Source organism: Patella vulgata, chromosome 7 (genome assembly GCF_932274485.2).
Source record: "Patella vulgata chromosome 7, xgPatVulg1.2, whole genome shotgun sequence".
Taxonomy (NCBI): Eukaryota; Metazoa; Mollusca; class Gastropoda; family Patellidae; genus Patella; species Patella vulgata.
Genome location: NC_065885.2, coordinates 22,895,952 through 23,040,130, shown reverse-complemented (window position 1 = coordinate 23,040,130; position 144,179 = coordinate 22,895,952). Strand labels below are relative to the sequence as shown.

General features: G+C 34.4%; 6 protein-coding genes and 1 long non-coding RNA gene across 11 annotated transcripts; 4 read left to right on the top strand and 3 right to left on the bottom strand.

The window, feature by feature from the left end:
• Positions 1–712: 712 nt before the first annotated feature.
• Positions 713–7,042, top strand: LOC126827370 (dolichyl-diphosphooligosaccharide--protein glycosyltransferase subunit 1). Its single transcript, XM_050556662.2, has 10 exons — positions 713–1,061; positions 2,102–2,163; positions 2,611–2,920; positions 3,098–3,304; positions 3,636–3,828; positions 4,546–4,645; positions 5,205–5,343; positions 5,583–5,702; positions 6,133–6,378; positions 6,741–7,042. The coding sequence occupies exons 1-10, from the start codon at positions 816–818 to the stop codon at positions 6,921–6,923; spliced, it is 1,806 nt and encodes a 601-aa protein (XP_050412619.1). The 5' UTR covers positions 713–815; the 3' UTR covers positions 6,924–7,042.
• A 13,616-nt stretch (positions 7,043–20,658) lies between these two features.
• On the top strand, positions 20,659–40,708 carry LOC126826904 (uncharacterized). Its single transcript, XM_050556013.2, has 7 exons — positions 20,659–20,830; positions 22,880–23,022; positions 23,179–23,402; positions 24,096–24,298; positions 24,652–24,795; positions 25,591–25,731; positions 26,296–40,708. Exons 1-7 carry the CDS (start codon positions 20,720–20,722, stop codon positions 38,611–38,613), a joined length of 13,284 nt encoding a protein of 4,427 aa, XP_050411970.1. The 5' UTR covers positions 20,659–20,719; the 3' UTR covers positions 38,614–40,708.
• A 3,212-nt stretch (positions 40,709–43,920) lies between these two features.
• LOC126827831 (uncharacterized) lies at positions 43,921–51,656 on the bottom strand. The gene is made up of 8 exons (XR_007682886.2): positions 51,535–51,656; positions 49,045–49,108; positions 47,585–47,654; positions 47,312–47,406; positions 46,797–46,882; positions 46,269–46,445; positions 45,898–45,992; positions 43,921–44,103 (listed from the first exon to the last, which is right to left on the bottom strand). It is a non-coding gene; the product is annotated as an uncharacterized LOC126827831 (long non-coding RNA).
• A 209-nt stretch (positions 51,657–51,865) lies between these two features.
• On the top strand, positions 51,866–68,568 carry LOC126827471 (nucleolar protein 8). Its single transcript, XM_050556829.1, has 13 exons — positions 51,866–51,932; positions 53,232–53,400; positions 54,228–54,290; positions 54,715–54,793; positions 56,818–56,962; positions 57,468–57,536; positions 60,511–62,281; positions 65,679–65,772; positions 66,111–66,277; positions 66,566–66,665; positions 67,543–67,613; positions 68,015–68,097; positions 68,369–68,568. Exons 2-13 carry the CDS (start codon positions 53,232–53,234, stop codon positions 68,492–68,494), a joined length of 2,937 nt encoding a protein of 978 aa, XP_050412786.1. The 5' UTR covers positions 51,866–51,932; the 3' UTR covers positions 68,495–68,568.
• Positions 68,569–71,584: 3,016 nt separating this feature from the next.
• Positions 71,585–113,092, top strand: LOC126828223 (uncharacterized). 2 transcript variants are annotated; one of them, XM_050557870.2, is made up of 50 exons: positions 71,585–71,844; positions 72,372–72,444; positions 72,700–72,810; positions 74,767–74,891; positions 76,604–76,787; positions 76,956–77,024; positions 77,413–77,626; positions 78,080–78,192; positions 78,765–78,890; positions 79,464–79,655; positions 80,170–80,315; positions 81,233–81,369; positions 81,626–81,732; positions 82,000–82,097; positions 83,168–83,269; positions 83,774–83,911; positions 84,293–84,401; positions 85,474–85,590; positions 85,888–86,088; positions 86,504–86,613; positions 86,757–86,847; positions 87,253–87,390; positions 88,854–88,997; positions 89,205–89,264; positions 90,176–90,330; positions 91,748–91,841; positions 92,409–92,539; positions 93,105–93,270; positions 93,748–93,845; positions 94,363–94,557; positions 95,226–95,506; positions 97,059–97,237; positions 97,341–97,492; positions 97,599–97,688; positions 98,610–98,812; positions 99,157–99,328; positions 100,154–100,304; positions 100,809–100,946; positions 102,223–102,401; positions 102,777–102,840; positions 103,324–103,423; positions 103,654–103,810; positions 104,938–105,038; positions 105,481–105,629; positions 106,191–106,361; positions 106,783–106,878; positions 108,047–108,235; positions 108,657–108,726; positions 109,263–109,447; positions 111,791–113,092. In XM_050557870.2, the coding sequence occupies exons 1-50, from the start codon at positions 71,702–71,704 to the stop codon at positions 111,911–111,913; spliced, it is 6,837 nt and encodes a 2,278-aa protein (XP_050413827.1). In that variant the 5' UTR covers positions 71,585–71,701; the 3' UTR covers positions 111,914–113,092. The 2 variants fall into 2 exon arrangements, with proteins under 2 accessions (XP_050413827.1, XP_055958172.1); XM_056102197.1 differs by having other exon boundaries at positions 93,102–93,270.
• LOC126828229 (xyloside xylosyltransferase 1) lies at positions 111,910–117,671 on the bottom strand. Of its 2 annotated transcripts, XM_050557886.1 has the most exons (2): positions 117,074–117,671; positions 111,910–115,707 (listed from the first exon to the last, which is right to left on the bottom strand). In XM_050557886.1, exons 1-2 carry the CDS (start codon positions 117,554–117,556, stop codon positions 115,033–115,035), a joined length of 1,158 nt encoding a protein of 385 aa, XP_050413843.1. In that variant the 5' UTR covers positions 117,557–117,671; the 3' UTR covers positions 111,910–115,032. The 2 variants fall into 2 exon arrangements, with proteins under 2 accessions (XP_050413843.1, XP_050413844.1); XM_050557887.2 differs by lacking the exon at positions 117,074–117,671 and having other exon boundaries at positions 111,910–117,047.
• A 6,291-nt stretch (positions 117,672–123,962) lies between these two features.
• Positions 123,963–140,977, bottom strand: LOC126828226 (sulfoquinovosidase). Of its 3 annotated transcripts, none has more exons than XM_050557874.2 (10): positions 140,963–140,977; positions 131,199–131,329; positions 130,417–130,599; positions 129,956–130,154; positions 128,488–128,828; positions 127,855–127,996; positions 127,350–127,571; positions 126,676–126,891; positions 125,397–125,636; positions 123,963–125,054 (listed from the first exon to the last, which is right to left on the bottom strand). In XM_050557874.2, exons 1-10 carry the CDS (start codon positions 140,970–140,972, stop codon positions 124,489–124,491), a joined length of 2,250 nt encoding a protein of 749 aa, XP_050413831.1. In that variant the 5' UTR covers positions 140,973–140,977; the 3' UTR covers positions 123,963–124,488. The 3 variants fall into 3 exon arrangements, with proteins under 3 accessions (XP_050413831.1, XP_050413832.1, XP_055958505.1); XM_050557875.1 differs by lacking the exon at positions 140,963–140,977 and adding an exon at positions 133,953–134,090; XM_056102530.1 differs by lacking the exon at positions 140,963–140,977 and adding an exon at positions 131,838–132,015 and having other exon boundaries at positions 131,199–131,325.
• Between the last annotated feature and the right edge of the window lie 3,202 nt (positions 140,978–144,179).

Genomic DNA, 144,179 nt, shown 5'->3' with positions numbered 1-144,179 from the left:
ATTTATGGAAATCTAGAGAATCATTTGGATACAAAAATGTAGAGATACGCTGCATATAATAGCTGTACACATTTTATGATTTATGTTCTTAAGATTCATTACATGAAATACAAACGCACTAATTGAGTTTGCAACTGTTTCGGGTGGGTTAAATAGGTTTTCTAGGGAATAGGGCAGATAATTATCTGTAAATGTTGTGAACGGTACGTAAATCTTCATACAGTGGACATTCTAGTAAAAAATGAGCCTCATCTTCCACTTTTGTGCATCGAGCATTGTTGGCATAGGCCTACATATTCTTATTTTTGTATCTGCCCATTTCAATTTGAAGTGAGTGGGAACTAAGTCGGAGTGCGGTCATGGCTATTTTAAAGTTCTTATTATGTACATAACAGGAGATATTCAGCAGGTTTGGTTAATAGATTTTGGTTTTAAATTAGCCGAAAGTCCTAATTATTATTAAGCTTTAATAATTGTAGCTTCAAAACGTTGCTTTTATAAAAATGGTGTTTTATTAGGCCTATTTTATTTTATTTCGATGGTCTACATTTTATGATCTTTCAAATATCTAGTGTTCAAGTCCACCTAATTTTGCAGATTGCTAATTTTGTTCTTCTTTTGCAATAAAGAATTTACTGTTTGATTTTCATATTTCGTTTCCTTTTATTTTCTTCCTGGTGGCAAAATACGATTGGGCGATATTTGCCAGCACATCGTTTCCAAAACGAGGCAATGTGTCGTCCGCTGTGAGCGGCCATTGAAGTTGTTATTATTATCTGTTTTTCATCCAGTATCATCGATATTTATTATAAATTATGGCAAAATATTTACAATTGTGCATTTTATCCATCATCTTAGCTACAGTTAGCACTGCTAATCAAGACACCATTAGCAGTAGTATTGTAAATACTAAGGTTGATAGGAAGATAGATGTATCATCTCATATAGTAAAAATATACACAACAGTTACCGTAGAAAACAAGGGATCATCTACTATCAAGTCATTTTTATTTGTCATTGACCCGTCTTTACAAAGTAAATTGTCATTTATAGGTGCTGTGGTAAGTATGTTATTAAAAATGCCGTACTTTTCTTCTAATGTGCTTATCAATTGTGAACAATTTATGCCGGTATCGGCCTACCTTCATTAGTACTTCCCAAATGACCGTGATACTGATACTGGTAGGCATCATTTCAAAGTACAGATCGGTTCTACCAGTAGTGGCAGTACCACTATAGTATGTGTTTACACATGAAATTGTGAAGCGGTTGTTTGTGAGATTTACGTATTCATTCGACCAAAGAATAGGCTAGGCCCTAACATAGACTATAGTAAATAGTTTATCCAGTACACCATGTCCATAGACCATGGCAGTAGTGACAGACATGACAAAAACCTGAAAACATAAGCATTTTTTTTGTACACATGCAATCTAATTAACATATAGATCTATATATTTCGTTTTTTATACTTTCGATGGCCTACACTACATGTAGATCTAACAAGTTATAGTGGGAGTTCACGTTCTATGACGTCAGGTCCCAAGCAAGCGACATTTGACCCAATTACGTCAGTCATTCGATTAACCAATTAGCGACCAGCATGTATTTTTTTTTATCTACTTTTGCTTTGTTTTGATTTCTATTGCCGCTAATGTCTACCCACAGTTCCGCACAAAAAAGGTCAAACGCTTGATTCGACAGACCATTTGATTGGCTGACCCCACATTTCAAGCAGAACCGAGTTAAATAACAATGCTTCCAGATCCAAGTGTAGTAAAGACAAGTAAAATTGAAATTTTAAACTATAAAAACGAAACGAAATTGGATCTGTGTTTAAATCAGATTGGTACACATGGTACTATTGGTAGCACTTTCTGTGTGGTCTTAAACTTGAAATTGTTTTAGGGATGTTCAGGGTAAATCCTACTTAAGTACTAGCCTAATCTAGTCATGTAGCCTATACATGTAGGCCTAGTGACTGAGTGATAGTCGCATGTATTTCAAGTTTATAAAAAGCCATGTAAGTACATTTTTTGAACAAGTTTTAGATTTTCAAATACTTATTTTGATTTTAATCAAATATTTTTTTGCATTTTAGTCAAAATCTGGAGATGACACAAGTAAATTGAGTGTAGAATCTACGAGAGTTGAGAGTCAAAAGTAAGACTAACTTAAGTTTGATTATTTTCCATTATGTCATCTTTTTGAGTCAGATTTAACATAATTAATTAAACTCTCTACATTTCGGTCATGCAGAAAAGTATGATGTTTAACCCCATTTGATTTCATTTCGCATACTGGTATGTCATGTATGTGTGAATAGCATGTACACTGCATTATAATTTATTCCATGTTTGTATGAGGTGTCTGTTTATAGATTTCTACGATGTGAAATATAATGAATAATCTTATTAATCTACATTGTAGCTTGTCATTATTAACCCTGAGACATATATAGTATTTCTTTATTTGAATGGCTAATCAAGTTTATTAGAGGATTCAACAACCTGTTATGTCAGAGTGCTAATTTGAATGCAAGTTCTGAATCATTATTCTAATATGTCATACTGTTACTTGTACCATACCATTATTATTTGATTTTTACAGAGACAAGGTATTCTTCCGTATTAACTTGGCATCACCACTAGCTGCAGGTAAAAGCACAACAGTAGAAGTAGAAACTATTTATGCTCATGTATTAAAAGCTTACCCAGCTGAAATTCTACAGTCAGAAAAACAACTGGTTATCTTCAATAGTAATCTGTATTTTTATTCTCCATATAAAACACTGACACAGACAACAAGTGTGACTACAACATCATCTAGCATCGAATCCTATACACGAACGAAACCAGTGTCCGTTAGTGATAACGTTATTAAATATGGTCCTTTTGAAGAAAGAGAACCATTTGTTGAGGTAAGAGGATAGAAATGTTTTATTATTGATATAAATATTTAAAGGTTATCTTTTAAAAGTATGATTTAATCAGTGATTTTCATATTGATGAATTTTGTTTGAATATCTACATGAATTAAGTTCAAGTTTTCTGTTAAATCTAATTGAAAAGGGATTTTTTTTTTTTTTGATATCTAGGCTGAATTGAAGGTCCATGAAGAAAATAACAGTCCATTTTTAACCATTACTAGTATGGAAAGAATAATTGAGATCTCGCATTGGGGTAATATTGCTGTTGAAGAACATATTGATATGCGTCACAGTGGTGCAACATTGAAGGGTCCTTTCTCAAGATTTGATTACCAAAGAAACAACGATGGCGTTTCATCTATTAAATCCTTCAGGGTAAGTCAGTCATTGATGTCTAAAATGAGATTATCAGGATGTGTTTTTTTACTTTTCGTTTTGAGGGGTCATACAAAAGTGTTCCATATTGAAGTTCCCTTTGAACTATATCTTTATGCCTACTGTTTTACAAGTGAATGTTTTTTTTAAAAGAAAATTATACAAATCTATATGTTTAGTCAATGGCATTAAACGAGAGTGCCGGAAGGTCTAAGTCATAAATTGAGTCATTGGTTCTGATGACACTAACCAGTTATTTATACATCTATTAATGTTTGAATTACCATTTACATTAGAATAGATATTTCATAAAATAGATGGGTTTTTTTAGACCCAGTTTCCAGCTGCAGCACGGGATGTATATTACCGAGATGAAATTGGTAATGTCTCTACTAGTAATATGAGAGAACTTGAAGATTCTGTTGAACTTGAAATCCGTCCCCGTTTTCCATTATTTGGAGGATGGAAGACTCAATATTACATTGGATACAACATACCTAGCTACGAATATCTTTTCAACCGAGGTATGTTCTTATTCAATATGATTAAAACGGATCCTATTTCGTTTTGTTTTTTATTTTTCAAAATTTTGTTTTACTTGTCTTTACTACACTAGGATCTGGAAGAGTTGTTATATAACCCTCGTGAGAGTGTAGCCCATGAAATTGTCTGTTGCAGCGAGTTCTTGGCGTGTGATGCACGGAACTGTGGGTTTCCTACTAGAAACATCAATGCTAATCAGATGTCTGATGTCAGTCAAAAGCCGCTTGTGACCCCTGACGTGACCTCCCATTTCAACTTGTCAGATCTTCATGTAGTAGAGGCCATCAAAAGTATAAAAAAACGAAACAAAATTAGATCTGTATTTTAATCAGACTGATTCTTATTGAATTTTATTTTCAAATCTAGGTACTGTGCAACATGAAATCATTGCAGATAGTAATGGACATACTAAAACTACAAAGTAGTCATTTCCTTTTTTCAAATTTATTACCTCCTTGTTTTGGTCAAAAATAACCAGGTATTTTATAAATCTGTGAGCAGGTACTAGAAATTGATAATAGAATAGATCTTGAATTATCTTCATAAAATTTTCACAAATAGTATTCATCCCTATTGATTTTGAATATTTATGCAAAACGTAGTTTATAAAAAAGACCTAATTAATTGCTAGTCTAAATATGAACAGAAATTTTTCTGTAAATCTTTAAATGTTATGTTATATCTGTAATTTTTACTAGGTAATGATTATGGTTTAAAGATGAGATTTGTAGATCATATCTATGATGATATGGTAGTAGATGAACTCACTGTTAGAGTTATCCTTCCAGAATCAGCTAAGTAAGTATTTGTCGGTGTTACCTGGTCAAATGTAAAGATCAGTATAACCACAGTGTGGTAATCTTACAGGATATGTTAACATTAATTTGTTAATCTTAAAACAGAATAGAATTAGAGGATCGTTAATCTATTCATGTTTAATGCTAATATTGTTGTGGTCTGTCTGTCCTTACCAACTTGATAGATATGTTTTAACTGATTTTGATTAATATTAATTAGGAATAGTTAGTATTGGGGTAAACATTTGTTGTACATCTTCTACAGATTTTTTTCAAATTTTTAAAGGAGTTCAGTTAATATTCCGGTAAAATGGTCTATGGATTTTGAATGGTTTTACAAAAATAGTTCAGTGTTATTGCCTTGATACCTGTACTCATACACAATCTACAGAATTAATTTCTTGCACAATTTTCAGCAATGTTTTTTGGTATAGCTTGTATTAGGCTAAGCATAAATATGAAAAGTCATATTACAGTGTGGACCATGGCGCTGCTGGTGGTTGTTTGTTACCTTGCCTGGCAAACTATGTTTATTATATTTTATTATATATCTTTTGCAGAAATATTGTAGTAGATCCACCATATCCAGTTAAACGAGGTTCAAATGAACTACATTATACTTATCTTGATACGATTGGTCGTCCTGTTATTGTGCTGTATAAAACTAATTTGGTAGAGCAACATATCCAAGACTTCACTGTAAGTTTAATGTATTCTTGTTCAGTAACTCTTCAAAAGATGTCTATGTATAGGGAGTGAGTCACATATTGAAACTAATTACAGGCAGTTTTAAGACTAGTACATACTGTCATGCTTCAATATTTATGGAATTAACATGTTTGCTGACCATATATTTATCATTTACTTATCTGGTAAATCGACCTTTCAGTTAGTTTCCTATTACATTCTTTAATATTCTTTGTCTATTTCTCTTTTAGGTAACATATTCTTTCCAAAAGATGTTACTTTTACAAGAACCATTGTTAGTTGTTGGAGCATTTTATCTCTTATTTTTATTGGTTATTATCTATGTACGTCTTGACTTCTCTATAACTAAGGTAATTTATATTTATATATTATTGTGTTAATAGTCGTATAAGATTAAAAGTGACACATTTAATATAAACTACATGTATCTAACAGAACACAGTTTTTATGGGATACAATCACTAGTTTTATTCTAAAAGCACAACGTTTCGACAAGTATCCTCTTATCATTATCAAGAACAATGACATTTAGTAAACTTGAGGTCAATATATAACATGTATAAAAAAAGTATTGTCTTTGCTAATTTTTGATCACACATTAATATTAATGAAAGCATTATTGCAACTGTAATCAAGGTTAGAGTTTTAAGCCAAAAAAGCACATTATTTTCAATAATTATTGACAGTGTTAGTAATTAGCCTTGCTTTGTGTAACCTGTTTTATTGACTTAAATATATCTGATAATCATAGGGCTCCAGTAACAAATATTTTCTTTTCAGGATGAAGCTAAAGAAAGTCGACTTAGAGTATCCAGTCTTATTAATGAAGTACAGGATGCTCAAGATAAACGTAGTGCTCTGTATCAGAGTTATGATGATGCTATCAATAAATATAAGAGCAGTAAAGATACAACAACATTTGGTAATAGTCGAAAGAAGATTAATAATGATTATACTGCTTTGACCAAACAAATTAATACAATCCATGCCCAACTCAAGACGGAGGGCTCTGAAGCTTCAGAAAGGGTAAAAAATAATTCATTTTCACAATTTCATTATTTTGTTTAATTGCTTTATGAAAACGTGTCGTCTCTTGATAACTGGACATATGAATAGTCCAAGCCAACTTTATTTACAATATAATAAAACTCAAAATATACTATGACAATTAAAACTTCTCAAATCTTCAAGTTGTACTTCTAGTTATTAGTTTCCTATGTATAGATTGTGCATCTATTGAGATCTGATAAATTTTTTGAAAATTGATGGTACAGTGGATCTCTATAACTTTTAGGTGAAGAATGAAATTACTGTGAAGGAATGCTCTTAAAAATTGCTTAATTGCTGGTTTAATATAATTTTATTCTGTTATCTTTATTTTGTTGCAGGTGGCAGAATTACAGAAACTTGATGGTCAATATCATGATCTTATTAATTCCGCCATTAGTCAAGCTGAAAAGCTAATTTCCAACAAACTAAGTAAACAGCAATATCTCGATGCTGATTCAGCCAATAATACTAAAAGAGAAGACCTTGAATCAAAGATGGAAGCCCTTCGTGCTACTCTTTAAATCCTTCATTATATGTACAGATAATCTTGGGCTTTTACTATTGTTTTCATTTCGTGTATTATGTTTGTAACATCTTTATTTTTTGGTCATATAATGTAAGTAAAGCCATTTATTACTAATTTTGTTGTCAGTTTTACATCATTTCTTGAGAAGATTTTTCTCCTGATAAAACCCCCCCCCCAGGCTTGGAAGGTGTGTGGTACAATATGTATGCAATTTGTTACGAAAAGGCATGCACTTATCTATGGTGACCATGCATAGATGATCAAATGAAATATCTGATGTTCTTTAAGAAATACTTAAGTTATATCAGTGGTAGGGGCATATTGAAGTACAAATACAGTCTTTCCAAATATTTCGAATCACTATTAATATTAATTTGATTTGTCAAATGCAGTGGGTCCTCATTTTCATAGTCTCTGTGCTAAATTCTGGTAAGGGACTAATATGTGGATTAAATTCTGGTAAGGGACTATTATGTGGATTCTGCAAATTGCTCATCACTATTGAATAAAAGGGAATTATAATTGGACTGGTATTCCTATTAGAGATTCACCTTTAACGATGATGTAGTTTGCAAGTGATTCGTACTGCTTAAAAAGTGCATTGGGACTTTTAAAGATGGGTTATGTAAGAGCTAATTCTGCCTATTAGAGGTCTTTCTTTTGGCTTCAGATGTCATGTGAATTAATATTTAGACATAATTATTTGACAAGCCAATAATCAACTATCTAGAACATAGAATGGTCAAGATTTAATGGATTTGAACACCTGCAATGCTAGATAATCAAGACTTAGTCACGGTTGTCATGTACCGTTTCTATTGTAATAGACGATCCACGGTACATCGTCAGTCATAACTTTGCCCCCAATAAAGTAATTTGAATGAAATTTTCAGTATTCATTATCTATTTTTGAACTGTTATAGCAAGAACGACCAGCTCTTCAACTAAATATTACATAATGCATCGATTTTAATTAGGTAAAGCCATCTGGCATACATTTCGGTAGAGCGTAGTCGGCGACCAACAATGTCGGCACCCGGACACCATAGCAGTTGTAACACAGCAGTACGGGAAGCTGCTAGCGTGAGAGATCTTGCTTGTCATGCATTGCTGTTCAGTCCTTGGCCGATATCAATTTACCTTGTCTGCTGTAAACAATTGTGATGGCCTTTGACCTTCGGACGGACGGATCTGATAGCCATGTCCACTTGAAACAATGCAATAGTGTTCAGCCTTGGCATATCGTTGCACCGACCCTAGTTATTAAAAAAAACCACATTTAATACCTCGTGCCTGCCGAATAGACACTGTCCTTATCAGACCCTTTATCCCCCACCACTGTCAGTGGAAAACCAGCATCTTACTCACTGAGCCATTGCGGTTCCCGATCTGATTTATCCTCCACGAATCGGTAATTTGCATGATTATTTTTGCCCATACTTAAAGATACTTTCCCACGGAAGTATTTATCGGATGGTTATTTCCAATAAAAGTATAGCCATTTTGTATTATATGGAAAGTAGAAACATCCAATCTTATTAGAAAAATATTGGAGTGTACACAGGACAAAATGTAAGGGTTTCCCTAACCGGCAACCCAACGATTAGAGATGTCTGCTCGAGTGACGTCAAAGGTTGCAAGCGAAGATTGGCTGATTTCTCAGCCTTTTCTGAGATAAAAACCACGGATAAAGACGTTGACAGTAGATAATCCGAGAATTTAATTAGGTCGCGATATTTATAATATACAATGAATTCTCCTCCGGCTTCGCACCCGTTACTAGAAACCTCGCCAGCCAAGTCACATGACACAAACCTACACTCTTTTAATATAAGTGTGCTATGAGGGACCTCGGTTTTTTCGTCCCATCTGAACGACTAGACAGCTGTCCTAGTCAGGCCCTTCGTCCTGCACCACTGACAAGGGAAAACCACGTCGGAAAATCCCGATCAACTTTCTCGGGAAATGCAGGGATCGAACAAGCGACCCCATTAATATACATGTAACTGAATAGGATTTAACAACAGACAAGAGCCTATACAAGTTCTCCCCAAAAATTATATCTACTATAATATCTGTAAAAAGAAAAATTCAGATAGGACTTGATGCTTAAGTTCGAACAAAATTTAAACTGAAACAAAGCATTTATAACTAAACTAAATAATAAACTAAATAACTAAATAATACTGTATGTACAGCTTGTATTCATGTATTCCATGATTAGTAAGGGGCTGACTGACTTACGGGGGGGGGGGGGTCCAGGGTTTGATCCTGGTCCGGCGTGGTTTCCCCCTGTCAGTGGTGCAGGTCTGCAGGACGTTGGGCTCGGTGAGTAAGGCGCTGGCTCAGTAATCAGGAGATCTAGGGTTTAGTCCCCATGTTGGCCCAGGGCCGGCGGAAACAATTCTTGATTGGGGGGGGGGGGGGGGACGTCCTAGCTCCCGGGGGTTTAGATCGTCGGAGACGCTTTCTAAGCGATTTCTGGCTAGTAAAATTACTCAGCATTGAAGTTTTTGCGTTTTTTTTAATCCCTCACCATGAAAGCACTGCAGACGATGGTGATTTCATGTGATGCTGAACTGGACAAATATATGCATAATAATACTTAATGCCGATGCTGAACAAGGAATTTTGGAAATCCATGAACGGTAAAAAAAAGAGTTACCCCCCTTTCTGTCGAATGTCTGCAAAAATGAAATGAAATGAAATGGGGTTTAACGTCCTACAGTTCTGCTCCTAACCTGGGCTAATGAAGACGGGCATACGCCATACAGTGTGCTATGAGGGAAATTTTGCCCGGACAGCGGCACTACGGCCTACTCTTAAATCGAATTCCAACTGCCAAGGGATCTTTTACGTGCACGCCAATGTGTACACGGGACCTCGGTTTTTCGTCCCATCCGAACGACTAGACAGCTTTCCTTGTCAGCCCCTCCGTCCTGCATCACTGACAAGGGAGAACCACGCCGGAAAATCTGGATGAACTTTCTCGGCCAATGCAGGGATCGAAGAATGTCTGCAAATGATAACAGTATTTCAGGTGCTTGGGTAGCCTACTTTTGTTTAAATCAAAATTTTACTAATACGCTGTTTTCGTCAATATTTAATTTAGGCCAACTTCAGAATTATTAGTATAACTATAGCATGTACTCGACAATTGTGATTATTGCAAACATTTTGCTTGGAAGTTGTGTTCCTGGTATTATAAGCTTTCCAAAAATGCTTGGTTTGTTTAAGTTCAAGGACCTTGTAGCGGAAATGTGTTTCTAAGCAAACTAGAAATTTTCGCTGCAAGCCTATAAGTAAGTTGCCTTATCTTGTGTGCCAAGAGGTCGAGAAAAGGTAATATATATATACAGTGTATATAACAACCCCCCCCCCCCAACATATGTATAAACGACATGCCGATTTGAAACAATTAATAACATCTACATGTTAGCACCAACAGCGTAGATAATAAAAAAACTAATTCTATAGGAGTCAATCTATAGGATGTGTGCTCAGTTAAACTCTTTATACAATAATCAATAATTAAATAATGAAGATGTCACATCAACAAAGCATACAAACATTTCCCCTCTACTCTTTGATTCTCAACAACGTCGACATGTCCTAAAATAGTTTATAACTTTCATTTGTGTAATGACTGAAAATTAAAACTTAACGTGTGACACTACAGGTAGGTTTACGTCGTGACTATCCGTCGTCACGGCACCAAAAACATAGATGTGACACTAAGGTGTATTTAAATAGGTGAATTAACTCTGACTTCCACGTTGTGTAATATTATGATCAATTAACTCTGGGACACTGTGTTTTTATAACTATGTTTATATATCAAATACAGGAAACTACAACATCTATGATAGTACATTAGGAGTTATTATAATATCTACAGTCTGCGTTGAACAAGCCTAGTACTCAGTCCCAACGGCTGAAACACCACATTGTCTCTATCCCGACCTCCAAGCCGAAGAGGCTGGGCGTATGCCTTCTAAGAACCCTGCATGATATAGGTAGTCCGGCCTGATGTCTGAAGGGAAATTTAACCACGCTCTTTCTTATATACAAAGTATGGATACGTCAGCTATTAGGGCGGGGCAATTGCCATTTTTGGGTAAGTGTTTCGTATGGGCATCGCTGCACGTCAACATTATTCTATTTAATTGGACTAATCTGTACACGAGATGGCTGGACGATAGTAGCATACTTTAAGCAATTGATGATGGCAGGAACTGTCTGTGGGTTAGTTTAAGAAAGTTGAATCTCGCGAAATACTTACTTGGACCATTTCTCGTTGTCACCCATTTGGGGGGTTGGATGGTCGAATGGTTATTGAGTCAACTGGCGTGGTTTCGAATCCCCGGTTGTACGTGGCAAGGAGTAGGGTCGCCTGTCCAACCTCATGGGTTTTCTCCGGGTCCTCCGGTTTCCTCCCACTGCTAAAGACCGCTACGCGCAAGCGAATTATTGAAATAAAATTAAACCATATGTTAGTCCCGAAATGACCTAGTTTGTGTCGAGTAGACGTTAAACCCCATTTCTCTCTCTCTTTTGTCACCCATTTGTTTAACCAGAGCACCTTTCATAGAACTAAAATAACCCCTATAGTATTACACCAGGCCCTTTTGCAATGCGTTACATAAGCACTGTTGCATAATTAACGTCGTTGTCTAGTATGCATTTAATGCAATACAATATAAATACTTTCGGAAAGACATTTCAAAATTACCATTCCATGTCGCTAACAATCTTTAAATAATCATTAATGATAGTTACTAAAAACTTCTAGCGTGTCTTTAAATATCTCAAGTCCTACCATTACACTGATATACAATCTACAATAATATAAAGTTCACCGATTAACTGTTAGTAACTTCACTGTTTTCTAACACTAAATAGTATCACTTCTTCAAATGCCTCTCCAGAACCGTATCTGCTTGAACCTCGGAATTCCTCTGACTGGTTCGTCTTTACTGTGCCTTTAAGAAAATAATACATTACCTACCGTAACCAAACAGCGTCCTTGCCCAACCAGACCACTCTTAATTCAATTTCATTACCCTTAATTTATTACGTTGATTTTAATATTAATTTGATACTATTAGAACCTAATCCTTAATTATATTTACTTTTATCTGAATAAACTATATGTATTAACAGCATATTGCTTAATCTATCCCCTCCATATAAGTTAGCAGTCATTAATAACTTAAAAATTCATTACATTACTAACGTTCTTTACCTATTAGTATTACCTGTTAACAGTGAACAGTTTTGCCTCATTAACAAATCTTCAGTTAATTACTCTGGTTGTATCTGGTTATTGTTAAGACATCCCACCTATCTTATAAACCCACCGTTAACATTGAGTCTATAAGATAGAATTGGTATACATGTGGAAGCACCCTCGTCTCACACTAGCTGGCTTCGTCAATCAAAAGCACGCCTTTTTGACACCGGCTGTACTGTATGTTTCGAAATAACATAGGTGCCCCATAATAACATTTTTCGTGAATTCATTTCATTCATTCTGAATTCAAACAAAACAGCATCTTGAAATAAATGTGATCAATATTTATTTCAGGACCATATTTTGTTTTATACTCATGATTCTAATAACCGATCAAACATACCCGTAAGTTATTATATTCCCTACTTTAAACAAATATAACATATAACACTTTACCAATAAGTTCGTGATTTTTCGTTGACACTAAGTATGGCATATCTGAGAATTCAAAACTTAGATTGACAACTAAACGCACATTCAAATCCAACTATAAATTACCCATTTTACCATGGTATGTTTTACTGCTTTCAACACATACTTTGAACTTATCTCTTTGCAGTTTTAACAAAACAACATGAATACGTGTACCTAGAAACAGTTTCAGCTATGCCATTGCGTTTAAGCTACCCGCTCAGTTGCAAGGCACACTATTTCATTCTGGGCCTATGACCCACACGCTGTCTCGCGAATTTAAAAGGGCCAGTCATTCAGTTCTAAATTATATATTTCATTTATACCTAATTGTCCATCTTCTTTCAATTTATCAAAATTGCAACTTGAGAACTGTATTAGTGAAATTAGAAAATGGATGTCAAAGAACTTTCTAAAATTGAATGATGATAAAACCGAATATTTGTTATTAGGCTCAAGGCATCAATTAAGTAAATCTGCACAAGATAACCCCCCCTGTTGTAATTGGTAATTGTGATATATTTTCGTCTTATTCTGCTCGTAATATTGGCGCTATCTTTGATAGTTTTATGCTTATGGGAGCTCAAGTAAATAATATTTGTAAATTGTGCTATTTTAATATTAGAAATATAGGTAAAATACGTAAATGTGTAACTGTACGGGTCACTTGTTAATTCTCTGGTCACTTCTCGATTAGATAACTTCAATTCACTTTTAGTTGGTTTACCTTTAAAGCTTATAGATAAATTACAAAAAGTACAGAATACCGCGGCTAGACTTGTTACTTTAACTAAGAAATGTGACCACATAACTCCTGTTTTATATAATTTACACTGGTTACCTGTTAAATATCGAATTGATTTTAAGATTGTATTACTTACTTTTAAATGCTTAAATAATTTAGCTCCTGTTTACCTCTCAGATCTTTTAGAACTTTATACACCTGGCCGAACATTACGTACATCAGATAAACTACTTTTAAAGCCCAAAACTGTTCAACTAGTCTCCTATGGTCAGCGCTCTTTTAGTTATCAAGCACCTGTTTTATGGAATAATCTACCATTTAGTTTAAGATGTTGTACATCTCTGTATTCTTTTAAAAAAACAACTTAAAACACATTTATTTAATCAGGCTTTTAACTGACTCTGTATACAAACGTTAACATGCCCATAATCTTGTTGTTTATGTGTGATTTACATTGTCACTTTGTAAAGTGCCCCTGAACATGTTATATGAAAGGGTGCACTATAAATATGCTGTAATAATAATAATAATAATAAATTTACCTTGGGCATTTTCTTTTACCCTAAAAACTAAACGCGTTCGTCGCGGATTACACAGGTTTATACTATAATCTTATACTTGATTCAACACAAAGACACACACAGGTACATTACATTACTGTCCATGTACAAACAAAAATTAAGTCTTCAACCTCCCTAAAACTTTCGACAGGTGTAACTTTTCCCTTTTCGTATCAATTTTAGAATTCTTTCGTTTTTCTTATTATTTGTTCCATCGGTTATTGAAAATTACTTGTATGTTTAAACCTAACCCTTATTTTCTTCATTTTAATATCTTAACATTGTAACGTCCTTTTTAAAACTTTACTTTCAGAAAATCCCTAATCTTTAACATTTGTTAAATGTATCGCTTGGTCTGGCTTTCCATGGTCAGTTTTCTAGGAAATAAGTACCTACCTAAAAACGACCATTTTCACGAGTAATCCATCCACCTCGAAACTTCTTTGCTTCCATTTGCACCTTCTTCCAGGGTCGACATCTTCCGTCAACGACACCAAAAAGAGAGGTATGTGACACTACAGTCAATTAGGAACTACCTTTGACTTCACGTTGTGTATATGATCAATTAACTCTGGGACACTTTGTTGGTTTAACTGTATTTTTATATCTTTATAACACCCATAATACAATGGTTATATACAGGAAACTACACACACAACTATGGCATTAAATATAAGCTAAATATAAGTTATCTATCCCCTAGCTTGGGTTTTCAGATGTTACGCTCTGTGGGTACGATGTTCCCCTAAGAACTCAGAATGATGTCTGAAAGGAAATTTAACCTCGCTCTTTCTTATATAAAAAAGTATACAATGCGTCAGCTAATTGGGTGGGACAATTACCATTTTTTTTGGTAAGTGTTTCGTATGGGCACCGTTTTATGTCAACATTATTCCATTTAATTGGACTAATCTGTGCGCGAGATGACTGGACGATAGTACCCTACTTTCAGCAATTGATGATGGCAGGAACTATCTGTGAGTTAGTCTAAGAAAGTTGAATCTTGCAAAATACCTACTTATCCCATTTCTCGTTGTCACCTATCTGTTTAACCACTTCAATATATTAAACAGCGTACCTTTCATAGAACTAAAATAACCCCTATAGTATTACAGCGGGAACTGTCTGTGAGTTAGTCTAAGAAAGTTGAATCTTGCAAAATACCTACTTAGTCCATTTTTCGTTGTCAACCATTTCTTTAACCACTTCAATATATTAAACCGAGCACCTTTCATAGAACTAAAATAACCCCTATAGTGTTTTAAACGGGCATGTGTCTCTATTCTATGGAACATTAAAATAGACGAAAATGGGTTTAAAAGCACATAATTGTTATATGAATGTATATAAAGCGATTTATATTCATTGTTTTAAAACATATATGTAATTCCTGAACAGTCCAATTATTTTGTTGATTGTGAATCAGCCATTACTAATCACTTCCGTATTGCCACGTAGGATTATTACCAAGCGGTTGCCATGCAAGATACGCCCATATTTTGCAAAATATGGACAGAGAACAAACTAAAAAGGGGCGATTTTTCGTACAATCAGGAGCCATAATCCAGGACGTTGCGGTCCTGCATGCATCAATATCGAAAGGATATAAACATTATAAGTTTCATCAAAATCGGATAACAATTGTGAGCTCTAGAGAGTCCATAACCTTGGTATTACATGCTTTTTATACTATTTGCGTGAAGGGGAGCGGTCATTTTGTCAGACAGCCTTGGTTCGATTTTCACAATGGTGTAGTAGTGATATATCTGAACGGTTTTAAAATTAAATAACAATTGTGATCTCTAGAGTGTCCACAAGCTAAAAACATGATTTTTCGTACAATCAGAGGCCGTAAGTCATGAAGTTATTGTCGGATATGCGCAAATTTCGAAAGAAAGAACCCGAGATCTTTGGGTTATAAACTTACATTTCAAGTTTCAACAAAATCGAATAAAAATTGTGACCTCTATAGGGTCCACAACCTTGATATACCATATTTTTTTTACGCTATTTGAGAACGAAGGGCGGCCATTTTGTCTGTCAGTTTTGAGCCGATTTTCACGAAATTCACACTCAGTCGTCCTTGGGGTGTAACGGTGATATAATAATACGTTTTTTTTTAAATCGGCTAAAAATTATGACCTCTATAGGATCCACAAGCTAAAAACGCGATTTTTCGTACAATAAGGGGCCATAATTTAGGAAGTTACAGTCTGATATGCGCGAATATCGAAAGGAACCACGAACTTTGGGTTATAAACTTACATTTGACAACGAGGGGCGGCCATTTTGTCTGTCAGTTTTGGGCCGATTGAGATCTTTGGGATATTAACATATAATTCAAATTTCGTCAAATTCGGATAAAATTGTAACCCCTAGAGTGCCCACAAACAAAATGTGAACGGACACATGGACGGACCGGGGCGACGACAATATTTGACCACATGAAAATGTGGACGTATAAAAATGGAGCGAAACGACTTGTGTGTACTGATTATAAAATGTTCATCGTGTCTTAAGTATTGGCTATTAGGATCCCATATTTTCACGGCAAAATAACAACATTGCGATGAACCAATATTGAATTCTATTTCGTGTTTTCCTTCGAATATTATGGATAATATTTAGTTACAGGTTTAGATCCTTTAATTATCAAAAATCCAAATTTATGGAAGTAGACATATATACAGTTCATATTTCATGGAGACAATATAGACACTGTTTATTCCTATCGATATAGGTGTTGTGATCACAAAAGATGGTTTGGGTGCTTTTTGATGCAGCGTGGTTGTACCCCTTGTTTATTGAATTCACGAACGCCGCCGCAAATCCGGGTATTAGGAACTTTGTGGTGGTATAACTCGATACGCCAACATAGAAAGTTAATAAAATTTGGCATGTTCATACCGTATGCATCTGTCGATTTGGTGAAATAAAGATCTTGGAGCCACCAAAGCTAGTTTAAAAGTTATTTTGTGCGCAGTGAGCCTAGCCTAACCCGATTCCCCAATATTTTAGTATGTTTACGGTAATATATCTCGAAAAGCCAACATAGGAGGCTTTTAGAATTTTGTAGTCTAGTAGTTTATTCATCCCTTGATTCTGTGAAATAAAATAAAAAATAAAAAACATTTTGCCACCAAAGCTAATTTCGGTGCGTTTTGATGCAGCGTGGACCTACCCCTTTTCTGCGTGCTCAGTTAGCCTAGTGTGCGATATTTTAGTATGTTTACGGTAATAGTTTTTTTTTTTTTTTTTTTTTTTTGGGGGGGGGGGGCGGGTGTCTATTACATATATACATGTACTTTGCATTAATATGTCTTAAATGTTATTTTCTAATATAAAGGTAACATTTATTTTCGTGATAATTATATCTAGGTTTTTATTGGCGCTAGGAAGATGTGTGCTATTGCTAACTTCATTACGAATCCGGGTGCTGGAATACGGGTGAGAGGTTCCGCTCGGTGCTTATATAAGCCTATGTAACCAATATTTCCAAAACTGATGTCAATGCTAAAAAGCATATAGCTCACAACCCGCCGTGCGTGTGGGTTGTAGGATTTGGTAAACAACTCGCAGAGACCAGCCGCAAGAAAGCCGGTGAAAATATTGTAGGTCTTTACGGCCAGTCTCCGATCTGCACTATATCTCCTTCGCAAACTGTCCTTAGTAGCACGTACGGCGGGTTGTTAGCAAATAAATTCAAATCTCGCAGATCTTACTGCCACGTCGAATCAAACCAGATATGAACACACTCAGCGAGTCAAAAAGTTTAAAAAGCCTTGACAAGCCTAAAACTTTGCAGTTGGCACCCAGTTAGTAGGTGGGCGATATTAATATAGTCTAGCGGACAACAGATTAAGTACTAATTGCTAAACAAAAACAGCCGAAAACTGGCGCCATTTCCTATGACGAATCAAGATTAGAGTATATATATCCACAGTCCACACAACCTTTAAAAATTACCCTTCCTTTTCATTCCTTGGGAACATCTCCTATAGCCCCAGCCGAAATAGCCAATGCTGTGTGCAATCATGCTATTGCTAAACCTAACCCTACACCAGTGATATCACGGCCAAATTAATGCCTTGTGTATGATTATAATCAAATTTTGCGATTGAAAACAATAAAAAACACAATTTCACAATTGGTATGGAAACCAATCACAGTTTTGTATAACATATACTATTATAGCACGACGTTTGCAACCCTCTGCGCCTGTTTTTGGCTATCATTTCTTCACAGCTCAATATTTTTAGCTTAAAACTTTCAAACAAGTTAATTGATCTATACGCTTTTATTTGCGTTTTTGCGTTTGACATCAATGAAATTTTATTTTTAACATTCTGTAAAAACTGGGTCTTCCACTTTAATACAATCGACACTTATTATTTCACATAAAAAAGGTTGTGACATACAAGGTCCTAAAAATTTAACCATCAATTGGAACATAATATCCTAGTATCTAAACTAACGGCAAATTCGAAACATTAACCGGTGTTACCAAAAAACATATTTTACGAATTTGGCCTACTTCAAAAGACACACACGTACGCTGCAGTTCACATACAATACATATTTCCTTTCAGTTTCGTAACACCACAATTGAACTTTCGAACGAATCACACTGCTAAATAAACTATAAAGCGGCGCGAGTAGTTTAAGTTGAGCTTATCCCGCTTTAAATTCTACCCCCCCCCCCAACCCCACAAAAAGGCGGATACATTTCCAAAACGGCCAACTTTAACATACGATACTTGTTTGTAACAGTATGAATTAGTCATCAATTATAAGATATGTACCGGTAACCAATAAATCATATGTTAATGGCGACAACTGTTCCAAATGAACATGATACATGATACGAATGCAGGCTGTGAGGTATTCCGTTCTGGAAAATAACAGTTCTAGGCGGCATATGTTAATTGTGTTTTTTCTTGGTGGGTCGAAGTCATTGTCATTTATGTGGCCTGGACAATTCCAACAACCTATAATTTCGTCTTAAAAAAAGATTTTCAAAACAAAGAGACAGCATCTGATGAAACTTTTGCTTGGACTGCATAGCCCACTTCCGGTATCACAATATCACAACCACTGCACGTCAGCTTTTAAAGTGAACAATGCCGACTGCAAATACAGGGAAAGTCTCAAAACAACATAAAGATCTATAATAAGGTCTTGTAAAATTTGACCTACTTTCATTTATAAATAGAACACATAGCAAAAACGGTGAAAAATGTCAGTTTTATATTTTGAATCAGATTATCTACTGATTTTTTTTGTGTTGATACTTCTCCCCCCAGTAGCCTAAATTTAAAAAAAAACCAAAAACATAGACCGACATCACCTCTGAAGAATTTATCTTTTAACATGAACATATATTATTATTTACTTGAACAGTGAACGTTTCGGGTCCATGCTCAGAATTTAAAACAAATAAACTAGCAAGGTGTGTTTTGATTGAAATGCGTTCTCACTCAACCAATTATAGCCTATGCACAAAAATCAATGGTGCCTTCCATTGTAGGCCTAGCTAGCCGACTACACTGTTTTGTAGCATATTATACACACGCCACTTATATAACCTATATCCTTGCAAGTTTACGTTTCTCGACAATTTCAACAAATTGGAATTATCAATATCATAAATTGCAAAAGTAAAGCCTCCATTGGGTCTATTTGTGCCTGAAAGCCTACTTAATTATTGGTTATCGCACTGCCATTTATCGTGTTGGTAGCAGCAGAGAAGAAAAATTAAATCAGAATTTTTAAAAAATGCTGATTAACCGTTGAATGTTGCCTATATTAAATCTTAATGGATGGGTGGATAGGCTATGCGAATAAGCAAGTCAAATCAGAGGTTATATAGCCATAGTTATATAGCTTATAGTAGGCTACAGGCAGGAGAGTCCATCATCCATGGTCAACCATGAATGGGTCAACCAATAGCATTCACTGTTGATAAGCAAAGTGTATGCGGTATATGCTTTGTCGATGTTTTTATATAAAATGTCATTAAAATCTTGTTTTCGTTAGGTTTTTGGGGTTTTTTTTGTTTTTGTCTTCAAGATATTCCAAACTGAAAGGTTTTGGTCTATAGCCGGCTAGAGATCGGGTCTATAGCTGACATTAAAAGGCGTGTACTCTTCCATAATTTACAAAAACCGCTATCTTAATTTGGAGCTGAATACTGAATTGGTATTTTTCTGTTAAAATTAACAAAATAATTAATAATAATTGAGGAAAGAGATGAGTGGAAAACGAAAAACTGTAAAACAGTTATTTTGAGATGACCCCCTTAAAACAAAAGTTCCATCCAATTTTTATTGGTGTTTTTAATTTATTGCACTGATTTCATGATAATTTTGTCTTATTGTTGATTCTCTGATATATAAATGATTAATTTATAAAAAGTATGGACTATTTGGTAAATAATGGTCTAAAACCATCCCAAAATAACAAAAGGTGTCATGCATTATGTATTCGATCGCGGCCTAGACGATAATTTAACTAACTTTATTTGGCATATTCATGAAATACATGGTATTCCATGAGTTCTTTCTAAATATTTACCATCTTCGGATATTTTCGATTTGTTTAATTGGTCGGGAAGCTTTCTGAAAACGTCAAATCTTACGTTAAAACCAAAATGCGTCTGCTACATATCTTTTATTATCCCCCTTTGTTAACCGCGCCATGTCGGAAAGCTCTAGGTGGCGCCATGTAAACAACCTAGTAATGCCGTAAAGGACTTTTCGCTTGTTTTGATGTAGATATTTAAGATGGAATTCAGTCATTTATTGGCTGAATTGAAAAATGCATCGGAAGAATATGGAAAACAGGTGTCTGATAACACCTCTGCAACAGCTAAATTTTGCCAGATCGTATGTAGGGTGAGTAAATTTAGGGTTGAAATGTAAGCGGGGCAGCAGCTTCCCTAGTTCAGTTGAAAGAAAGACATCCATTACTGTCCTGTGAAATGGCACGCATACACAGACTAAGCCCATACACAGACTGAGCCCTGTTGAGAAGTGCTTTTTTTTGACAACGGGAGGTTTAACGCATACTTAAAACTGTAGGAAACATTTTATTTGAAAATCGATACTTAGATGGTATTAACGAAAGGCTATGTCAGTGGAATGCCTACTAACTACCGTACTTATTTGTTCGTGAACGATTGCGTTCTGCAACCCAGTTATCGACAGCTCTGTCCGAGACGTGCTGAGTTGTGCTATCACTGTCAAGAGTGGCAAAATTAGCTTAAAATCCATATTAATACAGCAATGTTGCTGGGCCGTCATACCTGCATGACACAATTGCAGTGAAGCTGTTATTTTGCATTTGAAAGAGACTAGATCAACGTAGCCGGCCAGCTGGTATATCCAGCCAAAGAAACGCTTTGAGAAACCCGCATTTAATAAAGGGACATTTAAATTTCAAAAAGTGGGATTTCCCCAAAACTGATTGTATCTTAGAGAGTTGTTGCAAAGTGAGACATAAAAATAAAATGTGAAACCATTTAGAATTGGTAAGAATTCATGAAAGACATTTGGATTAAACTGAATGAGTAATGAAAATTCAAGATGGTATGTCTCTTTATATTAATGTAATCGGTGCAAGACAAAAAGGGGGCTTAAGAAATTATAATTGAATTTTTATGACAATTTATCTGAACAGATTCGAATTCTTATCATACAAAACTTAAAATGTGACACTAGTTAATTATACATTGATTGATTTAAGCTTAGCTGGTAATTTAATTTAAGTTGGTTTCATAGGTGCATGGGGTTGGATGGCCGAATGGTTAGCGTGCTGTATCATAAGGTCTATCATTGAGTCAACTGACATGGTTTTGATTCCCCGGTTGTACGTGACAATGAGTAGGGTCGTCTGTCCAACCTTGTGGGTTTTCTTCAGGTCTTCCGGTTTCCTCCCACTGATAAAGATCCCTACGCGCTAGCAAATTATTGAAGTAAAATTAAATTATTATCGTCCCGAAATGACCTAGTTTGTGTCGAGTGGACGTTTCCTCCCATTGCTAAAGATCCCTACTTGCAACCAAATTATTGAAGTAAAATTAACTATATATGATTGTCCCGAAATGACCTAGTTTGTGTCGAGTGGACGTTACACCCAATTTCTCTCTTTCTCTGGTTTCATAGGCAAGACCTACATGTAGGTTAAAATATATATATATATAGGCATGTAAACTTTCTGAAATACTATTAATCTGAGTTTATTAGGTCACTGGCATAATTTTGGTTTTAATATGTGACACAAGATCAATTCCAAAAATATATCATTTTATAAAATGTCAGTCCCAAGATCAATTCTAACAATAAGCTGACAGCTTTTAATTTAAATTTAAGATTTTTAAATGTCAGTTTTAAAAACATGTCATATGAGACATACATCCAATAAACCAACTTGTCATAAATTGTAATTGGGAATTTCAGATTTACAAGTGATGAAACATATATAATGTCTGTTCAATTCAAAAGTTGAAAGTTTCTAAGTATCACTAGCTGATTGAAAATGTTTTCAACATCACTGTCTATCTGGAACATAACTGCTGAATTAATAATTCACAGAAGTATTCAGGAGCATTTGCAATTTGCATCCACATTATAACATGTGCATCACATGTTCAGTATTGTAGATTGGATGTGGTGGGCACTGGACCATGCTTCACTCCTTTGTGTTGCCATTTTCTGACTTAAGTTTAACAGAGATGTACATGTATATTAACAATCTTGTTTTTTTCATTTTGAATCTTAACAAAATTTCTTTTTGGATTTTGCATTTCCACACAACTTTATTGGCAACATTAAAACAAATTCTATTGTACATTAAGATTTATTACATGTAGTATTAGATCTGATTACTCCAGTGTTCATCAATTAATTTATCATGGATAGTGATATTTTTATTATATATTTTAGGTTGCAGACAATTTTGAGAAACACATAGATAAATATGAAAATCAAGTAATAGGACTATGGGTTATATTTGGTTATATAACAGAATTGTATCCTCAGCTGGAAAAAGGCACAACCACTCAATCACTATGTCAAAAATTATTTGGGTAAGTCATGTTGTTATACCTGTAGCTCCCAAATGCAGAGTTTTCTTGGCCATGGGAAGAATGAAGCACCATGATCGTTTTATAATTGAAATCTTTTTATCAACTTAATGTTGCCGCAAGTTACATGATGCATTGTAAAATTGTTAATTTTTATAGAGTGAGTGCAAGGATTGTGCTAGATGTGCAATGGGCACAGTTAGACGAAGATCGTCCTTACAAGAAGAATTTTGGGAATACTTTAACAGCCTTCCATGAATTGTTATTAAAAACAGATGGATCGAGTCGTTTTGATGTAATATTAGCTTTGATGGATACACATTGGACCCATCCTATATTAGGACAGGTTATGTCTAGTGAAGAAGATGATGAAGAAGGAGAAGGTTGGCTATATTTAATACTCTTTATATTTCAGCATTTCAAAAGATTTTTCATTTACATTTACATGTAGCATAATGGAAGATAATGTTTGCAATTTTTCTTGGTATTGTATGGATAAATCCATCACTAAACAAGTATGATAGTACTATATGAACCAGGAATCAAGCATGACGCCATCGCCGCCTTTTAGGAATTGTGACATCAAAAGGTGTAGTCTTGTCATACTTGAATTGACAGCGTCTCATGCTTTTTCCAAGAGTGTCGCCTGCTAGAAGAAGAACAACCAGATGAGTAACTCTTGGGGACCAGTTTCTGGTCCAGAAATCTACGTTTCATATTTTACTTCAGATTTATGAAAATCTGGAGTTATCTCCCATGTTCCTGCATGATCTCATGGGTTACACTTGTTTGTCTAGTGCATGTAGTAACTACTTTGTGTAGTATTATTGCTCACAACAGAAGTTTCCTTTCAAAACTGATGCATTTTTATAAATAATGTATAAACTGTTAGACATCAATTAAATATAAATGTGATAACTAGAACATTTAAAACATATATTAAATGATGTATCAGTAATCTATTGATTATTCTTTGTAAGTTCATCTGTACTGATGCAGATGCAAGTGCTTTGATCCCAAAGTTGATACTCAATGTTCTATCAAAATCTAATTTTGAATTAAATGTTCTTCTTCAGGTTTAAAGTACATCTGCAGTGAGGATCCAGATATACTGAGATTAAGGGTTGAACTGATGTTACAACAAAACTGCGAGGAGTTTGCCCTAAATTTATGCACTTGGTGTCTAAAACATCCTGAACTAAAATCTGATTTGGATATTCGACAAATACAGTTGACATTAATGGATAAATTACATGATTTAGATAGGCTACAAGAAGAGGTATTTGAATCTTCAACAATAAAGTATATAATTATTTTTAGATAAATTGCTATGTTCATGGTTTAAACCCTTTTGATTGAGATAAACCATCAAGATATTCAAAGACTGTTCTCACAGTGCCGTGCTTATGATGTCTAGTCAGTCATATGGGATGGAAAATTGATGTCTGTTTTTGTGCACAGAAAAGATTTGTTGACAGTTTGAATTCAAAGAACATAGGAAATGTAAACAGTATTGTTCATAATCTGTCCCTCCATCATCACACATTGCACATATAATAGAAAATATATCTAGTAAAGTTATGTATTAATATTATTACTTAAAGCTAAAACCCTTAATAAATTTGTTTACAGGCCGAGATTATTCCAGCTGATGAATGTGTAGCACTGGTTAAACGATTTTTAGAGTTGCCAAATCAAAAGAAAATATGTACATTACTTGCACAGACATTTCTGGTGCAGAATTGGATCAAATCTGGAAATGAGAAAGAAACAATTGTAAGTAACGATTTTGCTGTACTACATTCTAAATAACAACAAAACACATACTTATGGAAAACAGCTACTAGTGTATTTAAGGCGATGTTTCGTAGAGTATTTGCCTCATACCTGTTTTACTGTATTAGCTTGATAACGTTGAGAGAATACTCTACGAAACGTCGCCTTAAATACACTAGTAGCTGTTTTCCATAAGTATGTGTTTTGTTACTAAATGCCATTTAAAGAACACATTCTAAATAGTGTGACAAACATTATTTACTTTATAAAATTCAAAACCTTTATTTTAAGATGCAAATTATTAAATGGATCTGAATTATAATACTATTAATTATTTTCCTATCCTTTTAAAAGACAGAATTTGTTGCACATGTATTGCGAACCTTAGTGAAATTAACACATGGTTCAATTTTATTTCAATAATTCGCTTGTGCGTAAGGGTCTTTAACAGTGGGAGGAAACCTAGGGACCCAGAGAAAACCCACGAGGTTGGACAGGTGATCCTACTCCTTGTCACATACAACTGGGGAATCGAAACCACGCCAGTTGACTCAATGACAGACCTTATGATACGGCGTGCACATGCTAACCATTCGGCCACCCAATCCCCCTAGTTATTGTCTGATGCCAACTTCTACATGTAAATACCCATCATGTAGACTTCATTGTTTGGGAAATTAATTGCTACATATCACAAGAAGATACATTTTAAGAGTGGAAAGATTTTGAAATTTAAACGGAAAGTCTACTGCTAGATTAACCTACAAACCTATTTCTTCTTTTTTTTTTTTTTAGGAATTACTACGTATGTGGATCCAACATCAGTATATGGTAGACCAGGACGAAGAAAAGTTTATAAGTAATTCTTGGGCCATTGCAAAACTTTCTAGAACTACAGAGCAGATAACATTAATAATAGATTGTATTAGAGAAAAGGTATAAATTCATAGAATATTAAATTATCAATTTGAAAAATAAAACAAAAAGCACTATATACGAGCAGAACTAATAGTTCTTAGCCAAATAGAGTTACAGACCCAAAAATTTATTGCTTGACTTCTGTCAATTATCTATTCAGCTTAGATAAACACTTATTCACGGAAATTATGTGCATTTAAAAATCTATTATATTGTGGCATTCAAATTCTTACTATGCTAAATGTACGTTGGCTTCATGCATTGTTTCTTGTATTATCTTTTAAATTTCATTTCACAGTGTTGTGTCGCGCATATTAAAACCAGATTGTAGACAAATGTGCATATTGAAATTATTTATGCGGAGAAGGGGAGTTTAATGTCCACTCAATACAAACAGTACAATATTGTTTCAATAATTAGTTTGCTAGTAAGGGTCTTTTGCAGTGGATAAAACCCAAAATGGTGGGTAGGCAACCCAACTCTTTGTCATAGAGGTTTTCGATCAAAACCAGGCCACTTGACTCCATGAACTTTAGAAAGTGTGTTCCTTATATTATCTGTATTCTTTTTTTCTCCTTTCAGTGTGGAGATTCCTTATTACAGTTCTATACAGACATGTGCATTTATGCCATTAATATAGATAAAGGTGTGCTAGAAAAGAGTATGCAGAGTGGTGATATGTCTGAACTACAATCGCATCAACAAGACATGTCTTTAACGTGTAGTAAATTAGCTGATATATTTCGAAATAACAGTATTAGAACAGCAAGATACAGTATTGTGACAGCATTTTCGTTAAATCCATCAAAGAAAAGTTTGGACAAAGTGGCAAGTTTCTATGAGTCAGACAATCAGTATAAAAGTCAAATTACCAAGTGCTGTGGTAATTGTACTTTTGATACAGGGAAGTGCTCTCAAAGTGACGAAAAGAAGGAAAAAATCAATCCAGCAACATTGTATGAAGTGGAGCGACTACTCAATATGTTGCGACCTTATAATTTAAAACCAGATACAGATTGGAAAGAACTGGGACCCGCTTGTTCAAAATATTTACACGAAAGAGAACGAATCATAGCGTTAATGGAACAGGCTGAAGCCAAAAAGAAAGAGCAACCCAATCAACTCAGTCATCAACAATTAGCTGCAAGTTTACGTGAAAAGTTACTGATAACTAGTGGACATAATAAACTTGCACAACCCAATAAACCCTCCCTATCTCCTGTTAAACCAACACCCAAACCCGAACTAAAAATAGAAAGATCAACTGTTGGGTATGCAAATAATTTACAACAGGTGGTTGAGAACTTACAAAAGAGACTGGGGAAATCCCCTACTAGTACGAATATGAAATCTCCAAGTAAAGTAAAACCCAGGACAGCTCAGTCTGTGAATTTAGCCCATAATGCCATGCTTAATCTAAACAGTAATGTGAATAGTGCTAATATGCTACCTACTGCCAGTCAAATTTTAGCTATCAAAAAGAAATCTGATGCGGAAAGTATTCGATTAAGAACTTCTCAACAAATTGCTGCCACGATCCAGCAAACATTTTTAAGAAATTATGAGCAGCAGCCACAGCCACAACCGTGTCAAAAAGTTGTTGTGCGTGTTCAGAACCATCAACAACAAAATCAACAAAATAAATTAACTGTTGTTAGTCCAACAGGCACTTATATTAGACAACCTAACATGGTTAAAAGAACAATCAACTATCAAACACCACATTCTACAAGTGCTAAGCCAGCAACAATTCAGTGTCAATCAATTAGACTTGTATCAAGTAACCAAAGTTCTTTGTCACATCAAAGACAACAACCACAACAGGGCAATTTTAGCATTCAGCAGCATGGTCAATCATTGCAGGAAAAGCATTCTCAAAACATTCAGAGTCTTCAAAAAGTTGGTTATCAAAGGCAGGTAGTACAACAGCAATCTCAGAATACCCAACAATACCATGTGTCTCAAGCATCAAACGAAATGGTGTATACACAGCAGCCTGGTGCACTTTTATCCACAATGCCAAGTGCAAGTACCAGTAAAACTCTTTCTAATACATTATTGGTGGACAGCAGAAATGTAACAAATATGCTACCAGGTCCAACTCAGATATTCAAAAACAAACCAACAGGTTCACAGTTAAATATTGGTTCAGTTGGGAACCAAATACTTCATCCTCAACCGTTATTAAGCTCACCAACTATACAATCTACCAGTTCAGATGTTAACAAAGCCAAGATGCGACCCTTGTCATCCTCTCAGGTTCAACTTATTGCTCGAGCAAAAGCTCAAGGATATGAATCTGGTAAGGCTTTGGTGAGAATTCTTCAATCACAGAGTGTACAGAATCCAGTTGGAATAGTGCACAGCCAGGCATCTCCAGTACAGTACCAATCAAGCATTCAACATGCAACAACTACATCAGCAAATCAACAAGTTATTTCAATAAACCAGCAACAGTTAGCCTCCCAGCAGGTTGCCGCATTCAGCCAACCTCAAAATATGGTTCAACAGCCTTTGATATCAAACCCTGGAGGACAGACATACACATCAAATATAAATCATTCTGTAACTATGGCCCCTCAACTTTATCAGCAAAGTATCCCAGGCATAAATTTAGGGAATTTGCAAAACTGTCAAATAAAGGTATCTGCAAATCAGCAGGCAAGTCAGCCTGTATTGTCATCTCCAATGCAGACAGATTTGAGCACATTGTTGACAGCTGCTTCAACTAACGCAAGATCAAGCAATCATCAAACTATTACATCAGTTCCAGCTACATGTACCTCCAACATATTTCCTACATTATCAAGTTCACCAGCCTTACTAAACCAATCATCAATCCAGTCAGATCTCAACTCCATCGTCCCAACAATTCCTCATTTAGATTCGCACCAATTCCAGGATTTGCAAAATCAAATCCAAGCAACTCAGACACAACAGCATAATATCCAAACACCAAATATCTCTGCTGAACAACTACAAGAGGAGTTAAATAAAATCAACAGATCTACACATCAACTGTCAGCACATTCTAGCTCACAGACACAACATACACTTAACCAGAAAACAAGCCAGACTCATCGGCAGGGTAGTATGTATAATCAACTGCAAAAAATTCCTACAACTGCTCAAAGAGTGGTACAGAGTGTTGCTAGCAATAGCCGACAAGAAGTTACTCAGAATCCATCTCCTAAACAAGTACATATAAAACAAGAGTTTTTACAGAAAAACCCTATGCACCTTACCTCCACCAGTAACAAGCTTTCACCTTCCATAAAGGCCAGCACTTCAACACCCTTTACACAGTCTTCTAGTCTGAGTCTTCAAAAGATGCTACACCAAACGGCTGAAAAACAGAAGAATCCAATTCAGCCAGTTGTTAAAGATATCATTCAACCACACGTAGATCATAGTGTAGCATTAGTTGATACTTCTGTAGATGAAAGTGTCCAAGCTGCTGAAGAACAAAAGAACATATTCGTGAAAAGCTTATTGAATGCAAGTGATGAAATTCTGGAAACCTTGGCTGCTTTACCAGAAACTGCCTTAATATCTGATCTATTTCAAAATGCCAACCCAGGTGATGAACTGCACATTGCTTTATCTGATAACTTAGAAGAACTTGGAATAGAAGATGTGTCTTCATTATTACTGAATAATTCTGTGGAAAGTAAACCAGGCGTGGATTGCAAACCTTTAAATGAAACAGAAATATCTTCATACAGAGATTCCTACCAGTTTCCATTGAACCCAAAAGATTCTAATTACCTTGCGGCTCAAAGCTTACATGATGTTCAAGGTATTCACATTCCAGAATTACACCAGTCCTTTGAGCAACCTGCTCCAGAACAATCAGTTGTGCAGGTTGTACCAACACAAGACATCCAGAACAAAGTTGTAACCTCAACAGAAGATAGCTTTTCCCCTGCCATGACTGCACATGCAAAATCAGATGAAAGTAGAGTTATAATGGAAAAGATATCTAATTCTAAAAAATCAGGATCCGTTTTCAAATGCATAATTTGTGGAGCAGTTTTTCCTTCTTTAGACTCCCTACAATACCATGTTCAAAGGGTGTGTAAATCGGAAGGTTCAGTTTATAACATTGACAGTATAAAACCAAACGATCCCAAAGCAAACTACTCTGGAATGAATGCAAAAACTATTTATCAGTGTGTTAGATGCAGTAGTATATGTATTTCTGAAAGAGAAATGCAACTTCATACCAAAAACTGTCCTAAGATTGCCCAGAACCTTCTCTTAAGTGCTGTAAATACAAATTCAACCAGAAAAGCAGAACTGCCTTCTATTCTTCAATCAGCCAAAAAGGAAAAATTGCAACTTTCAAGTGTAGCAGAACTGGTTGCTAAACAAAAGGGAGAGATCAATAAAGAAAAAGAACACCAATTAAAGAAACTTCAAGCTCAAAAAGTTTTGCAGAAGCAGAAAGAACTACAGATCAAAAAGGAAAAACAGGCAGTGAAGCTAGCAGCTAAACAGGCTGCAAAGCAGAAAGGCCCCCCACCTCCACAATACAAGGAAATGACAAGTTCTTCTGGTAAAACCTTCTACAAGTGTGAATTATGTGGACAAACTTTTTGTTCTCCAGAAGGAGTACATGATCATTGGTTACCTTGTCTGGCCAAAAATCCCCTTAAAAAGAAGAAAATCAAAAAGAAGAAACTGGAGAACGACCTAACTGCCAAACAATCTGGTGTTGATCCTGAAAGGATAACCCAAATCATGACAGACATTTTTCACTCAGTTGTTGGACCTTCGGAAGATGATAAACCAATAGAAGTTAGCCACCACTATGACAAATTAGCTAAAGAAAATGAAGCATCAGTTGAAAAAGAGGATTCTTTCCCAGAAAGAGATACAGATAGCCTAAGTACTTCAAACAACACTGAAAGTGAAAATCAATTGAATGGTGATAAAGAGTCTGAGAAAGATAATGAAAAAGATTCGTTGGATTGCAGAGAGACAGAAAAAGATAATGAGAAAGATTCTGATGATGGCGGTGAAACGGATACAACTGATAGTTCAAGAATTCTCCGTGGAAGGGTTAGTGGTGGTGTCCAAAAGCCAAAATATATGTTTTCTTCTGACAGTGATGAAGATCTGAAGAGAGCAAAGAGGTTATCCAAAGAAGAATTTAGTAATTCAGGGACTAAAGTTCATTCTGATGTTGACAAAATCAGACTTAAGAAAAGTTCAACATGCTTATTGTGTTCTGTAAAACTTAAAGATTTGGGTATTAAACTCCAGCACTTTGCAGTTAAACACCTTAAACTTCATACTCATTTTAAAAGTTGCAAGGGACATAAGTTTACATGTCACATGTGCAACGTACAATTCAATGTCTATAAAAACTATGTATTCCATCTCAAAAAGCATGAAAATGAGATATTGGGAAGAATGGTCCAGAAATTATCAGCAGAAGGTGTGTCAAAGGTTGCTTCCCGGAGACAGCAATCGGTTCAAATGAGGCTGCAAATGTTAGCTGCAAGAAAATCTATTAAGAAACATCTCTCTCCACAGAAGAAGTATCTACCTAAAAATTCAGGAAAGGAGAAGAGTAGTTTGCAGACAAGGGGTAGACCAAGCAAGGAGTCAGACAAACAAAATGAAAAGCTAAATAGAATGGGTACAAGAAGAACTGGTGTTAGAGTTGCTCACCAACAAGCCCTGAACAAGATAAAAAACAATGCAAATGGATTTGACATATTGAATACATTGGCAGATTTCAATACTGATGCATCATCTAGTAGTCATTCAAGGAGTTGTAGTCCAGTTCCATTAGAAAATGCAAAGCGCAGAACAAGGTCCCAGAGATCTGCATCTTTAGTTAAGAATTTAAAAGAAACCACAGATGATGACTCATCTCAGAAAGATATATATGAGAAAGATGGTGATACAGAAACAGAAATTAGCCAGGACAGCAATGATGAAGTAACACTAACTGACCTTGAAGCTGAAAAAGTGACAGATAGTGAAACGGGTACACAAGAGGGGTCAGATCAAGATTATGATCCAACACAAGAACATTCAGACCAAGATTCTCAACCATCAGAAACACAAGATTCTCAGCAATCAGAAACACAAGATTCTCAGCAATCAGAAACACAAGATTCTCAGCAATCAGAAACACAAGATTCTCAGCGGTCAGAAACACAAGATTCTCAGCAGTCAGAAGATTCCCATCAATCGGAAACACAAGATTCTCAACAATTTGATGATTCTGAAGAGACACAAGACTCTCAAAATACACAAAACTCTCAAAATACACAGGAATCTACTCAATTGCAAGATTCTCAACAAAACCAAACTAGTTTTAGTCCAGACTCAGAAGATACCAAGAAGGAAGTTAAGGGTTCCTCATTTTTGACTTCATATCTGTCCTTTCTTGGTGATCGAAGTGGAGCTTGTGAACCCCCTGTTGAAATACAAGAGAGGCCCTTATCTATTATGCAATATAGAAGATCTTACTTCAAGCATCCAAAAAATAAATCAACTATTCCAAAGCAAATAAGTAGAACTCGTCATTCTGTTGAAGGACCAACGATTCAAGATATGCTAACCAAGACAACAATTAATTCTTCAAAAGTAAAGCAGTCACGCAGAATGTCTGACAGTGAATTGTTATTACAGCATAGCCATTTACTAGAAAATGTTGAATTAAGAGTAGTTTTAAAGAAACTTCCTGGATCACCTCAAAACACAGTCAATGTAAAGCAGTTTGAAGCAGATTCTAATGAAAGTGGAGCTGGAGCTGTATCCCAATGTTCTACTTCTCTTTTTGTTAATGACCAAAAAGAAATTAAAGAAGTAATCACTCTTCAGAAGGACCCAGTAAGATCAATTGAAGCAGATGAAAGAAAGCAGTCAGTAATGAATGAATCATCTGAGTGCCAAACACAACAAAAGGGTGACAAAAGACTGATTACTTCAGAACTTGGAAGGCCTAAACCAAAAACTAATAAAGCTGAATTTGAAGTTCTTCTGATGGATGAAACTTCCCCATCTCAGCTGATATCTAGCTTTTTACAAACAGAGACATTAAAAGTTATCCCACCCTTATCACATAGAAATGAAAAAGAAGAAACACATTTGAAGATGCACAACAATGCAAACGAAGGTGTAGCAGGCAGTAAAAATACTACGAAACAAGAAATCAATGCTACTGATATGTCAACTCAAATAAAATTTGACAGAACCCAGAAAACATCACTTGAAGGAAAATATGAAAAAGAAATAACCTGTTCTGCGGACATTTCCCAAGTTAATATGACATCCTCTAAAGATGTCATAATCATTGATGATGATGGTGATGATGATGATGATGATGATGAAGATAGCAACAACAATGATCATGTCATTGTAGGTGGATCATTAACAGAGTGTGTTTTGATGAAAGCCAGCTCCTCCCAAGATGCTGATGGAGAACAGGAGCAAGCTATATCTGATATTATAATTATTGAAAAAAATAACGAAGGTCCTGAAGCAGAAATATGTCTAGACCCTGAAATCATTGAATCAACACATGTGACAGCCGCTAATTTTGAAATCATACAAAATGATGTGAAAGAGGTAGTGGAAGGAGCTACAATAACTGTTATAAGTGATTCCGTCAAGTTAAAGTCTTCTCCTAATAAAGCAAAAAACATCACAGATAACAAAGATTTATGCAGTAATGAAGGCCATCCTTTTATCTTGTCAAATGAATCCAGTGGCAAGTCTCAAAGTATGTCAAAGATTAGTGATTCAGGTGAAGTTATTGCATGCATTAATTTTGACAATGTATCCAGTGTGATTATACCTGTAGCGGAGATGAAGCCAGAAAATATTATTCCTGAAGCAAGACATGTCCTACCTAAAGATGAAATAAATGCTGCAAATGCCAATAAAATGATTGAAAGAAAACTACCTGAGGATGTACTTCATAAAACATGTTTGAGTGTCAGAAATGTTGATTGTGGGGATATATTTCGAAGGACAGAAACAAATCATGAAAAGATTGATGAAATACCGACAGAAGTAAATTCTTCAAATGGAAAATATATAGCCGGGTCAATGGAGTCTAATTTATCTGAAGCCAATAACCTTATTAAAGATATTGAGGTGTGTGGATTAAAAGCAAAGTACTTACATGTATCTAAAAAAGATAAAGTATCCGTAGATCATAATCTTCCCACAACAAGTGAATTCAACTGCAAGCAAGAAATAAAACAGAGTTCTGCAACATCTCGAGAAGGGTGGGAAGAGGGGTGTAAAGATCAAGTACATGATACAGGTGCTAGTGTTGCTGTAACTGATGATGTTAGTATAGAACAAGCTGCAGACGCATCAAATTGTATTGAAGATAGGGAGCTAAAATCGACTTTGATACCAAAAGCAACAGTTTCTGACTCAAGTCATTTTATTTCCCATGGTATTCGTCTTACATCTGCAACAACTTCTAACTTTGATTCTTTTAATGATGATGAATTTTCTGAACCAGAGGAAACTATAAACTGTTTAGGCGACCCATCAACCAATGCCCAATTTGATAAAATAACAACCACAAAAATTACTAATGTAGATGATCCAAAAATACTCAGTGCTACAGCCAAGAGTGGGAATTCAAATGAAATTAATGTAGATAACCAACTATTACTTGATGCATCAGTTAGAACCATTCCTTGTGAAACGACATCTGTATGTACCAATAAGATATTATTAGCTGAAACTATTCCCAGGGAGGATGAGAAATTAATAAAGACAACTTCTGAAAGTTTGTCCAAGGATGATCGAAGATCAATTAAAGACACAGACATGTCTCTGGAAGTGGCTGGTAACAGTGTAGATGACAAGACAAAATCTGATGTTTCAGATAAACTACGGGCAGTGGATAGCACCAATATAGATGAACAAACATTGATTAATTCCAAATTTGAAACTATGATGACAGAAAACACTAATTTAGGTGATCCATCAATAATTAACATTGAGTCTGAAGATAACCTATCAGTACTTAATTGCAATCGCTATAAGACAGAATTTAAAGATGATGTTCATATTGGAACCCCTAAAAGCATCAATCTAGATAATAAAAGTTTACTTGATAATAAACATGATTCTATGTCAACTGAAAGCATTATTCAACATGATAAGGCAACAACGACGGAAAAAATGAATGCAGACCAGACAGAAACCACTGTGGAAGCAAAGAAGGTGATAACCGAAGAAATCTGTGTATCTCCTCTAGTTAAAGCCACTGATGTAGATAGTCAGATACATCATTCCAAAGCTGATAGTCAGTCCCAGACTAACATCTGTGTAGAGGATCAAGAATGTGATCTGATGACCATGAAAAACTGTGATATTAATCAGACAGGACTTAATTCTGAAGTATCTGTAGGGATGAATATAGCAATCATTGTAAATGATCAAAAAGATTCTAAGGCAATAACTAAAAGAATAGGTGTAGATGAAACAATGACCAAAGAAGATGGAGTTAATTCTAATAATCTGACCGCAAAAGACGTTCTCACAACTAATCAGTCAGCTAATTCTAAAACTGATGAGATGAGAACTAATTGTGATGATGAAGATTACCAATCAAAACTTGATACCAGTACCATATGTGTCCCGAAAGCTGATAACCTATCAATGGTAGATCAGAAAGTAATCACAGGGATCACCAAAAGCTTGCAAGTTGACCAGCCAGTATTAAATTCTGAAAAAATTAATGTAGAAGATCGGAAAACTTCTAATTCAGATACAATACCCATGGAAGGCATCAAAGATGATCAGTCAGAACTCTGCTCTAAAACTAATAAATTAACTGCTGAGATAATAGATGTATGTGATCAACCATTATTTAATGCTGTACCTAACGAGTCCAGCAAATCTGTGCATGTTGTAGAAGATGTTACATTATCAGTTAATCACGGTAAGGTAATTTACAGGAAGGAATCAGATATCAGTAATGCCCAGAAAGATGGTCCAGGAGTCTTCGAAAGTTCTCAAAATGATTCTTCAGATAAAGAAAAACCTATCTTAACATCCACTGAAAGCAGAAACCAACAGAAGGAATTATTTGTTAATAGTGTATCACACAGTATAGAAGTATTATCATCATGTACAGAGGTCAAATCATCTCCACTGCCCTCAGCATTAAAACTTGTGGATTATTCTGATAGTGAATTAGGAAGTGAAGCAAATGAAACAGATGTAGAAGAAATCGCCAGTACTATCTCTGAACCATTATGCTGTAATAACAAAGATAATATTTTTGAAAGAAATGTTACGGAAATATCTCTGGAGGAACCATGCACATCAAAGGAATCTGAATCTAACAAGGTTGACAACCCAGAACAACAAAGTAAACCTTTGGTTAATCAAATCTTGAACACTGATGAAGTGAGTACTACTTCTCCCCAGTTAACCAACAAAACATCTATAACTTACAATTCACAAACAGTTTTGAATTCTAGTGTCAATTCTATAAGTGGGGAACAATATTCAGCTTCAACTTCTTTGTCTAAAGATACCTCATCTGAATCAGAATTTTCTGAAAGTGAGCAAAGTACAGGACTACATCTGGAATCTTCAAAACATAGTGGAAATAAAGTTGAATTGGAAGTTAAGAAGAAATCTACAGTCAAGATAACAACACCAGCAGAGACGTCTTCATCGGAAGATATATTGCCTGACTCAGATGATTCTGCATCTCCAATGTTAAAATCAAAACCAGGAACTAATAGTTTAACTCAAAGTAAAATGTTAACAATTAAAGAATCTGTGAGTTCATCTGAAAGTTCATTATCTGATTCAGGAATCAATGAAATACCTATTAGGAAGACACAATTTAACCATCCTGGGTCCAAGATTGAACATGCAGCAGGGGAGCCAATGACTAAAATATCAGCCATTCAGGAATCAGTATCACCAGAAAATAAACCGTCTGCTTTGGTCACCACTCGACCAAGTGTATCAACAAATTGTCAGAGTCAACTACCAATGAAAAATGCAACAACCACTGAATCTGAAGGTGGAAACAAAGATAGAGCCAAAGGAGATGCAGCAGCTATGGCATCATCATCTGGGGATACATCACCAGAAGTTGGAAAACGCTCTGGACTGATTCATTCTCTTAGGGAACAAATTAAACCAGAATCCTTTAGTTGGGACCTGGATAGTGATGAAGATGAAAAAAGAAAAGAAAAAAATGAACGATCGTGTCAGGCATTAAGAAGTAAAGCTGTTGGCACTCCATTTACATGGGATGAATCGGATGATGAACAATCTAAAATTTCAGCATTAAAGAATATCAAACCATTACACACCACTCAAGTCATTCAACCTGTCAGTAGAACAACCATTGCTTCTTGTCTACCTCAAGAATTGAAATTTGAAAATGTTAGCAGCAGTAGCAAGAGAAAGCAGATTACACCTTTGGTTTCCAAGAACCCTATTTCACAGCACAAAACTACACAGATCTCAACTGGTGACTTTACAGTTGTGCCTACTCCTTTGAAAGTCTCCTGCTCTTCAGTACCAACATTAAATTATGTTCCTGCTGCCATGACAGATACAAAACCCACTACTGTATCACTGAAAACAGGAATAGTTACTACACCACAAAAGGCAATAAAAGTTATCAAGAATCAGAAGACTGAAAAAGAAATGGAAAATGATACAGTTTCTCAAACAGAAAAAGCAACAGTGTGTCAAATTATAGGAACTGTATCTCAAAAGGCAGAAAAGGTAACCATACCTCCAAAGACAGAAATGGTAACTGTTAATCAAAAGACAGAAAAGATAGCAGTGTCAGAAAAGACAGAAAAGCTAGAGGTACCTCCAACGACAGAAAAGTTAACAGCAGAACAAAAGATAGAAAAAGTTGCTGTAACTCAAAAAAATCAAAAAGTGCAAGCACAAACACAAACCAGGAAATGCCTAACACGCTCCTCTTCTAGAACACCAAGCGTAAGTGAAAGACAAAGATCAAGACGTGTTACACCATCAAAATACAGACGAACTAGTCCCACAAAGAGCATATCACCTCAAAAGAAAACTGTACTTCCCCACATATCTAAGGATTCTGTGAAGTCTGTTGCTTGTGTTATGAAAAATAAAAGTACTAGTCAAAAAAACCAAGGTATAAAGAGACCTGCACCTCTTAAACGTGAAGAAGACATTCTGAAAAGAAAAGTTAATAAAATCAGCAATTCTGATGATGGACAAGCTAGACCTATAAGGTCTCAAACTGAAAGTGAACAGTTTCAATCTGTAGTAGTAATTCCAAATAAACGAATAAAAAGGGACAGTGGCGAACGTGATATTCAGAGCTCATGTGATACGAGTCCTGAATCCAAATTACATTCTACAACACCAGAATCTTCTTGTGACATGGCTGAATCTGATTCTTTGAGTCCGATTCGAAGAAGCAAACGTCGTCTGGAACGTCTTCACCGCAAATTGTGTTGTGATAATGACAATCATGATATTGTTAAAAGACACAAATCAAATGATTCTAAATGTCATCATGGTCCAAGTTCTACTTGTAGTTCATGTAGTCAAGATAACAAACAAAAATCCCCTTTACGTGCAGTCGTACGGAGATCTTCCAACTATCGTAGACATTCACATCAGCATTTAAAAGAGGTTCCTATCCCAGAAAAAAAACCTGAACAGACTAAAAGTATAACAATGATTCGTGTAGAGAAAGACCTGTCTGTAAAAGATGTTCAGAACTTTCCTAAGGGAAAATGCAAACAGAACTTGGTGGCTATTTACTCTGGTGAATCAAGCCAACAAATTGATCAACAAGATAGTAAATGGAAGTTCCGACCGCGAAATAAGAATAAAAAATATCCATTTAGTTTCACTCGTGCTCGAGATAAGAGTGATTAACAAAGTTTTAACTCCGAGAACATCTTTTTTAGTAGGAACACCGTATATTTGTCTTCAGATTATAAGAACTAATCTACGTTCTTACAATCCATTAATAATAGTGGTTCAACCATCTTTTTCGGTAATCAAAATAGTTAAAGTTGTTGTTCTGGATTATTTACTAGTACGATTGAATTGATCATTTCAATCAAATAGTATCAAATAGAATTGAAAAGTATTAATTTCAAGATGTTGGACTGTTTAGGGTGTACTATTGTAAGAATAAAGCAAAAGTGATAAAGTTTAGGAATCATAATACTACATGTATTAATACTCCCATGGTTTTTGTAAATAAAGTACAAATAAAATCCAGAGATTGATTCAAACACTGTGTAGTCTTCTTGGTGACTATTTAAAAGTAATGTTATGACTGTAAACTTATGTACCTATCAAGATTGTTCTCAGGGGCACCAGATGGTCACATACAATATTTTATATGAAAAATCTAAATTTAAATACTGGCCACTGGTACATAAGCTGAAGAAAGATGGTTGAAAGTGAAACTACTAGAATTTAATTTAGTTTGGTTATCTTGCTGGTATTATTTTCACCAATGTTTGATTTTGAATACAGTTTAGTCAACTGTACCAAATCTTGTGACATATGTTGGACTTCAAAAATGTACATCTCTCGACACAATAATTTTCAAGATTAACTGTGATATTTTTAAGGTGGTCACTTCGCAAGATTTTTCTGTGTTAATATTATGTATAGATAGAAGACAATTTTTGTAGTTTTCTTGATAAAACATCACAATAGATCTTGACAAAAAATTATATAGCATGTGCTTGTTTTTTGAATATCATATTATCTTTTACAATGTTCTGACTGAGTGAGTCAGACAGGGCAGTATACTATATTCATCACCTTGTTTTCAACAATACAAATCTACCATACCCTTGAGTCCTTTTTTTATCAGTAACATATCTTGGTAATTGTTTGGTGAATAGACCTCAGAATTATGAATGTGTTGCAGGACTAAACAAATGAATTAAGAGTAAAATACATTGTTTCCTTTATACTAAGGGTGCTATTTTTGAAGTAACTGAGCTTCTTTATTCCATTTTGCAAATGGTTTGCTGCACCGCGATATATGGATCAGTCATGGCATAGTTTTAAAGGAGGGGTTGGATGGCCGAATGGTTAGCATGTGTGCGCTGCATCGTAGGGTCTGTCATTCAGTCAACTGGCATAGTTTCGATTCTCCGGTTGTACATGACAAGGAGTAGGGTCGCCTGTCCAACCTCGTGGGTTTTCTCCAGGTCCTCGAGTTTCCTCCCACTGCTAAATTTTAAAGGTCACAGATATATTCCTGTTATTCACACCATTGTATGTGTCATAGAATCTTGGCCTTTAGTTCTAGTTCTCAAAGTAGTTTTGGGATAAGGAGACCTTGTTATAATTGATTGCTAGCTTAGATGCAACTATTAAAAATTTAAATTGGTTTTAGGAAATTCTTCTGGTGCTGTCTTGTAAATAATTATGTATACCACTAATACCAGTATTTTTCCTCACACCAAACAACCAATTGATTCAATTTGTGTAAAATTAATTGTGTTTCTTTTTGATAGAAAGTAGAAGTAGATCATGTTATCATTGTTTTGTATATCAGTTAGATAAATAATGGTTCTTACAGATTCCTTTCACCAAGAATTTATCACAAAATAGCAAATAAAAAGTAATTTAGATTTTGATTTCTGGAACTTGATTATTCTGAATGATGTTATCAATATTTATTATATTTTTTTTATTTTTTATCTTTTGTATATCAAGCAGTTGAAAAAATTTGTACACAAAACTGTAAATATTAAGTTGAGTGCTATTTTCATTTAATATCATTTCCATTGTTCCTTTGTTATCATTGGTTTGTCTTATTTTGAAGATAATTAATTAGATAATGCATCTTTAAATTTATATTCAAATGCATCATTGTATAAATGCATCTTTGTGATATATGTATATATATATATTCTTGTACAAAGCAACTCATGTATTTGCCTTTTGGGGAAATGTACAACTTGCATTATAATAAAAGTGATACTTTTGTAATTTTAAATGCCGTTTTCTTGATTTTCTTGAATTCTTTGTATACTTCACATGGTTTCTTTGAAATTTTAATATTGTAAGGGAAGAAAACGATGTGTTTCATATACCACAGATTTATGGGATAATTATTTTGGAGGTTATATTATTAAGAAGAAAAATCTGCATTTAAATTAATGGCAATAGGTTACATTTAATTTCTTGTTTTACAGTACATGTATAAGTAAGAAATTAGCACCTAATCAAACATTGATAACCATGTGCATATCTGATGAATTTGTACTTAAATGTGCAGTATTTTTTAAGCTTGACACAGAAACTCACTCCGCAGAGTTAACTTCTGACCAATTATCGTACCCCCCCCCCCCCCATTGAATGTTTCCAGAGTTTATGGTGATCAAAATATATTACTGTATTTATACTTTCAGAAAGTATAGATCTCAAACGATTTTCACAAAGTTTTCAGAAGAGCTTCGTAATGTAGTACCATAAGTCGTCTATCAGACATGGAGATCAGCCATACCATCAAAACCGGTCGCCACATCCGGCGAATGTCCCTTGCAATATTTTCTTACTACCTACATATCTTGGAACAGCCCTTGATCCTTTAGTATCGTCTCTGGTTATACACTCAAAGCCATTAAAAACGCAATGCCAAATTCAAAGTTTATTCACTGCAACAACTTTTAACAAATGTGCATAACAATTGACAAGTTATTAACGAGCATATGTGGATAATTTCATGAAAGAATTCACTACAAATGCACAAGAAAGACCTGCGCTAGGCAGATTTAGCTCTTCTATAATGTATGGTTAACAAACAAGATGACGGGGACAAAAGTACGCTTTATATCAAGCTGGATAAGATTATATTACAAGCATAGATTAAAAATAAAGTCATTATCTCTATCTCAACCTAGATGTTGTCACTTGAACCTCAACGGTCTCTCCTAACGAATGCCTACATGGTGTTTGCCCTCTCAACTCTACATGACTGTCTCAAGAATCGCCCAGAGCTCAAGCATTGTATACTCTTAAAAAAAAAACCAACCCATTTTTTATTTGAGCGGGATCGTTGTTCCCATAAATCTTACCTTGGTTTTAAACGTAGGGTCACTAATTGTGAATGGTCATACTTTTTTTTGGGGGGGGGGGAGGGGGTAGCACGTGCGCGCTGCATCACAAGGTCTGTCATTGAGTCAACTGCCGTGGTTTCAATTCCACGGTTGTACGTGACAAGGATTAGGGTCGTTTGTCCAACCTCGTGGGTTTTCTCTGGGTCTCCGGTTTCCCCCCACTGCTAAAGACCCATACGCGCAAGCGAATGGTTGAAATAAAATCGAACCATGTGTTTGTCCCGAAATGACCTAGTTTGTGTCGAGAGGACGGTAAACCCCATCTCTCTCTCTCTCTCTCCCTTTCTCATACTTTTTGCCAAAATTTGTTTTCACTTGATTGCACCAAGACACAGAGTTTAACAACTTTGCACGCTTTCGCATAAAACCCAAATATAAGGCCTTTAAAATCCCGGGGTTCTCGGTTTCAAATTCAGTTGCACGTGTAAACACGCAACGAGCCAAGTGATGCCACATCTGAACGAAGACCAACGTAACAAGGCTATCGGTCGGTTACAAGCAGGTATAATAATAATAATAATCTTTATTCACATCTCACAATGAGACATGAATACAATTTACAAAAATAGTTTATACAATCAATGGCAGATTTTTTTTTTTTTTTTTTTTTAAATTATTATTTATTCAAAAAATATTACATAACAGATAACAGGTACATCATACAGTATTATTACATTATAGGGTTTATCATTACATCATATGTACATATAATTATATCATACGATTTCAAAATCATTTATTTAACATTCATTTATTATTGCCAGTAGATGATTATCTTTAGTATTGTGTGCAGGGAATACGTTACTTCTATTATTCTCAAAGGGTACTGTTTTATTATGTGTAATTATATTTAGCTTGGTTTTCCAGCTAAATGGCAGATTTTGGACAATACGCTACATTCATATATAAGTTATCTACATTAGACAGTTCATTTAAACTTATTTGTATATTTATATAAGTTTTCTACATTGGACAGTTTATTTAAACTTATTTACAATAATCGATATCAATTTACATAGGTTTTCTAACTCGGCACCATGACAATTAAAAAGTTCGTACATCTTTACATAGGAAGGATATTGGTGATAATAAGGTTTTAAATATTTTATTCGGACATTCTGGAAAAATGGACACTTAAAAACTGCATGAAATTCATCGCCTATGTCGTTAGATGAACAAAGGTCACATATTCTATTTTCTCTGGGGATTTGTAAAAACACTCCAGACTCGATCGGTTGTCTATGACTTCGACATCTAAATCTAGCAAAATAGCGTCTATATTTTACAGGTAAAGCAGTTAGATATTGATGAACGCCATTGGCACCTACCTGGAACCACACTCTCGGAAAAGCCTGGCGCAATCCATCGGGTGTGTTTGGTCTCGGTACGACGTTATTAAGTCTCCTCTGAATTTCATCCCAAAGATGTTCAATCGGGTTCAAGTCCGGACTTTGACTTGTAATAAATCATATCAAAGAAACTTTCTCAGCGTACCCGACACCTGGATAGTGAAACAGCATCTAACTCACTGAGCCACCGTGGCTCCCTCAAAGTTTTTTTTTAGATGTTTTTGAAACTTCCTTGGAATATTTGACTTGCAATAAATCATATCAAAATTAAGAGCACTTATTGTCATAGTGTATACTCTATCAGGCCTGAGAACGGTTCTTGGTACGGATTACTGCGCCATCAGATAGGTCCGATATTAAGTAGATTAGAACGATTTAGCCATTTAATGATTTAATCTAAAAATGGTGAAGCGAGGAACAACTAGTACGGTGGTTACAATCAGTGAACACATCTTGTCAAACCTTCAAAGGACAAAGGCTAATATCTTCGCTCAGAATAAAGTAATTTGAATGAAATTTGCCATACATTCACTTTGCATTATCTCTTTTTGAACTATTATAACCAGAACGGTCAGCTTTTTATCTAAATCTTCAATAATGTATCTTTAATATAAACTTCAGTAGAGCCAGTATGTGCATGTTAGCATGCCATCTGAAACAATTATCATTACTGATAGGGCTAATAACGGTATACATCACTTCTGATAGATAAGAATTGGCAATGAATAACCCCATACAAATTATTTGAACAAATTTTACTCATACTGTGGGCAACGGATACACAAAACACATTTATCAAAATCATTTAGGATTAATCATATTTATAAGAGTATTTATGGAATGTTCTATATCATATTTTTCCAGCATCTTTCTGAAAATCCTTGGTGATGTCGGTATACATGACGAATCATCTTCTTTTAATACTGGAAAAAAAATTGTGTAAATATTTACAATACAAAAGGTGTAATTTTGAATGGTAAAGTATGTCGATACTGGCATCAAGTCCGGATTTATAAATATGATCTCAATGAGACTTGTGTTGTAAACTGAATACTTACAGAAAATTTAAACACTAACATATATTAAATGAATTTTTTACGATCCGTATTTTCCACAACTGGTGTGTTCATTGGGTATGTATAATTGTGACATGGTCGATTTCGGTCATTTAGGGTAGCTAATTAATTTGGTGCATGGTTAAAAGGAATATTTATTTCTTTTAAAAACATTTATCAACTGCTGTACAGGTTTTGGTTAAAGGGACAGTAACACTCTTGCTGGCTTGAAAGCTCCAGAAAATAAATAATATCTCTATCTAAGTACTAGATGTTTAAGTGTCCTACCTGTTATGTAAATTATCCATTACATCCTATTTTACTTGTCCAGAGGGTTCGAAAATATTTTTAAATCGAAGTTTCATTTGAAAAGGTTTACGTTAGACGTTTCAAACCATTATGTTGAATTTTTCAAAATTTTTAAATAAGGTGTGTTACGATGAAATTTGTATCATCAATTAATTGAAATATTCTAAAATAGTACAATTTGTTGACCAGAATAAAGATTGGGACATATTATTCAGTTACAACAAGAGTGGTATTGAGCCTTTAATAAAGTTTAATTATTTTCAATGTATATGCGTTGTTTTTTACAGAATGATTGTGGGTATGCTTTAACAAGGTCTGGGTTGTGATGCATGTGCATGGTGCATAGTTTTGATTGGATGTTTGAGTCACTTAAAGATACTGGTGTACGAATTGAAAAATTTGGCAGAGAGGTTTGAGATAAGTTACAGGTTAGGCATGGCTGTTTCTCTACATGGATCAGAGAGATTTTAAAGGACCAGACATGACTGTTTTCAATATCTACAGTAACACCAATGACTGGCTTTAGATGATTAAAACCTAGTAAATAAATAAGGTGTATTTAAATGTGATGAATCTGTTCATTGATGAAATAACATTTTTAAAACTGGTAATGTCTAGGTGACCAATATTTCAATCCAGAGGTAGCCTTGTGAATCATATTAGTAGTCTAATCTTGGTGAACTTTGTGAATCATACGTCTATGTTGTAGTCTTGGTGGATTATATTTAAGTCTTGGTGAAGTATATTTAAATCTTGGTGAATTTTATTACAAAGTATGAGTCTAGGTGAATCCTGGAAATTGTGGATATGTGAAGTTTTGTGATTTTTTTGAGGATTTGTGTTCAATTTTAAATAGCTTAAAAAACTACGCGATTTGGATGGCAGATTTCGGACCGAGAATTAATCTGAATGCTAGCCTGGTGGATTGATAACATTAAAGGGACATTGTTTTAGATGCCAAAATGAACTGTAACATTAAATCATTGAAATTTTTGTGAAAGACCTCTAAAACTATATATGTAAATAGATTATAATAATATACATATTGAAAAAAATGAATTAGATGTGTTTTTTGTTGGAAATTGGGAAAGAGGAAAATTATTAACCTAAAGAACCTGAGGTCACTTTGTAATATTATTGACAGGCACAATGTTTATGATTTGCTTGATAACGACTAGAGAATCATACCTGAAATGTTGTTTAGTAATAAATCAAAAGTAATTATATCCCATGAGTATTTCCAGTTCAATTACTAAATGCTAATGAAGTAAATTTATAACTCTGCGATTGTATAGTTAATTTTGTTCCAAAATTTGCTTAACTGTCATGAATGAGTCTGTCAGCATAACTTACAAGATTCTGAAACTTTTACACCAAGCTTAACCTCAGGTGTAGTGTGAAAACTTTCATCCACCAACCAAGAATACCATATAATAAATATAAAATCACTGAAAAAAAAACATTTATATCATATAATAAATAAATATACATTCATTGGATAAAAAACAACATTTATATTATATAACAGATATACAATCACTGGAAAATACATATCACATATAAATATACAATAACTGGTAAAAAACATATTCATATTACATAGTAAATAATTATACACAATGAAAAAATAAATAAATATGCAATCTATGAAAAATGTTTTATAAACCATAATTATACAATTATTGGAATAAACATATGTTAGACTTTGAGTATATTAATCTTACCTATGACCATCTACATGGATTTGTAGAATGCATTTATTATCTTTTAACGACTTGAGTTCTGCTATTCCAGGATATTTCTCTTCAAAAGAATTCAATATTTTTTCTAGCTTCATTCTCCATGATGCATAAGTTGACATGAGTATGAAGAAACCCGAGATATTGTGATGATTAACTATTCTGAAAATATATTTTGTGATTTTAATAAAAAAAACAAAACAAAAAGGTGGTAAGATGCCTCCTAGTTTTTTATTGTGTGTGTGTGTGGGAGGGGGGGATTTTCAGGATTTATATCTAATGATGTTTGCAATTTTCATCACCATTTTTTTGTTAACTACTTTTATTTTTAGTTTTTAATGCAGGTGTGTAAAAAAAAGACATCGCCCGCTAATCTCGCCAGCAGACTCGTTATGGTGCACCTTGACAATGAGCGGTCTTTCAAAAACTTGATGACAGAGTGGAGTTTATTAAGTAAAAGACCAAAATTGGAAGTTATCTTTAAATATATAATCTATAATATATATTAGTTACAGTTGTAAGCTTTGTGATAAATCTTCATAGACATGATCTTCCACATTCAACTTTAAATCAACAACTTCTAGATTACAACCATCTGACTACAAAAATATAGACAATCATCAATACATCTATCTACATTTACACTAGTCTATACATCAAATTAATTTTGTACACACGATAAAATGGTGGAAAAGAATACAAAACCCATAATGTTCTGCCGATATGGGGTACAGGTTATGTCAACATTCTTAGCAGGCACAATGAAAGTTAAATATTTTAGGATACTTTAGAAATTAAACTGGAAAAAAAACCCCATAAACTGTGCTGAATGAAATTACACTAATTAATAAATAAACTCAATTAGCCCAGAATCTTGCACAAACCAAGGGTCGAATGTCACACTGCTATATTTTAAGTACATGAACCAGTAATACATAACCTTTTAGCATGGTAAAAACTTTCAACATTTTAGTGACAAAATATTGATAACAATACTGGAACAAATAATAACATTACGGAACATGCACCTTTGATTTCTTCTGCCTAGTTTCAAATTCTAAGTTGAATAGATATATCTCGAATGACCCATCCATTACATGTTTTCTTAAGGTATATGATTTATCTAAATAGAAAATTAATTATAATACATAGATTACATAATATATGTATATGCTTCCCCAAAAGATTTTTTTCTTTCTTAAAAGCAGACTTTCTTTAGATTTCTAATAAGAAATGATTTACACAGCTGCAAAACAGTATTTATATCAAATGAACTATTCACAAATATACTTTGAACTTACTATTAGAAATAACACTAGTTTTGTTTTCTGTAAATTCTACATTTTCAAGAACATCACTGGAAATTTCCAACTGAATATAAACAAACATTGCGTTTACAGTCAATAGCGTTTGTACAGCAAAAAATGGTGTCAACTCTACATTGTGGATCTCCATAGCATTTGCATTAGTTGATTACGGTAGGCCTACTGTACAATGAATAATTCCAAAATGTTTCAAAATTTTTAGTTAAGAAATTTATCTGTCCTTTGAATGTGAAGTGACTTCCTCATAAATGTACTTAAATATTTCATTTGGCTGCAATCTCTTATCACAATTCTTATTCTTACAGGTTTAATAACAAACAGTACAATTTACAATGAGGTTGAACTAAAAGTATTTAAATATTAAATCAAAGTCAAATTCCTGACTTTTCCAATGATATATCGTCCAATTGTTCAACAGTGTACGTAGATACACGATACTAATTTGTATGCATAGATACCCATAGTTAAAGGAAATGAAATGAGGGAAATTTTGCTCGGACAGCGGCACTATTGCCTACTCTTATATTGAATTCCAACTGTCAAGGGATCTTTTACGTGCATGCCAATGTGTACACGGGACCTCAGTTTTTCGTATCATCCGAATGACTAGACAGATGTCCTTGTCAGGCCCTCCGTCCTGCATCACTGACAAGGAGGAACCACTCTGGAAAATCTGGATGAACTTTCTCGACCAATGCAGGGATCAAACACCCGACCTCCAGACTAGCGAGCCTGTATCCATAGTTAAAGGACATACGGCTCTATTCATTGGAACCTTAAAAAAGACAAAATTGCGTCTAAAAAAGCAGATATCAATATAAATTGAATGTATATAAAGTGATTTATATTCAATTTTTAGAAAAATGATAATTTTTAATCAATTATGTTTGGTTATACAGTTGAACAGAGTCGTTAATGACTACTTAGTCCATTCTACACACTTTTTGATAATTATTTTATCGTTTGTGAATCAGCCATTACTAATTACTTTGCATTGACTTGTAGGATATGTTTTTCTTTCTTCATTAAAAATGGTGTCTGACACCATAGAATACACAACTGGTATAGTGATTATAAAATGTTCATTACGTCTTAAATAATTTATATTAGGATCCCGTATTTTTAGGGCATAAAATTAAAATCAAAATTGACTGAAATGGATCAATATTGAATTCTAATGTGGGTGGTCATGGGGATCTGGGGACTGTGCCCCACTATGCCCCACTTTTGATCCGGTATCAGATGAAGTACCATGTTTTTATTAATACAAGTTAAATTAATTAAATGGATGTTAGTCACAAAACCATGTAATGTATTGATGAGCCTTCAACTTTAAACTCCATTCAATTTTATTACTTTCCGATTGATTTATGCTGGGAACTTCAAGCATTAAAGTTCAAAGTCAAACTGTCATATAAGAGCAGTAAATTAATCACCATATCCATGACATCAGCTCCTGATAACTGTTCAGGAATCTCTTTCTCCATTCTCTGTTTCATCCTGCAATAATAAAAACAATTTATAAAAGTTAACATTTCAATAAATGTCAAGAAGTTATTTGCTTAGCTATACCCGTACTGCAAAATTCCCAATATTCATAGCAATGATAGCATTTTGCCCAAGTAGGATATTAGGAAGGACCATTATGAACCTTTACATTTTGTTATTAAAAAATGACTTTAAAGGAGCTAAATCGCTATTCTTTGGCACCTAGAAATGGACACAAATGGGTTGCAAGTTATTCCAGTCTACACCAGTGGCAGTAGTGTTCTCCTACATGGGATATGTTTAGCCTTGTTCATCGAGTCACTTCATACAACAGGCGCTCGAAAGCATTCTGGCACACGATTTGCGAGTCAATTTTAAAATTTTCATTTTGTCTTAAATACTGGATATTAGAAGCGCAACTTTTCATATTAATGTTGATTTAAATTGACCAATAAGTTGTGTTTGCAATGTCGAAGACTGTGGATGGTATTGAGTTAAAGACTTGGCTCCTTTAATTAAATTATGAACAGCACCGTATATGGTAGCTACAAGAACATAGCTAAAAAAGTTTAGATATAGGCTACTGAGGCAGTGAGGGTTGAGAGATGAGGTTTGTTATCTACTTATAACTTATACGGTAGCATGCATGATGTATATATATATGTATTTCAAATCATATCAAAATAATTTATATCAATTGTTTTATAATTTACATGCCAAATTGTTGTTTACACTTTAAATTTGTATTGTTTTTGTGTCCAAATGTGAGTTCAAAATGACAATTTGACAAAAAGAACGGTATATTATCAAATTGTCATTCGGACGGAACAATATTTATGGGGTCTCGTTTAATTAGGGCATGGACCTTTATAATTATAATCGATGGTTCATTAAAAAATCATAGGCCTATATAACTTATAAATAAGCCTATCCTATATAGTCCGGGAGCTAGGTGGGTTTTGTTCAACATGGAAGGTGCTGAAGATTTGGCATGCTATTGGTGTATGGCTGGGTTAGGAGACCCCAGAAACCCAATTCTTAAGTTGCGCCAGTGGTGGGTGTAGTAGGAGGAGCCACCAATAGTACCCCCCAAAATGGGTTTATTCAACATGGAAGGTGCAAGTTCCACTTCAGTGGCATTTGATAGAGGAATGTGCCCTGAATTAGGAAATATAACTTAAGAATGGGATTTTTGGTGGAAAGGCCACTTAACAAGAGATCAAAGGTCACTAATTAGCAATTTTTCGATTTTACTGAAAACAATTTTTCCATTATCTCGTGATCTATTCCAAGTATATCGCACAAAAACTGAACTACATGGACATTTTTGATAGTGCTAGGAGCAAAATATGAGACATAAAATAAATGAAGTTTTAGCTAAAAGTATGACATAATCGCAAAAATAACGAAAATATCACTCGAACCCCATCGGTAATTAAAATGTTAATCAACATGAAAGGTGCGAGTGAGAAACCAAGCCTAAATTGTACGGAATGATATTAGAAATTATTATCATCAACTTAAGAATGAAATTTCTGGTGGTCAGTGTACTTAAGAAGAGAATAATGCTGGTCTGCACCGAATGACCCCTAATTAGAAATTTAATTAACGTGAAAGGTGCGACATTGGAACAAGGTGTAAAATGTAGGGACTGATCATAGGATTCACAACCATTAACTTAAGAATGAATATTTAGGTGGTAAATGAACTTAAGAACAGCTGATGTGGCCAATAACCTTAAAAAATCAGTGACAAGCAGTGCAATATGCCCACAATGCTATGTTTCCTCTTGATCTCTGATAGTAACACTGATACATTAATTACCGCCCACTTCCTTCATACTAAGAGTCATTTAAAACATAGATCTATATGTCATGTTAATCCAACTGTCTTCATTTTAATATGTCATACTTTTAGCTAAAACTTCATTTATTTTATGTCTCATATTTTTGCTCCTAGCACTATCAAAAATGTCCATGTAGTTTTGTGCAACTTGGAATAGATCACGATATATTATGGAAAAATCATTTTCAGTAAAATCGAAAAATTGCTAATTAGTGACCTCTTCTTAAGTGGCCTTTCCACCAAAAATCCCATTCTTAAGTTATATTTCCTAATTCAGGACACATTCCCCTATCAAATGCCATTGACGTGGAACTTGCACATTCCATGTTGAATAAACCCATTTTGGGGGGTACTATTGGTGGCTCCTCCTGCCACACCCACCACTGGCGCAACTTAAGAATTGGGTTTCTGGGTTTTTTTAACACAGTCATACACCACTAACATGCCAAACCTTCCGCACCTTCCATGTTGAACAAAACCCACCTAGCTCCCGGACTAATAGGGTCCATGGTTAGGGCGGGCTACTGAAAGTATGAAACCCTCTGTAGAATTTGAGGAAATATTCACCAAAAAGTGTTAAGATATATTCTTACTTTTAAAAACACACATATAGGTTTATACAATAAACATAGCTGATTCAAAAAAACTAATTTCAGCGCTACAGTCTAATGAAATTGGAAGTAGAACCAATCTTCTCCAATCTGCTAGAACCTAGGAGTAATTCTTAAACAAAACATGCCGATTAAGAAATGTTTTTCAAATGGTATCAAAATAATTTGGGATTGCAATAATCTTTGAAACTATCAGAATGTCTAAGTTAGATTTGTGCCAATACCAAGTTTAATGTTTTTTATTTGTACTCAGCACAGCACAATAATAAAGATAACGGAATGCTCCCTTGAGGTAAGGTCGACGGTAATTATTTCCGGTTCAACCAAATTGTCAACACGTGAAAATTGTTCAATGACCGTCGGTTTTTATATTTAGAAAGGTATAAACTAAGCCCTAAACAGTTTATTGTTTCACACTTACAAGGGTTATATAAAGTAGTCAGTGATTTTTGTTATCCCAATTATCCATAATATAAATGGTACGGTACATGATGATAGATATAGTTCAGTTGTGGACGTGGACGTCTCATTAAATTTACTGTTCATTACACTAGCACTGTACGTTCAGGAATCCTTGTCGAAAAAGAATTGGCCCCCATTCAATTTAACTGGGGAACTTTTGGTACTATTTCAGCAACGTACCTCTACCAGTTCCCTAGTCCAACTCTGAACGTAGGTCTCATTACACTCGCCTCTACATCAAGGGAAGCTAGCATTGAATCAATGTCGAAAGTAATCGACCACCCCAGTCAATTTTACTGGGCAACTTTTTACCGCTAAACGGTTGCGTGTCAGTCCCTGTGAATACCTGAACAATGTAAAGGAACATCTTAGTGAGAAAATAAGACCTCGCTTACCTCGCTAGATCCAGTACGAGCGACACAACAGGTTGTTAAAAAATACGTCTCCACCTATCAAGTTGCCTTTTCGCTGCCATGACACTCTAAATATAGGTCAACGTCCATATTAAGGAATGTCGGGCAAAAACACGACGAAACGACATTTGGGTAAAAATTAGAATCTTTGAAAAAAATTAGAATCTTCAGTCATTTATTGCTTTTCCCACCTTTTAATATTACAACAGCAATAAATGACTGAAGATTCTAATTTTTTTCAAAGATTCTAATTTTTACCCAAATTTCGTTTCGTCATGTTTTTGCCCGACATTCCTCAATATGGACGTTGACCTATATTTAGAGTGTGATGGCGGCGAAAAGGCAACTTGATAGGTGGAGACGTATTTTTTAACAGCCTTTTCAGGGGGTATTCATGGGGCCTAGCCATATCCTCACACCAAATTTCAGCCGAATCTGTCAATAACTTTTTATTTTACAGAGCTCATCCAAGAAAATTCAGTGAAACTTAAGATGGTACAGGCGTGTTCAGAAGGGTTATGTAGACAGAACAGCCTAAAATAAGGCCGTCCACGACAAGAATAAAAACAATACAATAAACAAGCTATATCTGAGGCTTATTTTGAAATACATGTATATGATAGGACTTTTAACATTATAAACATCATTCATTAATTGAATGGCCATAAAAATATCAGAATTATCAATGACATATTTGTTTGAGGTCTGACTATGAAGCAAAACCAGGGGTTTCATGTTTGTTGATTTTTGTGATCTGGCAATCTGTCTACATGTACATGTACCTTTAAAATTTTAATTCTGCAGATGAAGAAGTCGGAATCGGAAATTGAGTCCGAGTCTGTAAAGAACAGTCTGAAGAGAATTCATATAGGTGGATTGACTCCAAACATCACGAAGAAGGAGTTAGAAGAGAAATTTTCAAGTTTTGGAAACGTACAAGATGTTGAAGTAAAGATCAAGAAAGACGTGGATGGTAATTTAAATGATTAATTAGCAGATTTATGTGGCAATTGTGCACTATAGAAATGAGTAATAATAATAATATAGTATTTAATAGTAATTGACATGTACTTCTTAAAACTCTTAATATAAAGCAATATTTAATAATTCAGATTTGTCTGAGGAAATAAAAAAAACATCATTTAGCATTATCTATAGTAAGGTTAACTCTTTACCAATTTGATTAAAATATAATTTCGTTTTTTTTATACTTTCGATGGCCTACACTACATGAAGATCTGGCCGGTTGTAGTGAAAGGTCCCGTTCGGTGTCATACAAGCAGCTTTTGACCTTATAACGTCAGACATTGATTGTTCAAGCATCGGTGACATTTCTATTTCTAGTGGTTTACCCACAGTTCTGTGCACCTCATTCCCAAAACTCACCGTAACAAACCGTTTCATTGGCTAATCCTTCACATCATCCAGAATGCCGGTTATATAACAAGTCTTCCAGATCCTATTGTAGTAAAGACCAGTAAAACAAAATTTTGAACAATAAAACGACTGGCGTGGTTTCAATTCCCCAGTTGTACATGACAAGGAGTAGGGTCACCTGTCCAACCTCGTGGGTTTTTTCCAGGTCCTCCGTTTTCTTCCCACTGCTAAACACATCTACGCGCAAGTGAATTATTGAAATAAAATTGAACCATATGTTAGTCAAAATGACCTAGTTTTTGTCAAGTGGATGTTTAACCCCATATACCTAATAATTCATAGATAAAAAGATTTCTGTACAAATGTAGATGTTGCTTGATCTAAGAAACAATTTATAGTGAATTCACCACTCTATATTTTTAGGTGAAGTTTTCAACACTTTTGCTTATATTGATATTGATGCTGAAGATTCTTCTATACAAAAATGTAAGTATAAATGGTATACCCAAAATAGTTATCAATTAATTTCTTGTATGTTTATTCCTACATTTACAAATTAAAGTGGCAAGCTTATATATAATTCTTCTTCAGGTAGCTAGGTTCACATGATCATGATTATGGAGAAATAAGATAAGCAGTATTAACAAATACAAATTTTAGCTAAGATAGGCAATATTAATAAATACAAAATTTAGTTATATGAGATCGAGGTCCAAATTTATGCATGTATGTATGTTGTAAATTGATTGTGCTCCATAAAGCTGCTTCTTTGAGTTTGTGTGGTGGTACATAGTAATGGTCGTATCTTGTCGTACAAGTACATGTATGATGATTTTTTTTAAAAAGACTTCTCTAACACTATTATGTCTCGTCTACATGCATGTATTTGTACCTATATATTATTTTCTAGGTTTTAGTATATTCAACAAAGCCAAATGGAAAGGAAGAACACTACAATTACAAGTGGCTAAACAGCATTTCCTAACAAGGTAAAAAACAAAAAACTGCAAGTATATCTAACAGGATTTCTATTTAGTTTTTCTTTTATTCCAAAATTGAGAACAAAATCTGTCTAAAGCTTCAGACTAAATCTTATAGATAAGTATATAAAGTCATTTCGTCGGGCATCCCGCTTGACAATTTTAAAGCAGAATTACAGAGATACAAAATGTCTTTAAATTTCATATCGTATCAGTCAACATTTTATACTGCACACTTATATTATATCTCAATCTGATTAAAACACAGATTCTATTTGGTTTTGTTGTTAATAGTTAAAAATTTCATTTTACTTGGGTTCACTACACAAGGATCTGGAAGAGTTGTTAATTAACCAAAGTTCTGGATGATGTGAGGGATTATCCTATCAAATGATCTGTTGGTTTGACTTATAATCGTGTGGGTATACATTCACGGCGAAACAAAATAAAAGTTGTATTTTCGAATAGCTCCTTGGAACACAGTCTGGGGTTCACTGGTTAATCGTATGACTAATGTCCAGGGCTGTCGGTAATTTTTCACAGATGATTAGCAGCACTGCTAATCAAAAAGTCCAATTTTGCCAAAGTTGATTAGCAAATTTAAAAATTGATTAGCCGTTTTTCAGTTTCAAATCAACATAAAACACCTAAATAACAAGATTATTTTAATTTTAATTGATAGCAAATGATTAGATTTCATTCTTAAGATTTTTTTAGAATTTTAGCACTTCTACAGGTAGCTGTGAACATTTCTGAATGAATGTAGACTTTTGTTAGGCCTTATGTCTGAAGCCAATTCTTGGCAGTGGCTTCTTATTTCTTCGTTAGAAAACAATTTCGTCTGCTTTTTATCGTGTGTTATTATTTTTGTTTAATCGGATAAATGTGGATAAATCTTTGTGTCAATATCCAAAATGACAGGCATATTAATGATTCGCAGTTACTGCGAATCAAAAACGTTAGATTTTAATTTTTGATTAGCAACGGACAAAATATGTATCGCAAATTGCGCTGCGATACTGGTTGTCGGCAGCCCTGCTAATGTCATAGGTTTAAAAGTCACTTGCTTGACCCTTTGTGTGACCTCCCACTACAACCAGTCAGGTCTTATTGTAGTGTAGGCCATTGAAATTATAAAAAAAAAATGGAAAGAAATATAGATCTATATTTTAATCAGATTGGTTATACCTCACCTTAATTATCATAGCAGATGATATTTGACTCTAGGATTGAATTCAAGGGAAGGACCACCTCACATTTCAAATATAAATATGTTGGCTTTGAGGGTACAATATTATCTGATAGATAAAGCCAATATAATACTGCTACAATATCTCACATGAATAATAATGGTCCCCCGCCTATCGAAGAAAGCAGGGGACTATTAAAATGGGTCTGTCTGTCTGTCCGTCACACTTTTTGGGACACAATAACTCATCTTCTAATTAACCTAGAATGTTCTAACTTGGTGTGGGTGTTTATTGGGTCAGTGCCTTGATGAATTTCGAAGGTGAGCATTTTCTGCTTAGGGTAAGCAGAGATAAGCAATTTGATTGGTTGATGCTTTGGAACACAACAACTTTAGTTCTAATTAAGTGAGAGTGATGAAACTTGGTGTATAGTTTCATTACATCAATACCTTGATAAGTTCGATAATGAGCAATTTGATTGGTCATGACTTTGTAACATAACAACTCTGTTTTTAATTGAGGTAGTTGTTTCTTAGGTGAATGTCTTGACTGAGTTTAATGATTAACATTTCCTACTAAAGCTGGTTGATTCTTTGGACAAGATAATTTTGATTCTGATGGAGAGTGATGAAACTTAGTGTATAGTTTCACTACCAGGTACTTCAAAACCTTGACCGAGTTTGATCGTGAACATTTTATGCTTAGACTAAGTATAGATAATCAGTTTAATTGCTCAATACTTTTGAAAAAGATAAATGTGCAATTAATCAATATGTGTCATCTATTTATTTTGAGATTTTGGCGGGGGACATCAGCCTCACTGTTGGCTTGTTCTATCTTCAGATTACAGAAGGAAAGAAATACCCCAGAAGTGCCAAAATCAAAGAAAGTAAAAACTAGTTTCCATGATCCATTAGCTAATCTAACGGACGTAGAAGATTTTAATGTCAAGGGTAAAGTTCCTGGTACCGCTATTCCAGGTGAAAAGGTCAGATTTTTTTCTAATATAATTTCTGTCAAATGTTTGGTTTGCTGATGAAACCCCTTAAAGCTGGGTACAAATTATAGTTTGATACAACTTTTAAAAGAAGGGTAATCGGAAACATTACATCGGTCATGTATCTGTAGAAAAAAAAAAAAATACACAACTGTCTCGGTCCATGTGATGTTAAACCCTATTCCATCCTTTGTTTCAATTGTCCACAGTATAAATGGCTATAGCCTACAAAGATATTTAAGTACATGTACATGTACGCTATCCTGATTGGAAATAAAACATGACATTTTCTCTTAATATCCTACTGATCTGATTATTGTTATTGGATATTTGACAAATCAAATAAGTGTTCATCATAATTGATTTTGATCTTAATTCAGATAGGTTTTCACTATTATTGAGAAATATGTATCTTTTTAAGAATTTACCAGTACATATACTAGATTTTAATTCTTGTATCTTTAGTTTTTATCATTTTGTAATTTATTTATTTCAGAAATGGATTGTTGGTAAATATGGTAGAGTATTACCAATTTTTAATGTTAGAGATAAATCAACAAATAGAGTATCCTTTAGTAATTAATCATAATTAAGTAATTGACTGTGAGAAAGTACTGTGAGAAAAGTACTGCACTGTAATTTTACTCTGCTTCAATGTATTCAGTTAACTCTGTGTTTCCAAGGGGGGGTTTTAAGAGCAAAAGAACAAATTCCCTTCCTAAATATGGCCCTCCTGAAAAAGAATTGAGTGTATAAAATACAAAATTGACTCTTAGACATCAACAGAGTGGCCGAAAAACATGTTTACAGCAGCGATATTTTTCATAATTTTCGAATGGCGGATCTCAGACAAGGCTGCCACTCAATCTGATTAAAATACAGATCTATATTTTGTTTTGTTTTTTTTATATACTTTCGATGGCCTACACAACATGAAGATCTGACCGATCGTACTGGAAGGTCTCGTCAGGGGTCATACGAGCAGCTTTTGACATTATGACGTCAGAATTTATTAATCAATCAGTGTTGACGTTTCTAGTGGTTTACCCACAATTCCGTGCATGTTACGCCAAGAAGTCGCTGTAACAGATGGTTATATTGGCTAATCCCTCGCACCACCAGCCAGAAGGCCTGTTATATAACAACTTTTCCAGATCCTTTTGAACTATAAAAAACAAAATGAAATAAGATTTGTGTTTTAATCAGATTGGGTGCCGCCCACCATAGGTGAAGTGCCCCTCCTATCACTCCTTTTTTTGATCTGCGCCTGCGTCACCACATGACATTAGAAGGTTCGCTATCCACATTTGATAGGGCCTTATTGGTGTTAGGGGGCCCGCCACCAAATGATATTATTAGAGATTCTCGTTCTGGTCGCCCTATCCACATGACCTTATTGGTGTTACTGACTGTTCGTTTGGGGCGCCGCATCGACACTCATGGTCTGGATCCTGTCATCAGATTTGGATTATAAGATTAGTGTTCATCTTGATGTCTGGTTTTGATCTATTCATGAAGTAGCCGGGAGCTAGTTCTAGTTTAGAGGACAGGAAGTTTCTTATTTGGTGCTCAGTAACTTAGGCATTATATTGGCGCCCCACCACTCTGCTGCGCCCCCAATTTTAAAATCCTACATACGACCCTGCATTAAACCCCATTTCATTTCCATCAGGTCAAATGTAAGACATTTTGTTATTCAGCTCAAGTGGGCAACAAGATCAAACGTTTTTGTAGATACAGTTTTTAAAGGGTATTTCATTATATTTAAATGGTATGTAAATATAAAAGCAAGTTCTAATATATAAAGATCTTCTGATCTTTTAGCTTCAAAGTACGAGCGCATTTATATACTATTCAAAAAAAGTAGGGGATATTTGATTTTGGGGGCATAATACTAAAATATGCAAATGACTACGAAAAAAGTCACTATAGAACCTAACAGAAGAAACATTTCCAGTTACATTTGACGCCCAAACGCACCAATAGCTACCGCATGGAATGCAGGTGATGGTTGGGATCATCATGGGGGTCCAACCCAAGATTTGCACGACTCTGACTTTGAATGTTACAGTCATTGTGGCATTGAATTCCAGGGTGGAAACATCAGTTTAATTGTTTTAGTGACCAGAAAACAAATTTTGATATGCGTCGGCTTACCCAAAATGAAAGGTTACGTGCCCTTGGCATGCTACAGATCGGCACAACACAGGCGGTTGTGGCGCGGACGATGAATGTTTCTCAGTCTGTCATAAGCAGGCTATGGTCCAGATACCGTGATACACAATCTGTACAGGACAGACCACGCTCAGGTCGACCAAGGGCGACAACTCAAGCCCAGGATCGATTTATCCGTACCTTGGCCTTGAGAAATCGTGTCATCACAGCAAATCAGATCAGCGCTCGTCTTCAAACAGACACTGGTGTGAGAGTGAGTGGCCAGACGATTCGGAATCGACTGCATAGGGGTCACCTTCGCTCCCGACGTCCTCGCGTGATCCCTTGTTTGAGAGATCATCACATTCAGGCAAGACGTCGTTGGTGTAGGGATCGTCAACACTGGGATAATCGACGCTGGAGCAATGTGATGTTTTCAGATGAGTCAAGGTTCACTGTTGATTTTTTGGACAGACGTAGGAGGGTGTGGCGTCGTCTAAACGAGCGCTTCCAAGACGTTAACGTCATCAGACATGATCGATTTGGGGGTGGTTCTGTTATGGTGTGGGGAGGCATCACTGTTGCTGGAAGAACGGCTTTACATGTTGTTGCAGGGCGTGTTACAGGCCAGTACTACTGGGACAACATCTTGGCAGTCCATGTTGTGCCGGCCGCACGACGTCATGGCCGCCGTTTCATCTTCCAGGATGACAACGCAAGATGTCACAGGGCCAGGATCGTTACAGGTTACCTCCAACAACAGAACATCACCATATTACCTTGGCCAGCACTGAGTCCCGACCTCTCCCCCATCGAGCATGTCTGGGACATGCTTGGACAGAGGTTACGTCAACGTCAACAACGTCCTGCCAATGTCCAAGAACTTGCAACAGGAATGGGACAATCTGGACCAAAATGACCTTAGACGTCTCATTAGGAGTATGCCACGTCGGATCAATGCTTGTTTGGCAAACAGAGGAGGATTTACCCGTTACTGACTTGGTTGTGATGCTGTGGTAACTTTGCTGTTTGACCCCGGGTATCATTTTACCCTTATAATGGTCAGTCTGTGCCTTACTTAGTCTAACGATCATTTGGAATAAATCGATGAATGTGAACTTCATTTCATTTTGTCATTTGTTTCTTCGTCAGTTTCATTAGGTGACTTTAATAACACTTAAAAATCAAATATCCCCTACTTTTTTTGAATAGTATAGTTTGTAATCCATGTGGTATGATAAAACTTTTAAATCTGTGTTCAGAGCACTTAGTTCAAATGTAAATTCCGGAATAAATTCAGTGGAAGTGTTGTATTAAACTCTTGCTTATTAATTAAATGTTTGATTTTATACTGATGATGTAAATTGATCCTTAACTGTTTCTATCTTGTACACGTTGATCCATCCAAATTTTGCCATAATTTGAAAAAAATAAAACCCGATGAAAAAGATGAAAATGAGGACATTGATTTAGAAAAATTGACTTGGAAAATGGATGAAATGAATGAAACTTCAAAACGGCGACTTGGAGATTTCTCAGAGTTTGAAGACTTTCAACCCAAAAAAGTTAAAGTAGAAGAAAATGATTGGAGTGAAGAGATGGAAGAGAAAATGGAAGAAATGCGTAGAAGATATGACAGAAGTCAAAGAGAATCACAGAAAACAGATGATACGGAGATTGAAGTGGTGAAAGGTGAAAAGGTCATAAGTGTGTATCACATACCAAAAGATGATTTTATTTATGATTCAGAGGATGAGTTATCTGAAAATAATGATAGAGATGATGCTGTTGGTGAGGAAAGTGACTCTTGTGATTCTGTTGGTTCAGCAGACACAGGTGAAATTATTGCTATGATGAATTCTTCGAAGTCGAAAAATGTAGAGAATACCACCATGAATAAGATAGTAGTTAACAACAGAGATAAGATTTTAACAAATTCTGATTCTAATATTTCGAAAGTGAATAATACAGGTGATGACATGGATAGTGATACTACTGGGAAGCACATGTCTAAAATTACACTCAACTCATCTGCTCAGTTAGATACAAGTGCTTCACTCAAACCAAAGTCAAATGTTAAGTCTAGTGCTCCCAATGTTTGCTTTGTTGATCATACAATGAAAATGACACGATTCAAAGGAATTAGCATGTTAGATTCGAGTGATGATGACAGCAGCAATAAATCTTCAACAAAAGACTTAAAAAAGAAAGTAAATTCTATAAAAAAGAACTCTGTTGATGTTTTAAATGACTCAGATTCTAGTTCAGGACATAACGATAGTTCAGCCAACTTCACGCCTAAAATCAACAAAATATCTAAAAATAAAAAAACAGGTGCTTCAGTACCAAATATAGACACTGGTACTTCTCTTTTGGAAAATGGTTCTGACGGCAGTGATTCACCTCAGCAAAAGAAACAGTTACATATCAAGTCTGCAAAGAGTAAGATGAAATCAGTGGACTCTGATCAAAGTGACGATTCCAATTCAGAATCTAATGATAATGTAGAATTTTCAGATTTGAAAAAAAAAGTACAAGATAAAAGGAAAAAGTCAAAAGATGAAAATAGTTTTTCAAATAAAGATGATTCCCTCAGTAAGAAACACATTGTTGAAATAGGCAGGACCGTTAAAGGTGTCGATTTATTCAAAGAAAATATTCTGTCTAAAAAATCAACTAAAAACAGTGGAAAAAGTGCAAAGAAGGAAATCATTGAGTCATCTGATTATGCATCAGAAAATAATACGATAAACAATGCGTGTTCTGTTACAACAAACCAGTCTGATAGCGAATATGATTCAGATGATTTTGAAAAAGTTGCCAAGAAATTTTCAGAAGAATTTGGAACGAGTAAAGTGCCTTCTCAGTCAGCTAACCGAATAGCCTTGAACAATGATACCAAACCTGAAGTGGATTCAACTGCTAGTTCCATAAGCAATAATGACACAACTGCTTGTTCTATTAGCGATAATGAAACAACTGCTAGTTCTATTAGTGATAATGAAACAACTGCTAGTTCTATTAGTGATAATGAAACAACTGCAAGTTCTATTAGTGAGTATGACAAGACAGCTAGTTCTATTAGTGATAATGACACGACTGCTAGTTCTATTAGTGACAGTCCAACTGATGATTCAACAGATAGTGGCAGTGAAGGTAGTTTATTGTTTTCCATTTTGTCATTGGTTTGAATTGTAAATAGTCTGTACACTACAGTGCTGAAGTTTGGGACTATAATCACCGAACACCGCGGAAAAACACTCTATTTCACGGTGGAATCTTGGAGAATCGCTAACGAAACGGCTGCTAGCCAAATCACCGCGAAATAGGGTGTTTCGCGGTGAATTATGGTGTTTCACGGTGAAACACGGTGAATCGCTTGAGTGCCGATATCATCCCGATGTAAGCATGTTGTCGAAAAATGTAATTTATTTAAGTTGAATACAAGATATGTTAATCGCTGGCGAGGCAGCTACGATCGTATTTCTAACACACTGTACATGTATAACGTGGTGCCACAATGTACATGTATGCAAACAATGAATAACTTACAATTTTTTAAACGTATCATTTCATCTTATTGGCTGCTATCAAATCCAAACTTTAAATTATATTCGATGAGATTTTACACATAACTTCATTACTCGCAGCTTCAGTTAATCTAAATCAACCATTCATACATCACAGTGCCATACATGTAAATCACTCCGCAATGCGGTTAACCGTACGTCACGTGGTCAGAAACGCGCGAAAACATGAGATGTTGGGTTCGACACAGGGACTATATATTCTTACGCTGTGTTACTTGGCGAAAAGTATTTAGCAAATCTTGACTGTCACCGGTATATGATAATAATGTATTATGACATATTAAAATAATATGGGTGGGAGGGGGTACACTGCGAAAGTCACAAAAGTGACAAATAGAACTTGCAACCAGAGTCGAAAGTGCTTTCAAATCAGACATAAGAAGCTCATACTTACCGCAAAAATGAAATGAACGTGACACAAGTCTCCGATGTCAGAGAATATTAGTAAAGTATAACCGCTATCAAATCCACACAAAAATCCAAGGCACTCATTTTATTTTAGAAAAGAATAACTGTAGGCTCGATAGAAGAGCCTATTCTTCATGAACCCCAAACCAATGGTAACTGTCAACTTGTATGTTGTCATTCTCGTGCAGATTTGTTTGAATAACAGAAATGTCCCGTGTATCTAGATCAAAGAATAAAATCGCACGTAGCCACTCTTTGGTATTTTTATGCGAATTCAATTAATCTAAAAGGGGCTCCGGCGCAATTTAAGGAATTATTTTTGAGCCAATATTAACCATCGCCAATTTTTTAAATCATGGGATAAAGTCAATTAACAAACAATACGGGTCTACTTTATTACAAAAACATTGGTGAACTTACCATTTTGTCTAAAATCATAACGCTAATCAACAAACAATACTATTGTTCTTTATTACAAAAACATCGGTGAACTATATTGTTTTTGTACATATTGTATTTATTTATTTGTTTGTACTGTATGTTATACCTGATGAGTCTTTGGCTTAAAGGAATAAAGAATTTGAACTCGAACTAATCGCTGTCGGGATGGCGAGCCAAGCTAGTTGATTATTAGGTAAATAGAACAATATAAACAACCAATGAGTAAAAGTGATCTATTCTAATCAATTAAATAATATACAAGTCAAGTACCGGTATTACCTTAACCGTGGACAGGTTTGCTTGTGGACGGGTTAACGGACACTCAACTTACAAATATTAAATCATCGCCGTATTGGCACTGACTGACGGCACTTTGTGCACGGACTGTTGAATTCTCGTTTAATTTATTGTGTTAATTTCACTATTGTTTAAAATGTAAACAAAATCTTATCTCGAGTACGTAGTACCGTATATTGAGCTAGTCTAGTAAGTAGTAGGCTAGGTTAATCCAGACTAAAACGAAAGTCCTTTTATTGTATTAATAACATTGGCTTCTGGTAGACTCGATTGTCATCTAAGGGATTATATTTTCTTTACGCGGTCTATTTATAGAACAGTAAAACGATTGTAAATATTGGCGCGATAAAAATTTAATTATAAGTCCAAGCTATTGTTGATAGAAAATAATAATGATTTACGTGTATCATAGATAATATTAAGTAACAATAGAATGAAAATACTGTTTGTTGTTTTTCGAGTTTTAGGCCATTATTACTTATTTTATGCATATTTTGGTCCAGCAATAGTTGGAATAATACCTGCCCAAATGTCCAGTAAAAAAAATATCATTTCGCATGGACTGCAGGGTACATGTATATGCAGTAGGAAATCGACAAGTTGGACGTACAAAAGAATGGAATCATTCAGAAAGTGTACTCAAAATAAGTAAATTATAACGGGGTGAAGACGAGAATTAACACACTCGTGGATATTGTATAAATATATGAGGCGCATGTAATGTACACATACATGTATGTGTGTGTGAAATGGCTTTATTCAATATCTGCTCCCACCGAAATGAATTGGGTGACATAAAGTAGATGTATATTGTCACAGCGGATATTATTCGCCGAGTAAAACAGCGTAAGAATATACATGTAGTCCCAATCTTTTGGCGCGTTTCTGACCATGTAACATACCGTTAAGCGACCCGCGGAGTGATTTACTGTACGTGCTGTATGGATGATTGATTTAGATTAACCGAAGCTGCGAGTAATGAAGTAATGTGTAAAAGCTCATCGTATATAATTTAAAGTTTGGATTTGATAGCAGCCCCAAATTGACGGATTACATCTAAGTTATAAACGAAGATGAATTGATATGTTTAAAAAATTGTAAGTTGTTCATAGTTTGCATACATTTTGGCCGGCGTTATGTATGTATAAAGTGCGTTGGGGAAAAAATCCTAACCGATACAGAATGCCGGTAAATGTCTTCCCGAGATTACCTAACTCATTTGTTATTCAAACCTGCCTGTACATTATACATGTACACGTTTCCCGGGAGCATTACTATATTACAACTCCTTTAATTTATTATAGACAATATTAGTTCGACCGTAGCTTAAGGTAGGCTCGCTAATTCCTTGCGGGAAGCATGGCAAAACACGATGTATTCTTATCGAAACACGGTGAATTCCTAGAGAAACACGGCGAATTCCTAGAGAAACACGGTGAATTCCTAGCGAATCTTAGAGAAAAATCGCCGCGGAATCAAGCGAAATTTCACCGTGAAATCTAAGAGAATTCTGAGAGTTTTTTTTCACCGCGTCACGGCGATTTCGGTCCCAAAAATTTGGGAGGAACTGTAACTGTATATAAGCTTTAGTAAATGGTCTGCTTGAATATATTACCTCCTTAGATATATATTTATCCTTTTATACTGTTGCTTAACTATACATTCTGTTGTATCATATTTGCTTCAGCAAACTCTGATCTAATGGGGTTTTTTTATATGAGGAAGTGTATGTGTGCTTATTCTAGAGTGATATTGATGTATGTTTTAAAAGATTTTTTTCTAATTTAGTCATTGTGGTTAATCCTTTGATTTTTCAGAAGAGACAAATTTGACACCATCTGAATCTGATGGAGATCAGAAACCAGCACTAGAGATCGAGGAAAGTTTCATTTCTGAAAAACAGAGGAGAAGGTAAAAACTACCTCTATAATTTTAGTGTGTGTAAATATTGCAGATTAATGATGAAAATAATGCAAGGCTGTGTAGATTGAAGTTCAAATCTACCATGGGTTAAATAAATGCCATTTACCATTATATGCTATTTTTGCTGTATAAAATTTCCCGGCTGTAGTGATACTTAATAGTCTTGATTATCAAAATCAGAACCATTGAAGATTTCAAGACTTCTAGCAATTAAAGAGTTGATAAAGATTGATATGTTTTCTACATGTATTAATTGAATATGAATTTAACTAACAATGATACAAAACTTCGAGTTATTTAGTCTAGAATTTTCTTGCTTTCTAAAGGAAACTGAAGAAAATGAAGAAAGAAAAGGGAGAAGAAAATATTGTGAAAGATATTGTTAAAGATAACTTCTTTGTCTCTTCATCACTTCTAAATACTTTTGCTAAAAAAGAACCCAGTGTTGGTGGATTTTCATTTCTTCAGACATTTGGAAAGAAAGACACTGCAGGTAAGTTTATTTGATTATGATAATCTTCCAATTTCATAAAAAAGAGCTCTTGTTTAATACATTGTCTATTAAGTAACTCATTTAGAAAGCTGTGGTATTTGCCAGTCTTTATGCTTCCAATAATGTCACAGTTTGAAATTATGGCCATTAACAGTGAGCTTTATTGTAGTTCTGAATATCATATATTGACTGGAAATGTTTATGATATATTTGGTTGGTTTTGGTTTTACATGGCAACCCTTCATTCTGTTCAATTTAAAGATACTGATTCTGTGTTGATATTTATAGAGTCTAAGATAAATGAAGATGACACACCAACTTACAAATTACCATGGCAACTAAAACCCCATGATTCAGAAGAAGAAGAAATTGTGATTGATGATCAAAGGTAATTATTATGTTTTATGACATCCTCTTATAAATGCTCACAGTAGATTGGACTGCAGCATCCAATGTACATGTATAAGTAAAATAAGTCCCAAACTGATCACCAAACAATACGAAGATGGAAACACCGATTGCGACAAAACTGATTTTTTGCCCCAGTCATTAAAACCTTTATTAAAAACTCAACCGGTGAGTTTTTTTGAGATATTTTTTGAGAGTTACTGCACCTCTCGCTGGGACCTTGTTCTGTAACCATCATTCAAAATATAATCTTAAAGGCTAGAAAATGACATTATAGTAGATTCGTATTCGTATCTCATAATTTCTTGCGAAAATTCTACTTTTAGTTAAATTAACCAATCATAAAAATTCTACTTGCATGCCCGAAGTTATTTCTTTATTGCAAAATCAATAAACACAATCCAATTTACTTTATTCTATTCTTAGTAACATTGTGTTAACGTAATATTATCACCATATGTCACATATGACAGGAAACAGAGTAATGTCTTGTATAATGTTGTAGATATTGAATTAGAAAATGGTTCAAATGCACCAAGTTAACCAGGTGATCAAATAACTATGACCAGAGATAGTTTTAAATTTTCATTGAAGTATTGTACATTTCTATGAAAAGTTCCAGAAATTTTTGCACAAGTAATGGCTTTTAGGCAAGTAGCAAATATTGTGCACGCAAGTAATGACTTGCACCTCCTGAGGTCTGTTTTATGTTGAAAATTAATACCAAATGGTTACTAATTGGTCAATAGCTATGTATTCGAATAACAAAAAGTCCTAAAAGTCCTCACAAGGCTGTTTTATATTCTGCAACACAAACATAGTTGAACAATATAACATTGATAGTATGTTTTTTTCAGGAAAAAGTCCAGTAAATTAAAAACCAAGATTTCAAGTTTTTTCTTTCAACCAAAAGATGATAGATTAAAAGGTAAGTTCTTTTCTAGAACTTTGGCGTGTACACTTTAAAACATAAGGTCTGTTATTGAGTCATGTGGCTTGATTTTGATTCCCGACTTGTACGTGACAAAGAGTAGGGCTTTCTGTCCAACCTTGAGGGTTTTATCTAGGTGCAAAAGAGTCCTATGTGAATTACTGAATTAGTCCCGAAATGACCTACCTACCACATGGAAATTTGTTTGAAATATACATTTTTCAAAAATAAAAAAACATATTTTGAGATGTGAACAAATCTGATGTAAACATTATCAATAACTGATGTTTTATGTTGTATCAGTGGTGAAAATATAAATATAAAAATTGTCAAACGGGTATGTACATGTAGGTATACTAACATTTGAATATTAATGTTGTTTATCTTTATAATTAAAGAGGGTATTGAGTTTTTTCATCGTAAAATGGATGCAGATGTTGTAGAGGAAATATGGCAGGAAGAAAGACCTAGAATACTTGCTGTAAGTAACATTTACAACAGCATTGGAAATAGTGTATTACATTGTCCTTACATACATCTAAATTTGACTTCCCATAAATATCTTTAGATTCCTTTCATATTTTAGTAGTGTGTTACATTATACATATATCTAAATTTGACTTCCCATCAATATCTTTAGATCCCTTTCATACTTTAGCATTTCAAGCTCTGAAATTATAACTTAGACTGGTGGCAGGTGTCACCGTCTGTTTGCAACATAACTCAGTTCTTCAATTATTTTGTTTTTTCAGAATTGTCGACAGAGAAACAGATTGGCTTTAAGACGAATCAATCAAGATAAATTAAGACAAAGAAAGAAACCTTTTAATTCATCTGCATGGGGGAAAAAGAATGATAAAGGCCACAAGAATCAATGATAGCACAAATTTTATACACAGCTGTTATAAAGATGTATTATTATAGTGTTGTTATTAAAATCTTCATATTTGTATGATTTCCGTCATTGTGTTTAGAAATGTTTTATAAATGGGACAGTTAACTTTCTTGCATTTGAATCAAGAATTACTTATTGTGTTTTTACAAAACAGGAGAATGTTTCTTTGTCCTTAGTCATGCCCTATAGGCCTTACTATTCCTTAAAGTTTACTATGGCAGTACCCTGACTAGATCTTGATTGAGGGGGTTGAGCATCTTCAATAGAAGGCTTGAACTCGCTTAAGCTCTGTACATCTTATTAAGGCCTTCACGTAATACCCTGCATATTTCGGCACTAATTTTGATCATCGCGAATACCAGGTCTTGTGCTTTCCAGCTAAAATGTCTACCTGTGATAATCGAGTTGCAAAGTTCAAAGTTTGTTCAGTGTCAAGGTTTCCGTAGAGGTCACTACAGTTGATTTGATTGTCTTAGTGTCACAACTTTTGATTGGATGCCACTGTTCACATGTCTGCAGTAAAGAGAGAAAACGTAGCTGTAAGTTTGGTAGTTGCAAAGTAATCTAGCAATGTCCAGATGTTGTTAAACTCGCAGTCGTTGGGTGGCTTGGTTCAATCCAATTGGGCAGAGAAAGTTCATCCAGATTATCCAGCGTGGTTTTCCCTTGTCAGTGATGCAGGACGAAGGACCTGACAAGGACAGCTGTCTAGTCGTTCGGATGGGATGAAAAACCGAGGTCCCGTGTACACATTGGCGTGCACTTAAAGATCCCTTGGCAGTTGGAATTTGATATAAGAGTAGGCCGTAGTGCCGCTGCCCAGGCAAAATTTCTCTCATAGCACACTGTATGGCGTATGCCCGTCTTCATTAGCCCAGTTTAGGATCAGAACAGTAGGACGTTAAACCCCTTTTCATTTCATTTCATTTCAATCCAATTGTTGAGTAGATGTTAAAACAATCTTTAAAACAATCTGGTTCCAATCCCACCTAAATTTTTTACATACTAGTAAAATGGATGTGACATAAATGAATCTGATGACTATTGCCCATGGATATGGCATACAAGAAATCAATATTTGCAGGAAATGAAATGTTAATCAACCCATCATGTGTCCCATTAATTTCTGTAAGGATTTAATCTTAGTTTAGGCCTACAATGTATTTGATTAATTTGCTCACGCTATGGGTAGTGAGAGGAATTTGGAGAAAATGAATATACAAACTCCCACTTGCACAGACGATTAAAGAGTCGTCTGTATAAAGGGTAGAAGAGAAGTCACACCTGTTAAGCCATCAAAATTTTGCAGAGGACTGTCTGAAACCTCCTTTAGGGGAATATCAATTTATGTCATTTAACATTTTAATCGTATCTTCACATTCCTCTGGAACTCCTGCATCCACAAAGTTAGCTGGCATGTAGACATTATGGTAGATAACCAGTTACAACCATCTACAAGTATATGCTGATTCTTCAGTTAGTATGATCAAAATCTCTTGCAAGATTTGAGTATAACATTGCTACATGCATGGAGCCTTCTCCGTGTTGATGATGTTAGCATTTTATCATTTTCTATGGTGTTGAACATTCAGTCTGTCGATCACATACAGTAAAGAATTTTACTTTAAAAGTTCTATTTGGAGTCTGTTTATATAATCTATCACAAATTTGAAAGCTGAGACGGATGGCTTTAAAACATTGATGTACTGGCATACGGGAGACAACTCTTTTTACTAGAAATGGACATTTGCAGTGACACACCGATTTCATTCCTCTATCTAATCTGTCTGTCCATTAATCTTTTTATTTTATATTAATTTGGAGATAAAGTATAAATGAAGTCCATATTTATTACTGGAAAGAAAGAAAACACCCGCCCAAAGGCCAAAAAACCCTTTAATAACCAATATTTAAGAGTTATTTCCCTTCATGTAGACTCTTCTGGTTGCTGGAGCAACTGGACGACGCGCACTTGTTTAATGAATTTGGTCAGTAAAACTTATTTTTATTCTCGATTTTTATTAGTTGTTGTGACCAACCCAAAAGCAATGCAAATTATTATATTTAGCATCATAATTAACGGGTATTTGTAGTTTTATAGCTATGAATAAACACCTTTCCGTGGCAAATGTAAATTAGTTCCTAATCCAAGCTCTGAAAAGTCTGTAGTCGGAATATCAATCAAATCAAATGATCAATGAATAAATATCATCCGTCACAGAGTGTCAGTCGAGTAACAGTTTGGCGTGAATTTGGGCCTGAGACAGACTTGATAGTAAACAAGATGTCATTTAACAACCAGAACGTAGCTAAAAGCGTTGAGATATACTGATGTCAGTGGTTGAGAGATGAGGTTTCTTATCTAGATGTCATCATAGATAATACCGTATGTCATTGAGTATCGACTAATATCTCTAGCAACTTCATTAAACCTTTTTAGGGGCATGTAGGGCCTATTCATTTGGCTAAAGTCTGTACGTAGTAAGATAGGATGACCCAATAAAGTAGCTTGAACTTTATATTGTCGTCGCCCCAGGCCCTGTGTGTGCCCGTTCACATTTTGTTTGTGGACAATCTACACTACAGGTCACAATTTTTATTTGATTTTGACAAAACATGAAATGTAGGTTTATCTCCCAAAGATGTCAGTTCCTGTAGGTATTGGATCGTAACTGCTTGGATTATGGCCCTTGATTGTATGAAAAATTGCCCTTTTTTTAGCTTGATCTATGTCCATCTTTTGCAAAATGTGGGCGTATCTTGCTTGGCAACCGCTAGTTTTGTTAAAAAAAAAAAGGATGAGGGAGATCTAGACGGGACATATATTAATTATGAAAGGTGTGTCTGTGGGGGAATTAATTAGATGTTATTGTTGAGAACTTGAGATAAGCTTATAGCCACAGCACAGTGGATGCTGTGGAAAACGTTTCTCTCAAATATTAAAAATAGGTCAGTTTTAAATTTGAAGTCTCAAGAATGGAATATTTACTACATTAATTAGGCAACATTTATTTAGAAAAAATTAGAATATTCATTCTTTATTCATTCTTCTATTGCTGCAGGTAGCCAGAAGATGAAAATATAAACTACACGTCTAATAGTCTAAAGATGGTTTGACAGTCGGTTATTCAACTGATACAAATGTAGATAAAGTCTTAACTGGTATCATAGCGCAAAGAATTTAATCAACATGGAGTTATCCACAATGTATCGTGTTTCGGGAAGTGAGAAAGTTCTTGATATGGAACGAGATTTAAAGAAAGACTTAGCTGATCTAAAATCTGAGTTGGAAGAAAATGAAATGGTACATGGAATACCTGTTAAAACAATCAGGTATAATAAGATGATGAATATGCGAGTTGTTAATACATGTAGGTAGTTAAGACACACATAGATCATCCTCAATCGAGTACATGTTAAAACCTATCTCTCTCAATCTCTCTTTTGGGTTAAATTTCAAAGAGTTATCTTTTCTTTCACATTTGCCCCTGTGAGAGAGAGAAATAGAGTTTAAAATGTTCACTCGACACAAACTAGGTCATTTTCAGACTAAAATTTGGTTCAATTTTATATCAATACTTAGCTTGCACGTAGGGGTCTTATAGCTGTGGGAGGAAATGCTAGAACCCAGAGAAAACCCACGAGATTGGACAGACGACCCTACTCCTTGTCACGTACAATCAGAGAATCGAAACCAAACCACTTGACTAATGACATCCATTCGACCACCCATCCCCCCATTGTGGGATTTGTTGACAAAGATTTTAGAGCTAGCATGGATGACTTTGTTATTCTTGGGCATATTATACTGCCTATTTTTATATTTGAGAGATAAACTGTTATTTATAATTTTTTTTTAGTTCTGTAGCGTTACCAAGGGATGTGGATTATTTTAGACAAGAACGTAAACTAATCATAAATAGAATATTTCAGGTGAGCTTTCAAATTTTCTTTATTATAAAATAATGTTCTAGATAACACTTTCTGTTCTTGTAATTCAAAAGTTACCACAAATTTTTATTCTCTAATAAATTATCTGTTGAATTTAAAGCACTCACTGAAAGCTGAATATTTGTTTATTAATATCAAAGAGGTAAATGGTAATTTAAATGAGACCATAGCTGCTCTGGTGATTTGAAAAAGTTTCCCAGATTAATCTAGATATGATTTTGATTCATATTTTAATAGGTCAGTGAAGCCCAACCGTTAAAATGTCAAGCTGATATTATGAAAGAAGAATTATTGTCATGTGAATCATCTGAATATACAACAGATAGTCTTCCTTTATTACTTCACCAGGTATTATAAACCCATATTTATTACTTCACCAGGTATTATAAACCCATATTTATTACTTCACCAGCTATAATATAAGCCCATATTTACTTCATCAGGCTGACCTTAAAAATATCTTTGTTTCGCCTAACGCGACCGACTAACTAAAACCACCCCCGACTTAAATTATTTTATTGCACTTTTCCACGATCTTTTTATTTTATTTTGTGTGTCAACCTGAAATATATCATGAGAGTTATTTCCCTATACTATGGCTATGGTTTGATTCATTATTGAAACTGGTTGATCAAGACGAAAGCGTCATAGGTGTCGCTTCTCAACAAAATGGTTGCAGACGAATACACGTCCATTCCCACGAAATAATTCTGCCTCTATGTCTGTGGTGCGTAGTTTTAAACATGACGATGATATTTTCAATATCCGTTTTCGAGAAAAATGAAAGCACAACGCGCACTATCGTTAAAAACGTGTTGAAGGAGTTTCACACTTCAAGTTCGTGGCTAATCGTGTGCGAGTCGGGCATCACGAAAAATCCCGATGTCATTGATTTGTTTGCCAATAAAGAAGACGAATGTTTCCACCCGGAAAATTATTAAGCTGTCAAATTAGCTCTTAAGTTTAATAAAAACTTTCAGTTCGTTACTTTTTACGTCAGACCCCAAATTCATTAAACAAAATTAATGAATCTGTAGTATACAGCTAATAAGTTTTCTGTATTGATTTCTCTGACTTTAAAAAAAAATCTGAAAAAAAAACCGACCTACCGACCCTTCTCCTCGATTGTGGGTCGGGTTTGGTGAAACAAAGATATTTTTAAGGTCAGCCTCAGGTATAAGCCCATATTTACTTCACCAGGTATAATGTAAACCTGTTTTTATTACTTCATTGAAAATGTGTTTAGTTGTTTAGACAGGACAAAATTCAGATTCACCTGTGTGCATGTTATGCAAGCAAAAGAATCAAAATTTTGAGGAAATGTCACTTTTGAGGAAATGCCAACGACCCCCCCCCCCCCCAACTGTTTTTTTTTTGGGGGGGGGGCTGAATATAATTGGACCCCTCCCCCCCCCCAAAAAAAAAAAAATTTACATAGTAGGCCTTAACTCCTATTTATTTACAACAATTTTTAGGATTAGTTAAGATTCTATCTGTATAAAACCTGTACATATCCCAATATGGTTTACATTGCTAAAATAAAACACAGAGAGAACCATCCTGGAAACATGTGTGAAGTGAAAAGTAACTGTGTTCCATAAAATTGTGTCTAGTTAGCCTGTCAGTAATATTTTGTTAATTTTTTTCTGCCACTTATCAGAGTGAATCACATGTAGGTACCCAAAAACATTATCGCCTAAACCAAATATTTATCGCCCGCTCAGCCAGCCACGTAACCATAATGCTTTGCACGTGGTGTCTGGGCCAATCAGCAAACGAGTTGTGTAGACAACATGGCCACATGGTGTTTGTTTATATTTTTAGGGGTTTTAAAAAAGGGTTAGGGTTAGGGTTGCGGACCCCCCAATATATATTTCACAGCTACGCCTCTGCCTGCCACAGGAAAATTCCAATGTTAGCTTAGCGATTTCCGCCGTTCTCCGTGAGTAGTCATAACTTTCTGCCAAAAAAACAAGCTCTGATGTAATTTTAGTCTTGCTCATAGAAATATAGACTAGAATATGAGCAGAAGACTACGACTACTCACTAAGACATGCGGAAAACTATCTGTTCAAATTTACCTGTGGCAACTGGCAGGTAACATTGACATTTGAGATCGTGTTATACTTATGGAAAGGATATGTTGACATAATTCCTTGCATTATTTAAAAAATTTATTAAGCTTTTCCGGTGACATTGAAATAAATGACGATTCGAACTGAAGTTCCTGTTTTCAATTTCTTTAAAATTATACATTTATTAAAACATGAAACTAAATGCCAATGTTTTATTTGTTTGTTGCAGCATTTTACTGACAGATTACAACAATTAATACAGTGTAAACATCAACATATGTTACGATGGAAAAGATTCTGTGAACATACCAGTACTATAGAATCACTCTATCCGCTGTATCATCAAAGATTAAAGTAAGTTTGTTTAATATGGTTAGACCTGATTTGGATCAAAAACTGAAGCCTTATGAAAATTCCTAAAGGATAATTACAGGAAAAAGAATTCAATCTGAATTTTTTTCACGTGACCAATTTCCTCCTTTCTTTAGTAAATCTTCTGTTTTGAGTGGAATGTTGATGGTTTAACAGTTTGCCAACACCTTGGTCAATATGAGAATTTTATCTAGACAGTGCTGATTATATTTTGAATTCCAATTGGGTTCTTTTATGATCACAATTTTCACATCAATTGGGTTTTTTTCCAATCTAATCTACTATCATGCAGCATACTTAATCAGAGAGAGAAGCTTGGAAAACAAAGATGTGTGTTCTTTAAAAAATGAATTGATGTTTTAAGATAATGTACCATATTCTGTGGTGTATTAGGCAGTAGGCACATGCGTAGATAAGGCACAGGGTGAGTTTGGCAGAGGTGTTTAAGGAAAAAAATAATAGTACATGGTGTAAGCGCATTGTGAAACAACTGCATTTAAGCCTTTATATTAATTATATTTAAACAACATTATGAAAGAATTTGCTCCAATTTAACTGTCACGCTCATAGTCAAATTGTTGTTAAAGTTCTGCAAACAACAAATATGGCCGTCTATTACATCCTGTTAAATTCATGAGTAATTGTCTGTGATAATAACTATAGAATAATATTAACTATAAAAATAGTTTATCATGATCAGCTACTCACAACTTAACTCCTGTCTGAAAGGATTAATTTGAGAAATGACTATTCTAGTTTAAACCATGTACGATATCCAAACAACTAACAATCAAACAATAATGTCAATGGCCCTGCCCACTATACGCGTAGCCATTTAGATCTACCAGTAACATAAAACAATAGTATATTTAATAGATAATTAACAACACTGGTAAATTTAAACAATGGATCTGTAACTTAAAACGGCTAAATGATGTGAAATTTATGACAGTTTCGCTCAATGAAAACTGAAATGAAATGAAATGAAAATACCACTGAACCATACATCAAATTTTAAAAAATTATTTATTCAGAAAGGCTACTGGACGAACTGCTAATGCACACAGTAACAGGGCCACAGGTTTTGAATTTATTTGAGTGAAACGAACATAAGATGTTAGAGGACTGTGAGTCTGGAACTTAGTGACATGAAACCAAAAAAGAAGTAAATAGATGGAGCTTCACACGTTATCCACAAATTTAGCAAGAATTGGTTGACGAAGTAAATGATAGACATCAAAAAGGTTTGCCGTTTCGACGACCGTGTTTAGACTGAAGACACTTCAATATGTCAGTTAAACTGTAATCCCGCCTTTTATCACTGTCGCGGTAAAGACAATACTGATGACTTATATTGAGCCAATGAAAATGCTTGTATGATGACAAACAAGGACTATATTTTAAACAAAGTAAATGGACATGAAATGGGAACAGTATTCTATTTAATTTGGATGATAATATATCATAAGCGTTTGACGTAGCATCACTTGGTCCACGTGTTGATTCTCGAGCAGTTATTTCTTCAACTTCAGACTTTGGTGTCAACACGGGAAAAGCCTGGATTTGCTTAACATTATGTATTAGGCGCACCACTTGTAGAAAATCAAATATTTGGTAAAAAAAAGTGTGCCTTATACACTGAAAAATACAGTAGTTATTTTTTGTTATAAAGATGAAATGTTGATATTTTGCAGCCATATTGTAACTGAATACAATGATTGTCGAGAACGAGCCCAGAGATTATCAGTTGCACGAGAGGCGTATTTAGCTGGTAAAGATTTTGGTCTGTCAGCAATTCAGACTGATGATATGCTGATTTATCTAAGATGGCTGGTGTGTCATCTCCATTCTCAAAAACGCATTCAACAATATTTACGGGTAAGTTAAAGGAAAGATAGAAATATTTGATTGATGTGCTTGTGTATAACATGAACCCTATTGAGCTATATTAAAGATCCAAGTGGGTATGTATACATCTATTTTCATTCAGTATTAAGTAGTAAAAATCGGTTTTGAAATATGTTTTTGATCAATATTTTATTACAGATATTACAATGGCTACACATCACACATAAATTAGAAATTTGTTCTCCGGAAAAAGATGATACAGAACAGGTAAACAGTTTAGTTTCTTTCATTCAACCCTTTTAGTATTAAATAATATATGACAAGGGCCCTTATTCACGAAAACTTAAACTAAGATACAATCAAAATTTTAAGAAATACTGCAATTCGATTGGCTGACCAATATGCAAATTGGATATATGCAAATTGATTTTACTGGTCAGCCAATCGAATTGCAGTATTTCTTAAAATTTCGATTGTATCTTAGTTTAAGTTTTCGTGAATAAGGGCCCAGTCTTATGAGAATTAAAATGTTTGTAATTTCGTAAATCCTTATTAATGTATTACCTAGATAAGAACATACCAAAAATTGTGATTTACTATATATTATTCCAGAAATAACCTTTCAATCATTGTTGTTGTTCTTTTCAATGTTTAGGTGGAGACAACTCATGCTGCTCGTATTGCCTCACGATACCAAGACGATGTACTAGGCCTTAATTCACGACCAGGATCAGGAACATCAAGACCAAGTTCTTCCAGATCATCTTTAATTACACCACCTGTTCCAATTCCTCCACCAATCACAACAGCTCTACTATCAACTAATCCATTACCTACGTCTTCTATGCTATATGCAGCTGCTGCAGCAGGTCCTAATATTTTGTATTTCATGTGTCTGTTATATAATGCCCCTTTAAAATGTCATGCATGTACTGGTACATAAGGTATCATAATCTGTGTGGGCGATGCTCCTGTTGGGAATTCAACCTGCGACCCCAGACATTGAATCCGTACACTTCGACTGATTGAGCCATGATTGAGCTCAAGAGAATTTCTCACAACTGTAGCAAGTATATTTAAACTTGAGAGACACCACAAAACAGAACAACCTGGATGACTCCAGATATCCAATCATATCTATTTCCCTCCTATAATGTATACATATGTTTTATTTCTTTCTGGTGAAATGATAAGAGATGATCATGATTAACAAATTGAATGTTTTGTATTGCATAATGGATGGACATATTTAATCATGATTAACAGTATAAACTGATTGAAATTGTTATTTCTAAAATATTTATTTTTATATTTAACGATAGGTGGTGGTTTAGCATCTGATGAACACAGCCTCAACTTACCTTTACATGTATCAGATTTTGAAACACTTCGACCACAACTTGCTTTTCTTCTGAATATTTATGGCATTAACTTTGTAAGTACAGCTACAGATGTTGTATTGTGCTATATATGTATTATTGAACAAATTTCTTCAAGAAATATTCTATCTTGTTGTTTGTTTCAATGCCAAATTGATATTAAAAGACTCATATTTAATGGGCATATGATTGAATTATTGCTAATCAATAAAAAATTTGTCTCACAATAAAGAGAGAGAGAGAGAGAAAGAAATGGGGTTTAACGTCCACTCGACACAAACTAGGTCATTTCGGGACTAACATATGGTTTAATTTTATTTACATAATTCGCTTGCACGTAGGGGTCTTTAGCAGTGGGAGGAAACCGGAGGACCTGGAGAAAACCCATGAGGTTGGACAGGCGACCCTACTCCTTGCCACGTACAACCAGGGATTCGAAACCACGCCAGTCAACTCAATGACAGACTATGATACAGCGCGCGCACGCTAACCATTCAGCCATCCAACCTCCCCGTCTCACAATAAAATCAGCTTTTATAATATTTGTAGTTATGTTGTGTTTGTACTGTCTTTGTTAGCCTGTTTGGTGCCGAAAAGTAGAATTTCCCATTTAATTCTGTGTTTGTAGGATTTAGAGAGAATTCACACTAATGCAGATGAGATGGAAATGTTTGCAGCTGTCAATCGGAGATTTAAATATAGTTTTATTAAACAAGAAAATATGAAGAATTTTAAAATGTATGACAAGTTGGAGGTAAGATGATGAAAATAAATTGACAATAAGTGAGAAGATAACAATAGATTTTAGAAATCTAGAAATCAAATTTAATGCTCATTTATTTTTCAGCTCTTTGAATTTCGAATGTATGTGAAGACATTTCCACGAATTGGATAATCTTTCTGTAACCTTGTTTCAATTAGAGATATTTGTAAAAAATGAATTAGTTTCTTTCATTGGTGCAGTCAGTATACACCCATTTTTTATATGCCCACATTTTCATGTGGACGTATATTGTCGTGGCCCCTGTCCTTCCGTCTGTCACAATTTTTGTCCTATTTTTTTATCAAATTTAAAATATATGTTTATATCCCAAAGATCTATGTTCCTTTTAATATTCGTGCTTCAGACCATAACTTCGTGGATTTTGGCCCCTGATTGTACGAAAAATTGTGGTGGTTTTTTTTGTTTTTTCTTTAGCGTATCTTACATTGCAACCACTGTTTTTTTTTCATCCATTCATGAACTCAGCACATCATGATGAAGATACATAGATTAGAAAAAAACAATCATCTTATTTCTTCAATATTTATGTTTTGATTTAAACAGATAGGGCAAGAGAATTGGGGAGCAGATTCTCAACATGTATTTAAACAAGATTCTAACTGGTTGCCATTTTTAACATTAAAACCTGAACATGATGCTCACCAAGAAAAACAGCTGACATTGTTAAAACAAGCTGGTAAAATAGACCCTCTACTTAAAGTACAGTTCCATTTTCTATTTGTTAATGATTTTGAAGTAAGTACAAATACATGATTTTAGTAAATAATGTGTTATGTAAACTATTCTTTGAATGGCATTTAGTAATTGAAACATAATCAAATAACACACTATTTATGGTTAACTATTAACCCATAGTAATTGTTATCCATAAATAGTGTGTTATTTGTTTTTACACTGTCGCAGCACAGTGTATTCTAAGTTCATGAACAACAGTAATGGAACTTTTAAATGCTGGTCCGGGTAAGCTATTGATATTGCTGGAAACAAAGAGATATAAGTGAAATTTGAGTAACAAAGTTTTATGATCTTGACTAGGGGTCTTCTTCTCAAAAACTGCAATCCCCTTAAAATTAAACTTAAAATCCTGTTAATCAGCATTGGTTTTAAGGTACTGCTGTTAAATTTTTCGGAAATTTAATTTCCTAAACTTTCCTGTATTCATGCTATGTCTTAAAGTATTAATCTGGCATCGTAGCATTAATTGGTGTAAAATTTTAAAACTTTATAACCCTCATTGAATGTATTTCAGAAAGTTCAAAGGACTCTACGATTCCATGCAACGTCTGTACGAGAACCTCCCAATATTCATCCAGCTTCTGTTACCACTCACAGAACCCCATATAATACAAGTTCTGTATGGAAGAAAATATACTCTAATCCAGAATTATATACACAGTAAGTAATAGTATGTTATTGAATATGCCGTACGAGTCCACACATATACTTTCATATTGATGTGAAAGCGATTTTGTTGTGTTTCCAATTTGCTGTAAATAATATTCTTGGTTAATACAATATAATTAACATTATATTATCTTACTCTCTACTTAAGATCTTGTTATGGCTAACTTTATTGATCAAATCGGTCGGTCGTGATTCCCCTTTTGCCTGGGAATCATTATCAACCACCACTTTGACAGGAGATATTTTCTCGGCTAAAAATCATTCTCTTAGCTACGAGAGATATCATAGAATCGAATCGGTCCAGAACCGATTTGGTTGAAAAGAAGCCGTTCATTCAACAAAGACACATAAAGAAAAGATGACAATGGACAATGTCACCTCAGGCCACAAAAGAGAGACTCATACTAGTCGCCCAACACTTCCGTTTCCAAGGCATAGTCCAAACCTTGACTCTCATATAAATAAACCATTTGTTACTAATTCGTACCTAAATATATTAAACCCCTGGGCGTCCCATGTTGAATTACACAGTATTTAACGTTTTAAAAACTACTTTCTGGAATCAACAACTAATCTATACTTGGTCACTCCAACCATTTTTATTTTTGTTTTACATTTTCATTGTTAAAGCTTGTGACGATAATACTGAAAAGGTTCTCAAAGGAATTTTTTGAAAATTTGGCAGGATTATTGATAGGGGTATAAATAGGAACCCTTTCAAAAGTCGGAATAAGTTGTATGTTTTGTAGTTAACCACCCATTTCCTTTTAACTTTATATCTTGTGAGTGTGATTCAAGACAGTCTTCACTTTTGAAATATATTTGATATAAATGGAGTTATGAATCATCTTATAGAAAATGTAATATTTTATTCTGTTATTTAGATTTATTAACAATGTATATTATAGGGGGGATTGTGATGATGAAGACATACCAGAATTCGATGAGAAGGATGTTGAAGCTGTAAATCTAAATAACTCGAGATTAAAAAAGAAGATAAAAAGAAGTGATAGTTATGATTATAAAAACACTGTTCAAATGTTAGGTTTGTATTCTGTCTAAGCAAGCCAAATTGATGACTTTTTCTAGCTTAATTTTATGTGTTCAGTTTAAAGTAGTTTTATGAATGATTGAATACAAAGTGAGGATGCCAACGAATGATTTATTTATGATAATGCATTTCACTACTCACATTTTTAACGTATATTTTTACTAGTTTAGTACATCAGTGATATATAATGTTCTTGTTCCAAGATTAGATGTGAATTAATACCACATTGTATTGTGTGTATAATGTATAGGTCTGGATGATGGAGACGATAACGATGGTGATACTACCTCAGCTCCTGGAGCTTTTCTTTCATTTCTACATCTTCGACATTTACGTATTCGAGATCTTCAAAGAACTGTAAGTTGTCATTTACAACCTCGTACAGTACATATTTTGTGGATTTTATAAGTATTTGCATTCAGCACTAAATATAAGCATCTCAGATGAGAAATGGGTTTAAAAGAGAAATGGGTCTTAAAGCATCTAAAGTTCTTTTCTGTCCATGATGGGATAAAAACTAAAGATCTACTGATGTAGAATCAGCTATGAAAGCAACAGGGTCCCTGGAAATCCTAAAGAGAGAGTTTTGATATTTTTGAATGATATTGTGTTTGTATTTTTCAGTGTTTAAGTGTATTGAATTATTTTCGGTCAATAGAGAGAACATTGACTATAAATGATGGTGGATTGTCTCATGATGCTGGAACTTACCAGAAAACTAGGTAATATTAAACCTGAAAATTGATTTTCAAATTGAGTGCCTTATTTTCCAATATCAAAGATACACACATCTGTCCACAATCAGTTTACAAAGGTTTTCATGGAAAATTAAAATTGTAGGATGCACCCTTTCTTCAGTCTGAAGATAGTGGTCCCTTTGGACCATTATTGACCCCGTCTTTGAAGAAACCAGGCGACTATTAAAAATTACGTGTCCATTCTTCTGTCTGTTTAGAACACAATAACTCTGCTGCTAATTATGGTAGAATGTTTCAACTTAGTGTAGGGGACGGAATTTGAACATGAGCATTTTAGGCTTAGGTTAAGCAGAGATTATCAAAACCTTGACCATGTTCGATATTGAATATTTTCTGTGTTTGCGTAGCAGAATTATAGGCAATTTGATTGCTAAATGCTTTATAAAAAGATAAATGTGCAAGTTTCATCTATTTTAAGGTTAAGGTCTTTACAAGACTGATTAGGCCATGTAAGAAAAATATTCTGGTCTGCAGACAATCCCGCAACACTTTAAAAGGGACTCATCACTTAAAAAGGGCCGCATGACCTGTTTTTATTTTAAAAAAATGAAAAATAAATACAATTTCTTTAATTACCGCACATAAATGTTTTATCCGGTTACAGGAAGTAACTCTATAAAAAAATTTGAATTAATCCAGAAATGTGGCATAGGCTCATGTATCAAGTATGCCACCCCAATAAATGTTACTGACAATCATAAATGATACTGGATAATCATACATTCCTACAAACAAAATGATGAGATAAATGAAGTGCCTTGAAATGTGATTTTATGAGAAGTTATTTAGCTCATTACAGCAGTAGTGATCCTTTGACAAAATAAGAACACAAAAATAAAACATCAGATTTTTGGTAAGGATTATCTCAGAGCCAAAATATTTGTTATGGCCTTATATAGTTAACAATAACATTGGCAACCAAGATCTCATCTTTACAATATCGGGTTATAACTAATAACTGCTTTATTGGTTTATTTCAGTATAAGAAGTTATCTGATAGTAGATTGTTAATTTTTGTTTTGTTTTCATTTTAGTGCTCAAGGACATCGTGTTAAAACTGAATCTGATGGAACACAGGGTGGTGGGGGTGGTATCGGTTCTCATGCTTATTTACATAATACACCAGCTGACTACAAGTAAGATATTTTAAAAGAAACACCAGATAGTTCAACATGTGCGCTTTAGATCACAAGGTCTGGCATTGAGTCAACTGGCTTTGTTTTAATTCCCAGCTTGTATGTGACAAGGAGATAGGCCTACTCATATATCGAATTCCAACTGCCAAGGGTTCTTTAACGTGCACAATAATGTGTATACAGGGCCTTGGTTTTACGTCCCTCCAAATGACTATCCCTTGCCAGACCCTCCGTCCTGCATTTCTGACAAGGGGGAGCCATGCTAGAAAATTCTGATGAACTTCCTTGGTCACCATGGGACCTCCAAGTTAGCAGGCCAACGTCTTACTCACTGAGCCACCGTAACTTCCGAATGATATACAAGACAATTCTCTAAGTCTTAAAACTTAGTTGGAGCTTTGGTGCTAGTGGGTGTGTTAAGGTCCATGACTATAGCCTGTGTATGTTTTTGTTTAAAATATATAAATTTTAGTATATGTAGAAGATTATTATATATTTTTATAGGGTAAATGAAAGTGAGTTTATAGAATTTAGTGAAGTAGAGAATCATGATGATTTTTATTGTATAGAGGAAGGTCGAATACATGTGCAGGATCAGAGAGGTTATTATATCATGTATGATGCTGCTCTTAATGATCTAGAGTAAGTTTAAATCCACATTGATTGTATTAACAAAAGCCCCCCCCCCCCCTTTAAATAATTACAAACTTCCAAGATTTCATTGGCGATAATTTGATACAAAAGTGGCTTTAAATATGCATATCAAATTCCCAAAATGTAATCATTAATAAAGTTTTGCTTAATGTTATATAAATTCTTTTCTGAACTAATGTTAAAATTAAGTTTTGGATTAATATATTTCACCCATTTAAGTAATAGTTAAAATTTCTGCACAAACCAATAGAATTTTGCTTAATGTTATATAAATTATTTTTTGAACTAATTTTAAAATTAATTTATGAAATGGTATTATTATTCCAACAGTTGTAATGTATAATATTCCGTTGGTTTTTTTTTATTCAGAAAACTAGAGAAATTATTATTGCTGATTGCTACACATTATATTGATAAAGATCGTGATTTACGATATGTTTCCAAGATGAAAGCAAAGGAATCTGTTCGTCTAGGGGCGGTAAGTACTATAAATCTAATCTTCGGCTATAAGGCCATTTGAAATATTGTGTTTGTCATAAATTTCCCATTCTGCTAGACATTTATTTTATCAGCATTTTTTGGGAAAAAATATTTTAATGTGTTAAACATACATCATGCAAGAGCTAAATCTGTCTATTGCAGGTCTTTCTTTAGGCCTAAAATGTTATCTAAATTATTAATTAGACATTAATTAACCTATCCAGACCATAATCAACTCTAGATGGTTATGCTAGCCTGCAATCTTTCCTTCACGATTTAACGATTAAATGGATAATCAAGACTATGCTGTTTATCGTACTGTCTTTACTAATGATGATCGAGGCTAGGCGGAAGTTTCAACCGCTTAGTTCTCGGTTCATAGTGGATCAGTTTGAATGAAATTTTCAGCAAATTGCCTTTACATTATCTAGATTTTAGCTATTATAGTGAGAACTGCCAACTTGTTATCGAATCTCCCATAATGTATCTTTAACCTAACACACCTAATTATGCAAGTGTATTCTGAAGACATTGGTATCGTCTGTCCAACCTTGTGGGTTTTCTCTATGTCCTCCGGTTTCCTCCCACTGCTAATGACCCCTATGCGCAAGCAAATTATTGAAATAGAAATGAACCATGTGTTAGTCCTGAAATGACCTAGTTTGTGGACTTAAACTCTTTTTGTTTGAATCTCATGAGGTGTTTAGAAAATATCCTCCCTAGATTGTCACACTGAAAAACATATTATATATTTTAAATGATCTTACTCATCAAACAGTTTTTCCAGCGTGGTTCCCCCTTGTCAGTGATGCAGGACGAAGGGCCTGACAAGGACAGCTGTCTAGTCGTTCGGATGGGACAAAAAACCAAAGTCTCGTGTACACATTGGCGTGCATGTAAAAGATCCCTTGACAGTTGGAATTTGATATAAGAGTAGGCTGTGGTGCTGCTGTCCGGGCAAAATTTCTCTCATAGCACACTGTTCAGAGCAGAACAGTAGGACGTAAACACCATTTCATTTCATCAAACTATATTGACTTATTGCTATAATTTTTCGTTTTAATTTCTAGCAACAGTCAGTAGGTGATTTTGATATACCAAGTTATGCCCATCAAGAAGTTGATAGATTTGGTGTATTATTAGATCTATGGAGTAATGAAGCAGCTTATTTAGAAAGCAAACGAGAAGTATGTAGTGTTTATGGGACTTTGTTTTTATTTCTAAAAGTAACGATGCACAATTTGCGTTTTTCGGAAAATATCAAATTTCTAACTACTTAAACCACGCTAATATTTACTTCAGATTGATTATTTAACAAGGAACCATTTTGGACTGATATTCAACTTTCACGATATTGTTGTATGCATGGGATTCCTATAGTGCTTAATCAGGCTTAGAGTCTTTAAATTCTATGTTATGATATTTTTTAATTTCTGCCCATATTCTTTTTTGCCGATTAATAAATTGAAACTATTTTTTTTCAGCTGTTAGATTGTTATTTTGAAGCGTATCAACATGTGTTTGATAGAGATGAGAGAAGATCATTAGGCCAAGTTATGACTGACGTAATACATAGACGACCAAGATACGACTTCTCAGCACCTTACTTTATCAAATCTTATCGTACAGAGTGTATTATTGTACGACATACAGCTTCATTAGTTAAAAATATACTGGATAAACAGGTATGTTTCAGAATCTTGTTTGGATTGGGGGTGATAACTGAAGGGAGGTAACTCTGCATACATGTCCTTAATGCAATATTATCTCCCCTTAGACCACGGATGCCTCTGGCTCCAGTTAATCTAAAACAACTTTTACAACATTGTAAAACAAATATCTATTTAGATTTAGTATTTTCTGTGAAATATCTTGGTATTCTGCATTATGAAATATATTTACATTATTCAACTTGCTCAACTACGTCCAACAGGGTTTGTATAGCTTCAATATGGTTGCTATTCTGATTTTTCATGTAATAGAAATTTTTACAAATTGCAGTCAAATCTATAATTATATGACTTGATGTTTTTGTTTGATATAGTTCAGCTGATAATCAAATATTTATTTATACATATTAGGATTATATTGTATTTCTAGATAGAAGAAGAACGAGAATATAATCAACGTGTATGTAGAGATGGTGACGATGAATACGGTCTACCTTATCGTATTGTTCCTAAACAACCAATAGCTGTCAATCTTAGCAGGTCAATAATTTACTTATTTATGCTCTTTTTTTCTCTTGATTCTTATGTGCATGTCAATCCTGTTATAAAACTGTATTTAATCTGTGCATTCCATTGTATTCATAAGAATGAAAAGAAATAGTATTTGGTTTGTTATCACCCAGGTCATCTTTGAAGAATGTTTATATGTTAGAGTTTCATCCTAAACTATCTATGGCTTGTAGAATACCTGAAGCTATTAAATATGCTGTAACGGTAAGAGTTTCTCTCTCTTATTGTTTTGATACTTTATGTTCATCATTGTACTTTTAGATAGGTATCAGTTTCATTTTATCTGATTTGATATGGTAGAGTGACCTATTGATCGAGAGGTTCACCATGTGAATTTTATCTATGTTGTATTAGATTAGAAAGAAGCTTTTATTCTCTTGGAAAATTAAAACTGTTTAATTCAAAAGTATGTTGTTTCTCATAAAACAAGTAAAAAAAAATTAATAATTTAAGACATTTATGAGGCTCCAAAGAATACGTAAAGTAGTTCTAAATGTTTGATCGGTGGAAAAGAATACCGAATAGAAATTGTCTCGGCTTATCTATTTTGAATTGAATAGCTTTGTCTTCTCTTGTCAATAAAGTGATGATTTGTGTTGTTTTCTGCAGGAATTTCTGCGTATACAAATGCCAGAAAGTGTTACAGAAAAACTTTTAATGGAGAAGAAATTACTAGAAGTTTGTCAAAATGAATTTACTAATCTAAGAAATATGGGGGCCTCCTATGCACCACAAATACAAAAAGACGTAAGTCATATATATTATTATCTTCAGATTAATCAGGTAAAACCGTCCTTGGACATAAATCCCATTTCATTTCATGCTTTTTATACGGCCACATGGAAATGTGGTCGTATATTGCCGTCGCCCCCATCCATCCAATTTCTTGTGAACACTCTACAGACTATATTTATCATCTGATTGTTTGAAATTGATATATGTTGTTTACATAATTGAGATGAAGAATCGTATTTAATTTCAATAATTTCCATTAATTTGTTCTTGAGTTATGGTCCTTGTTGAACCTTGTGAACGCTCTATCAACAAAAGTTATCATCTGATCTGTATGAAATTGATTTGCATCATTTAGATTAATGAAACAAAGACACCTATTAAATTTCATCAATTTCAGATTAGTGAAACGAAGAAGTCTATTTAATTACAGCAATTTCCATCAATTACATCCACAGTTATGTCTCTTGTTTAACTTTATTTAACCCTGTGAACACTCGAATGACAAATGTTATCCGATCTGTATGAAAAAAAATATGCATTATTTAAATTAGTTAAGCAAAAAAGGCTGTCGAATTTGAACAATTTCTGTAAGTTACTTCCAGAGTTAAGATCCTTATTTCAGTTTGTAAAACCTTGTGAACCCTCAAACGACTCAAAATTATAATCTTATCTGTATGAAATTATCTTGTAAATGACGATGTAACTGCAGTGGGCGAATGTTTTGTTGCCTGGCAACCTAACTTTATTTATCTCATTATAAATACAAATCAAGTGTATTGTTCAGTACTGTTGGTGGTGGAAGTTTCTTGCGTAGCTTTTCAGTTTGCTGTATGCACATATTTATCATCCATGTTCTGTGCACTATAGTAGATAAGTAGGCAGGGTACTGCAATTTACCAAGATCTCCCAGCATTTTTCAGACCTGCACTTCACTTGTATTGGACATGTAATCATAGATATAAAAATTACCATAATGTATGTCCCAAGTTTTGTTTGAACGAGATATTCCATTCCATTCCGGGTTTTGGGTGATCTAGTTGTTGAACATGTGCCCGTGAAATCATAAGGCTTGTTATTGAGTCATGTGGTGTGATTTCGATTCCCAGCTTGTATGTGACAAGGAGTAGGGTCGTCTGTCCAACTTCGTGGGTTTTCTGCGTGTCCTTGGTTTTCCTCCTGCTGGTAAAGTCCTCTACGGGCAAGCAAATTGTTGAAATAAAATTGAAATGACCTAGTTTGTGTCGAGTGGACATTAAACCTCATTTCTCTCCCTCTCCGTTCCATTCTATTATTTATGGAGTTATAAGATGTGCTCTGACAACTTGACATTGTGTGTCTAGTAGGAGTAGAACCATATATCCGTGCTAAATAAGCCCAAGGTATTTAAAACAGATTTGGATGTAATTATAACAAACAATGTGGAATAGTAAATTTCAGTTTTTATCAACTAAAACTCGTTGAATGATTTTTTGTAGCTTTATTCAGATGTATTTGCTGAGGATCCATTGTTTATTTGTGAAATTGCACAGAGTTTGGTTACTCAACAAGAGCAAGGGGGTCGAAGATCAACTAAAGAGAAACAAATGGCAATAATTAATTCATATTGTCAAGTTATGGAAGTAGGTGAAAATCAATGGAATAATTTCTTACAATTAATATTGTATTTTGCAAGTAGTTGAACATAGTCGAATGCAGTTCATTTGCCATTTTGGTTGTTATTGGACTTAATTAAACATTTTTTTATGTGAAAATTTTCTTTTGAGGTCTCAATAGACTTTTTTGTAAATTATGCTAGTTTTTTTTATATCTTTATGTGTTTTATTCAGACTATTACAGTTCGTCATCGACTAATGGATTCAGCATGGGAATCGGAAATACTTGCCAAGGTAAAAAATTAGACATTTGTCAACTGTTGGTGAACCAAACATTTTAGAAAAAATAATTGAGGATGCTTGATAGTTAGTCTGTCGTAGTTCTGTCAGTCCCGACAACAGAGGTGGTGTGAGTAGAATCATGATGTAATTAAACACAAGAAAAATATTTCAGCAGTCATGGTTGGTTGAGATATTTTCTTCTGCAGTCGACTATATTTTGTTTTTCACTCGATTGTCACTATTTTGGGATAAGAAGAATTCAGTTCTGAAACGTTCAATAGAGTATCCCCAAATACTGATAACACTTAAGTTATATGCACCTTTGATACCTTGATCTTCCTAAATTGTTTTCTTGTACACAAGTATCATTGATCCTTTCATTCTGTACTTTTTGATATTTGAATTATGTTTGAAATTATAGTAAAATCTTCCTTATTAAAGGAGCAGTCCCTTATGTATTGATTCAAATTTGTTAATTCTGAATGAAAGGTTCTTCAAAACAGCTGCACAGTGAAGTTTTTACTGTTTGAAGTTTTGACAAGATCTTGCATTGTTTTTTTTATTATCGTAACGACAGTAGTCTTTATTCAAGACTTAGCCTCGCTTCTCCATTTTAAAATTAAATCATTAAATGGCCAAAGTGTTCTAATCTATTTAAAATCGGAGCCAACCGATGACCAGTTATTTATGGGCTTGTCATTTTAATAGATGTTTAGATAATAATAGGCAGATTAATGCATCTTTAAGCAAATCTAACAATAACTTCTATACAGCTCATTTTTTCGAGCATAAACTTTCAGATAACTATTTGGGTTGTTTCTACACATTTTGGCATTTAATTTGTGTGCTGTATCGCACCGTTATCAATTGTTATTCTTTTAAATCTGAGACTTTCGGTTTTAAAGTTTCTGTTTCTCATTTAGGTTTACCGAAGTCAGGCAAAAGAAATGGAGTTTGAGGACTATCACATGTTCCTGAGATTTGTTCAGTTTGAATTTGCCATGTTTAAAGAAGATGCAGGGAAGCCACCACCAATATTTATAACTGCTCTACAAGAAGATGATACATCTGTTGATAGGTAGAAACAGTTTGTGAAATTACAGAAATGAAATGGGTTTTAAAGTCCTACTGTTCTTTAGATGGACATACACCATACACTGCTATGAGGGAAACTTTGCCCAGTCAGTGGCAATACGGCCTACTTTTATATCGAATTCCAACTGTCAAGGGTTCTTTTACGGGCATGTCAATGTGTACACAGGGCCTCAATTTTTTATCCCATCTCAACAACTTTATAGGTCCTCCATCCTGCACTACTGATAAAAGGAAACCACATTGGAAAATCCTGATGAACTTTCTTCATCAACACAGGGATTGAACATAGGATTTCCTAGTTAGTGAGCCAATAGCCCACTCACTGAGCCAATGAGGCTTTCTCTAAATTACAAGATTAAAGAGTATATAGATATATATATTAGAGGATATTTAGTAATGAATATTATCCATGAGAAGTATATCGAATGGAGGAATGGATATTATGATTTTCAGAGAAATAATATCTGTAAAGCATATATCTACTACAGTAGAGAAATAACAAATAAGTATTATTCAATAGTAAATGATATCCGCTGGAGAAGTATTATATAGTTGGTGAAATATTATTGAATGTTTTCCATGAGAAATAATATGTCCACAAGAGAAATCAAATATTATGATTACCAGAGAGATAATATCTGCAAAATATACTGAAACCCCTTTGATATACATGTATGGATGTATTCAGTTGTCTATATGTAATATGTATTATTAAATGTATATGACTATGTCTAAGTGTACATGTATGCATGCTGTCCATAATAGACGTTTTGATGCAATAAACATCTTATCTTATCTTATATGCACTACAGAAGTGAAATAAGTAAAGTATTTAGTAAAATAATATCCACTGGAGAAGTATTATATAGTTGGTGAAATATCCATTATCGATACATGTATATATAATATTAAGAAGTAAAAATCTATACCTCAGTAAACTGTATGATATATCCATGAGGAAAATTATATTTACTATAGATTGCATCCACTATAGAACTAGTGACTTGGGTGGCGGAATGGTGTAATGCATTCTCTTTTAGATCATAAGGTCTATCCCAAGCTTGTACATAAGTAATAGGGTCCCCTGCCCAGCCTCATTGATTTTCTCAAGGTCCAACAGTTTTCTCCCACTGCTAAATAACCATACATGCAAGCTAATTATAGAAATAGAAAATTGAACTACATGTATTTTTTTGTGTCAAAAGGATGTGAAACCCTGTCTCTCTCCCCGTCTCTCTCTCTCTCTCTCTCTCTCTCTCTCCTACAGAACTTGAGTAAAATACTATTAGGTAATATCCATAATAATGTACTATATCCATAAGTTAAAGAGTGTTGTCCATTCATGAAATGAATAATACAAATAAAAATAATCCAAGAAAAAAGACCCCATTTAATTTCAGGTATGTCCCATCACACCTATACCTAGCTATACATGAATTAGATGAAGGTCATGTTGGTAGATTTTCATTTAGAAGTCGAGATGGATTCTTACAGGTAAAACATACTTCACATTAGCTTGATAACGTTGAGAGAATACTCTACGAAACGTCGCTTCAAATACACTAGTAGCTGTTTTCCATAAGTATGTGTTTTGTTGTTACTCTATCCAGTTACTAAATGCCATTTAAAGAACATACTTCACATTATTATTGTAACCATAAGTGCTAATTCAATTAATGCATAGAAACTTCCATAACTGTCAGATCTTTTGTAGTTTCTTGGATGGTTACAGTAAAACAGATTATTGTAGGCAATATTTTTCTCAGTGTCCAATTTTACAACCATATACAGTGACGTAGTAAAGATGCATATATAAGATATACAGAACCCTTTTGAATTTCAAAATTTTAGTATCATGAATTTCAAATATGTTTCGCAGAGTTAATTATCCATATATATTTTACACTTAAGACATAGTATAGACTTATAACAGATATTTTTAAAAAATTTGCTTTCTGGGACTTGTTTACATTAATTTTTGATTTCATATGAACGTTTTTGCTGATGGGCGTGTAAGAGACCTAACAAGTACCAGTATATGTTTCTGTTTTGTTTTTATAGATTTTACGACCTGGTGGTGTAAAGAGTATGCAGGTTATATTAAAAGCTCAAGTTGTACATAAAAATGCTTTAATGGCAGGTGTACAACAGGCAGACATATGTCATCCATTGAAACATACAGAATTTAAAAGGTATAATGAGTAAAATGAGCCAAATTGGAATGATATATTTTGTAAATTAGTTACAAATTTGTTATTACAGAAAAATCAACCATGATCACATATTTTAAAATGTGCACAGAAAGTTAAATTCACTGATTGTATTTGCTTTTACATGGCTGAATACCGCCTAAAATATATTTTAATTGATTGATGAACATAAAATTAAGAAAACTGAAATATCAACAGTAGATATAGTTTCCATGATAAAATGAAACTTGTGCAAAGGGCATCTTTTACAGAAGATATAAACATGCCAGCTCCACCTTTTGCAAAAGTTTCATTTTTTTTATATCTTTGTAAATACGGAACAGACTGGAACCATTTTGGGGCTGATATTCCTTTAAGAGATTAAAATTATTATTGTCGTATTAATACAAGGTATTAAAATTTGTCATATGATGATTAGTGGTTTTATAATAATACTATGTCTTAACTAACAGATTTAACTTTTGTCTAGCAAATTGAATAAAATTGTTTGATAATTATGAACCTAGATTAATATGGAGATTGTTGTTATGATTGTTTATAATAGTAGTGGTAGAGCCAGCCCAACAGAAACTAAGAGCGAGAAGAGTTCTGTAACACAGATGACGAGTATGTCGACTGTTGTGCCTGGGGGTACACTCAGTTCCAAACATCAGATTGAATCTGAGGGAAAGAAAATATGTCCGGAAGCTTTTATATCTATACAGTGTGAAAAGGTAGTCAATTATGTATTAACTTATATTTACTGTATACAATATCAAATAGTACAAATGTTAAATATATATATAGACTGAGAATAATGCAATTTCATACAAATGTGCCTCCCTGATGCATTTGATCTTGTGCTAAAACAACCCCTCTGTTTGGATTTTGCCATTGGCATTGGAAATCCATGTGGACAGCAACTTTTATCAATTTAAAGATTTTTAGGTTTCCCCTCTTTTATTGTAAATTTCTCTGTCGCTCTTTTTTTGTCATGTATACGGCTAATTTTCCCGACTATTACAATGTGAATGATTGTACTAATGTTATTGCATCGATGATATTGATTGATAAAATAGAAAAAACACAGCCTTTTAGAGAGTAATAACATATTGTAAGCTCTCTTGGTGCATACTGATTGAGTAGATTGATGATATGACCTAAAAAACGATATTTATTCCTCGAAAATATGATGTCTGATTGCTTTTCAGGCTCCAAGTCGGGATCTAATGCTAAATGAATTTGTGAATAAAAAACAACAAATGGGAGTTCAATTAAAAAATCCTGAAGAACTTGAAAAACTGAAAAGGTATTTGAAAATATTACCATGTACCATAGGTGTATGTTATCGTTAATACTATAGAATATTATCAACAAAATATTACCATGCACCATAGCTGTACATTAAAATTATCAACAAAATATTACCATGTACCATAGCTGTTCATTTCTGCTAATGCTATAGAATTTAATCAAGAAAATATTATCATTATCAAGAAAATATTACCATTTACCATAGCTGTACATTTCTGCTAATGCTATAGAATTTAATCAAGAAAATATTACCATTATCAAGAAAATATTACCATTTACCATAGCTGTACATTTCAGAACTAATGATTTAGAATTTGATCAAGAAAATATTACCATGTACTAAATAGCTGTCCATAAATATTATCAACAAAATATTACCATGTACCATAGCTGTACATTTCTGCTAATACTACAGAATTTTATCAACAAAATATTACCATGTACCATAACTGTTGCCATGAATGATATAGAATATTGGTAACAGAATTATTACTTCACACTATATTTTTCAGGAGGTTGATATCAACATTTTGTGATCGATTTAACCTGCGTGTAGCTCAGTATTCATTACGTGGTCAACTTATACAATATTATCAGAGTATATTAAAACTATTGGAAGAATTCCCAAATATACGAGACACTTATTTTATGATTGGAGAAGTTAATGAGAAGAAAACTCATGTAGATGACTTGGAGCCTGACCCTAGGTTAGTCTGAGCTATGTATCGTTTTCAATCGAGAATCTCATACGATGAAGTACATATCAATTGAATAAGAAAATGTCTTCACCAACAACCATGGTTGATCATGTGTTTGGTTATATCATGATTCTACACATCACACATCTATTATCGTAACATAAGACCAATTTATTTCACCAATTTCGAAAATTATCAATTCAGAACATTTAAGTTCTAATTTATCTGCCCAATTCATATGTATTTTGAATCTATCAGTTCAGAACATTCAAGCTCCCTCATTGTGAATTTATATTTGTTTTAATTGATGTGCCCAATGTAATCTTAGCAATAAGCTACAGTAAAAGGAATATTGGACCAAAAATGGTTCAGTTCTGTTTGATAATTAAAAACATTCTATGTATTGAAAATTTCAAAGCATTTGGCATCCTCTGTAGATGATATGAAGAAGTTGGCGCTGCCTATAAGTGGTGGATTTATCTGATTTGTTTTCATGATTAAATGTAAAATAATGAGTAAGATAAAGAAGTGAGATAAGAAGTGTGATTAAGAAGTGAGATAATTTCCATAAAATGCATGATTGACATCATTGAAATTAATCCATATTAGTAACTTTCAGATCTTTACATCAATATTTTTACAATACTCTATCATTCATAAATAACTTTCTTTTCCAGGGTCTTCAAATCTCGTCCAAGGCAGTTGTTGTCATCCAATGGTTCAGCTGTTTTGAATATTTGGTTTATTCCTCATCATTCGGAGGTTTTATTGATGTTTAAACAATTAGATGATGATTTGTGTACACGTGCATTACGTCATTCACTAGCTGTTGTATCGTGTCTGCATGATATGTTACAGTATCTTTGTGCTCATTCTCGTCTAGGTAGCTCACACGCTCGTCTAGGATCACATAAACTAGAGTTTGTGTCGGCTGATTGGGGTGGTACAGAAGGGATAGGTTAGTGTGTGTCAATATATCTTTTTCTTTTTTTTGTTTCCAGAGATAACATATAAGTTACTTTGTTATACATGTTAATATAAACAAATCAGGGGGTTTGGGTGGCCAAATGGTTAGCACGTGCGTGCTGTATCATAAGGCCTGTCATTGAGTCAGCTGGCATGGTTTCGAATACCCGGTTGTATGTGACAAGGAGTAGGGTCGCCTGTCCAACCTCGTGGGTTTTCTCCGCGCATTTGATTTATTGAAATAAAATTGAACCATACGTTAGTCCCGAAATGACCTAGTTTGTCTCTCTCTATAAACAAACCAGCGGCACATAACATGTAGGTTACTTTGTTATACATGTAAAAATAAACAAACCAGCTTCACATAACATATAAACTACTTTGTTATGAATGTAAATATAAACATACCAGCAGCACATAACATAAGTTACTTTGTTATACATGTAAATATAAACAAACCCGCAGCACATAATGTATAAGTTACTTTGTTATACATGTAAATATAAACAAACCAGCGGCACATAACATATAAACTATTCGTTATACATGTAAATATAAACAAACCAGCGGCACATAACATATAAACTATTTGTTATACATGTAAATATAAACATACCAGCAGCACATAACATATAAGTTACATTGATTGATATACATGTAAATATATACAAACCTGCATGACTTATTTTTATATCAAAATAAACAAACCAGCAGCACCTAATAACATGTAAGCTACTTTGATATATATGTAAATATGTATATAAACAAACCGTGTAAGCTACTTTGGTGTATAAATATGATCAGTCATTGTAATGTTTTCTGTTACTGTTTAGTGTTTGTCTTAAGAGGAAATTTTAAGATTCATTTTTACCATTCTATGTATCGGTAGAATATATTGTAAATGTGTGTGTTGATTGTTACTTAAAAAACCAAGGACTTTTATCTCTTAATAAAAAATGATTTAGGGATTTGACAATTCCAAAGTACATGAATAGAAGAAGTAGCATCTTTCAAACAAATTGTTTTTAGGTATGGTTGAAATATAACCTTGATTGTCAGTCATCCATAATTGTCAGTCATCTTGTTTTTGTTATTATTACACTTGGTTGTGTTTGAATATACACTTTGGTAGGGAGTGGGGAGGGGGGATACAATTACAAAATTTAACCTTTAACACTTAGCCTTCTCGAAACCGCCTGAGTCACTTGAATAGCTTTGAACTATAATGGACTGTATATATGTAATATGTACTAATTCAGTGGCTATATAGGATGGGTTGAGATCAGCAGTTAATAGTGGTTTAGATAATGAACTACAAAACTCAATATTACTGTTCTGTAATTTTTTCAAGGAAGCGTGGTTATCAACATTTACATGTACCGAATGCTAAGGGTTAATGGGGAATTGTTTCAGTAATGGTTTTCTTGTCTACAAAAGTATTGTTGAATATGTTGTATTGAATATATGCCCACACCAAAAACATAAATAATCCATGTACTGGACTTCTAAACAATGTTACATATATTTCTTTTATTTTTATTCAGGATGTGAATTGCGTGAAATACAGAAACAAATAAACAATTTACCAACACCATCTGATCCTCAAGCCGTTGCCGAATTCTTGGCATTACGTCGTGATGTTATGTTTTTAGAATTTGACACGGCAGTAAGACATTCTATGGTTGATACTTTCATATCTACTGGCAACATTCCAGCATTTGAGGTACGTGTTAAAATACATTGATAAATTTACTATCGCTTAGTTTATTATTTATGAGAGTTTATTTCAAATCTCCTACGTTTTTTTTAAATTTTTTTATTTTCAGGCTACTACAAATAATACGCATCACGCTTTACCATCATTAAGTAACGTGCAGAGGCCAAGCTTATTTAACTCTCAACTTCCTGTTCCTGAACCACTTGAACCTCGTGACTCCATGGCCCGAATTCTTTTTCCATGGAGAACTTTTCTTGGAAAGTAAGTTGTGTTATATTTGGCTAAAAACATTGATGATCTATTTGTTTAATCAAATATTGATCAATCAGGTTGATACGAGTATTCCAAGATATATTTTTATTTTCAGGAATGGTCCATTCCCAGTAATGTTTAGTCAGTGGGATCAAATCGGATATTATATACAACTTTGTTTATCTGGTTTAAAAGATGTAGATAGGTAACACTTTAATTGCAATTTAACAAATTCATTTGGAAAAAAGAAATTTTATACTCCTTAGTTTATGCATGTTCCTTTAACCAACGACTGCGAGTTTCACAACATCTGGCCGTTGCTTGTTTACTTCACAATTCCCGAACTTATAGCTATATTATCTACAAAAACGTGAGCAGTAGCGTCCAATCAGAGGTTGTGACATCGCGACCTCCACGGAAACCTTGACATTGAATGAACCTTGAACTTTGCAACTCGATTATCACAGCTAGACATTTTAGCTTCAAAGCGCGAGATTTGGTATTTGCGACAATCCAGGAATCTGATAGGCTCACAAGTTGGGCTTGTACCCAATCGGAATTAGTGCTGAAATATGTAGGGTATTACGTGAAGGCCTTGATAAGATGTATGTAGTTAAAGCGAGATCAAGCCTTCTATTGAAGATGTAGTTTATGATGATAAAGTTTATGTTGCTATTAGATTAAACATTGCTACAGCATTTCATCCAGGAAATCAGCAAATCTGCTCATTCTTTTTCATTATTTTCATTGATCTTGCATCAACCGATATATAAGCAAATGAAAGCCATGTGTTATAGTTCCAGCTAAAAGTGGTTATAACCTGTCACCCCTGCCACAATTCCATCACTGCCATAGTGGACTGGTCTATAACCACTGTTCATTCAGTCTCAGTAGATTGACCCAAAAACCATTCTTTTGTGAACTTCCTATTTTAGATTTTTTAGTAGAATTGTTCCTCCATATTAAAAGTATAAAACAAGACTTTTAAGTTTTATTATCAAACACGATTATGACGCCATGCAGATTTAAAATCTCTGTGTCAGCGATCGTCCATTTAATTAAAAAACATCTGTGCTGAATGCATTGTAATCAGACAAATATATAGATGAATGATGATTTAATTCAGACATGTTGCAAATGGTGAAATACTGGGTGTCAGTTTATTAATGGAAGATGTTTTACAACTGGGTAATCAAGATCATTTATTAATCGAGGAGTCACCAGTAGAAGCTGATAGTCAGCTAAAACCTGTAGAACCTCATTTATCTCGACATGGTAGTCTAGCTTTAGGTATAAGTCGTGCTAGTTCTATTAGTGGAAAAGATTCGGGTAAGTATCAAATATAGTGGGCTAAATCCTGTTTTAAGCAGCCATTTAAAGGAACAGAGTAGTATACTTGACAGTGGTAACAAAGCACTTTCTGATTTTGGCCTCATATCAAGGCAGGATATGTGTAATTTTTCTGGAACACCTGATTCCGCTCCTCAAATAGCTTATCTGGGAGAAGGATGTCTTATATATGCACTGTGGATTTTCTGTGGTGTTTTTATGCAAATTGAATTTTTCAGATACTGTGATATTAATTTCAACTAGTTTTAGTTATCACAATACCTGAAGTTTCAGATATTTAAATTGTGACTGAGTGTTATTAAGATCAATATTGTATGTTTTAGGTCTATTTCTACCTAAGGCAATCTTAAGAAATCAACAGCCAATGGAAGCATACAAACTCCTCAAAACTTTTTTGAAACTATGGAAATGTCTTGAAGTGTTGAAATATGACTGGGGTAAAAGACGACTTATTCGACCTGCTATCAATAATACAAGTCTGTTTAAAGATTATAGGTGAGTCAGAATCTGTGGAATCTGTAGAATAATTTATTGGTTTTAATATTTTGCTTGATTCTATGAATTCATTGTCGATAAAGTATTATAAATAATGACATTTAAACGTTTAAAGATACATTGTCCAGAAAGTATTTATCGGGTGGTTATTTCCAATAAAAGTATGGCAAATTTGGTATATATATGGAAAGTATAGACACCCAATCATACTTGAAAAATACTGGATTACCCGAAAAACACCCATAGGGCAAGCATTATGCAAAAATGTCAGGGTATTACTAACTGGCAACCTGACTGTTGTCTGCCAGCTTATTGAGTACTAACTTGACTGAGGGAGCGGTTGTTATTTATTGATCAAATGTTTAGGCAGTTTTGGGAACATTGAGGGGGGTCAAAATAAAAGACTCTGCAATTTAACAGCGAAAAAAGAAGTTGCCAGAAAATAATGTATGGTAAATGGACAGTAAGTAATGAAAATTCATTCTGAAAAATGAACCCTCCCTCAAAGTAGTGAGGTGATAGACATGGCTTCCAACAACAGTTTATTTATAGCTTGTGGTATCTCCCCTCGAATACAAAGTTTTGAGAGGAATTTGAATCAAATTTTTGATAGATTAATTAGTTTGAATATGTTTTTGGTCCAAATATATCATAAACTATCACATTAAAAAGACTCAAAAAAGAAATTTGACTAAACATGGTGTTGGCATGCAGAATGTTGCAAATTTTTCTGCTCATCATTAATTCTTTGTAAATACTGAACGATCAGCAACTTGAACTTTTTGCATCAGACATGTAATAATGATTGCTTTAATTATATTTCAGTAAGTTATATCGTACAGAGTTATTAATACCTGTACTACAGACTATAGCTAGAAGATTAGGACAATCTGATATATATGATGGTTTAGCTTTACATACAGATATATTAGCTGTTCCTAAAGGAGCCTCAGAAGTAGAAGTTAAAGCTAAACAAGTAATGATACTCAGTAAAAGATTTATTTTAATGTATAAGCTAAAATATGGAACAATTCATTATATGGAAATATTGTTTTTGATTAGAAGGCATAATTACTTAAAAATTCAGTTTTATGTGAAAGTATATTGTCTATCAGTCCGTCTGTTCACAATTCTTAACATTTTTAGATTTTTTTTATTGTTCTGTTTGTCCTAACTAGGAACCCCATTGAAATTAGAGATTTGCACAGAGTTACTTTCCTTGTCATTAAAACCTTGTAAATTCTCTGCAAGTCAGATTTTTAGAGTATTTTTATTGCTGGAATTATTCAGTTAGTCGTGAGAATAAACAGATTTTCATCAAGTTAGTAACTTTGTCATTGTAACCTTATAAATGCTCTACTAAGTTCAGAGTGTTTTTTTATCCCACTCATTTCAGGAGCATATTTCATCAACCTATTATAGTATTTTATTTTTTGATGGCTATATTTGCTATGTTTATTTATGATGTAATGTATTTTAGATGGTGCGATTACTTGAAAATCTTGAATGTCACATGATCGGTGAAATAAGGAAAAGGATTGGTCGAGAAATGTCTTTAGCATTAGCTGAGAGATGTCGGGAAGAAAGTAATTTACCCACTGATTTGTGGAAAAAACCTGTAAGTTTTAATCTATTGATTTCTTTAATCAGTTGGTTAGCACGTGCACGCTGTATCGTAAGGTCTGTCATTGAGTCAACTGGTGTGGTTTCAATTCCCTGGTTGTACATGACAAGGAGTCTGTCCAACCTCGTGGGTTTTCTACGGGTCCTCAGGTTTCCTCCCACTGCTAAAGAACCCTACCTGCAAGCGAATTGAAATAAAGTACTAAAATCAACTGAGATTGAATAAACACTTTATAAGGATGAAAATATAAAACTGCATTATAATAAACATCTAATTAATACAAGTCTTATATAAACAAGAACATAATCAACTCTCGAGACAATTGGATGGCAGAAATTTAATTAAATTAGAATACCCAAAGATTAAAACCAGCGGCTGCCAGGCAGGATACGCCCACATTTTGCAATAGATGGATAGAAAACAAGCTAAAAAAAAAAATGATTTTTCGTACAATCAAGGGCCATAATTCAGGAAGTTACGATCCGATATGCGCGAATATCGACAGGAACCAAGATCTTTGAGTTATAAAGATATATTTCAAGTTTCGTAAAAATCGGATCAGAATTGTGTCTTCTAGATGGTCACAAGCTAAAATAGGCAATTCAGGAAGTTACGGTCCGATATACGCAAATATCGAAAGGAACCAAGAACTTTGGGTTATAAACATGCATTTCAAGTTCATCAAAATCGGTTTTAAATTGTGACGTCTATAGGGTCCACAAGCTGAAAACATGATTTTTCGTACAATCAGGGGCCATAATCTATGATACATGCCAATATCGAAAGTAACCAAGATCTTTTGGAGATAAACCTATATTTCAAGTTTCGTCAAAATCAGATAAGAATTGTGACCTGTAGAGTGTTCACAAACAATTGCACGGACGTCCAGGCAGACAGGGGCAACAATATACGTCCACATGAAAATGTGGGCGTATAAAAATTAACGATAAAATGGATAATCGAGACTTATTCTAGCTCGTCCAGTACCGTTGCTACAATAATAAACAATTTAGGCTACATCTTTGTCCACCAGCCATAATTTAACTCAAAATAAAGTAATTTGAATGAAATTTTCAGTATATTCATTTTTTATTATCTATTTTTGAACTATTATTGCAAAAACGTTGAGCTCTGTTCCTAAACTAAATATTACATGGTTCATCTTTAATGTAGTTTTTTTTATTAGATATATTTGGTACCAATTTTAAAAGGCATTTGTCATATCCAGATTGTATAATATATTGTCTGTCTTCTATATGATATATTCTAGGTAATGAAAGAAAGTTTTACAACCACACGACCATATATAGCTGAACATTTTGCTGAAGAGTTAATGAACGAGTTTGAGGAGAGAGATGGTACAATCACATTTAAAAAAGATCATTTTGATAAATGTTTGACGAAGCTCTATAGAAATGTTATTACCAGAGAAAAACAGTGCTTTGAAAGGTACAATTTATAATAATTGTGATTTTGACATCTATGCAAACCATCTCCTTTGTTTGATTTCTTGATTTCTCTTGCCAGGGGTTGTGGGGGGGGGGGGGTGGGGAGATGACCGGATGGTTAATGCATGAGTGCTGTATCATAAGGTCTGTCATTGAGTCAACTGACATGGTTTTGATTCCAGTTTCCTCTCACTGCTAAAGACCAATACGCGCAAGCGAATTATTGAAATAAAATTGAACCATATGTTAGTCCCGAAATGACCTAGTCAACTCTCTCTCATTTTAATACCAAAATCACATACCGGGTATTTGTGTTGAGTAAATGATAAACCCTTGTTCTATGAATTATTATATTCGTTTATCTGTATATTTTTAGTTATAGTATGTATTATGAGAATTTACTACGAGTTCACCATCAGCTGTTATATCAAAGAGAACAGGTGGGTCAACTAACTTTTTCTCGAGTTTTATCATATTGTTATATTTCACTAAACTTGTGGGTGAAAGTGAAAAACAACCATTCTCCATGTTAGAATTCCAATCTTTATCTTTATTACTCAAAAAGGCAGAAGAACTACAACAGAAGGGAGACAACTTACCTCTACTTAAACCTAAGGGTTCAGACCACCATGATTTTCAATATACTGCTATATGACAATATCCTGTACTAAAATATAATTTCACCTTCACACTATTATACTTTGTTATTACCTATAGTTAACAATTTACAGATATTAGTTATGCCCCTTTTGTATGAAGTCTAAATTTGTTATTATGTCATTTGCATTTCTCGTTAGTACACACTAGACTAGAGGCTACTATAATTATTTTTAAATCTATGCGTTGTCTCCTATTGAAAGGAAGAACTCTACTGATTTCAAATTATTTATTTTCCAGAGATAACATTTTTGTGTTTATTGCAGGAAATGAAACAAATTAAGGATCAATTAAAGTCTGCTCAGAATGGAACAATTGTGGACATACAATGTCAGTTAGCAGAGGAGGCTCATGATCTATTAATGGGTAATTTATTATTCATTTATATATTTCAGTTAAAATGTTTCCTACATAAGGCATTATTTGAAAAGTATTAATATTTCATGAGGCATTATTTAGAATGTATCAGTACTATTATTAACATGGACAGAGTTCAGAATGTCTTACCCGTGTTTCTTTTCTGACATATTTGGGGTGTGTAAAGAAAAGGGGTTTGATATCTCACTGGCATATAATGTTTTGGGGTTTATTTTCAGAGGTAACTGCTTTACGTGCTAAAGTTGGTGAAATGAGAGAAATAAGTCTATCACAGGAGAGAAATATACGAGATAGAGTTAAAGAAGAATATGATGATTTAGTTCACAATTTGTATGATTCACTTCTTAAATTGAGATCTAAATATGATGAGTTTAGGTAAGTGATTAACTAATGAAAACGATAAAAGGATACTTGTCGAAATGTTGTGCTTTTAGAATAAACCAGTGATTGTTTCCCATAAAAATTGTGTTCTGTTTAATTTCCAGTCTTGAAACAGTTACACAGTTTGACATTGCCCAGTATAAATATATTTTGTTTCTGATTTCTTCTGTTCTGAAATTTTAGTCAAAACAGGTCTTTCAAGTCTGGGATCATGACAATCTGATTAAAACACAGATCCTATTTCGTTTCGTTTTTTACAGTCCAAAATTTCGTTTTACTTGTCTTTACTACACTAGGATCTGAAAGAGTTGTTATATTACCAGTGTTTTGGTTGAAGTGAGGGATAAGCCAGTGAAACAGTCTGTTACAGCGGCTTCTTGGCATGCCATGCACGGAACTGTGGGTAAACCACAAGAAATGCTGATTGATTGATCAATATCTGATGCCATAGGGTCAAAAGCCGCTCGTACGACCCCAGACACGACCTTCAAGTACAACTTGTCAGATCTCCATGTGGTGTAGAACATTGAAAGTATAAAAAAAAAACTGAAACGAAATATAGATCTGTATTTTAATCAGATTGGGGATCATGACTGTTACTCAACTATCCTCTCACAGTCTCACGTAACAACTTTGGTCTTCGAAGGAATTGTTAGTGAGCAGAAATTTGCCCGTGTAACTGTTAACACTCATCACTTTAATCAGTTATAATGAAGGATAACTCGTGTTTTCCTTTTGTGTTTGTCACTTCCTTTTGTAGAAACCTTCATTACGTATCTATCGTAGCAATGATCTCTGTGTTAAAATTATATTTGGAATGTGTTTAATGAGTTCTATCACATGTGATAATGACTGACACCAATATTATCCTTTAAAGATCCCCTAATCATTGAAATCAATATGAGTAGGCCATAGTGCAATTGTCAGAGCGAAATGTCTCTCACTGCATGGGGTATCCCTTTCTTTATTAGCCCGGTTTGTGCAGGAGAGTACTTTCATTCTTTGTTAACATACTATGACATTTTGTTAATATACTGTTACATTTAGTTAACTATAAATGATAACATTTTGTTAATAAACAATAAATTTTATTAATAAACAATAAATTTTATTAATTTAAGAATTGATTCAACAGCTCATTTTCATGAGTTAATCAGTGAAACAAGAGGAGATTCTATTGCCAGAATAGGAAAACTTAAAACAAAGTTTGGTGCTGAAAGCAGTAAGTAAACATGTTGATTTATTTATTAATATCTGAAGTATTTCTCTTTTTATTCAAGTTAATTAAGTATATGTAATGCTGTAATTTATAGTTAGTAAATATGAAATGTCATATATACATGTCTGATAATTATTACTTTCTGTAAAATCCTTCATGTTTGCAAATTTCACTCATGAATGTATTTTTGATTGTTCTCTAGATGTTTTTCTTAATAATAATATGGCATTGTTTCCTTCATAAAGACATTATAATTTATTTGTTTCGTAATGACATTGTAATTTGTTTCATTAGTAATAACAAAGTTAATGGCACTATAATTAGTTTGCTTCGTTATGACATTATATATTGGTTTTCTTTGTAATTCTGGAATGTAAAATGTCTGGGTTCCCCAGTAATTGTAATGTGAACATCTAGTAACCAGTATATCACAATTTACTTTCAGAGGAAGATACCCTCCAAGTTCACTTAAAAAGGGCTGAACAACTAAGAGAATTACAGCATGAAAATCATCTGTTAAATTCTCTAGTAGTAAAGATGAAAACTATGACTTTATGGAAACAGAATCACAGTTCTAATAATTTTGTTAAAGCTGTAAGTTTAGTTATAATAATAAAATCCAATGTTGCAGCCTTGAACGAGCATAGAATACTGTATTAATGGGATGTCCAAGTTATGCATCTTCTGAAAAGGAAATTATAGTCCCACTACAGCTTTTTGTGTATGAGTCCGGGGTTGTTAAGACATCAAGAACAGATATTATAAAAAAAAAAAAAAAACCCTTGGACATTTGAAATTTGAGGATGAGTATGTTGAAAAAACATCTGTGCAAATCCTCAATTGTATTGCATACATTATCAGTACCTTAGAGGGAAAGGTTGTATGTTTCAAATATATCCCGAGTCACTTTGATTAGAACACTTCTTTTCTGGGATACTTACGTAAGCGTTTGTCTGAGAATGACTCATTATTTTTGAAATATGTTTGTTTTATTGTCTGTTGCAATGTCATATATAACACTTTGCCAAAGATTAAGCTTATACGTTTGGTGATCTTCAACACTGTCAGTCAAGTAATTTTAACAAGAATTGTTCACAAACATGCAATACTGTACAAAATTCCCTTGGAATTTCCATGTTTCTACTTATATTTTAGGTAAATCAATTACGCAAGAACTCTGAGAAGAGTACACTCGAATATGTAGAAGTAAAGATGTTAGCAGAAGAAGAAATAGTTTTACTACGTCAACAACTTGTATCTGTGAAAAAAGCCCTGGCAGCAACAGAGAAAGAATGTAATGAAGTTCGGCAAAAACTTGATAGAGAGGTAAAGTACTAAATAAATATATTAATAGATTGATTGTTTCAATTTATGACAAGCACCTTCCAAACAAGATTTTCTTATTCAATGTTCTTCAGATGGCAAATCTTGAAACTGAATTTTTTTTCTTTGGTGCATATTTTTTTTAAACTTTTAATTCTATATTATTTGATCATTTTGGAGAGAGAGAGAGAGAGAGAGAGAGAGAGATATTACTGTCCACTCAACACAAACTAGGTCATGCAGTGGGAGGAAACCGGAAGACCCAGAGAAAACCGACGAGGTTGGACAGGTGACCCTACTCCTTGTCACGCACAACCGTTGAATCGAAATCCCGCCAGTTGACATTTTGGATAGAGTTGGTCGTGGCTAGTATAACATATATGAGATATTTAGAAAGTTTATTGATTTCCTTGTTTTATTGCAGTTAAAGATAAAAAGTGAACAAGCCCATACAAAAATGCAAAAACAACGAAGTAAACATCAACTAGAGAAAGTCAGTCAATCAAATGTAGAAAAACTGGTAAGGAATCAAAATTATCTCTCTTGGACTTCAGCGCATATTGCTGTTATAATCCACAAGGATTATTTAGTTTTAGGAATTATATCATTGTTCTTGATTAAAGAAATAAATAACTGTTATTGTATTTGATATAAAATGTAATTTTAATGTAACAGATTGTGGTTAGATTTATTCTTGTAAATGAATAGAAGTTGGATACAGGTTATCATAAATAAGCCAATGCAAACAATCTACCAAGCTTACTCTGGTTACATCAGCTTCAATCAAATTAAAATTGTATATTTATTTGGTCTCGTCTTTATGATTCTCCTTTTCTACACGACATAAGATGTAACATCTAATCGCTCCTGTTCATAGGGCCATTTTTATGTCATGTTATAATATTGGTGGTTGGTATATATCATGTTTTAATATTGGCGATTTGTATGTCATTTATTATATTAGTGGTTTGTATAATGTCATGTTATAATATTGGTGGTTTTAATATCAGTGGTTTAATTTTATTTTGTATTGTTATAATATTGGGGGGATCACGGTGGCTAAGTGGGTAAGACGCTGGCTCACTAGCCTGGAGGTCGGGTGTTCGATCCCTGCATTGGCCGAGAAAGTTCATCCAGATTTTCCGGCGTGGTTTTCCCTTGTCAATGATGCAAGACGGAGGGTCTGACAATTACAGCTGTCTAGTCGTTCGGATGTGATGAAAAACCGAGGTCCCGTGTACACATTGGCGTGCACGTAAAAGATCCCTTGGCAGTTGGAATTCGATATAAGAGTAGGCCGTAGCGCCGCTGCCCGGGCAAAATTTCCCTCATAGCAACTGTATGGTGTATGCCCGTCTTCATTAGCCCAGTTTAGGAGCAGAACAGTAGAACGTTAAACCCCATTTCATTTCATTTTTTTATAATATTGGTGATTGGTATATATATTTTATTGTCATGTTTTAATATTGATTTGTATGTCATATTGACTCATATTATGATATTGGTACTTGGTATAATGCCATGTTTTAATATTGGCAATTTGTATGTCGGGATCATGTTATAATATTGATGGTTGGTACAATATCATGTTTTAATATTGGTGATTTGTATGGTGGTTTGTATAATGTCATGTTTTAATATTGGTCGTTTGTATAATGTCATGATTAAAATATTGGCGTTTTCTACAGAGAGAAGAATTGATAGATAAAGATATGAGATTAAAGTTACTTTATGAAGAACAAGACAGAAACACTAGAATGCAGCAACTTACCCAGGAGAAAACTCGAAAAGATGTAATGAATATAAAGAAACAACTTATTAATGAACGAATGCTTAAGACAGATGCTTTTCAAACAGTTGATGATTTACAGACACAGGTAGGTGGTAAAGATGCATTATGTAAGATTTAGATAAAGAGCTGACAGTTATGGTCTTGGCAAGTTAATAAGTGTTTAATAATTTATATAAAATTTAATTCCTAAAGAAAGACCTGCAAAAGGCAGATTTAGCTTTTGCATAATGCATCTTTAATATAAGGAACGGCTGAAGAATATATCAAGGAAAAGCTGAAAATAAAACCCATGAATTTATCTGCACTTTATAGTATAAAAATATCAAAATATTATGTTGTTCGAGAAAGAAGAGTATACATCTATAAAAATAAAGATATTAGTTAAATTAAGGGTTTATCAAGGCCTCATTTTAATTCAGTGATTTTTAGAAATCAATTTGATGAAATTTTATGCTGTCTATTATATATTAATTGATGGAAACTTTTCATATTTTCTTTTTTTACAGTTGTATGATTATGAAACTGCAGTATTGAGAAGATCTCATTCTGTTATGGCTCTTCATTCAGCTCAAACTGGTAAATAAATTTTAATATTACTCACTATGGTTTTATTACTTTTATTACCATATTGGATTATTTGCAAATGGACATTTGTGGATCTTAATTCTAAATCCAGAAATATCTTAAAATAATTAACATTTTACTGCCTATTATTATGGTGGCTCACACAGGTTAGAAAATAGCTGTAATAAAAATTGAACTTTCTTCTTGAATGACTGTTTCAATATCATATGACAATATTGGTGCATGTGTGTTATCTGCTTTTGTATACTGAATCTATAAATAGCCATACATACACATGATATTGTCTCTACAACTATCAAATAATAAATCCCAGAATAATCTGAATTATAGTAATATTTAGATTGTCAATTGTGACAACAATTTAGAAAGGTATGTTGGATTTGAGAATATGCATATAAAAAAAATCCCTGAACAGGATACATACCATTTTGGAAATCATAAAAAATACTGTCCAGATACGCATGCAAAGGATATTTGAATAATTTTTGATTTGATAAGTAATTGTTGACCATTCTATTTCAATCTAGGTAAATCTCGTTCAAGAGCTACATCAGCTGGTCCTACTAGAAGCATTGCCCCTAGTAGTAGAGGTACCAATTCTACTGGAATGTGGCCGCCATCAATAATACCTCCCAACCGTAGTCTTACACCAATGGCTGATCATGGCAGCAATCTTAATAATCTGGATAAAAAGATACAGAGACCAAAGACTGTAAGTTAGACATTTCGAGACTGGAAGGACTATACAGACTTTCAGCCTAGATACATTAAAAAGAAGTCTTTATCAAAAGGCATAATGATCTAAAATTCATTAAAATCGATCATTGGCCATCTAAAATTCCCCTTACTTTCTTTTTATATGCCCACATTTTCATGTGGACCCTCCAGAGGTCACAATTTTTATCTGATCTAGGTTCCTGTAGATATTCACACATATTGGACTGTAACTTCCTGGATTATGGCCCCTGATTGTATAAAAAAATCGCTTCTTTTTTTGTCCCCCGTCTTTCGAAGAAAGCAGGGGACTATTAAAATGGGTTCGTCTGTCTGTCTGTCTGTCCGTCCGTCCGTCTGTCTGTCCGTCACACTTTTTGGGACACAATAACTCTCTTCCTAATTGAGCTAGAATGTTCAAACTTGGTGTATGTGTTTATTAGGTCAATGCCTTGATGGAGTTCGAAGATGAGCATTTTCCACTTAGGGTAAGCAGAGATAAGCAATTTGATTGGTTGATGCTTTGGGACACGATAACTCTCTTCCTAATTGGGCTAGAATGTTCAAACTTGGTGTATGTGTTGATTAGGTCAATGCCTTGATGGAGTTCGAAGATGAGCATTTTCCGCTTAGGGTAAGCAGAGATAAGCAATTTGATTGGTTGATGCTTTGGGACACGATAACTTTTAATTGAGCTAGAATGTTCAAACTTGGTGTATGTGTTTATTAGGTCAATGCCTTGATGGAGTTTGAAGATGAGCATTTTCCGCTTAGGGTAAGCAGAGATAAGCAATTTGATTGGTTGATACTTTGGGGCACGATAACTCTCTTCCTAATTGAGCTAGAATGTTCAAACTTGGTGTATGTGTTGATTAGGTCAATGCCTTGATGGAGTTCGAAGATGAGCATTTTCCGCTTAGGGTGAGCAGAGATAAGCAATTTGATTGGTTGATGCTTTGGGACACGATAACTTTAGTTCTAATTAAGTGAGATTGATGAAACTTGGTGTATAGTTTCATTACAGTAATACCTTGACTAAGTTTGATAATTGAGCATTTTCTGCTCAGGGTAAGCAGAGCGATACGCAATTTGATTGGTCGAGACTTTGGAAAACAATAACTCTCCTACTTTGATTGTCCCCCGCCTTTCGAAGAAAGCAGGGAACTATTAAAATGGGTTCGTCCGTCTGTCTGTTTGTCCGTTCCGCTTATGGTAAGCAGAGATAAACAATTTGATTGGTTGATCTTCGAATTGAGTAAATGTTCATGCTTATTGTCCCCCGCCTTTCGAAGAAAGCAGGGAACTATTAAAATGGGTTCGTCCGTCTGTCTGTTTGTCTGTCCGTTCCGCTTAGGGTAAGCAGAGATAAACAATTTGATTGGTTGATGCTTTGGGACACTATAACTTTAGTTCTAATTAAGTAGATAAACAATTTGATTGGTTGATGCTTTGGGACACTATAACTTTAGTTCTAATCCATCAAAAACATTGTATGCTTAGACTATAAGTAAAGATATACTGTTTGATTGTTCAATACTTTGTAAAAGATAATTTGTGATAAATTTATATGTGTCCTCTAATTATTTTCCTATTTCGGCGGGGGACATCAGCCTCACTGTTGGCTTGTTATAGCTTCATATCTTGCAAAATGTGGGTGTATCAAACATGGCAACCCGCTTGTTATTTTATGTCATTATCTTTATCTGTCTAAAGAACGGCAATCCACAACAGAGGAATAACTTTGTTAAAGTTTTATTGGGCATGTTTGAGTTCCCATCTTCATTAGGCTGTTAAACCCCATCTCTTTTCATTCTAATGAAATGAAATGGGGTTTAACGTCCTGCTGTTCTGCTCCTACGTTGGGCTAATGAAGATGGGCATACACCATACAGTGTGCTTTGATGGAAATTTTGCCCGGGCAGCGGCCCTATCGCCTACTCTTATATCGAATTCCAACTGTCAAGGGATCTTTTACGTGCATTCCAATGTATACAGGGGACCTTGGTTTTTCTCTGCCAATGCAGGGATCGAACCTCCGACCTCCACGCTAGCGAGCCAGCATCTTACCCACTTAGCCACGTGATCCCCACTCATGTCTGAGTTATAGAGAGTGCTTGTCTCCAACTACACAATGGGATAATAATTTTTTTTTTTTTTAAACTTGATCAAATGGTTGCTTGGAAATTTGTCTGTGATTTCTTCTTTATACTACAAATCACAGATGTACTTAATTCACAAAAGAAACTGGATTAAGATTAATAGTTCGATGTTGGATTTAAAGCACTCTTTAAATGCATTATTACAGTACAATTCTGTGATATTTTTCTGTTTTCTATTAAAGGTTGGAGGTAGATTAAGAAGTCGTATTGCTGAACAATTACTAAATGACCTTGATCCAGAAACACAGAGGTCAATAATACAATTAGAGGAATTAAACTACAGTAGAAAAGATAAAACATTTTAATTTTTATATAAAATTTTATTCTGTGAATTCATTCCAGCATTAAGGGCTTCACTATGCTACTTGTATTAGGAGTTAAACTGACACCCTGCCATGAATAGTGAACTATAATGTAGAATGGTTTGAGTATTACTATTCTTTATTGCCTTATTCTAGTGTAATTTACCAAATTTATTATATAATGATCTCCATATTTGATATTGTCTCACAAAAAAATTTACCAAATGATTATTATTACTATATTTATTTAAAGGTAATGAAGCAGAAATATTTTCTACAACTAGTTCTATTTGTTATAGTCTTGTTATATTTAAAATTTACTATTTTTATGTTTATGAAACTGTGATACATCATTTCCTACAACTGTGATATTTAAATATGTGATTTATGCTGATTTTAATACTTTACAGACTACATTATTTAATTCCATTATTTATTTTATATTTAAAGATATCTTATTATATGCCCACATTTCATGTTCGAGGATTTTATCATCACCCAGTCTATCAGTGCATCTAAATTCTTAAGATCAGTGTTCCGGAGATTTTTTTATTCTTATTTGCTAGGATTGTTCGGCTGGTCCTAAGGAGTCGCATGTCAATTTTAGTCATAGTTATTGCCCCAGCCCCATCTAGACTTCGTAATGTTGCTAATGGGCGTCATTTGTTGCCCAGCAATGCTATGTTTTTTATGTATACTTTAATCATTATTTATGACATATGTAAAACAAACTAATGTATATATATATACGTAGGTACTTAAGGTATTTTTAATCCCTAGTAAACTACATTATTGTGAAAGTTGAATCTCTTACAAGACTATCAGTTCCATTGAAAAATGTTCACAAAGATATGATGTATTAAGAATTTGAAAACATTCAGCATCCTTAGGCTAATTACCTTATCGAAACAACCATAATAGATGATAAAATTCAGTGGTCTACAATACCCCCTGCTAATAAAATTGTTGTAACTGCAAGATCTATTTTGGCATGTGCCTGGTTGATCAAGCAAGGATAACAGAACATTGGGTTCAGAGAATGTTTTAAACTAAAACATAAGGGAATTTCTGCAGGTGGAATGTTTATTCATATAAAAATTAGATTTAACAATATATCATTTTATGATACAATAATATATCATTTTATGATACAATAATATATCATTTTATGATACAATAATATATCATTTTATGATACAATAATACAAAAATATAACCAGATATAAAATATTTTATATACATGTATATTATTTTATGTCAACAACTGACCAGTAAGTTCATAGTTTGTACTCATTTCTAAAGGATCAGCACCAGATTCACAGGTTTGCCAATCAAATGCTAAACTGAAAGTTGTGTAGCTTATAATACTGAGCATTTGGAAATGATTGCTAGATTTTAATAACTGTTACGTAACTAAATACCAGATATTACATTATTCAGTTGTATAAGTGACTTCATAATCGTCTCAATCACTAGCTTCAGATATGATTGTCCGGGCATATGTTGTAACTTGGAAGCTAGTATTTCTTCAACAAAGTGTAAACAGATAAAGATTTTTTAACCAATTTTAAATTAGTTTACAATCAATTTACTTCAAGTTTAAAAAAAGAAAAAATTTCAGTTGATCCTTATCTAATCTCTAATTAGTCTGTAATTTAATTTAGGCAAATATAGTAGCAGAGAGTGATGCATAATATTAATAATTTATAGCCAAGATTTGTACTCTTATTTATTAAATTGTTATTTTAAAATAAAATTATGGGTTTTTTTTTTCGTTTTTGTGAAATTAAACCGCAAGATTTTAAGAATGCAAACTTTCGATGGCCTACGTATGTAGTATGTACACTACATGAAGATCTGACCAGTTGTACTGGGAGGTCGCGTCAGGTGTCATACAATCGGCTTTTGACCCTATGACGCCAGACATTGATTAATCAATCAGCATTGACATTTTTAGGGGTTTAATCATTCGCCGTAGAAGACCGTTTCATTGGCTAATTCCTCACATCAACTAGATCGCCTGTTATATAACAACTCTTCCAGACTCCAGTGTTGTGAAGACAAGTAAAATGAAATTTTGAACTATAGGATCTGTGTTTTAATCAGATTGAGGTAGTCAATGAACAGGGTGCATTCATAAATATTTTTCTTTAAAAGTTACAGGAATAGGTTATTATTATTTGTTCAGTCTTTCTGTCCTATAGCCTTCATATGAACCTATGTTATTTAAAACAAAATGGATAAAACTGCATACTGTTAATAACATAACATTCCTTTTAAAATATAGGCTCTGTAAATGTTACCTCTTCAGAAATCACTCAGTCTGATTAAAACACAGATCCTATTTCGTTTCGCTCATATGACCCTTAATGCGACCTCCCAGTACAACTTATCAGATCTTCATGTAGTGTAGGCCATCGAAAGTGTAAATAATAAAAAAAAAAAAAAAAAATATAGATCTGTATTTTAATCAGATTGGAAATCATTCAGTAATTGATGAAATTTAAGCAGAAAATGACAGACCAGCAATTTATAAAAGAAGGTCTAATGATGTACATAATGACATCACTCATGTCATAGTAACTAATCAAATGAAAAACTGTGAGGAGTATAGTTAAGGGGGAAGTAATGGTTATTGTCTTAATAATGGGATGCTTTATTTCTAATTAAGAAATGGAATCAATACAAAATTGATATAGGAATAGGTATCTTTTGAGAAACTATTACTATGTTATTCTTTTAGTGTATAGTAATAATGATTTGTACCAATTTCATATTTTTCAATAGATAACGTAAAGAGAATATGCTGAAAATTTCAGTCAACTTGCTGCACTCTAAACTGAGATATTAACAATTGAATTTTAGGCCTAGCCACGTTCAGATCATCTTTTCTGAAGTCGGTACGATAAAAAACAGTCTCAATTATCCATTTTGATTTAAATCATCCGTCACAAAATGAATTCAAATCAGTAAATATCGCAGGCTTGTGATGGCATCGAGAGGTGATTATGGTCTGGATAAGTTAATGTCTAATTAATAATTTAGATAACATTTCAGGCCTACAGAAAGACCTGCAATAGGCAGATTTAGCTCTTGCATAATGTATGTTTAATAAAAAAGTATCAGTCAGGAATAGGAGTATTACAGTTACCATGATATATGTTTATTTTTCCCTCACATTTGAAATATAAATCAAACACCTCCTTATATCCATTATCTCTCCACCAAACACACAATTGTCTATTCCATGAACATGGGAGCACATAAAATAATTTTTCATAATCCAGTGAAAGCAGCGTAAATAAATCCTGATCACCTAAGTGACCTTTGAATTGATATTTTTCAGTCAAATTTTTTATTATGTTGGGATTGAGCAAAGAATTATATAAAGCTGATTTTCTCATACGATCCAAATCAAGTAACAAAACTCCACTATTAAATCCTGTTAAACCATCTGGGGAAGGTTCACCAACTCGTGTTCCGGGATTTTGACTGCGATAGCTTGAGAATGTATGTCTGTAAACAGGCTGAGCGTCGTGAGCTATTCCTATTATATTGTCAGTTGAAAAATGTGAAAAGAGCTCATACAAATATTTAATATCAGCATTAAACTTTAAATCAGAGTCGAGCATTATTACTTTGTGCAAGTCAAGGGGCAGAGCTTTGTGTATGGCAATTGAAAGGAAAAACAATGATTGTCCAAAATAAGAATGTTGACTGTCACTAAAATATTTCTGCATCTCTTTAACAATATCATCTAACTTCTTTATGAGTGGATCTATATCAAGCTTCACCATCTGAAAAAATAACATTGTACCGATAACAATAGATGTGAATAACACAAAATATCTCAATTTCTCGGGCCAGAGACAGAGTTTTTTTCTTTTTGCTTTTAGGGCCTGTTTTTTTTAATAATCATGACACAACAGTTTGTGCGTTTTCACCAATTATTGTGATGATGAAAGATGCAACACAATAAATACAGCTTTTTAAAAATACCACACTCAATTATGTGTTAACAAATTTAGCTATTCAGATTTGAATCCTGTGAAGGTTGTGATGTTATTACCCACGATAAGGTTTGGACTGCACAAGTCTTAAATATGCCTAATGGTAGAAATTTCAAAATAATACATAGACTGTTGATTTGGAGCAAAACACAAGATCCTTCAACAAGAGGTTGAGGAACTACCAAAATAAATAACTCTCAGACATTAGGATATGACTCTCTGTATCACTGACCGACTTCAAATTAGGTTTGATTAGTGTAACTGTGGAATAATACTGAATAAGTTCTGGTCACTTGTGTTAGGTTGAGGGCCCCCACATGCTCAAGGCCCCAACCATGGTTAATCTGGCACTGCACATTGTAAACAAAGGTTCCGGACATACTTTCAGGTTTAATAAGAAAAGCGAAGCTACTCATGTGTGAGAGACAGTTTGTCTATAAGTATGTACACATCACAAAACATCCCCGGACTGATTTGTAAGGAATGGGGCCTCTTGAAATTTCAATAATCAGCACAGTTTTACTAAAGAATCAAATATGAAATCAACTCAGTTTGAATAGGACCTGTCTGGTTTTTAGACCATCTAATTTTTGCTACCTATTCCCATATCTTCCCTAAATCGACCAATATATCGATTCATTCTGCTGACATTACTTTCATCTAATGTTCGTGGTGCCATATATCTGATTTTTAATTAAAAATTATACATGTAGATTTTCTGAGAAAAAATTTATCGGCTGGCATGGTATAGCTTCCATTCCATTCTATGCCTAGAAATTATACCCTCGCCCTCAAGAGTTGGGCCAGTATAATAAGCATATTTCAACACACATAAAACCCACATAGTTTGGTTTTGTTTTCTTATTGAAAATTTTAAACAATTGATTTGAGTACGGTACATTTCAGTGTGAAGAATTAGATATTGTCTCAAAAATGCAAATGACGATCAGTGGCTTTGAAATAAAAAAAAATAAAAAAACAGAGCAAAAAAGGGCTTTGAACCCGTTCTAGTGATTTTTCCGATTTCAACAAACATTCAAACTATGCATGTATTGAAACGTTATGTCAGTGTATTTTTAGATTTGGTTCCAATTATTGAAATTTGTGGTTATTAAAGTAATTTGGTGTGCTGTGGGGAATGACCATTGCTTACTCTGTACACAGATGCATGTCTTTCTTCTTTTAGGATGCTTTCAGCAATTAGCTGACTGTCTTTATCTCCAATTATATAAATTGTCATTGACACACTGGAATATTTGAATAAAGAGGAGACAGTAGTCTTAAATTTTGTCTGCAGGTCATGCTTTGTTTTAGCATTTGTGAATGTTATCAAAATATCAATTTCTTCTGATGATGAAACACTATTATTTTTGACTTCGCCGTTATGAAAGGAAATGGGTACTTTTTTTTCTCCATTGCTGACGATTCCAGCTTTATTCAGCCGTGAATTACGTTCCGTGTTTTCACCGAATTTAAAGTTTTTCTTGGATTCAGCACTGTAAATTTGTTTGTTTATTTTTGTAAATGATGTAGTGTTAGTCCATCTGTATAGAAAAACTATCCAGCAGAATACACAAACTGATATAATAATCTGAATCAATTTTGACGAAAAACATTTACAAAGTTTGAAACCCATGTTTATCTATTATTATTATTATCTAGACTGAAATGCTAATCGGACTTGAATGTTATTTTTGTCTGGATTTGTGCGATTATCTGAGCTACTGAAAGATCACCAAATATAACTCCAAATAAAAGAGTAGTTCAAGCGGCAGCACTCCTATTTTAGACTCTGTCAACAAGACTCAGAAATATCATAGGTTCTGATTATATTTTATAATGCACTTGTAGGGGTCGGACGAATTGCCCAATGGCAATACTTGCGAAAAAATGACCAGAATACACCGACTTAATATACATATATAAAAAAAATTATATTATGAAATTAGTTTTATTATAAACAGAAATTGTCAAAGTGGAAGGGGTGGGTTCCAATCTAGCTGTCAAACCCGCGATAATGCGAAAGCCCTCTTTAAATTGGTGGCCAGCGAATATTTAAAAATGATCAGAAGGGATGCCAGAATTGCATCTGACGTTTAATTGATTTATAATATATTAATTTTTACTATTACAATCAATAAAATTTAGAAAAATAAATCTTGTAGCTGGATTTGGAAATCTACCCAAAACCACCATTATTTCAACACATATTACAATTTTAAATCAAAAATGACAATTTGGAATTTCAAAATCGATATAATTATTGTGATAAGAGTTGAAACAATATGGTGTTTTGGGTGGATTTGGGTAAAGAAATCTGCATTGTTTAAATTGCGTTCTGTTAGAATTGTATTTCACTTGTTGTTATGAAATACCTCGGTTGATAACGTTATTTATAAAAAGATAAATGTTTTATTGATAACTCACGGTGACCCCACAATGAACCAGGTAGCTGTAGAGACTGATAAAGTATCATTAGACAATCATTACATTCAAAATGGTTGACAAAATAATTGTACTGCTTTTCATGATCACGATATACTGCGGTAAGATTTTTAATCTAAAATGTTATAGACTTAAAACAATGTAAATCCATGTTATATCGAAGGCTCTGAAAATTTTTCTTTCATACTTTCGCAAGTTAAAGGGCAGTGGAGTTTCATTTTTTATATTACTTAGATTAAATGATAATTTATGTGAAATATCAGTTAGTACCACTATCAAGTATAACGTTAACTATCTACACCATCATGGATGTTTATTTTATCCTTTGGAAACTTGAGGGGGGGGGGGGAATAAAAAAATAGAAAGAACAAAATCGATGTTGAAAGCTTGAGTATTGTTCTTATAAAGACATGTTCATATTTGAACTCAAACTCCTATTTTCAGATGGTGAATCAACAAATTTAACATGTTATTCATGTTTTGATACGGGAGCACATCCAGATTGTTCGGATACTTTTCAACTACAAGAATCGGCTTCAAATAATGATAGCAAACTATCCAGACGTTGTTATACTAATAATGAGAAATATAATGAAACAGTTTGTATGATTCAAAGAGTTTTGCAAGGAGGTATGAGTCTTCGTACATTTATACGGAATCTAATCCAATAGCTTTACTTTAAATCTTTTCACAATAATGTGTATGACCTGATTTCGCAAAGTTTTCTTCTTTTCTTTACAGCGGTGACACATGAAAGGAACCGTTAGGAACGGGACACCATTTAGATGGCCAAAAAGCTGTCCTTTTTATCATACAACACTGTTTACTGACATAATCAATTCAGATTTAGAGTGAGGATCTTGTCGTTTCGTGGTTGTATTAGAAAGATTAAAATTATCTAATCTCATATCTGTCTTTAATACATGTGTACACGTATAAAGGCGCTTTGTTTTCAAGAGCAATTTGGGGGTGGTTGGGTGCCCGAATTGTTAACGCGTGCGCGTTGGATCAGAAGGTATGTCATCAAATCAAGAGACATGGTTTTGATTCCCCGTTTGTACCTAATAAGAAGGGTCGCCAGTTCAACCCCATGAATTTCATCCGACTCCTCCGATTTCTTCCCACTGCTAATTACTCCAATGCGCAAGCGACCGAGTGGACGTTATCTCTCTCTTTCTTCGAGTGTTATTATTAATGGTCAATAGAGATCATCATTAGAATATGTAATATCTTTCGAGTCGTAGATACCCCCCCCCCCTTTTAAAAGAGAACCTATATACTATCTGTGTTTATGGTAAATGGGGGATCACGTGGCTAAGTGGGTAAGACGCTAGCTCGCTAGCCTGGAGGTCGGGTGTTCGATCCCTGCATTGGCCGAGAAAGTTCATCCAGATTTTCCGGCGTGGTTCTCCCTTGTCAGTGATGCAGGACGGAGGGGCTGACAAGGAAAGCTGTCTAGTCGTTCGGATGGGACGAAAAACCGAGGTCCCGTGTACACATTGGCGTGCACGTAAAAGATCCCTTGGCAGTTGGAATTCGATATAAGAGTAGGCCGTAGTGCCGCTGTCCGGGCAAAATTTCCCTCATAGCACACTGTATGGCGTATGCCCGTCTTCATTAGCCCAGGTTAGGAGCAGAAAAGTAGGACGTTAAACTCCATTTCATTTCATTTCGTTTCATTTTATGGTAAATGTCCTCGGCAAATGCGACCCTACACACGCAATGGACCAATCTACAAATAAAATCATACCACCATTATTATACTTAGCCTGCACTTGCATGTCGATGAATGGACGGTCCACGCGCTAAGCTATCTACGACAAAGTCAGACAGTGTTTGATGCCCTGTATTAAAGATACATTAAGGGAGATTAGATAAAAAGCTGACAGTTCTCACTATAAGAGTTAAAACTAGATACTGTAAAGGGAATTTGTTGAACATTTCAGTCAAATTGATCCGATCAGAACCGAGAATTTAGCGATTGAATTTTGGGCCTAGCCTCGATCATCATTACTAAAGTCGACAGGCCCCTACGATAAAAAAACAGTCTCCATTTCTTTATTTAATCACGAATGAGCGTTGAGCAGCAGATCGGACCCTAATCCGGTAAATATCGCAGGTTAGCGATGACATCGAGAGGTGATTATTGTCTGGATAGTTTAGATAACATTTCAGGCTCTTGCATAATGTATGTTTAATTAACCTGTATATGATATATTTTGGACTTATTACGCTATATACGTATATAAAACATATTTTCAGGTGTTGTTCAGAGTTTGATACGAGATTGCATTGACTTTAAAACGTTTACTAGTGATGACAAACTTACAGGACGTCTAAAATATCTTCATGCAGATAATACAACCATCTGTTCATATAACGCCGAATCTGGAAAAATGATGTGTGTATCAGTATGTAATTCAAACTTCTGTAATGGGCCCATTTCTGCTTCAAAACCATTGGATTCAAAATTCACCAGCATTATTTTCTTGTATTTTGTTTTCTTATATCTTTTATAAATCTTTTAACTTATTGTAGTCAGTACTGATCACCACCACCAGTTGTCCATTTACATTTACATGTCAGCATCATCCTCTGTTCAAAGCTATTACCCTATTCCCTGTCCGAATTATTTAAAGCTAGAACATGAAAAGGTTTTTACTTCAATACGATCGGCAATAGTAAGCTCTAGTATTGCTGTAATACGAAATTTTAACGTTAAATATTTTGAGTTATGTGAATGAAGAATGATCGGAAACATTCGTCTGGTATAAAGATGCATGTGTAAACATACGAAAATTGTTGCGCATAGCTTCGATCTCCGATATGGTCTTTGTTTTATCTTATTTGAGTCTTGGCCACACATACTCAACATTCCATACAACCCACTTTCAACTTTCAGGCCTGTAACATACACAAAACCAGAGCTTTGTAAGCCAGAGATTTTGTACAAAATATACTGGATATGGCATAGGAAATGAGTCCCAGAAAAATTGTCCTTGATTTATTTTATTCACCTTCATCAAAGCTTGTGGCGAACGCGGATGTTCATGTCTATGTCGTCGTCTATTTGGTACTCTGTATGTTTGACTCAGCGCGGTTAAATTGGCCTGAATTGTCGACTCGCCAAGGATGTCTTTACTGCTGTATATCTTATTAAGTCTCAGAACATATATTCGTGTATGTATATTATTTGATTAAGTAATAATAATTTATGTAAATTGTAAATAAAACATGATATATAATGTTTATCAATAAATGTAAATACTTGTGTATGGAAATAATGTTGAAATTTGAAAGATTTGTACAATCTGCTTTCTCGATGGATTAGGGTTGGTCCCCTTTCACGTGAGACGCTAAGCAGTTTTCATCATTTGATAGTTTAATTGTTAGAAGCCAGTTAAAAGATTGCGATAATGGTTTGATTTTTTATATTGGTCTATTTTGTTAATTTTTTAATAAAATACTCCGAAACTAAGTCAACTGACGTTTGTTACACCACGTGGCCCAATCTGTTTCACAGAGGTATTACGAAAGTCTTTTAATACTGTAATACTTCAATGGGGTTATTTTAGTTCTGGGAAAGGTGCTCTGTTTAATATAGTGGTTAAGCAAATGGGTGACAACGAGAAATAGACTAAGTAGGTATTTTGTAAGAATCAAGTTTCTTAGACTTTTCTGCCATGATCAATTGCTGAAAGTAGGGTACTAACGTCTAATCATCTCATGCACAGATTAGTCCAATTAAATAGAATAATGTTGACGTAAAGCGGTGCCCATACGAAACACTTACCCAAAAATGGTAATTGTCCCGCCCTAATAGCTGACACATCTATAATTTCTATATAAGAAAGAGCGGGGTTAAATTTCTGGCAGGGGGATCACGTGGCTAAGTGGGTAAGACGCTGGCTCTCTAGCCTGGAGGTCGGGTGTTCGATCCCTGCATTGGCCGAGAATCTTCATTTAGATTTTCCGGCGTGGTTTCCCCTTGTCAGTGATGCAGGATGGAGGGCCTGACAAGGACAGCTGTCTAGTCGCTCGGATGGGACGAAAAACCGAGGTCCCGTGTACAGATTGGCGTGCACGTAAAATATCCCTTGGCAGTAGGAATTCGATATAAGAGTAGGCCGTAGCGCCGCTGCCCGGGCAAAATTTCCCTCATAGCACACTGTATGGCGTATGCCCGTCTTCATTAGCCCAGGTTAGGAGCAGAACATTAGGACGTTAAACCCCATTTCATTTCATTTCATTTCAAATTTCTGGCTTAGAGGCTGGGATAGAGACAGTGTGTAGTGTTTCAGCCGTTAGGTCTGAGTGCTAGTCTTTTTAAACTCAGACTGTAGATAAGAACTCCTAATGTACTGTCATAGATGTTGTAGTTTCCTGTATTTGATATATAAACACAATTTTAACAACGCGGTGTTCCAGAGTCAATTGATCCTTGGAAATAGTTTATACACAACGTGGAGGCCAGAGTTAATTCATCTGTTTAAAAACACCGTAGTGTCACAATAACTCTGTAAAAATATTGTGGGCTCATTAAGCCGCACCGATGTCATCCCTATCAATGATTGTAGCGACCTAGCGAATATTCACTGCTGATCAGTGTGCACGACTCCCTTTGATTTTAAATATGCTTAAAGATACATTATGGGAGATTCGATAACAAGTTGGCAGTTCTCACTATAATAATTAAAAACAAGATAACGTAAAGGCAATTTGCTGAAAATTTCATTCAAATTGATCCACTATGAACCGAGAACTAAGCGAACGCTATTTCTGCCTAGCCTCGGTCATCATTACTAAAGTCAGAACGATAAACAGCATAGTCTCGATTATCCATTTAACCGTTTAATCGAGAATGAAAGTTATGCAGTAAATCGGGTCACAATCCACTTAAGATCGCAGGCTAGCGATGCCATCTAGAGTTGATTATGGTCTGGATAAGTTAATTAATGTCTAATTAATAATATAGATAATATTTCAGGCCTAAAGAAAGACCTGCAATTGACAGATGTAGCTCTTGCATAATGTATGTTTAATTTTATGGGATTAGTGTTTACGAGTCCCTTTAATTTTGAATATGCTTAATTTTATGGGATTTTGAACCGACGTTTACTTACATCATATATACATGCTATTTAATCTGATCACAAAACAAATTCCAGGTGTCTGTAAAATTGTCTAGGAACAATAACTTATATTGATTCCCCGGAGGTCGATTATGTATGTGAACAACACCCATTATCGATAATAAAACATTGCTGTATAAAACAAAATTGTTTATGCTCGATTCCCACTGGCATCTATCTACTGAAATATCCGTAGGCTAAACCGAGGGAATATTTAATTTCATTTGAGTATAAAATAAAGAGGAAACCATAAATACAAATTTAACGAGCTGTGGATTTTACCAGGGAAGATGTTAAAGTAACTGGTGTACCAATGTCAAAGGTGGACGATATCCGCGAGATTACTGTATCTCTCAGTAGAAACATCAATGTCATCAGCAGATATCCAATTATCGAACGTTACAAATCAGTGGTTAAAAATTATTGAATTTGTTTACTTATTGAATTTCAAAGATCCACAAATCATAACACGGCACAGCCTTTTATTTATAAAATATTTACAAGAATATTACGATATATAAAATACGTCAACATATTTACAAGTAATTTGAAAGTAATCTAGATTACACTTCCTAATAACCAAAAAACACCCGCCTTAATAGACAAAGCAGAACAAATCTGAGCACAAATAAACTAGTTAACAGTGTATGAAGTTCAAACATGAAATAAGTAACATAAAAGAAATAGTAATTCCTTTAATTTAATATCAGTCTCTAATACTGAGACTGAGAATTCTTATTCTATAGTCACTATTTTCGAAAAGAAAAACTTAGGAAAATAATTTGTAGGAGAAAAACCTAAACACAACGAATATCCATGTATGTACATGTATGTGCAGAATGTACAGATAAAGAGAATCTCATACGTCTAAGTTCCGAACCACAAATCGGGTCTTGCTTATTTTGTATATTAACAACTGATCCTTCAAAAATTAGGACTGGCCGTAAGTTGCAGAAAAAACGAACTAAAATGCAACAAATTACGTGGTACTTTAAACCCAAGAAAATATGATACATATTAAAGACGCTAGCAAGCAGGTTATTATGGAAGCCGTTATGAAATTCATGGAGCCAGTTGGATTTGGATGTGGAGTATCAGTTGGAACAACAATCAATGGTGTGCTTCCAATCTGTTTAAAAATGTCCGCGTACATAGACGTAGATCGGTAAAATACTGGTGTTTTACCCAAAGGTGCAGCAACCTGTACATTCATTGGACCCTCATACATTTCTTCTGGGTTCCAGATGTTTACCCATTTGGCATTAGCGACTGTGTCGTTGGGCAAGTAGACATTCCAAGCGGTAACACCCGACTTAAATACTGGCGCTACTAACAGGTCATCGCCATACATGAACTGGTATGTGGCGTCATACGAACCAGGGTCATCTTGAAATTGCATGAATAGCGGTCTTTGTGCTGGTATGCCAGTATCAGCCGTGGTCTTGATGACGTGTACAGAATAATTCTTCAACATGATAAACATGTTACATAGACGAGCGTACTTCATGGATACTTCGTGTGAAGAATAGAACTGGACATTAGCTGTAGGTTGGTTACCTATATACAAAAAAAAAAGAATACTACTGAAATCCAAGATTTGTGGAATTCTTTAAATGATCTGTCATAAACCTGCTCAAAGCTCTACTGTGTTTTTGGCACTCCGGTTCTACCCGAAATACCAGCGGTTGAGGCCGACCTTATACTCAAGTGACTATAATTCAGTCGGTTTTTGTTTCAGGTTAATAATCGGACCCCTCCCAATAGTTTTACACATGAGAATTGGTCATTAGGTGAAATAATTAATATTACGCTTCTATAAAATAACAGACGGTCTTAATGCCATAGTACAAAGACATAATCTGAAGCTCTATATCCATTGCCTGTAATACGGCAATTTACCTTCATGAGATCTGAACACTGGTCCAAATGCTGCTGCCTCTGCTGATCGTAATAATAGTTCTGCACTTCTAACTAATTTGGGAGCAAAGGTCGTGTATCCCCCTATATCAAAATGGGTAATGCCAACACCACTAAGACCCATGTTTAAAGCTGAAGGTATAGTAGAGGCGAGTCCATCAGCATAGGTAAAGTCTACATCCTGATCGCCAGCCCACATTAAAGTACTGTAGTTTCCTGTACCTGTAATCATATTGTTAAAGTAAAAATAGTTGTTTTAGTTATTGAATATAATTATCACATGGGAATTATTATCAACATTTTTCATCATATTTTTCTTTGTGTTCATAATGTTCAAAATTATTGCGAAACCTTGAAAGTAAGTAATGAAGAAGACGAGAGCAAGATGGGCTAATGATGTATTAATACTTTCTATGTCTATAAGGTAGTGTCTGTAAAACAGTGAGAGAGAGAGAGAGAGAGAGAGAGAGAAATGGGGTTTAACGTCCACTCCACTCGACATAAACTAGGTTATTTCGGGACTAACATATGGTTCTATTTTATTTAAATCATTCGCTTCCGTGTAGGTGTAGGGGTCTTTAGGACCCGGAGAAAACCCACGAGGCGACCCTACTCCTTGTCACGTACAAACGCGATGTCGAAACTCCGCCAGTTGACTCAATGACAGATGACAGGCCTTATGATACAGCGCGCACGTGCTAACCATTCGGCCATCCAACCCCCCCGTTGATATATATTTATATAGGTGCCTATATAGGTCGTTCAAGGGTTAGTATATATTTTCACATCATATCCCGAAACGTAGTCGTGCAAATTCATTCAGATCCTAGTACTATCGGGAGCTACGGTGTTCGATCCCTGCATTGGCCAAGAAAGTTCATCGGGAATTTCCGTGGTTTCCCCCTTGTCAGTGGTGCAGGATGGAGGGCCTGACAAGGAGAGCTGTATAGTCATTCAGATGAAACGAAAAACCGAGGTCCCTTTCACGTAAAAATCCCTTGGCAGTTGGCATTCGATATCATAGTCCCTCATCACTCACTGTACGGCGTACACCCATTTTCATTAGCCCAGTCAGAGCAGAACAGTATATAGGACGTTAAACCCCATTTCATTTTTATTTTCCTAGTATTTTGTATTTCGAATTGAAAATCAGAATCAGAATCTAGAAATAATCCGGATACGAGTTCATGACACGGAAACAAAATTTTTAAACGATGGGGAGTGCTCGGATATAGAGTGACGGAGATATAGTTTACTATACCTGTGAAACCAGCTCGCATCCAGTACACTATTTTACCCAGATTATCAGTTTCTTCAACAGCTTCTCGGTTAAGCTTCGCCCACAATACTGGCCATTCGTTATGAACCATCTGTGCTGATTTATTATTGTAAAAGTACCCATCTATAGGAAGATATTCTCCGAAGTCAGCCATCCATCCACCCAGTCCTAAATCTATCATGTTCTTCTTGACTACTTCTAGACGACGATGACAATATTTAGAAAAATAAATTAGATATTTCACATTTTGATAAAAATCCCCAGAATTAATCATTTTTTTGTGGATAACTCAGCAAATAAAAGTAGACTAAAACACAACACAAAGAGAAATCTCTCTTTGATTTAGGTCAAAATAAGTTTAGAATTAGGGTTATATCATGTGATATTATAGGACAAATACTATAACGCTCTGATATTTTCTTAATAATTTGCTTATTGGATTAGCACAGGAACACACAATCGGTTATACATGTATTCAACAAACGCTGTATCTATGGACGCAAAGTTGTGAACGACATTTAAAGTCAAATGAAATCGACCCCTAGATCTAATACATCTTATTTTTTTTTAAGAATTTGTCTTAGAGAATAAAATTCGATGATTTATATTGTCTATATATAAAACAATTTGGAGACTGATACGTATAAGATATTTACCATTTTTATACCAATCATAAGCTTCAGGATTGGTAAGATCTATAGTTCCACAATGGAACTCTCCAAAATCTTTAATAAATGTCTGCCCCGTCTTATTCTTCATAAAATATCCCCTTGCATCGGCTATCTTAAAGATATCTCCATCCTGATTGAGGTAAGGATTAATGTAAGCTAAAACCTTGATTCCCCTTTCTTTCAAAGTAAGGATGGTCTCATTTAACCCTGGAAAATATAAGTAAGCGAATTTGTAAAGTAAAGATGAAGATTGACGCATAAAATGTGTTGGATTCTCCAGGAGAATGGAATTCGTGTTAAGTGTATGTTTTCTACCAGAATCATCAAGAACAGCGGTTAAGGTGGGTAGCAGTGCTATATCTCATAGTTAAATGACAACACATCGTAATGTGTCACCCAATATCATATCTAGCGGCGGTTCAAATTCCAGATTGACATTTTTCAACACCATAAAGTATTGGAGCAAACTAATTAAAATAGCAATACCCACCAGGATATAAAGTATCATTCCATCTCCAATTCCAGAATAAACGTTTACCAAACGAGGTTTTTTTCGTGCCTGCCCAATCCTGAATCCAGACCCCGGCCAAGTTGATTTTGTACTGATCACAATAGTCTATATATTCTGCCATCTAAGAAAATACCATTTAACAGTTAAGTTAAATAATTAAAATTACTTATTTCTAAGAAGGGTAATTCTTACATGTTAAGATGATCGGAAACCAGAATATAAATTATAGAGAGAACAAAAGGTCGAAAACCTTACCATTTGACATCACTTCACGGTATATACAACATTAAAAGGCATATTGTCATGCGATCTGTACAGGTATGCTGTCTTTCTAGATGACTCGCTTTTTAGTCAGTTGGGTATTCGGATTGCTTTAATTTAGGAAAGATTCTGAAGTCCATAAATATAATTTCCAACAGAATCTAGAACTGAGATTGGGAAATATGTTATCTTCCACGAGCTTAATCATGAACATGTTACAAACCATGAACCACTTTCACCTTTTTCGACTCGCATGATATTTCACCCGGTCCACCACACCCCTCATCCTTATATCATAGTGGAATTGTTAAAACAAGATCCGTAGCGTGACATGATTTAAGCAGACTCTACCTTTTGAGAGCCACCTTGCACGCCAATGATTGCTCCGTCATAAATCCAGTTAGGTAATTCTGGCATTCTTCCCAATAAGGTCGTTAATTTCTGTACCAGATCCGTAAAACTGTTACCCCTATTTATATATATCCTACCAGGCTGACCCAGAATGAAAACTTCATGGGCATCATCTCTACTAAAATCTAACACAGCGTAGTTGGAAGAACCATGATGAAAATAATATTTTTTACGGCTGTAAAAGGTCGGTTGTGGGAAATAAGTGGTATGATAATCGCCACCACTGTGCTGCATCTGATTGGCCATGAAAGTTACGAGAGTACTCTGATTCCTGCCAACACCTAGAAATACGTTAAATATACAATAATTACACATCGACAACACACGAAAGCAGGGATTAAGGTATCTACTTCTAAAACAATAATTCTCGTAATAATAGCTCATTTAATAAATCTAATGCAGAAAAAATGAATCTGTGGATAACAAGGAACTTTCTATTTGACACATATTGCGTTACAAAACATAAATTGAAGGATATCAGAAAAAGATATATATATTCTAGAGGGTTTTAAGTGCGATAACATACATTAAATATTGGCAATATCAGATTAATATTAGCACAGACATCTTGTCTTTAATTTGATGTTACACTATTGGTTCTTCAAGACACAACTCTGTTTAACTCCATATAATACTTTTATTATTCTTCCAAACATATAATGACTTCATAGTTAATGATTCCTTAGTTAATGACTTGTCTTGAGGGAGCCCTAGTGCTAACTTGGGGGTTTGGCCTGGATTGGTGAATCTATGTTGTTCTTGGTTTTTAAGACCGCTTCCACCGAAGGTGATGTTACAGAAAATTATTATTTTTATTACCTTAGCGCATGCGCAGGGGTCTTCCCTGTAGAATGAAACCGAAGTACTGGGAGCAATCCCACGACAGGGATCGACATCACGAAGAAAAACTAGAGGTGACCGGTCAGCTAGCGCTCGAAGCGCGAAACTCTAAACAACTAGGCCATCCCAATCCCCTATTGATGAACCTTATTTGGTTCCCGTCTTTTAATCTCTTGAACTGGTAGATGCCCAACCCCAAAAATTACTATGTTCCGATTAGCTATAAACATTAGTCATTCGGTGTTGGTGATGTGATCTAACTGACAAATGGTGTCAACGATAACACCATCTGGTAATGGCCGACCATCTAGGTAGGAGTGATATTAAATTGATAACCCCTCCAGATGTCATTGCTTACATGATAAAGATATTCAATGAATGCCGCTTTTATGACCAAAAGGTGACATAATCGAGTTTCATATCCCCCATTGTATAACACTAGCCCGTCTATATGGATCAAAATCTATAAACACATTTTTTGATTTAATGTGTGTGCATTCAACGGCAGGACAACTATTATTTGGTGATGGCGGAAGAGTTTGGGTTTTGGGTGGATCGAAATACTCACCTTGTTCTCTAGTCCAGATAGGATATGGACGACCTCTGAGATTAAGGTAAGAAAACTGTTCACCACCACCATACACCTCCTCATCTTTATCAGCGGCTATACGAATCCAAACTCTATCATAACCAGCATTCTCGATATCAGATATATCAATCGTTAACGAATGATCTTCTTCAGAACGCAGTTTTACTACTAGAGGTGACTGCAATTACATTTAAATTGAAAACATTGCTTAGACTTGTGTCAGATAAATAATTACCTTTCTACGACTACCAATACCAGTGGTGGTATGTTATAATACAATATTCTCATATAACTCATCAGCTATCTCGTTGAGAGATTCTCTGAATTCCAGCCAGAAAAAAACATCTTTATCGACAAATATTCTGGAAATCCAATGCAGATAAGAATCAAAAGTGCATTTGTTATTAGAACTGTCATGAATCTGAGATTTCTTTACTTACCGACGTATTATCGAATGCCATTGTTAAATCATCACCATCTGTAGGTTCAGTCCTTGATATTAGTTTAAGATCCAGACGTTGTAATACATAATCCCGAATGTCAAAATTTCCCCGGTCTTCCTCAAAATCTGTTGTTCCTCGACCAGCATATAGAAAGGGCTTCTCTTTGGTATGATCAATCACCTGCATCGATACGTTATTAATGTATTTGTAAAAATTCAAAGATCCAACAATTTCAACACATCACTTATATGTCTTCGTGCCCTTCTGTAACTTTCCCGTAAATTAATTATATGTGACATACACAGAGCATTGATTGGAAATGGCACAGAAAAGTGAGGGAATTTGGTACCGTTGTGTTCCTGTATCGAGTGAGACCACGCATTCTTACGTCACTGATCAAGTCCTGCACCTTAAGGTGTAACCTTTAAATTACGAGTTAAAAACACAGATCCTGTTTCGTTTCGCTTTGTATAATTCAAAATGTTGTTTTACTTGCATTTTAATCAGATTAGAGTTAATCATACTTAAACGAAACGAAATATAGATCTGTATTTTAATCAGATTTGTCGCTACCAGGGGGGTAAATGTGTGTGTGTGGGTGGGGGGGGGCATGCTGCGGTACCCCGCTAGAAAGCTCGGCTCGTGGCTGCGTTACTCGTATTACATGCATGTGCGTCAGTCTGTCTCATTTTTGCTAAACACCCCCCACCCACTCACCCAAAACAAAATTGATATGTGCACATCTAGTCGCTACAGTATTTTGTACAACAATTTTATACCTTGACATTGTTAATCCATACAGTAAACGCGCCATCTGTGCCCATCTGGAATGTATAGTCTTTGGACTTGACTTCTTGTGCTGTCAACACCGATAGAATTATATATACCAATATCCTCATGATTATTCTGTCTGAAAATTTAAAGAAAACACCCATTCACTGGCGTTAGTTTTATTTTTTACGACTGACAACTTAACACAGCTGTTTGAGACTGACATATTTCTATAGTCAAATGTGTAATGCTACAGAGGAGGGCTTTGTCATGAAAGCGGCTTTTCCACGCTGTTCAAACTGGGTGTAATTAAAAACTATAAGCAGTGTTAATAAAGTGTAAACTTTACACCACATCTAGCGTTTTTAAAATGTAACACTTTTGCAAGGGTAACCAACTAAAAGAGCTACACCTAACAAGTGTAACCGATATCCATGATTACTACTGAACACCCGAATAAGGGTAATTGCGGGGTGGTTTTGATAAGCTACACCACTACCAGTGTTATACTGCATTTACACTAAAAGATGTAACTATTATTGGGGAATAAATCCTAGTACAGTGTTAATTGTACAGTGTTTATCATATTACTGAAGCAATGGCCCGAGAAATCCCTCTTTGGCCATTGCTGGATTAGCTTCCGATACTTGCTTTTGAGGGTGTGTCTCTATTCTTTCCGTTCTATCAAATCTATCCCCAAGCACAGCAACATGACAGCCCTTCTTTTAATCAGGGGACTTCCCTAATACTTTGGACAGTGATTTAAGGTATTAAAAACGATGAAAGTGTTGTTCGTCTCAAAAAAATATTGTTTATATCACATCCGTGTTGACAGTTGATAGCCTTGTTTGTCACACAATTAGTTTTTCTGCAATATTCTGCTATGCACTGGTTAATCGGGCATAATAAAATCGTAAACATATTTAGTCCAATTTGGAGCTCTGTTTGGTATTGTTACGCAATTAGCTATTGGTCAGTCATAATTTAGAACATGAATTTTCTTTCTTTACAGCAGTGAGTAGTGGGATTAGCTCTAATCAAACGAAACACTGCTAGGAGTTTGGTGTTTATTGGGTTGTAAAAGTGTAATTCATATTCATGGGTACTGAACCCAAGGCACTCCTAGTCTCCTCTCTGAATAATCTCCTTTTGATTCCTGCTTATAATCCCTTTCTAGACAAAGGATGATCGAAGAGATTATGCAGCTGGCTATATTGCATCGTATACCGATTAAACGTTCAGTACAGATTGCTTTACAAGACAACGGACATTACATATAATTGGCCAGGGGTATTACCTAATGACTTCCGCGTGGTCGTTCGCCGTGTCAAGCCAGTGCCAATGTCGACCATCTCTGGGTCATAACATGATAATGACGTTTTAATCAATTTCTTGGATGGTCGGTGTTAAATAACATTTGCATATAATATACAGTTACAAAAGTGTTTGTGTACTTCAATTTAACTGTTTGGTTTGTTTGGGGTTTTTTTGTTTTGTTTTTTTGTAAAATATGGCGTTAATTGCATTAGTAACACAAGCATAACTTATTTTAGAGTGTTTACTCATAACGAATATAAGTCATTCGGAATATTATCATGTATAATAATCTTAATAATTTTCATAACGCCTCAAGTATAGATTATTTTAGCTTGTATACACTTAAAGACGTGTAAATGTTCCAAAATATTACCAGGTACTATATCTTAATTAATTATTCTTAATTCATTTAAGGTGCATAATTGAATAAACCACATTTTTCAGCTAAGTGTTGTAAGGATATCTGTATTGAATTGTCCTCAAGATTTACAGTATATTCTTTGTAAATTGATACGGAGCCGACGACCCTATACTAATTATCATAGAGGCCTATAAATAGTCAATTTCAAGTTTTCTGAACTTAGAAGTCGTTGGCTTGAAATAGATATCAAACAGAACAAATTACACCCGCGTTGGTGTAATAATTAAAATGGAAGTGTAATTTACAAAACATTCTTGAGGAGTAATGCTTAATCTACACCCACGGGTGTTAGCTATTTAAGTGTAACATTACACTGGCTGAGGGCAACACTCAACCGAATGAGGTGTATCATGCAGGTTACACTACTGGAAGTGGCAACTAGATGGCACCTGAATTGGTGTAATGTTCTACACTAGTTATGTGTTATCAGTTTACACCACTAAAGGCTAGGGGTTACCCCTATTTAGGTGGCAGCTAGTTTTCATCCGAATTGGTGTAAAATATCTAATTATTTTTAACGGTGCACTGTCTTTGGTTTCTTTTATTTGACCGTCATTGCGTATACCCGCTGACCATGTTTTCTTCCCACGCTGACGACTGGTTGCATTTCCTTGACAGACTTACAGACGCCATCCCTGACAATTCCGGATTCGGACCAGAGATATTCTAGTCGAAACTCGACTACAAAGCCTTCGATAATTGAACAGCCTGCAGACAATCAGACAAAACTTTATTTTCGTTTTAATTGGGGAAACTATACATTAGCAACACATCGTCATAACTACACCTGGATGCATTTAGTCTCGATCACCCAGAATCTCCTAGGGTGTATTTAAACCACATTGTTGTTTCGGTCTATCAATTACAAGCTTGTTGTGTTCGTAATGTTCTTGTCTTGAACGTGAATAAATAAGTATGCTATTGCGTAATGCTTGAGTCCTTTATAAGAATGTACGCCATTAAATGCGAGAAACACTTGAACAATTATTAATTCTGAATGACATAATACTGAATTTGAACAAACCTTTATGTTATACAAACATAGCATTTTCCATGTCCTTGTCAATTACCAAAACTTGCTATAACCTGATTTAATCTCCAGTGTTAGTTAGGGTGACCCGTGCACCCAAAATTTTCCGCTAACTACGCAGTGTTATAATATTCAGCGGTAGAGTCTATGAGACTATAAATAGCCATCGCACGTGCAATTTTCTACCCAACTATCAACTATTACAGTCGTAAAAAATCTATTGTTGACGATTCTGAATAGCAGTAATATTTAGCTTTTGGTTATTACAGCAGCTTTTGAAATTACGTTCGTTTTATTTATTAAATTGCTTCATCATTAACTGTACCGTTAGGAGTGGCATCTTTTGGTTTAGTACAAATAATATCTATGAAATACTTGCGTTAGGCAAGAGCATGATACTAGCAGTAGTTTCATTTTACTAATACAGGGTGCTTAAAACAATTGTTGAGTTGCCTTTCTGTTATGTTTCGTAAAAAAAAGTAGTCTTGATTATCCCGGCTTGTCAATCAGACGTAGAATGGTCGGTAGACTGGTTAAGCGAGACTAATTTCAAAATAAGGAAACGTAACCTTTTTTTTATTCACATGTGCCCGAATGTTATGGCCGACACTCGTAACCATCTTTCAGTGTAATATTTATGGATGGTTAAATGGTCATAGCTTATTAAGTACAACATGACCGTTTATTTAGTGACTATAAATGTGCGAAACTGATTTAAGTCTTGGTGTATATATAAATATTGTGGTGTAATTGTCGAGATATTTGGAGATATTTATTTATGGTGGGTCACCATACCAGTGTCTTAAAGTATTCTGACGTGTCTAATAGGATATCATCAATAAGTGGGGAGGTGGGGGGGCAAAGGTGTTGTTTTAATTTTTAGAATCGACACAAAATCTTTTATGACCATACAAATATACTGTATAATAATGTTAATCTTAACATAATGATACAATGATTTGATTGAGATTATATTCCTAATGTAGAATAAGAGCTGATATAGCACGAATACTGTAGAGCTTATCCTCTGATGCAAGATCGGAAGTTTCGGTCAAAAAGAAGTGCATACGGGCCGAAATACCTCAAGGTAATGTTCCATAGATTTCAAAATCTGAATCGACAAAGGTTTTATTGCAGAGGATATTTAGTGTACTCTGTAATTTACCTTTAACTTCCACCAGGTGCCTTAATGTTATCTTGCAGTACCAACGAGATTGTGGACATTTGTGATTAACAATTATCCCTCTTCAGTAAGAATTAAAGGCCCATCGTTGAACCTTAAACTGTAGTAGCCCATTTTTTGCCCAGGAAAAATCACAACACAAAAAGCCAAATGCGATTGACGATTGCAGTAATACTACAACAACTTGTAATATTTTTAAGATTATGTAAGCAACCACCAAAATTACCTCCCCGGTGTCTGTCTGCCCTTATGTTTAATTATATGTAATTGCTGATGGTTCTATACAACTTGATGCTTAAAAATCAGGTGTTGCATCGTTTAATCAATTAAAATTCATGAACTTGCACTAAAAAGAAGGAGATGATAACCACACTAAACTTTGATATTAAATATTAATAAAACAAAAATTGTTGTATTTGGAAATGGGGGGGGGGGGGGTAAATATCAAAAAATCAAACTTGGAAATTTAGTAATAACCAAATAAAGATAATTGGAAGAATTTAAATATCTTAGAATCTTACTGAACTTTAACAGAAAATTTCTTAAGACACAAAATTATGCAGCCGAGCAGAGGAGTAAAGCCTCGTTCTCTATTCTTAAAGTTTGTAATGAAAATTACAGATTTTCGATATTTACGTAAACGGTATTTTAACTCATGTATCTAAATTTGTGATTTCCATAATGCTTATTGTAAATTTGGGGCCTTTCTCAAAAACAATATTACACGAGAATTATATTTATGTGTATATTATATTGATTCATTGTATTTTATTAATATTACATGTTTATATTGTATTTGATATGTCGTACGACTTGAAGAAACGAGTAAAGTAAAGTAAAGATACCATTCTTGCTCATGTGGTAGAAGTAGATCTTCACCAAGATTAAAATTAAACAAACATAATTATAATATCAACAAGATGACTAGTCATCACTATCCCGTGCCCTGACATTTGCTTTGAAGGCATAAAGAAAAACAACTTCTTGGAATATCAATGGAACTAGTCAGAAGATTCATAGTCTGATCACAGTAGCTGCCAGCTGGGGAAGGCAGGGTCGCTACTCCCTGTAAGGTTTGCACAACAACATTTGGCTACCCCAATCAGCTGCTGTATGTTAAACATTAAGCTTATACATCAGAAAATAAAACAAAGTTATTAAATCCGAGAAATTTCTAATTAGCAAAACGTACAGCACAGGTTGGTGTTTGTACAAAGTTTCATGAAGATATCTTGAATGGTTTATGAGATATGCCCCGGAAAGAAAATCGTACACCAAAAACTATGTTAAATTTGTTTCCATGGAAACACAAAAAATATAAATCCCAGAAATTCATAGATCGCAAAAGGCACAACTACTGTAATAGGTTGATGTGTGTAAAAAGTTTAAAAAAAATTTCTTACACAGTTTATGTGATATCGGGACGGAAGGACGGGCGGACGGACGCACGTACGCACGGACGGAGCCCATTTCAATATCTCTCCCTAATTTCGTTCGGCGCGGAATAATAAATCATCCTAATTAATTGCTTACTTAGATTACATGGTCGGTCCATACTAAATACTAGCAGTGAAGCGTGATGTGACAAAGGCAGGGTATGCTTTCACTCTCTAGGGAACCTGATATCACTTTTCAGATAGGAGTTCGAGATATAGCTTATCCCATTACATAATGCTTAGCCAAAAGAAATGTACTTACATGTATGATGGTGCTTTCCTCAAAAACTTCGTCAGCATACTGAATATTGAGTCAGTTTATAACAAATGTACACAAAAAGCGGCAAACATTGAATTGGTAAACAATAATTTGATCTTTACGTTAAAGGTGATGTGAGATATTTCTCTATTGATTTCAAGCCGAATAGAAGGTACAACGTGGAAATTTTGGTTTTAAAACATAACAGCACAAGAAATTATAGATTTTAGACGAAGTTGTCAAAGTAATACGTTTCTATGACAAATGTTGGCCATATTTGATACCATTTAAACATGTAAATGACTTTTTTTTATGCATCCTGCATATTTATTCATATTAAACTGCCATGGAAACTATAGACATCGTGAACGAAGTGCATCTTTAAATTTTTTTTTTTATATATTTGTATATGTTGTGGAAGTCCAGACCCTTTTGACAAATTGTTACTAACTAAATTGACAACGTATTCTTGTAAACTGAAAGATATTTTATCGCCTAAACATAATGTTTTTAGAGGACAAAGGTCACTAAGGACTAACATACCTGTATATGTTTAGGGGCCTTTAGAAGTAGGAGCAAGCCGGGACATAGGGTAACAACCCCACGACGTCAGTTAGGCGACCCTTATGCAGTGGCGGATTAAGCTCCACCAAGGCCTGAGGCGGCAGTTGCTGGAGGGCCGATTTAGTTTTTATTCACGTTAACACCATCGTGACACCCTGCACGTTTCAAGTCAGTAGCTTGAAGCGTATATATGGTATTAGTGTCAGTGGCTTGTGGCACGAAGTAACAGTATATTGTCGCATACATAATATATTATGTCAACGCTTGGGCGACATAATATATTGTGTTGACGCTAGGGCAGGGTTAGGGTTAGGGTTAGGGTTAGGCTCGAGCTGTTCCTATCTGAAAGCTGAAAGAAAGTTTACACACGTATCCCAGAAATGGTTTATATAATTTTAATTTCACACGTGACGGTTGATTATAGGCCTACTATTTTCTAATATTAACAATATAATCTTTTACAATTGTTATCGGTGCCATCTTGTTTTTTGTTCATGCCTAGTCACCTCCATCCTAGTTCCAAGCGTTGACATAATATATTATATCGCCCAAGAGTTGACATAATATATTATGTATGCGACAATATACTGTTACTTCGTGCCACAGGCCACTGACACTAATACCATATATACGCTTCAAGCTACTGACTTGAAACGTATCGCCTGATCGTGAAGTGCTATTAAACCAAACTCAATTATTGAGGTCACCGTGATAGCATGTTATCTCTATGGATCTTTATACTATTTTGACCCTGAGATGTGACGAAGCATTCCGTATTATTTAGTATTTGAAGGAGATTTTATCATAATACATTGTGCACACAATACACTGTATTTCAAACTCTTAAATAGAATTTTGTATTTTCTGTGCGAAAAACAAATGATACATCGTATACACAATAACCTACATTCAAACTATAAACGTAATCCCTTAAATAGCATTTTGTGTGTGAAAAATAAATGCGGTCATTGCCGTTTCACTTTAAAGTAACATTGACCTTAAGAAGGTTGAGACACTTTGAGATCAAATATGGATATTTTTAAATTAATCAAAGTGAGTAGTAATTATGAGGCGATGATTGGAAAGGTTTTAAGTTCGTTGGAATAATTTTAAAAACGGTTTACAAACGGGTTGGGGAACACCACGGAGAAATAGGCCATCAAATATCACTGAATCCAGTTTAGTAAATGACAGGAACGAAATTGCTATCTTTGGCTTTTACCAATGATAAATGTATGTTCATGTCTTGGTGACAGAAGTTTTTACTAATGATAACTGTTTGTGACAGAAGTTAATTGAACACTTAAAACATAATTATATTTCTTTTAAACAATATATTTGTTCAGGATAAGTGAATTGGATTGGGGAACACCTCTCCCTAAATAATATACGTAATATACTGATCAATATGTTATGTCTTTATGGTTAAGACGCCTCGGTACCTCCATCTTCAATGGAAGGCTTGATTTCGCTTTAACTCCCTACATCTTATCAAGCCCTTCACGCAATGCTCTGCATATTTCGGCACTAATTCGACCAGCCGGGGAGCATATCAGATTCCGCGAACACCACGAATATCAAATCTCGCGCTATCCAGTTCCAAAGTTCAAGGTTCGTTCAATGTCAAGGTTTCCGTGGAGGTCGTCATAATTATTTGATTTGAGTGTGTTAGTGTCACCACCCCTGATTGGACGCTTTCGTTCACGTGCCTGCGTTAAAGGGAGGTGTGGTGCCTCCGAGTCATATTATGAAATATAATATGTACATGTAAACGATCAAGATTTGACTTTTTTATGCATCCTACATATATATTCATATTAAAAGGTCATCGATCGCTGCAGATGTGCATCTTTAAAGTATTTGTTCTTTAATTTGTGTTTTATGTAGAGCAAGCCCCAAATAAACTATGTTAATAACCAAATTGTAAAAAAAAGAGGTAAATGATTCTTAAAAAACCTCAGCGCCATTGTATTGTCAATGCGTTCTTGGCGACTTTTAATCTTGTATAATGAAAGAAGTGTTATTTTATCGGGTAAATAAAATTTATTTTAGTCACCACGAACTGGGTTATTAAGGACTAACGTACCTGAATTTGTTTGGGGGCCTTTAAAAGTGTGAGCGATTCCACAAAGGTTGGCAGGTGATCCTATTGCTTGTCACTCAGAACCATACACGCGAATCCACGTCTTACATACATACAAGCCCCCCACTCCCGCCTTCATTAGACCAAGCGAGGGACGTTAAACCCGGTTTCATTCAATCATATAATTTCTAGATAATTAATTATCTAGTAGTCTCAACAACTAAATAAATCAACAACTAAAGTCTCAACAACTTTTTGGCAAAATAAATCAAGATAAAAGGATTTACCAAAGTGGAAATAAGGTCGACCAATAATAGAGGGTACAAAGTGGATCCTTGTGGGACACCATATCACTAATTATTGGAAACAAATTAGTCTTAGTTGAAATCTGAATCTGAAGAATAAATCTTGGGTTTAGAAATAGCATATTCCGCCTTGTTTTCCATTGTCACAATATACCCCAATCCTTTCTCGATTGGATTTGGTCAGCAATTTAACGACTTCAAGGACTATTTTTTTTAACTATTTGCACTGATCATTATATGTATAAGTGTTATCAACTTATCAGTTATGCCTTTATATAGTCTACTTGACATATATTTAACCTGCTTTTCAAGTTATACTGACGACTTTTGACACTATCCAATTATATCAGTGTCATTTTGGAAGATGCATGGGTGAATGTAAATAATTATACAAATTCAGCGATTATGATCTTTGTGGTGAAGGTGTTAAAATGCCTGTTTATAGTTATTGGATTGAATTCAATGTATTTCTGCTTTGAACTTTTATATGGCCTATGATAAAAATGCCTTAACCTTTTTATTTAATTATACAAAATATGTCGGTTTTACTGGATTGGTTTTATGTGTTGGATTCTTTTGTGAGATGGCATCCCTCTTTAATCCCAGATGCAGTCAGTGTTGAGAAATAACCGAGTTTGTGTTCTACTGTCGTCAGCACAGTAAGTCAAACAGGTTATCGTGTCCCAAAGCATAGCATCAATCAATCAAATTGCTTATCTCTGCTTATCCTATTCTGAAAATGCCCATCGTTGAACTCCATCAAGGCATTCACCTAATAAACACCCACACCAAGTTTGAACATTCTAACTCAATTCATATCTATGTTCATGTTGCTTACGGTAATATTTCACCGACTATCATACTGCTAGAGGTGCACTTAACAACATCCATTTTACTAGCTGTTGCATTTACCTGACAAATAATTTACAAGCTGTTGAATTTGACCGAATTTCATTTTACTAGCGGTTGCATAATACTATTTAAAATTAATTTTCTTGTATCCTGCCAATTTTACTGAAGTATTAATTAAACTAAAACTTTTGGTTTGGCACAGTATGTGTCACTAAAACCAATAGTTTACTAACAAACCTACTAAAATTGTTAATGACTATAACCTCCTCCACATACCAAGCAATTTTTGTTAAAATTTGAATAATTAAAAAAGTATTCGTACCTGTGACCATACGCTGTAGTAAATATCATGGGTTAAAAAGAATTCGACAAGATTAATATTATCTTTATGTTATCGAAGAGTTTATTGACAGTGACTATGAGACAACCTGTAAAATGGAGAGGTTGCGGGTCAAATTACAATAGATAACGTGGCGCGATACTTTCGTTGACCTTAGTAAACCCGTATGCCCCTTTTTAAAACATCTTAATAAAACTTAAAACATAATATTTTACCAATTATTTTGGAGTTTGGAGGTGGGTGGGGTTGTTCTTGCTTTAGAAACCAACTAGGCAACACACAGACATGATGCGGACATCATAAAACAGAATGTAAACAGTCGGTTTCACTATCAGTTTGTCGTGGCTATCTCTCCGGTGAGACAACTAGCAATTATATTTCATTTTGCTACTAATTAATAAAGTTATGACTTTAAAGTTTATGAACGGTGTATTATCAAACTTGTATTTTCTTGTAATCTTTTACTTTCGCGTAAAAGACCGTTGGTAATCCTAGGCAAAACTACTTGTCTGTATGTTATGTCACATGGTTTGTGAAATGAAAGAAAATGGGGTTTAGTTTCCTGCTTTTCTGCTCCGACTGGGCTAATGAGGACAGGCATTGGTAGTGGAGTGTGCTATGAGAAGAATTTGTCAGGACAGCGGCGTTACAGCCTACTCTTATTTGGAATTCCAACTGTCATAGTATCAAGTGTTCTTTTACGCGCACGGCAATGTGTACACGTACACTACCGAACGACTATACGTTATCGCTTGACAGCACCGACATCATAGTTCCACTGAACAGGTGGAGCCACGCCGAAAAATCCGAATGAACTTTCTTGGCCCACATCGGCGTCAAACAGGGGACCTCAAAGACTGGAGCGCCAACGTCTTACTCACTGAACCTCCGCGGCTTGTGGCATTAGAGACGTTACGAGTGATTTCCCACCAATTCTGTACAACACATTTAACCATGAACTTTCAAATGACGTGAAAGTACCAAGGCTTCCTAAACAGACATTATGCAAGAGCTAGACCTGCCTATTGCAGGTCTTTCTTTAGACCTTAGATGTTATATAAACTATTAATTAGACATTTAATTAACTAATCCCAACCATAACCAACTCTCGACGACATCGCTAGCCTGCGATATTTACTGAAAGACACCTCTCGATGTCATCTGATGTGTCCGATTTTAAACAGATTTGAATCCGATCTGCGGTTCAACGACAGTTATTGATTAACCATAAAAGTGGATAATCGAGACTTTGTTTATTATCTTAACAAGGGTAATAGTGACAAAAGAGGCTACAGTGTTATTGAAATGAGAATTTCACGACTCAGAGTGAAGTAATTTTCAACATATTGCCTTTACATAATCTATTGGCAGTATCGCCATTTCAGTGGAATTAAAGCCCCCTGTGACCCCATAAACGCATATCACTACGAAGAAGACCCTATAATCTTATGAAGAACGAAGTTTATAGATTATATTATCTGTCATATTAAATATGTAAGATTTAGATAAAGAGCTGGCCATTCTTGCTATAATAGCTCAAAAATAGATAATGTAAAATGAAAATATTGAAAATTTCATCCAAAACACTTCATTCTGAGCCAAGTTGTCACTGTGTGTATTTTCAACAAGATGTGTGCATTGTGGTAACCAGTGGACTGATATATTCAAGAAATAGCCTCGCTTTACCATTTTTAAATAATATTTTTAAATGGCGAACCGTTCTAATCTAGTTAATATCTCTTTTATCCGATACCAAAAAGAGTTGATTATGGTCTTGTTTTGTTAATAAATGTCTTAATAGTTTATACAGCACTGGCCAAATTAATAGCATTTTTTTAAAAAAAAACATTTCAGAATTAACTCACTAAAGTTAAAGTATGACTAAAATCATACACCGTGAATATATTGAACTGAATATTCTTACACCATATTGACATCTACTTCACATTGCATGGTTGGTAGACGCAAAGACGTGTATAGATAAAGTTTAGACAACTGTCAGTTGGGTGACCCATGTACTCACAGAAATACAGTCCACCGCTGATAGTTCGAGACTACCACTGAAGCGTGCACATTCGCCGTGCCGAGACGAACTTTCTGACAGTATGATACTATAAATAGCCATGGCACGTGCAATTCTCTACAAATCTATCAACTATTACAGCCGTAAAAAATTTATTGTTGACGATTTTGAATAGCAGTAAAATTAAGCTTCTTGGTTATTACAGCAGATTTAGAAATTACGTTCGTTTCATTTTTTAAATCGCTTTATCATTAACTGTACCGTTAAGAGCGGCATCTTTTGGTTTAGTACAAATAATATCTCTGAATCACTCGGGTTAGACTACAGGAACATGATACTAGCAGTAGTTTCATTTTACTTTTACAAGCTTCTTAAAACGATTGTTGAGCTACCTAACGTGCTTATTTCTAAATTCAATTTCTTGTTCTAGCTTTCTGTTATGTTTCGTAAAAAAGTAGTCTTGATTATCCCGACCTGTCAATCAGACGTAGAATGGTCGATAGACTGGTTAAGCGAGACTAATTTCAAAACAAGGGCACGTAACCTATCTTTTACTCAAAAGTGTCTGGATGTTATGGACGACTCTTGGAACCAGTTTTCAGTCTATTATTTATACGTGATTAATAGTCATAGCTTATTAAGTACAACATGATCGTTTATTTAGTGACTACAATTGTGTGAAACTGATTTGAGGCTTGGCATATATATAAATATTGTGGCGTAATTGACGAGATATATGGAGATATTTATTTATGGTGGGTCGCCCTACACTGTGACGTCAAGTGTACAAAGACGCCATCTTGGGTCCCAAGTAACTCTACCAACTTATTATCTATTTATGCCCTATTATATTGTTGGATGTCATAGATTTCAACGAATAAGTGTCTATAGGAAATAAAACATACATTTTTTAAACGAAAAGTATAGCTGAACATACTATTATTAGTATTATACAACAAGAAGCGCACATTATTGTTATATAGCCTTATTCTATAAGAAAAATCAAAATAAAAGATACACTAGATAAAAGTGCTATTAAACATATTAAACTTGCATTCGCTTTTAAAGGAGCTAAATCGCTAATATTTGGGACCTAGAAATTGTCACAAATGGGTCGCACTAACAGCGACATTTGTTTCGGGCATATTTGTTTCATAGATGACACGTCTGGTGTCA

Bases quoted from the DNA above. Each gene is read 5' to 3' on its own strand.
- LOC126827370 (XM_050556662.2), top strand. From the start codon at position 816: ATGGCAAAATATTTACAATTGTGCATTTTATCCATCATCTTAGCTACA. The intron at 1,062-2,101 runs GTAAGTATGTTA...TTTGCATTTTAG, and splicing joins TGTCATTTATAGGTGCTGTG to TCAAAATCTGGAGATGACAC. The intron at 3,305-3,635 runs GTAAGTCAGTCA...GGGTTTTTTTAG, and splicing joins CATCTATTAAATCCTTCAGG to ACCCAGTTTCCAGCTGCAGC.
- LOC126826904 (XM_050556013.2), top strand. From the start codon at position 20,720: ATGGAATTCAGTCATTTATTGGCTGAATTGAAAAATGCATCGGAAGAA. The intron at 24,796-25,590 runs GTAAGTAACGAT...TTTTTTTTTTAG, and splicing joins GAAATGAGAAAGAAACAATT to GAATTACTACGTATGTGGAT. The intron at 25,732-26,295 runs GTATAAATTCAT...TTCTCCTTTCAG, and splicing joins TAGATTGTATTAGAGAAAAG to TGTGGAGATTCCTTATTACA.
- LOC126827471 (XM_050556829.1), top strand. From the start codon at position 53,232: ATGAAGAAGTCGGAATCGGAAATTGAGTCCGAGTCTGTAAAGAACAGT. The intron at 53,401-54,227 runs GTAATTTAAATG...CTATATTTTTAG, and splicing joins GATCAAGAAAGACGTGGATG to GTGAAGTTTTCAACACTTTT. The intron at 68,098-68,368 runs GTAAGTAACATT...TTGTTTTTTCAG, and splicing joins AAAGACCTAGAATACTTGCT to AATTGTCGACAGAGAAACAG.
- LOC126828223 (XM_056102197.1), top strand. From the start codon at position 71,702: ATGGAGTTATCCACAATGTATCGTGTTTCGGGAAGTGAGAAAGTTCTT. The intron at 83,270-83,773 runs GTAAGATATTTT...ATATTTTTATAG, and splicing joins AATACACCAGCTGACTACAA to GGTAAATGAAAGTGAGTTTA. The intron at 85,591-85,887 runs GTATGTAGTGTT...ATTTTTTTTCAG, and splicing joins ATTTAGAAAGCAAACGAGAA to CTGTTAGATTGTTATTTTGA.
- LOC126828229 (XM_050557886.1), bottom strand. From the start codon at position 117,556: ATGGGTTTCAAACTTTGTAAATGTTTTTCGTCAAAATTGATTCAGATT. The intron at 115,708-117,073 runs GTAAGCAATGGT...TTATTTTTTCAG, and splicing joins GACATGCATCTGTGTACAGA to ATGGTGAAGCTTGATATAGA.
- LOC126828226 (XM_050557874.2), bottom strand. The intron at 130,155-130,416 runs GTAAGTAAAGAA...ATGTAATTGCAG, and splicing joins TGGCATTCGATAATACGTCG to TCACCTCTAGTAGTAAAACT. The intron at 126,892-127,349 runs GTAAATATCTTA...ATCGTCGTCTAG, and splicing joins TTATGATTGGTATAAAAATG to AAGTAGTCAAGAAGAACATG.